At 47.7% G+C, this 130,255-nt stretch overlaps 1 protein-coding gene across 1 annotated transcript; it reads right to left on the bottom strand.

Annotated features, from left to right (window-relative positions):
• Positions 1–27,126: 27,126 nt before the first annotated feature.
• On the bottom strand, positions 27,127–116,384 carry LOC142258790 (uncharacterized). The gene is made up of 10 exons (XM_075331386.1): positions 116,282–116,384; positions 115,996–116,198; positions 115,708–115,798; positions 80,456–82,086; positions 41,554–41,622; positions 41,245–41,424; positions 41,039–41,162; positions 40,842–40,955; positions 29,475–30,547; positions 27,127–29,040 (listed from the first exon to the last, which is right to left on the bottom strand). The coding sequence occupies exons 1-10, from the start codon at positions 116,364–116,366 to the stop codon at positions 27,937–27,939; spliced, it is 4,674 nt and encodes a 1,557-aa protein (XP_075187501.1). The 5' UTR covers positions 116,367–116,384; the 3' UTR covers positions 27,127–27,936.
• Between the last annotated feature and the right edge of the window lie 13,871 nt (positions 116,385–130,255).

Below are 130,255 nucleotides of genomic sequence, written 5' to 3'. Positions count from 1 at the left end.
TTGGAGGATCGCCCTGTTTCCTCATTAACTATGAACAGTGTTACTTTTTCAACACCTTTCAGTACTGATTTTTTTTCAAATCAAACAGATTATTCGGCGATTTATTCCCCTCTTACGCCAGGACCCCACATTGGATGTAGTCCTGCAGTCGGGGGTCAACATAGTAGCCAAGCGAGCCCGTACCATTGGGAACCTCGTAGCACCCAGTATGTTTACCTCCAAGAAATATAACAGAACCTGGCTTAGCGTTTCTGGCTCTTATAAGTGTGGATCCAGCCGATGTGGCCTTTGCAGATTTATGCACAATACTAAATCCCTATCAGGGGATAATGGGGAGAACTTTGAAATCCGTTCGTTTATTAATTGTGCTTCCACACGTGTGGTTTATTTGGCATCGTGCACATTATGTTACAAGGGCTATGTTGGCTGCACTTCCAGAGCGCTTAGGACCAGAATCTCTGAACATGTCCGCATACCTTCGGCGGCTCATGACAGAACCTCACTGAGCTATGTTGCATTGGTGAAAAAACGCTCCTTATCTGGTCTGACTAGACATTATATTGAATGCCATTCAGCGGATTTTTCGTCCTTAGTAGTCACAGGTATAGAGTATGTTCCCAGACCCCCTCGTGGGGGGGACTGGTTCCAAGCTTTGCTTTTGACGGAGGCTAAATGAATTTTGAATCCCTTTCCCCCCCATATAATCAATGTGTACATACATCCTTATGGTCTTTTTTGCCATCAAGAAAAAAGGCACATATTGATTATACCAGGCATATTTTTTGGAGGAGTTACCTCCATATATTTGACACACAGGTACTGCTGGCAATTTCAGAATATATATAAAAAAACATACAAAAAAAATTTTTTTTTTTCCCATCCCATTCCTACACACATGGACTTGTGTTTACAGCTTCACTCTAATCCTAAGCCAGCTCCTTAAACTCAATTATTATTATCATTGATAGGAGAATGAATGCTTTGGGGGTTACCATCTATCACTTATTATTATTCACCATGGGTTATAACCATTTATTGCGGTGTTTGATTTGATTTGTTTTGTTTTGTCTTGTTCTATCTGCATACATGGTGATGTCCACCTGTTTTCTCATGCAATTACAACCTCTCGCCCCTCCCCTCCGCCCATTCCGGGGGCTAGTCTATTTTAGTAACGTTCTGTTATACATGGAATACTTATGATTAAGGACTCTAGTTGTTTTTATGGTGTAGTCCGAAACGCGTAAAGTTTCCATGTAAAGATTCATACTCGGCCTTCACGATGTTTTTAATATTTCTAATAAAGACTTTGGAGATTTTTTCTTAAAAGGAGAATCTGTGCCGGATCATTTTCCCTATTTCCTTCAGCACAGGGGAATGTGTGCAATCCATAGGGGGCCATAGGCAGCACAGGGGAACGTGTGCAATCCATAGGGGGCCATAGGCAGCACAGGGGAACGTGTGCAATCCATAGGGGGCCATAGGCAGCACAGGGGAATGTGTGCAATCCATAGGGGGCCATAAGCAGCACAGGGGAACGTGTGCAATCCATAGGGGGCCATAGGCAGCGCAGGGGAATGTGTGCAATCCATAGGGGGCCATAGGCAGCACAGGGGAACGTGTGCAATCCATATGGGGCCATAGGCAGCACAGGGGAACGTGTGCCAGCACAAGGGGGCTATATTCAATATAAGGGGGCCATATCCAGATTAAGGGGGCTAATTTTAGGATGGGGGGCTATGAGGGACATATACCCTATATGATTTGTTAGACGGACACTGGCATTATAAGATGGACTCCATTTAACATTAAAAAAAAAAATAAATCTCTTTTCCTTCATCAAATTGGGGGGTGCATCTTATAATCAGGTATGTCTTATAAAGCGAAAAATACGGTAATTCTCAGAAATCAGATCTTATTAAACATGTAAAGAAGCCGCACAGGGAAGGAACATTTTTCATGTTGTGAATAATTTAAGTGTTTAACTGGTAAATCAAGTCTTGTCGACCATGAGAAAACGTACATAGTAGAGGAGCCGTTCTTGCGTTTGAAATTTGGCAAATGTTTTTATCATTAATCAGGTCCTGTTGTCAGATGAGTCACATGGGAGAAGGCATCATGATGTATCGTGAGTCAAAGGGTTTTATCCAAAAATCAATTGCTCAAGTAAGAATTGGTCAGGGAAAACACCATTTTATTTCTTTTTAAACTTACTGTATTATTATGAACATAAAATACACCTCGGTTTTAGAGGAGGAAAATAGGAAAAATATTTGAAGCAAAGAGTGTAGTCTTGATGCACTGTTATGGGGGGATCTGCTGCTGCTGCTGCTGTCTTTGATTCTGGCAAGTGAATTCAGTGTGTAAGTGGCACATCACATGACGTCACTGCCATGCACCTGCTGTTACACACAGACATTAGCTGTCAGAATATTCACTGCCCCCCACACCCAAGATTATGGGCTTGTGAAGCAGTGAATATTCATTCTCTATTAGTAGACACACGTGATCATCCAGCCGCAGCAGTAAGTTGGCAGCTGGGTGATCATGTGTGCCCGTTATTAAAGAGAAGGAATAGTCACTGCTCCCCACACCCATAATTTCTCCCACTCCTCAATGGCAGCTTCAGTGCCTAGAAGTAGATGGCATTGTGGGAGTGAGCAGCAGTGAATATTCACTTTCGCTATTAGCGGGCACATTGTTAGCCCTGGTGCTGGTTCCTGCCTGCTGTGACCCACTCCTCCTCTGCCACCCCTCCAGCACAGTCAGGAGCACATGGACTATGAGACAACCCACCCCTCTTCCTACCCCTTTTTTTTGGGGGGAATGTGTCTTACAGTCTGAAAAATACAATAATTGGTTAATAAATGGTAAAAGTAAAAAAGTACAATAGTCAAAATCACATATCATAAAAGGGCACAAATAATTGTGAATCTGTCTGACCGTTTCAGGCACCACCCTCTTTCACTAAACTCTTCTGACAATTTTAGAAGTGTCCCTAATGTCCCCCGAAAGAAACTTCCAGGTTGTGAGATCCCACAACCCTCAGCGCTCAGTCTCACAGTAAGAGCGCTGCAGCATCGTTCTTAAGCAGTGCAGTAAGATCTTAAAAAAGTATGTGACCGCGCTGGATTAGTTGAGAAATGGAAATTCGAGCTCCACTCTGCTAGTAAGTTGGGTATTTCGAGAGCCTTTAGGAACATTTGTGAAAGCTTTTGATACTGGATTATATTTAGATAATTCACTAATCTCAGGTTGCCCACTGCTTTATTTACTAAGTGCAGCCCCAGATTGGAGATAGGAACTCTGAAGTATATCACATTGTATATAATTGCATTTCAAAGCTTGTTTTGTTAATAAATGCTTGTAAATGTATGTGGCGCCCCTGACCTGGTCAGGCACCACTGAGTGCTGCACCCATGCTGGGAACAGCACAATACAGGTAATCCAGAAGGCTGACAGGGGTGTGGAACACAGGCGCATAGTGATCAGGTCTCACACATGTACCCATGAGAGGACCCCTGGGGATCCCAGGAGGGGGCAAGCCTTCACCTTCACTGGAATAGTGGAGGGGGTAGAGCCTCCATCTCCTCTCAAGGGGTGTGGTAAGAGAATCTGGTTGCTAGGTGGCGTAGGCAAGAACAGGAGAGGAGGGGCAGTGAGTCAGTTAGAGCAGAACTCCATAGGGCTCAGTGAGGAGCAGACCTGTGGGGCTGTTGCTGTCTAACAGCGCCCGCGCAGTGGCTATTGACGGGGGAGAACGGTCAACTAGGAGTGCTGCCTGAAAGCCAGCTTCAGCTAGAGAGTGCAACGGAGTGGGAAGTAAGGAGACTGCTAGAGAGCACCAGGCCCAACCGGGCGGCAGATCCCGAAGCGGGGATAGATTCAACTTTCTTCTGCTAAACCTGCCGGTGTGGGGCTCTTAAAGCCCACACCACAACACTACAAAAGCCGCAGCCACGTAACCACAAGTTAGGGCCCATAGGTCATAGGAGGCAAGAGGCTGGAGTGGCCTGGTCCGGGGAACAAGCACACGGCAAACAACAAGGGGAGAGAGGCTGCAGCATCTTCCCTGGGTGACCCCCATAGGGACTCAAAGTCGGGGTCACCCCAAACCACCAAGGGCTAAGGAAGGCGAGTCAGTAGTCACCCTCATAAAGTCAGCCTGAAGGATACCTGGTTCCTACCTGGTTCATCTCAGCTACGCCCGGGTTACTCACCCTGCCACCTGAAGTGAGTAAAAACCCTGAAAGACATCCTGCCTGTGTGGTCATTCTGCGACTTGTGGTACTACAAACCTACACAGGGCCCTGGGGCTTGCCTCACTCTCAGGAGGCTCCTACATCTAACTGCACACACCATCAGCCCCAGGCGACCCTCAACCTGCAGTGGCGGTCCCTACTGGCCGCAATACTGAGAGTGGCGTCACGATCAAAAACGGAAGAGTTCCTACCAGTGACGGAGATCCAGCTACGTGGAGTCCCTGAAGGTAATGCACCGACACTACACCTGTGGGGCTTCACATCTGGCGTCACGAACAGGATAAGGACTAGACCTGTTCAGACAGGTGACCATGTGCCTGGGCGGTCTGCTTGAAAAATTGGAAGCGCCGCCATATTGCCACCATGAAAAGCGCGCTGAAAAACAACAGCAGCCCGCGCTGGAAGAAGTTACCGCCCACGAAGAGGTGTGGCTACCCAGAGATCCCCTGCAGGGTTCTGACCTTGCCGGCTGTGAGAGCGGAAGCGTCCAGAAACGGCGAGAGAGAAGGGGAGCCACAAACCTGCTGCTGCGGAGAGCAGAAATGGAATCCAGACGCGGATACCCAGAACCAGGCACTGCTGCCTGGTGGTGCCGGGAGCTTGCCATCTTCTGCGACCGGCTGGAGGCCGGGATTGTGCGACAGCTTAGGGAAGAACGCACGGAGCTCCTGGAGATGGCTGCGGCGGTGCGGACCTACGAGGAGGGAGCCGCGCGACGCATGCCAGACCGAGCGGCGACGACGCAGACCCCGATGCTGCCACAGATGGGTGAGTCAAGTGATGCCCCGGCCAGCGCAAGTGCCCCGACCCCTGCTGCCACGCCCGCGGTCCCAGAAGAGGCGCCCGGCGCGGCGCCACCGAACCAGGCCGCAGCCACGCTAGGTGCGGCCCGCCAAGCCCAGGCCGCTGCAGCGATGCCTCGCCTGTCCTGCAGGGCTCCGACCACCACGGCAGTGCTCATCCGTGCTGCAGGTGTGACGCTGACCCAGGCTGCCACCCTGCTGAACCCGGTCCGCCAAGACCCCAACGCAGCAGCGACGCTCGTCCGCGCCGCAAGTGATATGCTGAACCAGGCCGCAGCCCCGCCGGGTGCGGCCCGCCAAGCTCCGATCACTGCAGCGACGCCCGACTCAGCCTGCACGGACCCCATCGAGGCTGCGACGCCAAGTGAGACCGCGGCTGCAGTGTCCAGTCCGGCCCGCCAGGAACCGGCCGCGACAGAAACGCCAATTCAGGCCGCCGCCATACAGGGCGCGGCCCGCCAAGACCAGGCCGCCGCCATGCCAGGCGCGGCCCGCCAAGACCAGGCCGCCGCCATACAGGGCGCGGCCCGCCAAGAAGAGAAGACTACCTCATCATTTTCCCCGGCCTGCAAGGCCAGAGCAGACACCGCTCCCCAGTCCAGAGAGGTCCCTGCGAGGAAGACCCTGATAGGAGAGGACCCCGAATACTGGAAGCTGAAGGCTGATCTGGAGGCCCAGTTCCCGCAAGAGATGGTGGATCGGTATCTGCTCCCTCCGCATACCCCCAAGGAAATACAGGCAACCCCTGCAGCGCCTGGGCCAGCTGAAGAACACTCATCCCCAGCGCTGCCACAACCAGAGTGCAGCGAAGAACTAAGGGGGAGAGGAGATCAGGAAGCAGAAGGGCTGACTCCGACGCCAACCGCAGCAGACCCCTACCCAGAGCCGGAGATGCTGCCCTATTCCCGCTGGGAGGAGGAAGACTTGACACCGTCAGCAGATGAAGATCAACCCAAAGACCTCACCTGGGAGCCCACAGGCATGAACCCAGCCCGCAAGACACGGCGCAGCAGAGCAAAGTATCCCCCAACACCACAGTCTCCAGAGCAGAGGGAGGTCACAGCCAGAGACCTGGAGGAGAAAAGGTGCCTAAGAAGGTCCAAAGCCCAGGCTAGAGGACCCCTTTACAGAGGAATAGTAGAGGACTTCAACTTGAAAAGCGGATACGGCTTTATTGTAGTAAAAGGAATAAAAGAGGGCATATTTGTAAATCGGAGAGATGTTCAAGCCCACCTGCCCAGAGGACATTCAGGCAGAAATTTGAAAATTGGGGACTTAGTACAGTTCACCTTGCATCAAGGAGAAAGGGGCTACTATGCCTTAGACGTAGCACCATGTCCCAGACAAGAAAGACAAGAAAGACAAGAAAGACAAGAAAGACAAGAAAGACAAGAAAGAAAAGACAGAGATACAGAAACAGATGCAGAAAAGGAAACAGACGAAGACCAAGAAAGGAAAGATAAAGAACCTACAGATGAAACAACCACAGACAAAGATCCTACAGATGAAACAACCACGGACGACGACGGAGAGCAAGAAAGTCACAGGTGCCGGTGCCCTACATGCCCACGCCCTGGTGAAATGGAGGAGTAGAGTAGAAAGAAAGTAAAGAAATCCAGCAAGTTACCAGTTGAAGTTTTGACAAGTTTTGTTTGCAACGTTTAAGAAATGCGCCCACAAAAACTATTGTGAGAAATAAACTTAAGGCTATGAACTTGCTATAGCCACAAACTCTCGCAGTGTAAATAGTTACACCAGTGGCACCACCATCAGGGCCAGCCTGTTTAGGGGCTTGGCTCGTCTGCAACCAGGGGGGCCCGTCCGTAGAAAAGGGCCTTGGCTCACCTGCGACCAGAGAGCACGCCTGTTTATGGGGCCTTGGCTCACCACCACAAAGAGGGTACCTGGCCAGCACCAACTGTGGAGGCCGCCTCTGCATCCTGCCAGAAGAGGCTGACGGCGCGGATCCACCAGGCCAGGTATACCCTGAAACTACCAGCCCATGAAAGCCGCCTCTACATCCTGCCAGAAGTGGCTGAAGTCGCGGCCAACGGGAGAGGAAGATTGGAGGAAAGGTCTGGGGAAACGGATGGCCCAGACCTGGTTACCAACAGGACCGGTGACCTGCCTCCTGAGAGGGTTTTGGGTGGGTTAACGGACTTGTGGGTGGAGGGTGGTGATGTCTGATACCTGGTGCTTTTAAATGTTTTACATGTTTTAATGTTTTATGCATTTTAAAATGTTGTCTTGCAGCCCGAGGACGTGCTGGTGATAACTAAGGGGGAATGTGGCGCCCCTGACCTGGTCAGGCACCACTGAGTGCTGCACCCATGCTGGGAACAGCACAATACAGGTAATCCAGAAGGCTGACAGGGGTGTGGAACACAGGCGCATAGTGATCAGGTCTCACACATGTACCCATGAGAGGACCCCTGGGGATCCCAGGAGGGGGCAAGCCTTCACCTTCACTGGAATAGTGGAGGGGGTAGAGCCTCCATCTCCTCTCAAGGGGTGTGGTAAGAGAATCTGGTTGCTAGGTGGCGTAGGCAAGAACAGGAGAGGAGGGGCAGTGAGTCAGTTAGAGCAGAACTCCATAGGGCTCAGTGAGGAGCAGACCTGTGGGGCTGTTGCTGTCTAACAGCGCCCGCGCAGTGGCTATTGACGGGGGAGAACGGTCAACTAGGAGTGCTGCCTGAAAGCCAGCTTCAGCTAGAGAGTGCAACGGAGTGGGAAGTAAGGAGACTGCTAGAGAGCACCAGGCCCAACCGGGCGGCAGATCCCGAAGCGGGGATAGATTCAACTTTCTTCTGCTAAACCTGCCGGTGTGGGGCTCTTAAAGCCCACACCACAACACTACAAAAGCCGCAGCCACGTAACCACAAGTTAGGGCCCATAGGTCATAGGAGGCAAGAGGCTGGAGTGGCCTGGTCCGGGGAACAAGCACACGGCAAACAACAAGGGGAGAGAGGCTGCAGCATCTTCCCTGGGTGACCCCCATAGGGACTCAAAGTCGGGGTCACCCCAAACCACCAAGGGCTAAGGAAGGCGAGTCAGTAGTCACCCTCATAAAGTCAGCCTGAAGGATACCTGGTTCCTACCTGGTTCATCTCAGCTACGCCCGGGTTACTCACCCTGCCACCTGAAGTGAGTAAAAACCCTGAAAGACATCCTGCCTGTGTGGTCATTCTGCGACTTGTGGTACTACAAACCTACACAGGGCCCTGGGGCTTGCCTCACTCTCAGGAGGCTCCTACATCTAACTGCACACACCATCAGCCCCAGGCGACCCTCAACCTGCAGTGGCGGTCCCTACTGGCCGCAATACTGAGAGTGGCGTCACGATCAAAAACGGAAGAGTTCCTACCAGTGACGGAGATCCAGCTACGTGGAGTCCCTGAAGGTAATGCACCGACACTACACCTGTGGGGCTTCACATGTATATTCTTCATGCCTATCTTTCTCTATTGTCTAGATGTGATGATTTTGCCTCAGAACCTCTGGAGTTGGTGCAGACCTGTAGACATTTCACACAAATATAGTGAGGGGAGAATTGAAGCACACTATGTATCTTAGATATGTGGAAGATTTTAAGACTCTCTGGTCCCAAGTTTTATGCCAAAAAATTGTCACAAAAGCACTGAAGAGTCTTGAAAATTTGGATCAATTCAGATTTGTGGCAAATTTTGGTGGCTTTTGGCATTTTCACTCCATAATTGTCAGAGCTTGGGTGGGACGGGGCGTGGCAGCACAGCTCATTTAATTCATGATGAAGATCAGGTTCGGCTTTTTCATTCGGACGTTAGATAAAGTTCAGTTCGGGAACCGGATTTGTCCTGAAACCTATTGGAAGTCACTGATTGGGCAGCTCGGGTCTCCGCCCACATGCAACCGGCCATAAACAGAGTATTTATTCCCGAGGGAGGGAGGCATTTCTTACCGGGGGGTTTCTTCTTCTTACACAATACATCCTATAACAAAGTTTTTACCTCCCCGTGAAAGCCATTCACACACTGCAAGCGGCTCGCACTGGGCCGAGCACTGAGTGTACCCGAGCACAGCGATGCTAGATCGAGTGGTTAGGATACATAAAGTACCCGAACTCCGAACTCTAACACTGATTTTTTGTATAAAGTCTGTATTTGGTACAAACACCGAACTTTACTATTTAGATTCACTCAGCTCTGTCCACAAACCTTTATTACAGTTTAGATTATGGGTGTAGAAGAGACCAGAGCTAAAAGGGGTCTATCTCTGTGTGAAGAGTAAGTAACATTAATGATACCTTTGCTGGGGTTTTGTGAGTTTAATGTGAATCTGTCACTAAGTGTTACCACTTAATTAAAAATCTGAATAATATAAAGACAGTGTCACGCCAGGTACAGGGAAGTACCAAGCAAAAGGGAAGGGGGAGATGGTGACTCCTCTGACCACTACTGGGCCCTAGGTTTCCTCACCACCGAGCCAGACACCTGACCCGAGGCTGACCCTGATCTGAGCCCTAGGTAGGGAGCAGATGGGATGAGCTATTAAATCAACCACACTAGGTAATAAAGGACACACAAAAGTAACAAACAAGGGGAAACAATATACAACCTATCTCTTGATGACTCAGTAAGAAGGTCAGTAAAGAGCAGCAATGATCCTGCTGATACGTGCAAGCCACCTGCTTGCATCCAGAGCTTGTGGAGAAACTGAATATCACCAGCAAAAGTCCAGGGAAAATGAGAGTATTTAAACCCAAAGGGAGATACAAATGATTAGCAGCTGAAGTAAAGAGAAGCTGCCCTGGGTCCTAAAGAGAAAAGGATGGAAACCCAGTAGAAGACATACCAGTACACTGAATACTAACAACATAAATTTTAGAAAGTCAGGGAGTATTTTGCACAGTCAAATGCTGTGACCTTCTATCGCCGGTCACCACAGGACTGTCTGATACCCGTGACAGACGGGGACTCTGATTCCAATGATGTGTCATTTACTGGGCTGCTTGCTGTAGTTTTGATAAAATCACTGTATTATCACTAGGGGATTATCACTACAGAGCTAGTAAAACTGCTGCCATGTATCCTCCATCTCCATTAGCTCTGTATAACCCCATCCCCACCCCTGATTGGCAGCTTTCTGTCTATGCTCATTGTACACAGCGGCCAATCAGTGATATGGGTGGGGTTATACACAGAGGAGCATTACGAGAACTGGTAAATCTTAAGCAGATAAAACTGTTAATCAAAACTTCAGCAAGCAGCCAAGTAAGTGACACATCGCTGGAATCAGGGTCTCTGCTTATACAGGTTGATTGGACACATTTTATAGGTATCTTTGTTCCTCTTAATTAATAAATCACATCCCAAAGCCATACGCTATTAGTTGTTAGATATTTAATCTGAAAAGTAGGCAGTGTTTATAAAAATATACAAAAGATATTACAAAGGGGAACAAAACAATACAGTGTTTACAACTACATAAAATAAAAAGGGAATAACAAAAGGAAAATTACTGAACCTGGGATACAGAAATGGCTTCAGATTTATGGAGGAAGAGACTCCAATGGAGCGTGGAGCAATCCTACACAGCAATGTTCCTTTCATTGTATGAGGATCATAATTAGCTTTTTATTAACACAAGTTACACCCACATACTCACCTCTGGTGACTCATAACACGGCTGGACTTCAGATAACTATACTATACCCCAGGACTGGGACTCGCATTCAGTCCTGGCATTTCGGGGTGCACAGGCCCACTTTTTGCATGGTGAATGTGTAATATCTCTGTGCACTTGTATATTGTGTAACACGATCATATAACATGTAGTCACGGCTGCGTCCAGTATTACAGCTCACTCACATTTATTGCTCTTAGTAGCAGGACCTGGTGAAGCCGCTATTTCCCTACAGAGCTGGGTCTCGCAGATAATGAAGAGGATGCTGCTCTCCATATAATGCTGCGGTCACATAGCTGATGGGCAGATACAAAATCAGATCCCCCTGAACTAATATTGATGACCTATTCTACAGATAGGGGATCAGGGAAGCTGTAGTCACTGGTGATAATTTTGGACATATACGACGTAGGGAATGTGCAATGACATTTTATGGGGGCAGATCCCACCATAGAAACTACTATGAAAAATCCTGGAATGACGTCTGCCTCTCCTCGCTGTGCACAGGTTCAGGGTTTTCAGCATCTTTTACCCACTTCAGGTTTCTAAAACCACCAAGTGATTAAAAGAAGTGACCGCTCCATTCTTCTGGTGTTTTCCACTCGGAAAACGTTCTGTAGTTTACAATGCAGATCAATGGGAAGGCTCGGAAGATGCCGGAATCTACAACTCCCAGCTTGTCCATAACAATGGTGAGGAGATGCTGGGAGTTGTTGTTATCAGACTGCGGACCATACAGGAACCACAATACTGATAAGACGCAGGCAATATCACAATCATTTACATCCAGGTACCTTTATAGGTGACATCTTCTGAGTCGTTCCCTTTTGTCTCCACGCAGTACTGACGCCATGATGAGGTTTCGTGCCCACCACTCGTCTCTGCAGCCCTCCCTCTTTATTCTTCAGCAGCACTTCCCCACACAGCACCTTTACAAATAAAAGTATCATTATACTGCCCCATAAATATAAATATCTCCCATGCTGTGCCCCTGAATAAATAATTGCTTTGCTTACTTCACAAAATATCCCCCCCACACTGCCCTTATCCAAAATACCTCCCACACTGCCTCTCTCCTTAATATACCCCCACGCTGCCTCTTTCCATAATGTCCCCATACACAGCTTCTCTCCATAATGTCCCCTCTACACTGCTCTCTTTATAATATACCCCCACACTGCCTCTCTCCATTATGTCCCCCCATATTACCCCTTTTTTATTATTATTTATTTATATATTCCCCCAAACTATTATTATTATTATTTATTATTATATATTATTACAAACTGCTCTTTTGTAACCCCCCCACCCACACACAATACAATGCACCCTCCATTACCCCTCCACCCCACACACAATACAATGCACCCTCCATTACCCCTACACACACACACACACACACACACACACACAATACAATGCATCCTCCATTACCCCTCCCCACACACACACAATACAATGGACCCCCATTACCCCTACACACACACACACACAAATACAATGCACCCTCCATTAACCCTCCCCACACACAAATACAATGCACCCTCCATTAACCCTCCCCACACACACACACACAAAATATAATGCACCCTCCATTACCCCCCCACACACACAATACAATGCACCCCATTACCCCTACACACACACACACACACACACACAAAATACAATGCATCCTCCATTACCCTTCCCCCCCACACACAATACAATGCACCCCCATTACCCCTACACACACACACACACACACACAATACAATGCACCCTCCATTAACCCTCCACACACACACACACAATACAATGCACCCTCCATTAACCCTCCACACACACACATAAACACAATGCACCCTCCATTAACCCTCCCCACACACACACACACACAAAGTACAATGCACCCTCCATTAACCCTCCCCACACACACACACACACACATACAATGCACCCTCCATTAACCCTCCCCACACACACACACACACACACACACAAAATACAATGCACCCTCCATTACCCCTCCCCCCCACACACACACAATGCACCCTCCATTACCCCCTCCCCAGACATAATACAATGCACCCCCATTACCCCCTAGACACACAAATTACACTACCCCATCACTACACACTCCTGCCTCTCCCCTCCCTCGGAATACAGTACTCCCCCTCTGCCTGTCACAAAGCTATGTTCCTTCACAAATGTTCCCCGTTATGTGTACTTAGCCCCTCCCCACTAATCCCCATTAATATCTTCAGCTCCTCCATGGAGCGCTTACCGCTGCCTGATGCGTCCAGCGTGGTGCCCGCAGCACTGTGATAAAGACAGCAAGGTGCTGATGTCATCACGTTGTTACATCTCGGGGGCGGGGCCCAATCCCGGCGCACTATTCAAATGTATTTATGTCTGAAAGACGTAAATACATTTCAATAAGAAGGAGGAAGCTGCAGACACAGGCACGCTCTTCCGCAGTGTGTGCATGCCGGGCACACTATCACAGCAGGGTCGGCACAGCACAGCACTGCCTCCTGGTCCTGCTGCAGCTAGTGTGCGCATGGCAGTGCCCGGCTTGCACACTGCTGAGCAGAGCGGCGGTGACAGCAGAGAGCGGCCCACTACAGGGACCGGCCCATCTGGCATTTGACAGACTTGCCCTATGGTCAGTCCGAGCCTGGTTAGAACTCTTTGAAACAAGTGCAGAAGAAAGGACGCAGCCTAGATGACTTGAGCTGGTTCCTCAAAAACTCTCCAGAAGGACTGCAGAAATTCCAAGAGCTCAGCAGTAATTGGGTCATTTCTTTCCCACTGGGGGCAGACCCAGGCAAGAACCTCTCCGAGGTGCGACATCAGAAATGCCACTTTAGACTGGTCTGAAAAAATCTGATGAGCCATCAGCTTAACCCTTCAACGACCGCCGGCAGTAATCTTACGTCCTTGCAGTCAGTATTACTGCCCACGGTCTCCTGCAAGCAGCTTGCAGCGATTGGCGCACATCTGTTGATTTTTACAGCTGACATGTGTGCCTGCCAGGTACAAGCGGAATCGTTATCCGCCCATGCCTTTTAACCCCTTAAATGGCGCTGTCAATACGTGACAACGCCATTATAATTGCGACCGCGGAGAATATTTACTCACCGGACGATACCAGAAGTTACGTGACGTGATCACGTGACTTCCGGTAGTTGTCATGGTAGCAGAGAGTCATGTGATGACTCTTGTAGCTCACATGACTCACTTCCTGCCTCACACGGCTAAGAGCTGGGTGAGACAGATTAGCAGTATATCTGCTGTTCACAGCTTTGTAGCTATGATCAGCAGATATGGCAGAGCGATCAGACTGCTGATCTATATAGTCCCCTAGGGGAACTAGTAAAATAAAAAAAATAAATTTTAAAAAAATTAAAAAAAAATAAAAAAATAAAAGTTTAAATGAACCCCCTTTCGCCCCATTGAAAATTAAACGGTTAAAAAAATTAAAAAAATACGCACACATTTGGTATCGCCGCGTTCTATCCCGATCTATCAAAATATAAAATCAATTAATCTGATCAGTAAACGGCATAGCGGCAAACAAATTTCAAACGCCAAAATTACGTTTTTTGATTGCCACAAATTTTGCGCTAATTGCAATAACAGCCGATCAAAACGTAGCACCTGCGCAAAAATTGTATCATTAAAAACGGCAGCCTGAGACGTAAAAAATAAGCCATCAATGAGCCATAGATCCCGAAAAATGAGAATGCTACGGGTCAATATAGCATAAAACGTACGCCACTTTTTTCGGACAAACGTGATTTTTTTTTCTTTAACCCCTTAGCTAAAAGTAAACCTATTTATATTTGGTGTCTATGAACTCACACCGCCCTAAGGCATCACACCCACACATTAGTTTTACAATATAGTGAACACAGTAAATAAAATATATCAAAAACAATAGTGTTATAGCACTTTTTTTTTGCAATTTTTCCGCATTTAGATTTTTTTTTTGCCATTTTCCAGTACACTATATGGTAAAACTTATGGTTTCATTTAAAAGTACAGCTCGTTCCACAAAAACGAGCCGTCACATGAACATGTTAAATGAAAAAAAAAAGTTACGTCTCTCGGAAGAATGGCGAAAAAAACGGAAAGCGAAAATTCGGCCGTTCGTGAAAGGGTTAAAGTGCAGGGTGCACTGGTTGATGACACCTTGGCATTGCTTGGGATCGCCATCAGAGGGTGGAGGACTGGATTTAGACAGGGCCGGAGCTGTTCAGGCAGACATTCATTGACTGAAGATGGACCAGAAGTTGTTATATTTGGTCCCGCAACTGTAACATCTCATGATACATTTCAGACTGAGGCAGAAAACCGGAGTCAGCTGAGTCCTGATCTTTCTCCCCCGCCCCTCCCGCCTAGGAAAATAGACATAGGCGGGTGAACAGAGCAGGACCCGACCTACAAAGGCCCACCCACAATGCACAACTCAATCAAAGTGCATTGCATTTCTGCAACTTTGATTAGATATTTCAGCAACCCATGTTTCTATAACAGGTATGCTTGGATTCAGCATCCTTTTCCAGTCTGGTACTGCCTTTACTTCATATAGCAAAATCCTGGTGGTTGGTTCTCCTTTAAGATTCCTTTCTCAAAAGCTTTTGTTATGGGGAGAGCATATTTTGTTTTATATGTAGAAAAAGGATCCATAGTTGTAATCCCTTAGTGTATGGGGTTGGAGAGAATATTCTGAGCTTCCATAAATAGTCATCCCTGTTTTGGATGACTATTCCATGCCCCTTGTCGGCTAATAGTTACCATATCTGAATCATTGCATAATGATTTTAGGGCAACCTTTTCTTTTGTATTTAGGTTATTTTGGGCAGATGTAAAATGTCTGATTTTATTGAACTATTCAAGCAGCAAGTAGTGGAAAGTGTTAAAAAAATGACCTTGGTTTTCAAAGGGATAAAAGCTTGATTTTGGAAAAACATCAATAAGTAGTGGTGTGTCTTATAGAAATTAAAAAATTCATAAAGACCCAACAACACCCCTATGAAGCTGACCCCCTCCATTGGAAACATGTAACTAAAGAGAATCCTCCAGCAGATGTAAGGCCAATCTCAGCTTAAATGCATAAGAATGCAGAAAAGGACAGATTTATGACCGGTAGAAATAAGAGCAGCTGTTGAACAGAAAAATAACAGAGAAATTCAAATCCTTTGTTTCCCCTTATAGAAAGTATAAATTGCATTGATATAATAGATACAGTAGGAAAGTCACATTTTTGAATTTGTGCTAAAGTGGAGAATGCAAAGCATTGTTCCGCATTATTGGTAGACTGCTGGGCTCCCGCCAGATGGATATCAGCCAGAAAATAAAAATGTCTATGCAATGTCTCCTATCTATGTAAACATAAAATTGTGATAGGAAAGATGACTGTAATATCTTCCACCTAGGACTTCCAGGGGTGAAGTTATCAAAAAGTTTGGGAATCTCATAATTTTCTAAGACTTAAGCGGGCTTTACACGCTGCGACATCGCTAGCCGATGCTAGCGATGTCAAGCATGATAGGATCCAACCTCATTGTGCGGCCGATATGTGGTGATTGCTGCCGTAGCAAACATTATCGCTACGGCAGCGTCACACGCACATACCTGCCTAGCGACGTCGCTGTGACTGGCGAACCGCCTCCTTTCTAAGGGGGCAGTTCATTCGGCGTCACAGCGACGTCACTAAGCGGCCGCCCAATCAAAGCGGAGGGGTGGAGATGAGCGGGCCGAACATAACGCCCACCTCCTTCCTTCCTCATTGCGGGTGACTGCAGGGACGGTGATGTTCCTCGTTCCTGCGGTGTCACACATAGCGATGTGTGCTGCCACAAGAACGACGAACAACCTGCGTCCTGCAGCAGCGATAATCGGGAATAGAATGACGCGTCAATGATCAACAATAACGTAAGTAATTTTGATCGTTTGCGGTCGCTCCTGCGTTTCACACGCAAAGACGTTGCTAACAAGGCCGGATGTGCGTCACGAAATCGGTGACCCCCAACGACATCGTTAGCGATGTCGTTGCGTGTAAAGCGGCCTTTAGACTCATGCTATCTTTCACTGAAGTCCATCCGTGTTATGAGTCACCAGAGGGGAAGTATGTGGGTGTAACTTGTGTTAATAAGAAATTCCAATTATGATCTTCATTCAATGAAAGGAACATTGCCATGTAGGATTGCTCTACGTTCCATTGGAGTCCTTCTCTCCAGAAATCTGAAGCCATTACTGTGACCCAAGTTCAGTATTTTTCCTTTTGTTATTCCCGTTTATTTTATGTAGTTATATATGATGTATTGTTTTGTTCCCTTTGTTATATCTTGTATATTTTTATAAACACTGCCTACTTTTCATATTAAATATATAACATTTCATAGCGTATGGCTTTGAGATGTGGTTTATAGATTAAGAGGAACAAAGCTACTTGTAACGTGTGTCCAATCAACCTGTATAAGCAGAGACCCTGATTCCAGCAATGTGACACTTGGCTGCTTGCTGAAGTTTTGAAATTCAGTTTTCTCTGTTTAAAATCTACCAGTTTTCGAAACACTGCTCTGTGTATAACCTCACCCACACCACTGATTGGCAGCTGTGTACAATGAGCATAGACAGGGAGCTGCTAATCAGGGATGGAGTATTACACAGTTTATGAAGATAGAGGATACATAATATCAGGTTTACTAGTTCTCTAGTGATAATCCCCTAGTGATAATACAGTGATTTTATCAAAACTACAGCAAGCAGCCCAGTAAATGACACATCATTGGAATCAGAGTCCCTCTCTGTCACAGGTGTGTCACAGGTGGCAGACAGTCATGTGATGTCTGGCAATAGATGGTCACAGCGTTTGGCTGTGCAAAATGTTCCCTGACTCTCTATTTTTCCTGCTGTTAGTATTCTGTGTACCAGGTATCTCCTCTCTGCTGGGTTTTAATCCTTTTACTTTAGGACACTGGGGAGCTCCTCTTCCCTTCAGCTGCTAATCATCTGTATTTTCTCTTGGGTTAAAATATTCTCATTTTCCTGTACTAGTGGTGGAGATATTCAGTTCCTTCACAAGGTATGGATGCAAGCAGGTGGCTTGCACACACCAGTAGGATCGTTGTTGCTCTTTACTGAACTTCTTACCGAGTCATCTAGTGGTACGTTGTTTGTTGTTTGTTATCAGTGTGTGTCCTTTAGTACCTAGTGAGGTTGATTAAGAGCTCATCCCATCCGTTCCCTACTTAGGGCTCAGTTCAGGGTCAGCCTAGGGTCAGGTATACGGCTCGGCGCATAGGTGTGGAATCTATATATGGTGGTGAGGGAACCCAGGGGCCCAGCGGTAAACTTGGTCAGGGCTCTCATATCCCCTTACGCTAGGCACAGGGTTTCCCTTCCTTTTCGCCATTCACTTGGTACTTCCCCATACCTAGCATGACACTGTCTCTACATTATTCTGATTTTTAATTAAGAGGTAAACAATGAGTGACCGAATCCCATTGAATTAACAAAATCCCAGCATAGGTATCATAAATGTTACTTCCTCTCCACCAAGAGATAGACCCCTTCCAGTTCTAGTGTCTTCTACACCCATAATCTAAACTGTAATAAAAGGTTTGTGGGCAGAGATGAGGGAACCTAAATAGTAAAGTTCGGTGTTTGTACCAAATACAGGCTTTATACAAAAAAATCAGTGTTAGAGTTTGGAATTCGGGTGCTTTATGTATCCCAACCACTTGATCTAGCATCGGTGTGCTCGGGTACACTCAGTGCTCGGCCCAGTGCGAGCCGCTTGCAGTGTGTGAATGGCTTTCACGGGGAGGTAAAAACATCGTTATAGGATGTATTGTGTACAAGGAAAAAACTCCGTCATCCCTCCCCTGGTAATAAATACTCTGTTAATGGCTGTATGCATGTGGGCGGTGACCCGAACTGCCCAATCAGTGACTTCCAATAGGGTTCAGGACCAGTCCGGTTCCCGATCTGAATTTTATCTAAAATATAACAGAAAAAGCTGAACCCAAACTTCAACAGGTCCACTTATCTCTATTTGTGGGTAGCCCCACAAAAAAATAATCCAGTGGTTATCAGACAGATAAAATCCTTTAGTTTTTTTATTACAATAATTATCCTTTCTAAAGGGATCATTTTTATAACATAAAGGGTTCAATTTATGCGGGGGCCACTCTTGATGGATGAAGTGGTGCATGAATCTTCATGAATCTTCATGAATCTGGAGCGTTTGACGCGTGGCATGTGCCTCCTTGTGCCATGCTAGAAATATTATTCCCATCAGGGACTGGAGTGAGATTTGTGGCATAGAGCACACCACAGCTCGTTATGAATTTAAGGAGCTGTGGTGTCACGCCCCCGTCCCACCCAAACCCTGTCAATATTAGAGTGAAAATTGCAAAAGCCACCAAAATTTGACACCGCAATGAATTGATCCAAATTTTTGTGACTTTTCAAAGCTTGTGTAAGTTTTTTTGGCATAAAAGCTTTGATAAATTGGGACCAGAGTGTCTTAACAACTTCCACATATCTAGGATGCAGAGTGCGATTCACTTCTCCCCTGTCACGGCTGGGGATAGAAGCTATACCAGCCGTATATTACAATACAAAGGGAAGGCAAAAAGAATTCCCTATCACTAGGGAAAGGGAGAACTAGTGATCCCTGACAATAACGTGCAGCTCACCCTCACTGCCCTCACCAACCCTATATAGGTTCTGCACCTGTCACCAAGCAGGAATACCTCACCCTAGGCAAACCCTGATCTGGCCCTAAGTAAGAATGGCAGGTATGAGCTCTTCGTCAACATCACGAACGCTAAGAAAGACAAAAGGAAACAGTACAGGGGAGACACAAATGCTACCACCTGCCTGAAACCAGGTACACAGCAAAATTCAAACACTTATCTTAGGAGCAGCTACCACAGAAGTCTCTGGAACTAGAGAAGATGACCACTGCAAACCACAGCCAGGATAAACTACTACCCTCACCCAAAGCACTCCAGGGTGAGGTTTATAAAGGAAGTCAGAGGCTGGCAACTGAGAGAAAAAAAATGACAGTTTCCCAGAGTCAGAGTCCGCTGCTGCAGAAATAGAGAACAACACATTCTGCAAATCTCTGGGATTTTCCAACACTTCTGCCACTGGATTGTCCGCCGTCCGTGACAACTCTGTGACATCCCCTCACTGTTTTTGAGCTAAATGCCTACAGCTCGGCCTCAACTCCAGAGGTTCTGAGGCAAAATCATCATCACATTTGAACAATAGAAAAAGACAGGCATGAAGAATATATATTTTTTCCATTTTAAAGTTTTATTGGTTTCAAAGAAAAGGAAGAGAAAATAAACATACAGATAGATACAATGTCCAATACCATGAAATATTAGGTGTTATAGCATTGAAATAGCACAAGCCTTTACAACAGGTCCATGCCTAAGGCTCAACAACTGCACAACCCTAGGTAAGAACAAAATTAGACACCGAGTCTTACCTTAGGTAAGGACTTATCAAATGAGCAGAGAAATGCTCGAGAAAAGAAAGGAATCAGAAGAAGAGGGGCAGGTTTAGAATGTAAGTCAGTGAGTAGAGAGGTAAATGGAAGAATATGTGATGACCAGGACGGTATTTACATCTGTTGAGTCTAATAGAGGAGACTGGATAAATGTTTTCTAGGGGGTGGGACATGCCAAGGAGTCTGAGCACCGGGAGTCAATTAAAGCTAAGAACTTGGGGCCCGAGAGGAAGTCCTCCCACATGAGCCATTTGGAGGCGGTTTCCACTATCTGACCTCTCGACTGAGCCATCACCATCTCCATACGGTGTACCGAATTCACCTCTATCGCCCATTCCTCCACGGTCGGGGGAGAGGGGTCTTTCCAATGTCGTGGAATTACGGTCTTGGCGGCCTGGAGGAGAGGGCCTAAGAGGGATTTTTTATACTTTTTTTCTGAAATTTTAAACATAAATAGCAAAACTGCCTCAGGGCGACTAGGGACTATGGTCGCCGTGACCTCTAGAATGGCCTTCAATACTTTGCTCCAGAAGGTCGCCAGGCTTGGGCAGGACCACCATATATGGGTCATGGTGCCGCCCTGGGCTCCGCAACGCCAACATACATCCGGGACTTCGGGACACCACACATGAAGAAATGATGGGACCCTATACCACCTGGTAAGGATCTTGTAGCAGGTTTCCTGCATTCTTGTGGCAACCACGGACCTATGGGTCAGGCGGAAACAACGTTCCCACTGATCCCCAGGAAACGTCTTGTTGAGCTCTGCTTCCCACGCAGAACAGAAGCGGGGGAGTGAAGTCTCCATCGCCTTTGTTAGGGTCTTATAAATCCTTGATGTGGCATGTCGAGTGTCAGGTGTTCCGGTACAAAGGCGTTCAAACGGAGTTAAAGGCTGGAGGTGCCCCGCGGCTTGTCCCTGTGTGGTTATGAAGTGTTGGAGTTGTGCATATTCAAAATGGAACCTCAACCTGGGGTTTCCGCTTCCCACAATATCCGAGAGTGGGAGGAGAACTCCCTCTGGGGCCACCTGGTCCAGTCTCAGGGGCCTCTGTTTAGAGCTGCCAAGAAATTTATTGGACGATGCTCCTGGCAAAAAGTCGGGGTTGTCCGTAAGTGGCATAAGAGGACCCCCGGGCTGGAGCAGGCGTTTGCTCAATGGTAATGAGTGTACTGATTTCAGCGTCTGTTTGGTGCTGTAGGACATTGCTATTTTATGTTTGGTGAGGCGAGGCCAATTCCACGGCAAGGTTGGGACTGATAGGGGACACAGGTCATGTGCCAGCCAAACCCAGAGCTTTGAATCGTAATTATGTAAAAGGTCCAGAACTCTGGTGTGGGCAGCCGCCAGGTAGTATCGCCTACAGCAAGGGAGCCCTGCTCCTCCCCCCCCTTTAGTTCTCGCCAGAACATTACTCCCAAGTCGGGGTCGCCTCTTAGTCCATACAAATTGGTTAAATAGACGCTGTACCTTTGTCCAGTAAGACACTGGAATATGAACCGGAACCGTCTGAAGTAGGTAGAGTAGTCTAGGCAAAGCTGTCATCCTGAGGGCACTAATCCTGCCAAACCACGAGAGAGTACCCCGACCCCAGGAGTCTAGGTCCCTCTCGAGCCTGGACAGGAAACTTAGAAAATTTAGTGAAAAAAGCCTGTCTGTGTCACATGGTATGATAATACCCAGGTACTCTATGCTACCATTGGGTGGCCACTTAAAGGGGAATTTTGGCTTCACGGCGTTTACGACGTCTTGGGGGAGTGATATGTTCAGGGCTTCTGACTTGTCAAAATTGATTTTAAAATTGGACCATCTGCTGAAGCAATTTAATTCCTGCATTAGGGATGGAAGAGAAGTGAGTGGGTTTTGCAAGTATATGAGGAGATCGTCTGCGAAGGCGGCACATTTATATTCTTGGTTTGCGATTTTGATTCCTTGTATGTCGGGGTTGAGACGAATGGCCGCCAGCAGGTGTTCCATGACTAAGATGTAGAGTAGTGGGGATAGGGGGCATCCCTGCCGAGTCCCGTTATATATGTTGAAGGGCCTCGACAAGGTACCATTAATTTTTAAGTGAGTGTTCGGGGAGCGGTATAAGGCCAGGATTTTGGATGAGAAGATTGGACCGAAACCGATGTGGGACAGGGTCTGGGAGAGTGATTGCCAAGAAATTCTATCAAATGCTTTTTCGGCGTCTAGAGATAGCATCATCATGGGAATTTTTTGGGTGCGGGCATGCTGAATCAGATCTAGGGTTTTAAGGGTATTATCCCTAGCTTCCCTGCCGGGGACAAATCCGACCTGGTCCAAATGCACCAGGTCAGGCAGAAGGGGATTGATTCTATTTGCGAGGAGCTTAGCGCATATTTTTAGATCCACATTAAGCAATGATATTGGTCTAAAGCTACTGCACGCAGTGGGGTCCTTCCCGGGTTTTCTAAGTAGGGCCACATGAGCTGTCGTGGCATGGGGGGGGAAAGGAAACTCATCAGAGATGGTATTAAAAGAGAGGAGCATCAGGGGCGCAAGTTGTGCTGCGAATGCTTTATAAAATTTGGCAGGAAGTCCGTCTGGGCCTGGGCTCTTGTTGCCTGGTAGATTACCGATTACTGTCAGGACATCTTCTAGTAGGAAGGGGCTCTCAAGCTCTACAATTATGGATCGGTTGAGGGATTTAAAGGGAGAGGCCATTAAAGGGAGTTCACCGTTTGCCTCAAGGGGATCAGGGGACAGGTTATATAGTTTGGAATAGTAAGTGTGGAAGGTATTAGAGATATCTGGGGTAGCGTATAATAATTCGTCTCGAGAATTCTTTATACAGGGAATTAAAGTGTGAGCTTTCCCCTCTTTTAGTGCGTTGGCCAGGAGTCTGCCCGGTTTGTCCCCAAACTCGTAGAATTTTCCCCTCCCCACCTGTAACAGACGCTGAAATGATGAGTCTAACATTTTCTTGACCTCCAGTCTAGCCTGTAGGAGGGTCTGTAGGGTGGCAGCCGATAGGGCCCGCTTGTGAATGAGCTCCAGGTCTGAGACCTTACGGAGGGCATTTACCAAGTTCTGAGCCTTCTCTTTTTTAATGCGGGCCCCGTGCTTAATGAAAATGCCCCTCAAGACGCACTTCAATGCTTCCCATTTGTAGGTGGGAGCTGTGTCGTCTGCTGAATGATCTTCTGAGAATTGAGTGATAGCAGACTGCACCTCAAAGGTACATAGCTCGTCCAGAAGCAGGGCCTCATTAAGCCGCCATGATCCCCTGGGGGCCGGGAGAGAGGGAACTTCAACCTCGCAATACACCGGCGCATGGTCCGACCACAATATGTTGCCTATTCTAACCTGTCTGACCCAGGGGAGAGCGTTGTGTTGTATAAAAATGTAGTCTATGCGACTATATGAATCCTGAGTGTGGGAGTAAAAGCTATAATCTCTATCAGATGGGTGTGCTATTCTCCATGTATCGAACAGCTGGATGCTCAGCAGGGGTTTTTTTTATACGTTTAATTGTGGCATATGATATACTAGATTTCCCTTTGGAGTTATCTAATGTGGGGTCGAGAGTGACATTAAGGTCACTACATAGCATTGCTGTTCCTCGTATCAATGGGGTCGCAGTGTCAACAAGGCCAACTATGAAGTCATCCTGTTTCTGGTTTGGGGCATACGCATTTATTATCGTGAAAGTTTGATCTCCGGCTATCAGTGAAAGGATAATATATCGTCCTAAGTTGTCCGGTGTGCAATTTATGATTTGATGAGGGAGAGATTTATGAATGGCGATCGCCACTCCCTTTGAACGCGACTCTGGGTTATCAGAGAAAAACCAGGTCTGATAGTATTTGTTCTTTATGACCGGGGTGTGTCCCGTTTTGAAATGTGTTTCCTGAAAACATATTATTTTCACCTTATGCTTGTGGAAATGGTAAAGAATCTGTGCTCTTTTCTCCGGTACATTCAGACCCTTGGCATTGAAAGATACTATTGTCAGGTTGGCCATCTGTAATAGAATAAAAAGTTATAGATGCATGAGATGTATGGACAGACTAATCCGTCCCGGTCACCAACAAGAAAGAGAAAGCACGGTGTGACCCGTGGGAGGCAGGAAAAGAATAGGAGTAGGGGCAGAAGGAACCGCAAGGGAGGAGCCCCTGCATTAATTCGTAGTGGAGGATAAGGTTTCCAAAGGAGCAACAGCAATAAGGGTAGAAAGGACAGCAGGGGTATAGCCCCTACATATAACACTAAATGAGAACAAACGTTCTTGGGGAGCATGTCCGCTCTACTCGGGCAGGACAGAGGAACCCGACCTATTAGGGGGAGAAAAACGTCAGACGTAGCCTATCGCGGCTCCATAATAAACTGCAAACATTGGGTATAACCCTAAACACTGGCACAAATAACAAAAAGATTTGGGCATAAAGGGCCTTAGATGGGCATTTAAATAACATGAAAAGTCGTTCAACTTAATTAACTAGATGTGTAATGCACTAAGTGGGTTCTATTAGCATCTATAGCTGTTTAGTTCAATTAACGTGGTCTTCCCATTCTGCGACCGCGCAGCCCCCTCGGTGGTAGGCCTCCTGCTGAGCTAGGAGACTGAGGTGTACGCAGAGGGGCAGGGCGCCTTCCTGGTGCCCACGGCTGAAGCAGAGTAGTGGGCCATTGAGGAATGGCAATTGGGGGTAGGCCCAGGTTTGAGATGAAGAGTGGAAGGTCCTCCGGGGATCTCAAGACCCACCACCTCAAGTCCTTTTGTACTGACAGTGAGAAGGGGAAGCCCCAGCGAAACGGGAGCCCTCTTTCTTTAAGCATATCCAGCAGGGGTTTTAGAGTGGCCCGTTGTGCCAATGTATGCCTTGACAGGTCCGGCATAATGCGGATAGTAGAACCGTTATATGTTAAGGACTGTCTCTTCCGGGCGGCTTGGAGGATGGCTTCTTTTGCTGCGAAAAAGTGTACCCTACACACGACATCTCTTGGACGAGGGTCCCCTGGGTCCGGGGGACGCAGCGCCCTATGGGCTCTGTCGAGCTCCAAGGTGGCCCCAGGTGGCCTTTTCAACAGGTTGTTAAAGATTGAAATAAGGACTGAGGGTATATCAGGGGCGGCGATTGACTCAGATAGGCCCCTGATACGAAGATTGTTTCTTCGATTTCTATTCTCCAGGTCGTCTACATGCTGTTGGAGAGCAAATAGCTGCTTGGACTGGTTTAGTATAGAGTCCTGCATAGTTTGGACATTGACTTGGGATGTTGATTGCTGATCTGCCAGTACGTCTACCCTGTGAGTGAGGGAAGAGAGGTCCGACCGCAGTTGGGCAAATTCTTGCTTACATTCTGCTACCACTTGGTTGGCTAAGGCTGCTATATCATTTTTGGTAGGAATGGATTGTAGGAGGTATCTCATGTCTGCCAGGGATGCTGGGCGGTCCTCATTTATCATATTAGTAGAGAAATATGTTGCAGAGAAGGAGCGTATAGAGTCCTGTAAGGCTGGGTCATATAATAATTGTGGGCTCCTGTGGGTGTTTACTTTCCCACTGATGTTTGCCACAGTGGTAATTTGATTAGGTGGGGAGCCTGGTGTCCCAGGCCCCTTATTCCATTGCAGCCGAGCAGCTTCTACCAGGCTCCCATCCGGCGGGCTACCCTCCCAGGAAGAGCCCGTGGACCACCCTGGTGACGGGGCGGGGGATGACGGTTCCATGGGGGCGCCCCATGCTAGACTTTGGAGCTCTGGAGGTGAATGGGGTTCTTTTCTCCCTCCACTAGTTCCTGGGGAAGGAGGTAATGCAGGCGGCGATGCATGGTGCACACTAGCTGGAGAAACGTTGCTCCTGTCTGGTCTGTGGCCCCTTCCACTACCCGGTCTCTCCACTAATATCTGAGGGCCGGGAGGCCCCACATTCAGCGCGGTGGAGCTGCCTCTCAGGCTTGACTCACCCTCGTCAGCGATGACAGCGGGGGGCTTCACCGGCCGCAGCTTCCCGGCTTCCTGGAGGCTCTGAAGTGGTGGCTGCAGTTCAGGTGCTGCTCCGGAGGCTGCCTGCACGTGCAACGCAGAACCGGGAGATGCTGCATCCTGGAGGGAGGCCTCTGAAGAGACGGTCCTTCGCCGGTTCTGGAGGATCTCCGCGTCTCGCGGGGATGAGTCAGGTGAGGCTGCTGACGGCATCGCCACTGAGGGATCCCCCTGCTGAGGCCGCAGGGCCCGGGCTGGAGATGAGCGGGCGCCATCTTGTAATGGCGTCTCTGGGTTATACTTGCGGCCGGATCTCGGCTCCTCCACTGTCCCGCGTCCTTCACCTCCATGGGGGATAATCAAGGCCGTGACTGCTCCGGGATGCCTCGGCTTCGCCGCTGATCCCTGCGCCTCCACAATTGGCCCGACACCGGTTGTTGGAGTCAAAGGCCGCAGCTTCAGCTCCGGATGGAGCGGGGCGCCTGGACCCTGAGGCTGGGTGAGAAAGGGCCCGATTTTGCCCTGTGAGGTAGTGGGCTTCTTTGGGGTGCGGGCAGAAGCCTTTTTGCCCGTAGATTTGCCCATGATGTATGTTGGGCCAGTGTTTTTTGGGGTCTATAGCGAGGAGCTCATGGAGTCAGCGTCCTCACACGGCCATGTCCAGCTCCGCCCCCCCGAAGAATATATATTTTACCAACATTTATTAACAAAACAAGTTTTAAAATGCAATTATATACAATGTGATATACTTAAGAGTTTCTTTCCCCTATCTGGGGCTGCGCTTTTTAGTAAAAATAGCAGTGGGCAACCTGAGATTAGTGAATTATCTAAATATAATCCAGTATCAAAACCTTTCACAAATGTTCATAAAGCCTCTCGAAATGCCCAACTTACTTTCAAAGTGGAGCTCGAATTTCCATTTTGTTGGATCTCAGTGTGCAGAGCGGGATCCAACAAATCTCTGCAGCTGATCTAAGCACGAGACATTGCTCTCTCCACTGATCCAGCGCGGTCACTTACTTTTTAAGGTATTACTGAACTGCTTAAGAAGGATGCCGCAGAGCTGGGGTCGTAGAGCTCACTTTTCCACTGTGAGTGATTGCTGATGGTTGTAGGATCTCACAACCTGGAAGTTCCTTTTGGGGGACTTTAGGGACACTTCAAAAAGTTTTGGTACTGGATTATATTTAAATTCACTAATCTACGGATCTTCACTGGTTTAGTAAATAATAAAGGCAGCCACAGATTTGTTATAAGCACTATTTAAACGGAAAGTCATTAAACACATTGCACTAGAAACTGGGTGATATTACCCTCGTAACAGTGTCAGCAGCAGATCCCCTCATAACAGTGCATCATGACCACATTCTTATTGTTTGAAAAATACGATACATTTAAAAAGAGAGAAATGGTTCTTTCCCTCACCAATTCTTACTTGAGCAATTGTAGATGACTTTTGGATAAAACCCTTTGAATTATAGTACATCATGATGGCTTCTCTCGTGTGACTCATATGACAACAAGACCTGATTAATGATAAAAAACATTTGGCAAATTCTGAAAGCAAGAATGGCTGCTCCGCTCTCTTGGTTTTCTGACGGTTGGCAAGACTTGATTTACCAGTTAAACATTTCAATTATTCACAACATGATAAAGGTTCCTTCCCTGTGCGGCTCCTTCATATGTTTAACAAGATCTGATTTCTGAGAATTACATTTTCCACATTCAGAACATAAAAATGGTTTATTTTGTGTGATTTTTTTGATGGTAAAAAAGAAGTGATTTCCTAGTAAAACATTTACCACATTCTGGGCATGAAAATGGCTTCTCCCCTGTGTGATTTTTCTGATGTCTAACAAGATTTGATTTATGAATAAAACATTTCTCACACTCTGAACATGAAAATGGCTTCTCCCCTGTGTGACATTTCTGATGTCTAACAAGGTAAGATTTCTGAATAAAACATTTCCCACACTCTGAACATGAACATGGCTTCTCCCCTGTGTGATTTTTCTGATGTCTAACAAGATCTGATTTCTGAATAAAACATTTCTCACACTCTGAACATGAAAATGGCTTCTCCCCAGTGTGATTTGTCTGATGTCTAACAAGGTAAGATTTCCGAATAAAACATTTCCCACACTCTGAACATGAAAATGGCTTCTCCCCTGTGTGAATTTTCTGATGTGTAACAAGGTTTATTTTCTGAATAAAACATTTCCCACATTCTGAACATGAAAATGGCTTCTCCCCTGTGTGACTTTTCTGATGTCTAACAAGGTAAGATTTCTGAACAAAACATTTCCCACACTCTGAACATGAACATGGCTTCTCCCCTGTGTGATTTTTCTGATGTCTAACAAGATCTGATTTATGAATAAAACATTTCTCACACTCTGAACATGAAAATGGCTTCTCCCCTGTGTGATTTTTCTGATGTCTAACAAGATCTGATTTATGAATAAAACATTTCCCACATTCTGAACATGAAAATGGCTTCTCCCCTGTGTGACTTTTGTGATGTCTAACAAGGTAAGATTTCTGAACAAAACATTTCCCACACTCTGAACATGAACATGGCTTCTCCCCTGTGTGATTTTTCTGATGTCTAACAAGATCTGATTTATGAATAAAACATTTCCCAAACTCTGAACATGAACATGGCTTCTCCCCTGTGTGAATTTTCTGATGTGTAACAAGGTTTATTTTCTGAATAAAACATTTCCCACACTCTGAAGATGAAAATGGCTTCTCCCCTGTGTGAATTTTCTGATGTTTAATAAGGCATATTTTCTTAATAAAACATTTCCCACACTCTGAACATAGAAATGGCTTTTCCCCTGTGTGATTTTTCTTTTTCCCTATTTTCCTCCTTCAAAACCTAGGTGTGTCTTATGGTCCGAAAAATACGATAGGTTTAAAAAGAGAGGAAAATTTTCTTTCCCTCACCAATTGTTACTTGAGCAATTGTATCCGAATTTTGGATAAACCCTTTGACTTATGGTACATCATGATGGCTTATCCCGTGTGACTCATCTGACAACAGGACCTGATTAATGATAAAAAACATTTGGCAAATTCTGAAAACAAGAATGGCTGCTCCAATCTGTTGGTTTTCTGATGGTTGGCAAGACTTGATTTACCAGTTATACATTTCAATTATTCACAACATGAAAAAGGTTCCTTCCCTGTGCAGCTTCTTCACATGTTTAACTAGATCTGATTTCTGAGAATAACATTTTCCACCTTCAGAGCATAAAAATTGTTTATTTTGTGTGATATTTTTGATGGTAAACAAGACCTGATTTCCTAGTAAAACATTTACCACATTCTGGGCATAAAAATGGCTTCTCCCCTGTGTGAGATCTTTGATGAAGAACAAGGTGTGATTTCTGAATAAAACATTTCCCACACTCTGAACATGAAAATGGCTTCTCCCCTGTGTGATTTTTTTGATGTCTAACAAGGTGTGATTTCTGAATAAAACATTTCCCACACTCTGAACATGAAAATGGCTTCTCCCCTGTGTGATTTTTTTGATGTCTATAAAGGTGTGATTTCTGAATAAAACATTTCCCACACTCTGAACATGAAAATGGCTTCTCCCCTGTGTGAATTTTCTGATGTTTAATAAGGCATATTTTCTGAATAAAACATTTCCCACACTCTGAACATAAAAATGGCTTTTCCCCTGTGTGATTTTTCTGATGTCTAACAAGGTAAGATTTCCGAATAAAACATTTCTCACACTCTGAACATGAAAATGGCTTTTCCCCTGTGTGATTTTTCTGATGTTTAACAAGGTTTATTTTCTGAATAAAACATTTCCCACACTCTGAACATGAAAATGGCTTCTCTCCTGTGTGACTTTTGTGATGTCTAACAAGGTAAGATTTCTGAATAAAACATTTCCCACACTCTGAACATGAAAATGGCTTCTCTCCTGTGTGATTTTTTTGATGTCTAACAAGGTCTGATTTCTGAATAAAACATTTCCCACACTCTGAACATGAAAATGGCTTCTCCCCTGTGTGAATTTTCTGATGTCTAACAAGGATTGATTTCTGAATAAAACATTTCCCACATTTTGAACATGAAAACGGTTTCTCCCTTGTAGGAGCTGGTTCATGTTCCACATCCCTTGTGTAACTTTTATTTTGCTTACAATTCTGTGATAAATCAGAATTTTGGACTTGTTTGAAAAGATCAGATGACACAGCTTTCCAAGGAAGGACTGTAGGTATATCTTGGACAAGAGCATGCTCTTCATATTTATCATGTGTGATAGTTTGATCATCTGTTTTAAATTCTGAAGATATTAGAGGTCCATCTGAACTCCTGATACAGTCATCTGCTAAAATAAACACAATGTTATTATTTTTTTAATTATATAATTTTGAAATTAGATTTATTTTTTTAAACTATAACATAAGAAATTAAATTAGGAAACAAATTATTCAGAATCTGTTTTCCAATTTCGAGATCTAAGGGGTGCTTTACACGCTGCAACATCGCTAACGATATATCGTCGGGGTCACGGTGTTTGTGACACAAATCCGGCGTTGTTAGCGGCATCGCAGAGTGTGACAGCTAGGAGCGACGATCAACGATTGCAAAAACGGCAAAAATTGTTGATCGTTGACACGTCGCTCCTTTTCATAATATCGTTGGTGGTGCATGCCGCTGGTTGTTCGTCGTTCCTGCGGCATCACACATCGCTATGTGTGACACCGCAGGAACGACGAACATTTCCTTTCCACTGGCAATGAGGAAGGAAGGAGGTGGGCGGAATGTTCCGGCCGCTCATCTCCGCCCCTCCTCTGCTATTGGGGCGGCCGCTTAGTGACACCGCTGTGACGCCGAGCGCACCTCCCCCTTGAAGGAGGGATTGTTCGGTGTCTCCAGCGACGTCGCTGAACAGGCATGTGCGTGTGATGCTGCCGTAGCCATGTTGTTCGCTACGGCAGCGATCACCACATGTCGCAAGAACGACGTGGGTGGGTGCTATTGCGCACGACATCGCTAGCATTCGCTAGTGATGTCGCAGCGTGTAAAACACCCTTAAGAGTTACATCTTAGTTAATTCTGATCTCCCATTCCTAACACCAGTTCTCTGCAATGTGCTACCGTAAATAATCTGATTGATTGTCGCAATGTGACTGTAGGATAATGAGGGACAGAGGCTTCTATACTTTCCCTCATGCTAGGAGACCTTAGGCTATCCCTAACCTCTGGATTACCCCTGAACGTGGAAGGAAGGGGCAGGAGTATGATGGAAATACAGATTACGACAGACGGGAAAACCAAAATTCAGACATACTGCAAACTCACATAAATAAACAGTGAGAGACTAAGGAGAAAAGCAAGAGCAGGAAGGCAGAAACAAAAAGACAACAAGGGTTAACACTACAGCTGCTCACAGCAATAATGCACAGCAACCACTAGTTTGTATCACAACACCTCACCAGACCTGTATAGGTAACCTATAGCTGGCATTAATGGAATAGTCCAGCCAGCATATACAGAAGGGGAGCGAATGATACTGGCTCCACTACAGCATGTGATGAAAGACATTAACAAAGAGCCCAGCAGAGAATAACTCTTGCTAGTCTTACTAAGTATGTGGTTCGACGCTTGCATCTCCCTGTGCTGCTCACAGACACCAGAGAAGTTAACATGCAGAGTACCAGAATGCTGAAATCCATGGATTATACTCCGCCCGCTGATGTGTCATCTATATGTGTGAACAAAACAAAACCATCACTGATCTCGGGGAGACCAGCCAGAGAAAACACTGCCAGCAGCCAGCAAGGGCGCTCAAGACAGTGAAATCCTAGGTACATTGCCCCCTGGGAAATATGCAAATCAAAAAAGGTCCGTGGAGCCTCTGTTAGGAGTCTCAACACAGAAACCAGCCAGATATCCCTCCGGGAAGGGCCCAGCCAAGGGGTGACTCTTTTTAGGAGACCACCATAACCACCATATTAAGTGGCCCTTTTAGTCAATATCCAACTTTTTGACAAGTTTAAAGATATGACAAGCGAAATACCAAGGCCAGGTATCCATCCACAGACAGCCGTTTTGGGGTATTGCCCCTCATCAGTGTGGAGTAGGATTCTGGCCAGGTGGGAGCAATGCCTAGTAGACCAACAAAACAAAACAATCACTGATCTCGGGGAGACCAGCCAGAGAAAACACTGCCAGCAGCCAGCGAGGGCGCTCAAGACAGCGAAATCCTAGGTACATTGCCCCCTGGGAAATATGCAAATCAAAAAAGGTCCGTGGAGCCTCTGTTAGGAGTCTCAACACAGAAACCAGCCAGATATCCCTCCGGGAAGGGCCCAGCCAAGGGGTGACTCTTTTTAGGAGACCACCATAACCACCATATTAAGTGGCCCTTTTAGTCAATATCCAACTTTTTGACAAGTTTAAAGATATGACAAGGGAAATACCAAGGCCAGGTATCCATCCACAGACATATGTGTGCACATGCATAATTTACAGATAGCATATGTGCTTCCATATTACATACAGTTAGGTCCAGAAATATTTGGACAGTGACACAATTTTCGCGAGTTTGGCTCTGCATGCCACCACATTGGATTTGAAATGAAATCTCTACAACAGAATTCAAGTGCAGATTGTAACGTTTAATTTGAAGGTTTGAACAAAAATATCTGATAGACATTGTAGGAATTGTACACATTTCTTTACAAACACTCCACATTTTAGGAGGTCAAAAGTAATTGGACAAATAAACCAAACTCAAACAAAATATTTTTATTTTCAATATTTTGTTGCGAATCCTTTGGAGGCAATCACTGCCTTAAGTCTGGAACCCATGGACATCACCAAACGCTGGGTTTCCTCCTTCTTAATGCTTTGCCAGGCCTTTACAGCCGCAGCCTTCAGATCTTGCTTGTTTGTGAGTCTTTCCGTCTTAAGTCTGGATTTGAGCAAGTGAAATGCATGCTCAATTGGGTTAAGATCTGGTGATTAACTTGGCCATTGCAGAATGTTCCACTTTTTTGCACTCATGAACTCCTGGGTAGCTTTGGCTGTATGCTTGGGCTCATTGTCCATCTGTGCTATGAAGCGCCGTCCGATCAACTTTGCGGCATTTGGCTGAATCTGGGCTGAAAGTATATCCCGGTACACTTCAGAATTCATCCGGCTACTCTTGTCTGCTGTTATGTCATCAATAAACACAAGTGACCCAGTGCCATTGAAAGCCATGCATGCCCATGCCATCACGTTGCCTCCACCATGTTTTACAGAGGATGTGGTGTGCCTTGGATCATGTGCCGTTCCCTTTCTTCTCCAAACTCTTTTCTTCCCATCATTCTGGTACAGGTTGATCTTTGTCTCATCTGTCCATAGAATACTTTTCCAGAACTGAGCTGGCTTCATGAGGTGTTTTTCAGCAAATTTAACTCTGGCCTGTCTATTTTTGGAATTGATAAATGGTTTGCATCTAGATGTGAACCCTTTATATTTACTTTCATGGAGTCTTCTCTTTACTGTTGACTTAGAGACAGATACACCTACTTCACTGAGAGTGTTCTGGACTTCAGTTCATGTTGTGAACGGGTTCTTCTTCACCAAAGAAAGTATGCGGCGATCATCCACCACTGTTGTCATCCGTGGACGCCCAGGCCTTTTTGAGTTCCCAAGCTCACCAGTCAATTCCTTTTTTCTCAGAATGTACCCGACTGTTGATTTTGCTACTCCAAGCATGTCTGCTATCTCTCTGATGGATTTTTTCTTTTTTTTCAGCCTCAGGATGTTCTGCTTCACCTCAATTGAGAGTTCCTTAGACCGCATGTTGTCTGGTCACAGCAACAGCTTCCAAATGCAAAACCACACACCTGTAATCAACCCCAGACCTTTTCACTACTTCATTGATTACAGGTTAACGAGGGAGACGCTTTCAGAGTTAATTGCAGCCCTTAGAGTCCCTTGTCCAATTACTTTTGGTCCCTTGAAAAAGAGGAGGCTATGCATTACAGAGCTATGATTCCTAAACCCTTTCTCCGATTTGGATGTGAAAACTCTCATATTGCAGCTGGGAGTGTGCACTTTCAGCCCATATTATATATATAATTGTATTTCTGAACATGTTTTTGTAAACAGCTAAAATAACTAAACTTGTGTCACTGTCCAAATATTTCTGGACCTAACTGTAGGTTGTGGATCAGCTGTTATTATTTTGTTGCCTATATTCCACTTTGTTGCCCTTTTCCATTGTTATTTCAGCATTCATATGCACATTGGTTTTATAAATTTATTTATTATATTATATCAATGAGTTATTGGATACTGCTAATAACAAAATGGTGGCCATCAGCGCGCATGCATATGTACCCCTCTTTTTGAAACATAGCAATGTCATTTCTTTTTCCAGAAAGACTTTTTATTAAAGTGACCATGTTTTCTTAGCCGTATTATCTTAGGAAAACTGTGTCTTCTGTACCTCTGTGTATATAGATGTGTATATATATATATATATATATATATATATATATATATATATATATATATATATATATATATATATATATATATATATATATATACACACTATTGTCAGGGTTGCAGATATGCAGGATGAGAAACTTCATCATTACTTGGTCTGTCTATGATGGCACGATCTGTGTAATTGGTTTCCATGGTCACAGAACATGAATCATGTGACCTCCTCACTTCCTCCGTGCTGCTTGACCGCATGCAGATCATGGCGGGCCCGCCTCCCTCTCCACGTGTGCAGCTGCACATCCACCAGATACCAATTTACGGTAATCACATTAGCTTTATTAATTGTCCGGTTGATGTTATGTGTCACTTGCCCCTGATGAAGCCGCAATAGGCGGCGACACGCGTCGGGTAGACTGCCTGACTGTCCCTCTTACCTTGGGTCCCCATATTTTTCTTGCAGAGGTTACCAGGGTCCAGACATGCTATTGTAGTAGCCAGGGATTTATATTCTCCCTTGCACAGTATTGATTTTTCGGCTACTCATTCAATGTGTGGGTAAAGGCTTTTTCCTTTTTAATAGGGTATTGTCTTCTGGTTATCCATGTCATTCATTTTTCCCATAGGGTCTTTATAATCAGTTATCGGTAATGGATTATTATAGGGGCTACTCTTTATAATACATGTCTGGAGACCAATTGTGACATTGTGTACCTTGATTGTAGTCTTGGGAATAAGCCATTACAGATGTAACCAATTCTTGTATTTTGTATGGCCACTCCACAGGGGTCATCCTTTACATTATTCTGTTATGGTGTTATATTGTGACCAGGGTGGATAAAAATCAATGTTTTTTTTTAAAAAAAATAAAAAAAAAAAAAAAATCGGATTTTTTTGATTTAAATCGGATTTTTTTGATTTAAAATCGGATTTTTTTCAATAAACTGCTTTTTGAGGAAAATATTTTACCATCCAAAGGTTCTTCCATCATGAGATAAAGCTGAGTTGTTTAACTCAGTAGAATAAAGGCTGTATATGTGTAACATTCACAATGCCATGCCCTTCCAGAGGTTTCTGTAGGATTAGTGGGCAGTTTCTCTCCTATATTATCACAGACGCTCGCTTTACTTACGCAGTTCTCAAAACTGAATTTGACTCCGCAGAAGTCCCAGCCTCTTCTTCACGGCAAAAATATTACAACATGAACAGAGTTGAGAAAAAGACCTTAATCCTATTGTTCTACAAACCTATGAATACAGAATCAACCCCTTCAGTGCCAAGTCCAAGAAGTTAGACAATATGTTTCTGATTGTTTGGAGTGGAATAGATCTGCACAACACAAGAAGAATGTGAATCTAAGTGTGAGGAGGAGGAAGGGCAAGCAGACAAGAAAATGAAAGGTAAACTTTGAGCACAATACTGCAGCATAGCCACAGACAGACAAGTCTGGATCTGTTTGTGTGTACGATCTGAGGTTTATTACATTCTTTCCTTATAATGGCAGCAGGCCGTAAAAGAGACCCAGTTTGGGAATATTTTAATGAAGCTCCTTCGCCTATCGGTAAGGCAGGCATGCAAAATGCAAACGATGCAACAAAGAGATGCAAGGCCTGGTGGCGCGAATGAGGCAACATCATGAGAAGTGCGGTGATGAAGATGACCAAAGAAACACTTCTGAACAGGCAGGATCTTCAGGTTGGTAAACATTTTTATTGAATCCTATTTCTAAAGACTGAACTGTCATGTGTGAGAAAAATTATATTTCTTATTATTACTGCATGTTACTGTCATTTGGTACAGTTATGAAGAAAAACAAATATTCCTTTTGGGGCAGGGGCAGTGATGTGTTGTGTACAATAGTATAATAAACAATAAAATAACAGCATTGACTTTTTTTGTTTAGGGGAATTCATGGATTCTGGAAACTATCCACCTCCATGATCACCATCATCCTGTTCTACAGTTTCAGAGTTATCCATCCAGGATAGTGCTTCCTTAGCAGCAGCAGCATCATCAGACACCCACAGCCACATATCACCATCACCCAAAAGGAAGAAAAAACCTTTACCTCCTGGAACCACCATAGATAGGTTTGTGATAAGAACTAGCAGATTAGAAAAAGAGTTGATTGATGAAAAAATTGCCCAGTTTATTTATGCAACAAACTCTTCTTTCCGTCTGACTGAGAACCCACATTTCATTAATATGGTTCAGTCACTGAGACCAGGATACAGTCCACCCAGCAGAGCTGATGTTGCAGGGAAACTGCTGGATCAAGTGTATGACAGAGAAATGGAGCAATGTGCAACAGCTCTGGAGGGTAAAATTGTTAACCTAAGTATTGATGGGTGGAGTAATGTCCACAATGATCCTATTGTATGTGCTTGTATAACAACAGAAGAAGGTAATGTCTTCCTTGCACAAACAACAACTGATACGTCAGGAAATGCACACACAGCAGAATACTTACAAGAAGTGGCAGTAAAAGCTATAATGACATGTGAACAAAAATTCAAATGTCTAGTACGCAGTTTGGTCACTGACAATGATGCAAACGTATCCAAGATGAGAAGAGATTTAGAAGAGCAGGGAGGGAATACAAAGCTGCTAATAACATATGGTTGCAGTGCTCATTTGCTGCACCTCTTAGCCAAAGACTTAAGTGTTTCAGAAATAAAGGCTAATGTTGTTGAAATTGCTAAATACTTCCGTAATAATAATTTTGCTACAGCAGCTCTGAAAAGGATGGGTGGAACCAAGCTAACGCTCCCACAAGATGTTAGATGGAACTCTGTGGTGGACTGTTTTGAGCAGTATATCAAAAACTGGCCTATTCTGATGACACTTTGTGAAGAAAATCGAGATAAAATAGATGGCACTGTCACGGCCAAAATCCTCAACATTGGGCTTAAGAGAAATGTTGAACATATGCTGAGCTTCCTGAAACCCATCTCTCAAGCTTTAAACAAAATACAGAAAAATAGCTGTTTTATTGCGGATGCTGTTGAAATTTGGAAGGAACTGAGTGAACACTTAAAAACAGAACTACACATGGACAGAATTAAATTACAAGCAGTAAACAAACGAATGGGACAAGCACTGACTCCAGCTCATTTTTTGGCAAATATTGTCAATATCCAATATCAGGGTCAAAACCTAAGTGCTGAGGAAGAGGAGTTAGCTATGACATGGGTATCCAGCAATCATCCATCTTTAATGCCAACTATAATAAACTTCAGAGCTAAGGGGGAACCATTCAAGAAATATATGTTTGCTGAAGATATTTTAAGAAAGGTCACACCAGTAAACTGGTGGAAGTCACTTAAGCGCTTGGATTTAGAGACTGTTCAAGTAATGATTTCACTTTTAACAGCAGTAGCTTCTTCTGCAGGCGTTGAAAGAATATTCTCTTCCTTTGGACTCATTCATTCTAAATTGAGAAATCGGTTGGGACCCAATAAAGCAGGAAAGCTTGTTTTTCTTTTCCAGATTATGAATAGGAACAAAGAAGAAGATGATGATGAAGATGACGACAAGTGAGCTAAAGAGGACAGCAGGGACAGTAGTATTTAAGTTTTTCATGTGTCGGCTGGGCTGACAGTCTAAGTTTCTTAAAATATATATATATTTTGTTTAGCCAAATTAGTTAACAAAGATGGATGTTTGTTTAAGCAAATAACTTATGCTGTAATGTTGTTATTGTTTCAGTTGAATAAATCTATTTAAATTGTTATTAAGGTCAGGATTATTTTTCTCCTTCCTAAGTACAACAGAACAGTGGTGTCCAAATATGAATGATTAACCCATTAAACTGGGGAGAAAACAGTAATATAAAAAGTGATTCTAAAAATCTTCATCTACTTGCATGTTAAAGTAGCAAGAAGTAGTTTAGGTAGAAACTTTGATTTAAATCACTGATTTAAATCAAGCCTTACTGACTAGTGATTTAAATCAAATCCACCCTGATTGTGACATTGTTGTGTCCTGTGGGTGCATTCTAATATAGGATATATTCATCACAGGTTTAGCCATTTGTCATCTTTTCACTATACCACTTCTTGAGGTTATCCTGTATCCTTATTATTTTTTGCTATAGACTATATCCACTATATATGCTACTATTATTCTCCTTTCACTGTACCGCTGCTTAAGGGTACTTTCACACTTGCGTTATTTTCCTTCCGTTACAATCCGCCCTTTTGGGAAACAGCGGAATCCGTTAACGGATTCCGCTGTTTCCCATAGACTTGTATGGTTGACGGATTGTACCAAAAGGAGCTGCGTTGCTTCCGCTGGGCGACGCTCCGTTGCTTCCGCCCAGCGGGAGGAACGCAGCATGTAACGTTATTTTGAGCAGCGGAATCCTCTGGATTTCACTGCGCATGCTCTTTTTTTTTTTTTTTTTTTTTTTTAAATCAAACTTTATTTTGGCTCGCGGTGGCCGAACGTTCAGCTGAGCGCCCGGCCGTCGGCAAGCGACAGCGCTCAGCTGAATGACCGGCCACCAGCATGCCCGGCCGCCGGCAAGTCACAGCGCTCAGCTGAGCGCCCGCCCGCCGGCATGCCCGGGCGCCGGCAAGTGACAGCGATCAGCTGATCACCCGGCGGCCGGCTGCAGGGAGCGATCAGCTGATCACCCGGCGGCCGGGAGCGATCAGCTGATCACCCGGCGGCCGGGAGCGATCAGCTGATCACCCGGCAGCCGGCTGCAGGGAGCGATCAGCTGATCACCCGGCGGCCGGCTGCAGGGAGCGATCAGCTGATCACCCGGCGGCCGGCTGCAGGGAGCGATCAGCTGATCACCCGGCGGCCGGCTGCAGGGAGCGATCAGCTGATCACCCGGCGGCCGGCTGCAGGGAGCGATCAGCTGATCACCCGGCGGCCGGCTGCAGGGAGCGATCAGCTGATCACCCGGCGGCCGGCTGCAGGGAGCGATCAGCTGATCACCCGGCGGCCGGCTGCAGGGAGCGATCAGCTGATCACCCGGCGGCCGGGAGCGATCAGCTGATCACCCGGCGGCCGGGAGCGATCAGCTGATCACCCGGCAGCCGGCTGCAGGGAGCGATCAGCTGATCACCCGGCAGCCGGGAGCGATCAGCTGATCACCCGGCGGCCGGGAGCGATCAGCTGATCACCCGGCGGCCGGCTACTGGGAGCAATCAGCTGATCACCCAGCGGCCGGCTGCAGGGAACGATCAGCTGATCGTTCACTATAGTCTGCCGCTGGTAAAACCGGGAAAAAAAAAAAAAAAAAATCAAAACGAATTGCGTTGTTTTGCAGCATCCGTTGCATCCGTTGTGTCACTATATGCAACACATCCGTTGCATCCGTTACACAACGCAATGCAACGGATACCGTTCAACGCAAGTGTGAAAGTAGCCTTATAGAGGTTTTTTCTATTTTTGACGTATTTGTATATATTTTCCCAAGGGACCATATATTTAAAATGATATTCTATTTATCACAGAATTATATGTAGTCTATGGGACAGATGGCTGTTTTGTTCTTAAATAATTTTCATAGTCTGTGTTTTGTATGTTCCGAACGTAATAAAATTTATATACCTTGTTTATACATTGGTGTTCACTTGTTTCTATTGAGGCTTTTTTCTCCCCTTTTTCTTTGGTCACATGACGTGATGTCAAAAAGGTTCTTAAGCATTCCTATAATAGGCATATAAACACTGCAGCCGCTAGGAGAATGGGGGACCTGTGTAATTGCCCAATTTGCTCTCCCTTTCCCCTAATACCAGTCCTGCATGCCAGCCTGTGTCCTGTTCAGTTCATTTAGACTCCTAGAATTAAAAGACCTTTGGTTACATCATGCCACATGACTTCATGAAAGGTCCTTAAACAATCAACCTTAGAATACAACTGATGGGGACCCTAAGAGAGACTGGGGTTCCTGAGAAATTGCACAGTTTGACTCCTCCCAACACTGGTCCTGACTGGAACTAAGGCTTATTTTCGGTATAGGGCTTATTTTCATGGAAACAGGGTATTTATGAACCCTCTGCAGGTCTTTGAGTTGCCTTCATAACGACATACAGAAGGCACTGGAAACAAACAACAGAAGAAGCAGAAGCAAAGAAAATACAGCTGAAAAACCAGAGCAGAAAGTCTAAAAATGTGAACACAAAATGAGTGCAGAAAGTACATGAGTAGATATCTCTTACTGGATAGAGCTGGAGGAGACACATCCTGAGGAACATCGGGATCTTCTTGGTTACAGTCCTGTGGGAGAAGAGGACTGGGACATCTCTCTGGTGTTGTTCTCTTACTGGATAGAACTGGAGGAAACACATACAGGGACTGAATTCATTCCTTACATACAGATAATTATAGGCCGTGTATATTTAGTCCTGTCTATTACCTGGTGATGTGAGGGGCTGGGGAACCTCCATCATGACGTCCTTGTACAGATTTTTGTGTCCTTCTAAATACTCCCACTCATCCATGGAGAAATAGACGGTGACGTCCTGACACCTTACAGGAACCTGACACATACAATGATAACGTCACCCCCTGATCCCTTCATAGCGTTACTGTATAATGTCCCAGCATTCCCAGCAGTGTCACCTCTCCAGTCAGCAGCTCAATCATCTTGTAGGTGAGTTCTAGGATCTTCTGGTCATTGATGTCCTCATGTATCGGGGGGTGAGGTGGAGGCCCCGTTATTGGGCTTAGGGGTCTTCCCCATCCCTCAGACACAGGGGCCTGACAGCGCTCACTAGAGGTCTTCTTCACTACTGTGTAATCCTGGTTATGGAGAGACACAGTAATAAATCTCACTCCAGACATTTCCAGAGTCCTCACCTCTCCAGTTCTGTCCATCTGTTATTCCCATAGATAAGAATGATGTAATGTGACGTCATCAGAATCTCTCACCTCTCCAGTAAGCCGGAAGAGCATCTCTAGGGTGAGGTGTAATATCCTCTCCGCCATCTTGTCCCTGTCCATATCCATCCTAGATTGGTCAATCAGGAGAATTCTCTTATATAGAAGATCTCCACTGAGAGGATCCGATATTGTAGGGACCTGAATAGGGAGAAGATGACGATGTGACATCATAAAGAATCCTGTACAGTAATATAATTACTGGAGACTTTATATCCGATCACTGGCTGCAGAAATAACGCTATCATGTATGGCATGAAGGAGAAGACAATTCCTGGTTTTGGGCTGCAGGAACCGAAATGAAGATTCTTGATCCAATAATATTAAGAAGCGGCATTTACTTGACATGTATGGAACGTGACTATTTTATAATATTCATCTGTTTGCTTGTTTTTGGGGGTTTTTTTGTATGTTTTCAGGTTTTTATCTTTCCAGATTTTTTTGGATGATTTTTAAACTGCAATTTTTTTAAATATTTGCAAAATTACTGCATAATAACGACACTGAAAAAGACGTGGGTGTGCGGGAGGACGAGAAAACCAACCAGGGCCAGGAAGCTGCTGCCAAGGCAGATAATATAATAGGATGCAGTGAACGAGGCACAGATGCTCCGGACAAGAACAGTTTTGCCTCTATACAAGTCACTAGTGCGGCCACACTTACAATATTCTGCACAATTTCGGACTCCAGTGAATGAGGAGGACATGACTGAACTAGAGCGGGTGCAGAGAAGTGCGACCATTAAAGGAATGGAAGGTCTGCACTAGGAGAACAGGTTAGCAAGCTTGGGGTTATTCATTTGGAAACACAAAGGCTACGTGGCGATTTTATTACAATGTATAAGTATATCAGAGGCATTACTGAGATATTTCTAATGAGCTTTTTACAACTGAGGCCTGCAATGATGACAAGGAGAATCAATCATAATCACAGATGGGGATTCTTTACTGTAAGAGCAGTGAGAATATGGAACTCTCTGACACATGATGTAATAATTCTTGATAGACTACAAAAATTCAAGGCGGGCTTGGATGCCTTCCGTAAAAAGTATATTATGGCAGGTTTTCAGTACTAGATTTTGTGATGGGACATTGATCCAGGGAACTAGTCTGATAATATTAGTCATGAAGGAATTTTGCCCCTTGTAAAGGTATTCACACCCCCGAAACGTTCCACTTATTTTAGCATCATACCCACAAATGTAAATGCATTTTGTGATTTTATGTTATATACCAGCATTAATTAACAAGTTTTTGTGAAGTGTAAAGGAAATGATAGATGGTTTTCTAAATATTTAAAAATATAAATCTGAATATTGTGATGTGCATTTGTATTAAGCCCCTTGTAGTATGATGCCCCTGAGTGACCAATTGCCTCCAGAAGTCACATAATTAGTAAATTGAGTCACCTGTATCATTTATTCTCAGTATAACTACAGCTGTTTTGTGAAGATTTCACGAGTTTTGTTTGAGAACATTAGGGATCAAACAGCATCTTGAAAACCAAGAAACCCACCAGACAAGTCAGGGATAAAGTTGTGGAGAAGAGTAAAGCAGGGTTTGGTTATTTAAAAAAAAAATAGCCAAAGCTCTGAACATCTCACTAAGCATTTTTCAATCCATCATCCAAAAATAGCAGGAGTATAGTGTGGAGACAAGAGGGTCATTGGGTACAGTCGTCCTCTGACCTAGCTGTCTTTAGAAAGACTGCTCAGACCAGGGCTCATCCCACTGAACGCTCGCACTCATTTTTTGTGGGCAGTACACTTCTTAGACAACACAGGGTGAGGGAACCACACCTTGGTAGGACATTACTGGTTCACCAACAGGCAAACACATATCGTACATTTCCAGCAAGATCACAAGATGGTACAAGCGACAGAGTCTCTCCCATCCGTTGGCTCGCAAGGGATTAGAAACTCTGTGACTTCGGGGCCAACTATCCCAGTCAGTAGCATCTCAGTTTTGATGAGCACCCACTGATAGGAGATAGCGGCAAGCTTAGAAAGATGACTGAGCACAGCAAGATATGTAGCCAGGCAACTGAACTGTCCTCACCTGGGTTCTCCAGGCACAATTGTGGGCTCAGCATTGAGCAGTGAAGCACATCTGTGATACTCCAGCTAAAAATGAGGATTTTAGGCTGAAGTCCTGCAAAATGAATGTGGTAAGAGGAGCAAAGCCCTTTTTATACTTCTCAGTTTTCATTTCAGAGTATTGTATCTTACAGGATTGGTGGGAGATGGCTGTTCTCTCATTGGTTCAATTAAATTCGACTGCATAATATTCTTCTAATTGACATAGTCAAAGAGGCTGAGGCAATCAACATTTAACAGACAATAGGGCTCTGGTCTGTCTGACATGAAACAATGGCTTTCTTCTTTTGATTTGGCTATCAAAGGCACAATATGTCTGGCCTAATTAAGAACAGTTCACCCCTCACACAAATCTCCAGATGCTGAGTTGTCACCTTTAGCACAACTGCAAAACGAGAAAGACATGGCCGTCCACCTAAACTGACATCCCAAGCAAGGAAAGCACTAATTATAGAGAAGCAGCCAAGAGACCTACGGTCAGTAGAAAAGCAGCAGAGATCCAGAGCTCAGGGGGAGAATCTGTCCACAGGACAACTATAAGGCCTTAGCCACACGTTGAGAAAATTGGTGGGAGTGGAGTGCGATAAAACATCGCATTCCACTCGGACCAATTCTAGCCTGTGTGTCAGCATCCATGAGCGATTATTTTCTCAGCCCTAATCGGACCGAGAAAACAATCGCAGCATGCTACGACTGTAATTCGAGACCCTTTTCTCTCGCACCCATTCAAGTGAATGGGGCGAGAAAAAAAAAAAATCACACTGCACTCGCGGTACACCGGTGCACCGCGCATGCAGAGCGAGAATCGCAATAGCCGGCTACGGAGGAGAGGGAGAGAAATCCCACCCGCCCCTCCTCCGTGCCGGCCCGCTCCTCCGCAGTGGTGGCCCGCCCCTCCTGAGAGCCGGGCCGCCCCCGCAGCTGAGGTCCGCTCGCACTGTCGGACCGTAGTCACAGGGATACTAGCATGACACTCGGCTCCCGCTATGCTGCCAGCGCAAGCCGAGTGTCATGCGAGCATCGCAGTAGTGCCTCGTGTGGCCCCAGCCTAAGTCATAAACTCCACAAATTTAGCCTTTATGGAAGAGTGGACATTTTTAAAAGCAAAACATAAGAATTGAAAATTGCTTCACAGACGCCTTCATCCAATATACCGGAGATAGAGCTGTTTTATAAAGGAGAAGGGGCAAAAATGTGACCTGTAGATGAGCAAAGCTGGTAGACACATTCCCCAAGAGACTGGCAGCAGCAATTGTAGTGAAAGGTTTGTCCTGCAAAGTATTCACTCAGGGGGCTGAATACTACTGCACATTACAATTTTCAGAGTTAAATTTCTTAAAATATTTACAAATCCGTGTATAATTTCCTTTAATACTTCACAAGTGTTTGCTACTTTGTGTTGGTATCACATAAAACCCCAATAAAATGTATTTGTTTGTGGCTGTAATGTGAAAAATTGTGGAAAAGTTCATCGGGTGTGAATAGTTTTTCAAGGAACGGTATGTCTACCTTCAACCTAAAAACTAGGACATTTTGTCAGAAATGTTCTCCAGTCCACACCCGAGATATTTTATGTGGACCAAATATTTTGGTGCAAACTTGTCACCATTTAGGAAAACATGAGACTTTTTGCACTAAAAAGTCACAAACACAGGTCAAAGGGAAAAATACAAAGTGTTTCTATTGAGCGCAAATTTCATGATCCACTTGGACCAATATGAAGAATCTGGAACAAAAAACATTAATACGAGAAGATAAAAAAAAGTGACTTAGAAAAACCCAACAGAATTGATGAGTTGGACGTAGGTTTTGTGGTGCGGAGCCCGTTATACCGGCAGACGGGATGTGACCGGAGGCAGAAATATTCAGAGAAGGGAAAAATTTTACACTTTCTAGATAAATCCTCTCTTCCCGGGATGTAACGGCCTCTGATGCCGGGATCACACGGCCGGATAAAGAATCATCACAGCTTCATCCAGAAAACTAGGACAAGTCTTTTCTTATTTGTCATCCATATACAATCCGGTATTTACAGCCGCTATTAATAATTTACAAGACCATTTACAGCTTCCTACATTACAGAACTGCAATGTATCCGTAACACAATGTCTGCTGTATGGTGGAGCTGGTGGGAATCTGATGGTTTGTGCAGACACAGACCTGAATGGACGAGTCTCCTCCGATTTACGGAAGGCACTAGAGGATGCTGGGATTATTCTCACACGCAGATTATGTCAGTGAGAAAGAAAAATCCCCATCTGCACCGCCACATCCAATAACAATGGTCTGAGGACGAGACGTTGTGTTATTTTATGGACAGCACTGAAAATACAGTAGTGTGAACGAGAACTAAAAGGAACCAAAGCTCTTATCTCTCCTAATCCTGCCATCCCCACCGCTCTCATTACACAAGTATATCACATATAATACTGGAGGATAAAACAAGACTGAGCACAAGACCTTCACAGCCGTCTACACATCATAGGGGGATTTCATGTCACCTTCTCTCCATCTACCTGATGATCCTGAGGAACATCGGGATCTTCTTGTTTACAGTCCTGTGGGAGAAGAGGACGGGGACATCTCTCTGGTGTTGTCCTCTTACTGGATAGACCTGGAGGAGACACATACAGGGACTGAATTCATTCCTTACATACAGATAATTATAGGCCGTGTGTATTTAGTCCTGTCTATTACCTGGTGATGTGAGGGGCCGGGGATCCTCCATCATGACGTCCTTGTACAGATCTTTGTGTCCTTCTAAATACTCCCACTCCTCCATGGAGAAATAGACGGTGACGTCCTGACACCTTATAGGAACCTGACACATACAATGATAACGTCACCCCCGATCCCTTCATAGCGTTACTGTATAATGTCCCAGCATTCCCAGCAGTGTCACCTCTCCAGTCAGCAGCTCAATCATCTTGTAGGTGAGTTCTAGGATCTTCTGGTCATTGATGTCCTCATGTATCGGGGGGTGAGGTGGAGACCCCGTGATTGGGCTCAGGGGTCTTCCCCATCCCTCAGACACAGGGGCCTGACAGCGCTCACTAGAGGTCTTCTTCACTACTGTGTAATCCTGGTTATGGAGAGACACAGTAATAAATCTCACTCCAGACATTTCCAGAGTCCTCACCTCTCCAGTTCTGTCCATCTGTTATTCCCATAGATAAGAATGATGTAATGTGACGTCATCAGAATCTCTCACCTCTCCAGTAAGCCGGAAGAGGATCTCTAGGGTGAGGTGTAATATCCTCTCCGCCATCTTGTCCCTGTCCATATCCATCCTTCACGGGGCAATCAGGAGAATTCTCTTCTATAGAAGATCTCCACTGAGAGGATCCGATATTATAAGGACCTGAATGGTGAAGGAGATGAGCCGATCTGTAAAATTAATGGAGATAAGGGAGGTGAGATATCATTTGGGAACTAAAAAATATTCAACATGAAATGTGCTATGTACCGGTAAATAGTACAACCGTAAAAGTAGCACATTATCTGAACGGAAAAATAAAAGAGTAATTGCTCCCGGAATAAGAGTAGGAAAATACAAAAGAGCAAAAACAAAACATTTCCCAGTTTTTCGGTTAAGAACAGGGAATGGAATTAGGATTCGATGTGTTGTTGTTTCTAACGGAAGAAGAGGGGCCACACATGGCGTACGGATCTGTGCACTCGCTGACGCACAATTTACCACCCATTTCTTGTATGAGGGCAACAAAATGGGAAAATTAACCCCATTATAAAATGTGCCCACATTATATTTCACTCCTAAACTGGAAAAATTATGTAAATAAATTTTTTTAGATTTTCTAAACTGGTTTCGGAGCTCGTAGACTTTAACCCCTTAATGACCGCGGGCAGTAAAATAATGTCCTAGCGATCATAGTGTTAATCCCCTCCCGCTGCTGCCGGCAAGCAATAAAGAAATAAAGTGTATACCGCCCCCCAGCATCGCAAAATTTCCATGGTTTTAGCTACCGAGGGTAGCTTAGACCCTGGAGAGCAAGATTCGGGCTGAAAAAAAATGATTTATCTCCCATCTGGCATGATCAGTCATGTCAGATGGGAGATAAGTCGCCTCCCCCGGTCCCCCGATGTGGCCAAAGTGCCCCCCCCAGTCCCACGCCCCACCCGATCATTTAAAATGGCCGGCACGCGTGCTGCGCTCATCCTCCTCCTCTGAGTTCTGTTGTATCTTACATGTCAGATGCGACATCAAAGTTCTCCCCAGGTCCAGCCAGGTCACTCCGTCAATCCCCAGTCTCCCGTTGCCTCTTGCAGTGACTATCCCCCATGATCCCTCCTCTTCCTTCTGAGAAGATACTGGCCACATGTGCAGAGTAGCTCTCAGATGGCTCCTTGCTAGTAGTGACACTGAGCTTACTGCAGCGCACACTGCCATGCTGTGGACCCGGGAAGTGTGAGTGTAGCTTCACTGCAACCACACTCCTCACATGGAGGGTTTGCACTTCCAGAAAATGGGGGATACATTCACTGAGCATGCCCCCCATATTCTGGAAGGTCCATAGTCATCGTAGGACCTCCAAAATGGATTACCGCGGACTAGATTTATTTTTCTTTTCAATAAATTGGTGAAAGAGAAAATGTGTTGGGGAGTGTTTTTTCAAATAAATGTTTTTGTCTTTTTTTTATTACTGACTGGGTTAGTGATGTCGGGTATCTGATAGACGCCGTAAAGCCTAACCCCAAACATCATCCCATTTATTACCCCATTTGCCACCGCACCAGGGCAATGGGAAGAACCAGAGCGAAGCGCCAGGATTAGCGCACCTAATGGATGCGCCACTTCTGGTCGGCTGCGGCCTGCTATTTTTAGGCTGGGAAGGGCCAAATAACCATTGTTCTTTCCACCCAGAGAATACAAGACCACAGCTGTCAACTTTACCTTGGCTAGAAATCCAATTTTGGGGGGAACCCACTTTTTTTTTTAATTACTTATATACCTTCATTTTGGAATACCAGCCAAGGTGAAGCTGTCAGCTGTGGTCTGCAGCCTTCTGCTTTAGTCTGCTTTACCCCAGCTCGTTTTTTTTGTTTGGTTTTTTTTTTTTTTAATTATTTAATTTATTCTTTTTTTTTGGGGCTAAATACAAGGTTAAACACCCTTTAGTGCCTCATGAAAGTTACTAAATGGTGCCAGCTTAGAATATGCAGAGGGGTGGGACATTATATATGTGTTTGACATCTATTTATCTAGCTATCTATCTATCCTAGCTTATTAGGCTGTGTTCCTATGATCAACATTTGAAGGTTTGGACGCAGAGTGTTTTGACTGCAATGTTGTGCAGTACAAGCGCAGTAGCGGGATGTTTAGAAATCTCATGCCCACTGTGCTTCTTTTCTCTGCAGCATAAACTGACCAGCGGCGCAGCTTCCTCAGACACAGGAGGTCAGTTTATGCTGTGGAGATGAGTGTGTTCTTCGCAGGGAGAATAAAGTCCGCAGTGGCCTGAACCTGGATCGTGGGCACGGGCAGCTGCATTCTCTTGTGGACAACACCGACATCTGCGCAGTGTCGCCGGATTGTGGGCACATAGCCTAAAAGTGAGAGGTTTGTCACTACAGCAACATTTTTGTGAACTACCTGTGAAGTCAAAATGCTCACTTAACCCTGAGTAAAATTCTTGAGTGGTGTAATGTCCAAAATGGGGTCACTTGTGGGGGTTTCTGCTGTATAGGTACCTTAGGAGCCCTGCAAATGCGGCATGGTGCCCGCCATTTATTTAAACTTTTCCAAAAATTACATGGTGCTCCTTCTGTTCTGAGCCCTCCCGTTTGTCCAAACAGAGGTTTTTGACCACATGTGGGGTATCACTGAGCTCATACAAATTTGGTTAAGAAACTGTGGGGTCCACTTTTTGGTGTTTCCTCATGAAAAAGTGAGAAATTTGGTGCTAAAGCAAGATTTTTGTTAAAAAAAAAAATGAACGTTTTCAATATGACGACCTAAGGTTTTCAAATTTTGTTAAGTACCCGTAGGTTCAAAATGCTCAATATATCCATGGATAAAATTCATGAGGGGTCTAGTTTCCAAAATGGGATCACTTGTGGGGGAGCTTCACTGTTTAGGCACCTTAGGGGCTCTCTAAACACGACATGGCATTCGCTAATGATTCCAGCTAATTTTACAGTCAAATGGTGCTCCTTCCCTTCCGCGCCCTACCATACGCCCAAACAGCTGATTTCCTCCACGTATGAGGTATATGCATACTCAGGAGAAACTGCACTATACATTTTATGGTGTATTTTTTCCTGTTACCCTTGTGAATAAAAGCCATCTGGTTAAAGTAACAATTTTGTGGTAAAAGACATTTTTTTTTATTTTCACGGCTCAATGTTATAAAATCCTGTGAAGCCTCCGGGGATTCCAGGTGCTCACCAAACATCTAGAGAAATTCCTTGAGGGGTCAAGTATCCAAAATGAGGTCACTTGTGGGGGTTTCTGCTGTTTAGGTACCTTAGGGGCCCTACTAATGCTACATGGTGCCCGCAATCTATTTCAGCCAAATTTGCTTTCCAAAATTCTAATATTGCTCCTTCTGTTCCGGCTCCTCCCATTTGTCCAAACAGAGGTTTCTGACCACATGTGGGGAATCACCGCGCTCATAAGAAAGTGGGTAATAAACCGTGGGGTCCACTTTTTGGCGTCACCTCTCGAAACCTGTCAAAGCGACACTGGTCAGAATTGCAAAAAATGGCCGAGTCATAGAGTAGAAAACTGGCTCCGTCCTTAAGGGGTTAAACTGAATGTAAATGAGCCGGTCAGGAATAGCGGGAAACTGGTCCTGAACTGGTTAAAGGTGAAAATAGCTGAGACTTGAAGGGGTTAATGATAATGATGACCCCAAATAATAAAGACTCCAGTCTGCACCTACCTCCACCTGCAGAGCCGCTCACCAGATATATAATACCCTGCACCTACCTCCACCTGCAGAGCCGCACACCAGATATATAATACCCTGCACCTACCTCCACCTGCAGAGCCGCACACTAGATATATAATACCCTGCACCTACCTCCACCTGCAGAGCCGCACACTAGATATATAATACCCTGCACCTACCTCCACCTGCAGAGCCGCACACTAGATATATAATACCCTGCACCTACCTCCACCTGCAGAGCCGCACACTAGATATATAATACCCTGCACCTACCTCCACCTGCAGAGCCGCACACTAGATATATAATACCCTGCACCTACCTCCACCTGCAGAGCCGCACACTAGATATATACTACCCTGCACCTACCTCCACCTGCAGAGCCGCACACTAGATATATACTACCCTGCACCTACCTCCACCTGCAGAGCCGCACACTAGATATATAATACCCTGCACCTACCTCCACCTGCAGAGCCGCACACTAGATATATAATACCCTGCACCTACCTCCACCTGCAGAGCCGCACACTAGATATATAATACCCTGCACCTACCTCCACCTGCAGAGCCGCACACTAGATATATAATACCCTGCACCTACCTCCACCTGCAGAGCCGCACACTAGATATATAATACCCTGCACCTACCTCCACCTGCAGAGCCGCACACTAGATATATAATACCCTGCACCTACCTCCACCTGCAGAGCCGCACACTAGATATATAATACCCTGCACCTACCTCCACCTGCAGAGCCGCACACTAGATATATAATACCCTGCACCTACCTCCACCTGCAGAGCCGCACACTAGATATATAATACCCTGCACCTACCTCCACCTGCAGAGCCGCACACTAGATATATAATACCCTGCACCTACCTCCACCTGCAGAGCCGCACACTAGATATATAATACCCTGCACCTACCTCCACCTGCAGAGCCGCACACTAGATATATAATACCCTGCACCTACCTCCACCTGCAGAGCCGCACACTAGATATATAATACCCTGCACCTACCTCCACCTGCAGAGCCGCACACTAGATATATAATACCCTGCACCTACCTCCACCTGCAGAGCCGCACACTAGATATATAATACCCTGCACCTACCTCCACCTGCAGAGCCGCACACTAGATATATAATACCCTGCACCTACCTCCACCTGCAGAGCCGCACACTAGATATATAATACCCTGCACCTACCTCCACCTGCAGAGCCGCACACTAGATATATAATACCCTGCACCTACCTCCACCTGCAGAGCCGCACACTAGATATATAATACCCTGCACCTACCTCCACCTGCAGAGCCGCACACTAGATATATAATAACCTGCACCTACCTCCTCCTGCAGAGCCGCACACTAGATATATAATACCCTGCACCTACCTCCACCTGCAGAGCCGCACACTAGATATATAATACCCTGCACCTACCTCCTCCTGCAGAGCCGCACACTAGATATATAATACCCTGCACCTACCTCCACCTGCAGAGCCGCACACTAGATATATAATACCCTGCACCTACCTCCACCTGCAGAGCCGCACACTAGATATATAATACCCTGCACCTACCTCCACCTGCAGAGCCGCACACTAGATATATAATACCCTGCACCTACCTCCACCTGCAGAGCCGCACACTAGATATATAATACCCTGCACCTACCTCCTCCTGCAGAGCCGCACACTAGATATATGGCTGCTCTGTACAGGACCTGTGATGACGTCACATGGAGGGGAGGAGTCAGGGTCACATGATCAGCTCCTCAGTGTATGCAGGGCTCTGCTGTGCTGGGTGTCATGGTGCTGGATGAGGGGAAGTTTATGTGTGGGGTCAGGAGGGGTTTACAGTGTGGATGTAGCAGAGCCGTGTGTGTACGAGGTGTACGGAGCAGAGCCGTGTGTGTGTACGAGGCGTACGGAGCGGAGCCGTGTGTGTACGAGGTGTACGGAGCAGAGCCGTGTGTGTGTACGAGGCGTACGGAGCGGAGCCGTGTGTGTACGAGGTGTACGGAGCGGAGCCGTGTGTGTACGAGGTGTACGGAGCAGAGCCATGTGTGTACGAGGTGTACGGAGCGGAGCCGTGTGTGTACGAGGTGTACGGAGCGGAGCCGTGTGTGTACGAGGTGTACGGAGCAGAGCCGTGTGTGTACGAGGTGTACGGAGCGGAGCCGTGTGTGTACGAGGTGTACGGAGCAGAGCCGTGTGTGTACGAGGTGTACGGAGCAGAGCCGTGTGTGTACGAGGTGTACAGAGCGGAGCCATGTGTGTACGAGGTGTACGGAGCGGAGCCGCGTGTGTGTACGAGGTGTACGGAGCGGAGCCGCGTGGGTACAAGGTGTACGGAGCAGAGCCGTGTGTGTACGAGGTGTACGGAGCATAGCCGTGTGTGTACGAGGTGTACGGAGCGGAGCCGTGTGTGTACGAGGTGTACGGAGCGGAGCCGTGTGTGTACGAGGTGTACGGAGCGGAGCCGTGTGTGTACGAGGTGTACGGAGCAGAGCCGTGTCTGTACGAGGTGTACGGAGCGAAGCCGCGTGTGTACGACGTGTACGGAGCAGAGCCGTGTGTGTACGAGGTGTACGGAGCAGAGCCGCGTGTGTACGACATGTACGGAGCAGAACGGAACCACGTTTATACGAGGCTGAATGAGAAGTAATGGCCTCCACCCTCTCGGCTTTGGATGGGAATATAGTAATAAATGAAGCGCAGTAATCATCCTTCGCTGTAATCTCCGATATTCACTTTCCCACATAATCTCCAGATAATTGGAGACTCTTCTGCCATGGACACGTTTTCTGCAGCCGTCATGGAAGAAGTGGCCGCTCTGTTTCCGCCTCGCACTGGTCTCTCCTCCATCAGATGCACAGTTATGTCCCCGCAGATCTTTCATTATCGGGAACAGATGGAGTCGGACGCCCCAGATCTGGACTGTATGGCGGATGCCGTCCGGCGGAGGCTTCAGTCTCTGAGGTTCTGCAGTGGTGACATGTGACGTGTGTTTCTGGCATTCTCAGGCTGCAGGAAAATATTCCTCTTCTCCTTTCGGACCCTTGTTAGTCGGGGTTTCACAGTTGGCAGCGTTGTGATGTAACGCTCTGAAGTGATTGTTCTCCACGTTGTAGGAAATCCCCATGGATAACGCCATCTGCGCCCAAACACTGAGGCCAGGATTTCCCGGCTGAGGACGGTGTCTTGAATGTCTTTTTCTGGCCCGAGCCTTTGTGCTGATATTCCATGGACTGACGTTTCGGCTCCGGTCCGTAGTGGTGTACACAAGTTTCGTCTCCTGTCACAATTGAATGCAGAAAGGCGTCACCTTCATTCTCGTAACGTGAGACGAATTCCTGGTAAATGTCCAGTCTGTGGCTTTCATGTCAGACGTCAGCATCCGGGGCGGCCATCGTGCACAGATCTTCCCATAACCAAGCAGAGCAATAATGTGACTACACGTTCCTGTGAAATGCCGATTGTGCTTACAATTTCTCTCTGAGTGATACGACCATCATCCTGAATATGTCTATCTTTCCATGTGTAAAGGGTGCTTTACACGCTGCGACATCGCTAGCGATATCGCGAGCAATAGCACCCGCCCCTGTCGTTCGTGCGACATGTGGTGATCGCTGCCATAGCGAACAATATCGCTACGGCAGCATCACACGCACATACCTGTTCAGCGACGTTGCTGTAACCACCGAACAATTCCTCCTTCAAGAGGGAGGTGCGTTCGGCATCACAGTGACGTCACAAAACGGCCGCCCGATAGAAGAGGAGGGGAAGAGATGAGCGTTCGGAACATGCCACCCACCTCCTTCCTTCCTCCTTTCCGGTGGACGCAGGTAGGATGATGTTCGTCGTTCCTACAGTGTCACACACAGTGATGTGTGGTGCGATCGTTGATCATCGCTCCTAGCTGTAACATGCTGCGATGTCGGTAACGATGCCGGATGTGCGTCACAAACACCGTGACCCTGACGATATATCGTTAGCGATGTTGCAGCGTGTAAAACACCCTTTACTTTGTAGTTGCTGTCACAGGACGTCCAACTCTTTCTTTGTCACACAAGCCAGACGTTCCCCCTCACCATTTTTAATCTTACTACTGGCCCAACGACGCACAGTGCACATCAGCACAATCACCATACACGGCTTGTATTCTCTGATGAATCTCCTTTGGGGTGACAGCTTCATTGACCGCACGTTGCCTAAATCGAATTGACCAATCGCCTGTACAGTGTCCATTCTTTACACTGTAACGACACAACCGTTCATTGCTAAGGTTTCCCTCCAACTGGAGCTGTAGAGGAGAGTCTACTGAACAGTCCAGTACCTGCTGCATACCGGCGCTGCCATCTGCTGAGGGGTTATGGAGGTGGAGACATTACTTTTCATTCAACCCTTGTATTATTGTGCTTTTGGTCTTACAGACCCATTTCTCTGTCCGGCACTCTCTGTGTTATAGATTTGGGGCATCTCGATAGATGTTTCTCCAGGCCTCTCCTTTAGGCCTCTTTCACACGTCCGTGAAAATCACGCACATTTTTCACGGACGTGTCAAAGGTGCGTATTGCCCTTTATGAGCGGTGTTTATGGCACACATGTGTTCTCCGTGTGTTATCCATTATAACACACGGAGAACAGGAACTTTCTGCTCACCTGTCCCTGGCTTCGCTGTCCGTGGTGCTGATCTTCGGTCTCCGGTCCTGCCGACTCCCCGCTGCTGCTGTTTCCGGCCGCAGTGAAGTGAATATGCAATGAGCATAATGAGCGGCGGTCGGAAACAAGTGACAGCAGCGGCAGAGACAGCAGCGCTGGAGAAGGTGAGTAAAGTTTTGTTATTTTTTTCTCATACACGTGTGTTTTCTCTGGTGCGTGTCACACGGAACACATCCGTGTGGTTTGTTTGCGTTCCGTGTGACACCCATGATGCCGGAGAAAAACGGACATGTCTTTGTGTGGAGCACAAGGGAACACGTATGTTCTACACGTACACACGCTCCATGGCAAAACATGCACGTGAGCGCAGACGCATTGATTTTGATGGGTCTACGTGTGCCCATGTCTCCGGTACGTAAGGAAACGGATCAAACACGTACTGGAGACACGGACGTGTGAAAGAGGCCTCAGACCGTGGTCACACTCTTGTATATTTTCTCATGCATCAGACTCAAGTGTGGAGCCGAGTGTCATTCACTATAATTCGATTCCTTGTAGTAGTCTAGTTAGCCGCCTTTGAACTGACTCTAACTTCTGAATGTTCTTTTCAAAATGTGAAGCCCAAAACTTGATCCCATATTCCAGATGTGGCCTTACAAGTGATTTATAGAGGGGTAACAATACGTTGGGATCACGGGATCTAATCTCTTTTTATACACCCTAAAATCTTCTTTGAGTGCTGCTGCTCAGCTTATTTGTAACCAGAATACCTAAAGGGTGCTTTACACACTGCGACATTGCTAGTGATCTCGTTAGCGATGTAACACGCCAGATGGCACATACGATCTGCTGAGATCGCACATAGGTCATTTTTGTAGCGCCGGTCACATGTGCGATCTCGGCAGATCGTATGTGCGATCTGGCGTGTTTCATCGCTAACGAGATCGCTAGCAATGTCGCAGCGTGTAAAGCACCCTTAAGTCTTTAGCGGGCTTTACACACTGCGATCTCGCTAGCAAGATCGCAAGCGATTGTACCCGCCCCCGTCGGTTGTGCGACACGGGCAAATCGCTGCCCTTCGAGCACAACCTCGCTTACACCCGTCACACGGACTTACCTGTCTTGCAACGTCGCTCTGGCCGGCGATCCGCCTCCTTTCTAAGGGGGCGGGTCGTGCGGCGTCACAGCGACGTCACACGGCAGCCGTCCAATAGAAGCGGAGGGGCGGAGATGAGCAGGACGTAAACATTCCTTCCTTCCGCATAGCCGGTGGAGGCAGGTAAGGAGATGTTCCTCGCTCCTGTGGTGTCACACACAGCGATATGTGCTGCCGCAGGAACGAGGAACAACATCGCTAATGAGAGGGAAACGATCTTTTGTTTTAGGACGACCTCTCCGCGGCAAACGATTTTTGCCGCTTTTGCGATCGTTTTAGGTCGCACATAACTATTACACGCTACGATATCGTTAATGATGCCAGATGTGCGTCACAAACAATGTCACCCCGACGATAATTCATTAACGATATCGTAGCGTGTAAAGCCCGCTTTTCTTCTGTTCTGTAGTCATTAAAAACAACAAAAAGAGGAATTAAATCCTCCAATAGCTAAACAAATACTGACAGAAAAATGGCAGCAGATGTAAACTGCCAAGGCCAAAGAAAACTCATGCACTACCAGGATGCAGCAAGACCTCCAATAAATGGAGGCATCACAGGTGCAAGAGGAGCAACTCACTCTACCGTTTCCAATGATGGAGGAGAGCGATTGCTTAATGGTAAAATTGCACACTTGTGGCTTGCATAGGGCATCGTTCACACGTGCAGGTTCACAGTATCTGGTAAGCAGCCTATTAGTTACACCCATCCTATTAGATGCCAGCGGGAGTCTTTTTGTTAGGCCTTGCATACTATAGTCACTGTCCCTGTATGGTGCACATATGTAGTAATGGCGCAGCCTGCTGACATCTAATAGGATAGGCGTAACTTATAGGCTGCTTACCAGATACTGTGAACCTGCAGAACAACTGGATTTAACCATTGACAGGGTGTATAGGCTCCTCAAGTCCAAACGGGTCCCAGCCTCTGCTCCAAATGATGCTCTCACCAGAATCCACTTTTTCCATATTAAAGAAAAAATCTTATCTGCAGCCAGAGCAGTGCAGACCTCACAGCTCGCTTTCAAGACATCCAGATATTCTCAGATCTTTTGACCGCCACACTTGCTTAAAAGCAGACCTTTGCCAATGCCACCAAGATCCGGAGAGACCATGAGGTTCAGTACATGTGGGTTGTCATGGTTCGCCTCCCCGTCCACATGGCTAGGGGGCGGAGCCTTCTCCCAGGCCTCACTTCCGGAGCCTGGATGTCTTAAAAGCTGACATTTCCAGTGAACCAGCAGCGGCTATAAGCTTAGCGCTGCTTTGCCTGTGAGTGCTGGTCCCTGTAAGTGTGATCCTGAACCGTTTCCTCTCTGTGCCCTAAGCCTCTGTCTGTGTTCTGTCCCCTAGTCATTCTGCCACTCCTCTGTCCCACCTCCTTCCTTACCACAATAGCCCCTGTTGTTTCCCCCTCTCCTACCTACCCACTCGGTTGTTTCCTCTGGTACCGACCTCGGCTTGATCTCGACTCTTCCACTGCTAGTTCCTCCGGTCTTCCTGCTGCCCGTACTGTGTATGACCCGGACCCGTCTGACCATCCCCTGCATGCTCCACAGCTTCAGCTGTACAGCTGATGCTAGCAGACACTGCATTAGCACACACTGGAAGTTCCCCTCCTTGCTCATTCAGCTCCGTGTAGTGTCTTTCCCTGCAGGACTCCAGCTCCCCCTGCTGGCAGCCTGACATGGGTCTTCCCCGTCAAGTTGATTGTTGCCAGGAATGGATCCAAGCATGTGGTCTCCATGCCTGAATAGGCGCTACAACCAGTGCTTTTTTTTGCGGTGGTACGCGTCGGTACGGCGTACCGGAAAATTTGAAGAGTGCCTCTGGCTCTGTCCACATGGCTAATTTGTAAACTATACAAATTAGCCATGTGGAGCAAAGCACAAGCCAGAGGCGTCTCCAGGGAGCGCTGTCGGGCTGCCTGATGCGGCGGTGTGGAAGTCTGCCGGGTGGGAGCCGCTATTCTTTCAGCGCAGCTGTCACACTGACACTCCCAATGCTCAATTGTCCTAGTATCTGTCAGACGCGAGGAGAATTGAAGCGGTGATGCCGGCGCTGACTTCCGGGTCAGCGCGACGGCTGTCATGTGATCAGGTCAGCTGATCAGACTGCTGACCCGGAAGCCAGCGCCGCAGCGCAGAGGCTGCAGAGAAATGCTGAGAAGTGCTCCACTGTGGAGCTGAAGAAGACACGGACGGAGGAACATTATGGGGTAAGAGGGGAGTATTTATGAAACAGTATGGGGGAGAGAGGGGGGGAGGGAACTATTTGTGGACACACTATGGGGGGGACAGAGGGTGGGGGAGGGAACCATCTGTGCACACACTATGGGGGGACAGATGGTGGGCAGGGGGCAATATGTATATATACAGTATGGATGGGGGAGGGAACTATCTGTGGACAGAGTATGGGGAGAGAGAGGATGAGGTTTCATGCATGGGGAGAGAAATGATGAGGGGTGATGTATGGAGAGAGGATGAGGTTTCATTCATGAGAAGAGAGGATGAGGGATGATATAAAGGGAAAGGATGAGGTTTCATGCATGGGGACAGAGGATGAGGGGTGATGCATGGGGAGAGAGAGGATGAGGTTTCATGCATGGGGACAGAGGATGAGCGGGGATGTATGGGGAGAGAAAGGATGAGGTTTCATGCATGGGGAGAGAAATGATGAGGGGTGATGTATGGGGAGAGAGAGGATGAGGTTTCATTCATGGGGAGAGAGGATGAGGGGTGATGTATGAGGAGAGGATGAGGTTTCATGTATGGGGAGAGAGAGGATGAGGTTTCATGCATGGGGAGAGAGAGGATGAGGTTTCATGCATGGGGAGAGAGAGGATGAGGGGTGATGTATGGGGAGAGAGAGGATGAGGGGTGATGTATGGGGAGAGAGAGGATGAGGTTTCATGCATGGGGACAGAGGATGAGGGGTGATGCATGGGGAGAGAGGGGATGAGGTTTCATGTATGGGGACAGAGAGGATAAGGGGTGATGCATGGGGACAGAGAGGATGAGGTTTCATGCATGGGGACAGAGAGGATGTGGAGCGAACTGGAAAGAAATTTTAAGTACACAGAATAAAGAGTGACATGGTATGAGGAGCAAGTGGGCAGGATGGGGAGTGAGGTGGAAAAGTATATGGACACACAGTAGGTAGTGAGGAGACAGGAAGGGATGAGAAGAATGTGAGGGGCACAGAATAGAGACTGGGTAGTGGAGGGGGTGGTATGGAGTGGGGGCAGAATGGGAGGACAGCGTGAGGTTATAGCAAGGAAGGGGAGTGTGATGAGGGCACAGTATAAAGACGGTGCAGTATAAGGGGACACAGTGTAAAGGACACTGTAAACAGTAGGCTCAGTTTGGAAAGAGGGGATATGGAGGGCATGTACCATAAGAGGGACAGTGTGGGTCATATTTTGTGCAGAGAATACTGGGGCCATTATTTATTCTGGAAAATAAATCAATAGCGCAATCTAAGAGCACCCGATGTATTAGTGTTAGATTAATGTAGTTAGAAGCTGCTCACCTGCTTTGGTTGTGCGCCCTCGCACAACCTCGGTGATGAGCGTGTAATTCCTCTGGATTTGAGGGGCTGTGGTAACTGGTGTTATCCGATCCTTTTGGCTGGATGGAGCTGGAGGTTTGCCGCTGATGGCTCCTGGTTCACCGACTCCTTTGATCCTGGAGCTTTCAGGTCGGCTCTCCGTCCTCCCGCTGGATAAATCAAAGTGAACTGATAGATTCTGTGATCCTCAGCAGCTCTTTGCCGGATTCCCCTTCAGGAGTAGGCAATGTAGATAATAGTGATGAAACCGGTCTTCCAGCGCTATTGATGGATCAGATTCTAAATGTTCTTTTGAAGATTAGGCTTTATTGTTAAAAGATAAAGATAAAGCTCTTGTTATCACTTCACGCGTTGTGAAGTGATAACAAGAGCTTTATCTTTATCTTTTAACAATAAAGCCTAATCTTCAAAAGAACATTTAGAATCTGATCCATCAATAGCGCTCAAAGACCGGTTTCATCACTATTATCTACATTATTTATTCTGGGGCACTACGTAGGGCAGATATTTATAAGTAGAAGTATTATAATCATTCTGCTATTTTAGGGGCATCGTGTCGGGATGTGTTACAGAAGACCGGAGAAGATGGAAATCTGCAGAGACGAGATGTGAATGTGAAAAGTCATCATGGCGTCAGGACAAGATGAAGAATAGAAAGAAATGACTCAGAGGCAACATCATCTATAAAGGTACCTGAATGTAAATATTTATTTGTGATACTGAATATGTCTTATCATTAGGCCTTGGTCCCACTTGTGCATTGCTTCTGATGTGAGCACAATGGGACCCCCACTGATCAGCTGATTATGGCGCAGGTGGCCGGAAATGCTTATTTCTGGATCTGCTCCGTCCTCTGCTGGTGTCCGCGGCCAGGTACTGCACATCCACCTCATTGATTTTAATAGGAGACTGCTGCCACTATCAGAAGACGGAGCAGATCCAGAACTGATCACTTCCGGCCACCTGCCACCACCGGCACCTAGTGTAGGGAATTGGCGGGATTGCCAGGTGCCGGACCCCGACCAGTCAGACATTGGTGACCTATCCTAAGGAAAGGTCATTAATGTTAAAGTAGTGGACAATCTCTTTAATAAAGTCTTGTGCCATCTGACAAGTTAAGGGTTACTATGTTTTTATTTATGTTGTTAGGAGCATTAAAGGGGTTGTCCAAATTTGTGATGAGTCTGCAGTCACTCTGTGTGTCACTCTGTGACTGCAGCCTTCTGAATTCTCACAGTGTGCACTCTGCACGTTGTCAGGATTCTCTGGTGCCGGCGGTGAGAGTGGGAGGTTATGAAGCTGCAAGTATGCGATTTACATAGATGTGGTCACGTGCTGAACAGACATGCTCAACGAAAATGAATTGACTGAGGCTGGTCACATCAAACCAGAATGTGGCCAGAAGTGTACAAATCTCATACTTGTGCTCATATGATCGTCCACTCTCTCCACTGGCACCGGCACACCCCAACGCAGCCCCACTACTCAATGTCGGCCGGCAGCGCGCCAAACCTCCCCCCGCTCCTCGCCTCAGAGATGCGTACCAGCAAATATTTTTTTACAAAAAAAGCACTGGCTACAACTATGCAAATCCTGGGATTTTATCACCTCCTCTTACACCATTCCATCAGGCAGCCCCTCATCTCTCCATGGCTGTGAGGAGTGGTCGCAGGCATTGGGAAGACGTGGACGCAACACCTGATTTACAGCTGTCCCTGGCCTAAGCTGAACAATACTATTTAGCTGGAAAGAGAATAAGTCAGTTTTCCAGGGGTGTGTGTGTGATGTTAGTGTACTGTGACCCCTGGGGGTGAAGGGCGTCACACGCACCTAGGAGTTTTAGATAGCCCGGGGCAGGAAAAAGCCAGTTTGTGTTTAGAGTTCAAGTTGGAGAGAAGTGTGTGCTGGAGCTGTGTCCAGCTCCAGCAGAGGCGAATACCCAAATTGAACAGGTACCAGGGTAGAAGCCCTGGTACCTTTGACTAGGAGGCATACGGAGGCCTCTGTGTGCAGGAGCCGGGAAGATGGCTCGGTGGAACCGTGGTGCATGCGGACAGGGTAGTGGCCCACCTGTACTGACCTGGGGAACCGACTCGGAAACCGGAGCACAAGTGGGGGTACTCAATCCCTGAAGCTAGGTCCAGAAACAACTGGGGGCTAGCTAATTAACTGATTGAGGCCAGGACTAGAGGTATTGTCCCACCCAAAGTCCCTAATAGAAGACAACAGCCCACCGAGGGGGATAAACAGGCCACCGCCAAGGTTCAGAGATCCCACGGGCCAGCGTCTGCGGGCAAAGGACTCCTTCGGCCACATCCAGCCGGGGAGCGGACTCCTGGAGTTGCAAGCAAAGGTAGTCCACCATTACAAAAAGGTGCAGGAGAAAGACAGAGACCACCAGCCGGGTGTGGGAACCCGAACGCAGCCGGCTGCGGGCATCGACCACCATCATCTTGGTTTACCAGAGACTTGTGTGTTTCCTTCTGAGTGAGTACACCAGCACCCTGTGGTCGCCCATCTCCCTGCACCAACCAACCCAACGGGTCCCGGGGCCACCATCCCTGCCCACGGAGGGGTTAACAACTTGCTGAGCAAAATCTCCCCCGGGTGTCCCGTTACAGCAGCGGTGGTGTCCAACCTCACCACACACCGTGGGTGGCATCACGAACTCTTGTACGGCCCTGCCGTACATATACGTCCCCAAATCAACCACCCCCCATTTATTCGCGGTGTCCGCAGAGAACCCCCGGGGCCGGAGACCCTCAAGCCACCCACCGGAGAGCACCGGACCCAAGCAGCAGCGGCAGGCTGCTGGCTATGGGGGCGGCACACCCCAAAACTTGGCGTCACAAACAGGATACTTACCCATTCACTTACCTTGTAGAAGTGCACCTTGTGCTGAAGTCAGCGTTGATCCGTTGCAAAATTTCCAGAAGCCGCCATCTTGCCTCCATATTGGACGCGAAAAGTTCCCGCCCAGCAGCTTCTTCCCCGATGAAAGGGCGCGAAAGCCAAAGCCCCGTCCCCTGGGAACGCGGCCGGAAAGCGAGCCAGAAGTTGCAAAAACGAAACTTACCGGCCTGAGAGAGGAGTGCAGAGAAAAGACCAAGGGGGGGTGGGTGAACATTCTGCAGCATGTGACCGAGCAGATAAAGGGCAGGGACTCCAGGACCCTGCCATACTTCACATTCCTGGATACCACCGAAGCGACATGGCCGCACCATCAGACAAGCCCGCGGTGGAGGAGCCCGCGCCCGGCACAGCAGCCTGGGTGGAAGCCCGGGCGGAGTAGATGTGCCGCCGCATCCAGGCCCAGGCAACCTGCCTGCTAAGGCGGTGGGCAGCCGAGATGACGGAGATAGCCGCGGCTGTGATGATTCGTGAAGTGGATACAGCGTCGGAGGAGCGGGTAAGTGACCCACGCCCTTGCGTCCCTCAGGGACCGGCCGTTCAGGCTGAAGGACCCGGTCTGCCCCTGCCCGCCGTGCTGCCTCCCTCACTGCCCGCACCTGTGACTGCTTCCCCGCTCGGTCCGCTGCCATCAACTCCGGCAGCGGTGCCCGTGCCGTCGGCCCCCGACGACCAGCCCGAAGACGTTGCCAGCAGTCAGCCCATCACTGCCCCGGCACCCGTACCGGCTCCACGACGCACTAGCGTCCGGAAAGTGCCCCATCCTGATTTGGACGCACCAACGATCCGGGAGGAAGCCGCGCCCCAGATGACAACGGAGCCAGCAATCCGCCCGGCCAAGGTGGAGGTGATCCCTGACTGGAAGCCAGCCCAGCGGGCAAAGCTGGCCACTCCCAGATTCCAGGCCTCGGCTGAGGCGTCGCAAGGTTGCAGCTGTGAGGCAGCTGAGCAGGCCATGACACAGCGGGGTTCTCCGTTGCCAAAGGTGCTGGTCATAACCGGCACAGGGGAACTCCGGCTGGGCCCTACCCCCGCGCAAAGTTACCGGGAGCAGGCTGCAGAGTGCAGACGCTCCATATTGGGAGCCGCAGCAGCGCCAGCTGGGCCGGGAGATCGCAGCCCGCGAAAAGAGGAAGGTGGAAGTCTTATCCCGGACCATCCAGGAGAAGAATAATCTTCGCAATGCCACCTTTCAGGTGAGGGGCCCGACATACGAAGGCCACGTCCGGCAGTTCGACCCCCAACGTGGATGGGGGTTCATCTTCGAGCCGGGCCTGGAGGCGGAGATCTGTGTGTCCCGGAGGGACGTTTACCCGCATCTTCCCGTGGGCCATCCCAACCGGGATCTGGAGCCCGGAGAGCTGGTGAGCTACACCCGACACTGTGGAGAGAGGGGGTGGTTTGCCCTGGATGTCAGGAGGAGGGTCCCCCGAAGTGCCCTGCAGTACAGCCATCCGTCTCCGCCACCCTCCAATCCCGAAGATGATTATTCAGAGTGTTAAGAGGTAGTGGTTCCCGGCTACCTTTCTGCAAGTCCGCATTGGGACCCTGTTAATGTTCCCGTTTTAAAAAATTAACCAAAGACATGGCTGAGAACTTGCAGGCCAACCCAAAACTTTCTGGGTCTTGTAAATAATCCATGGACCACCCTTTTCCATTTGTCCTGCAGTCTCCGGAGAGGCTGGTTGGAGGAAGGGCCTGCGGGAAATTGTAGGCCGAGGTCCTGTCACTAGCGAGACTGGTGACGATGCTCGGGTCAGGGGTCCCCTAGACGTGGGGTCTCTGAGAGAGACTGCCGGGTAAGGAACCTATTACCCGCCCCGTGTGGGCAACACCCAGACCCGAACCCATTTCCTGGACTGGGGAAAAGGGGTGCTGACCTGGTTTTAGAGGCAGCATCAAGGCTAGGTTTGCAAAAATGGAAAGGACCCGCTCCCGTCCCGTTCCCGGTTAATAAAAATGTTTTATTTATGCAACGTTTAAGTAAACTGCCTCCCGTAAGAGAAGAAACCAAATTTTCATACAATGTAAATATGTTATTATAATTGTAAATGTTTTTATCTTTTTCAGTTAAAAAGCAAAAATAAACCGCTGGTGGTCGGACAGCCCGCGGACGGCCTGTGTTTAACCAAGGGGGAGTGTGACGCCCTGACCAGCCAGGTACTCACAGATAGGGCACCGCATTACACCCTTCCCTCAGAGGTAACATCAGCCAACCAATTTAAACCCTAGTCACCCCCCCCCGGGGACAGATAAACACACCAGGGGCGGAACCAGGCGGTTGGAAGACGCCCAGCTAGGAGTTTAGATAGCCCGGGGCGGGAAAACACAAGTCAGATTAGTCTGAAGTTCAAGTTGGAGAGGAGTGTGGGCTGGAACTGGGTGCAGCTCCAGCAGAGGCGAATACCCAAATCGAACAGGTGCCAGGGTAGGAGCCCTGGTACCTTTGACTAGGAGGCATATGGAGGCCTCTGTCTGCAGGAGCCGGGAAGACGGCTCGGTGGAACCGTGGTGGACCGGGACAGGGTAGTGGCCCGCCGGTACTGACCCAGGGAACCGACTCGGAAACTGGATCACAAGTGGGGGTACTCAGAAACTGAAGCTAGGTCCAGAAACAACTGGGAGCTAGCTAATTAACTGATTGAGGCCAGGACTAAAGGTTCTGTCCCACCCAAAGTCCCTAATAGAAAACAACAGCCCACCGAGGGGGATAAACAGGCCACCGCCAAGGCTCAGAGATCCCACGGGCCAGCGTCTGCGGGCTGTCAGGTTTCCGGGTTTTCCAGTCCTCTTTTGAAAGAGCTTGCCCTCGGTTAACATGGAGTTTTATGTTCTGTTGCCCTACTTCCTGTCCAGCTGCTTAAAAGGCCGCCTCTAAGCCTAGTCCAGTGCCTGAGTATACTGCTTGCTGTGTGCTCCTGCTTTGCTGCTGCTGCTACTGGATTACCTTTGGATCCTCCTGAAAATCTACCGACCGACTCTGGACCATACCCGGTTTCTTCAAACTGTGCCCGGACTCCGTCTGCCGTCTTTGGTCAGCACGTCTGCCCGGTTTCTTCCGGTTCATAACCATTCTGGACTTTCATCCCGTACGGACACTTCTGGACTTTACCGCTTGCCCCTTGTGTCCCGGCTGCGGCGCATTTAGGCCTTCCGGGGTTGATTGCCGGACAGTCCCTGTATAGGGGTTCGCTCTGGTGGTCTCCCTGGGGGAGTCCGGTGCGTGGCCCTGGGAATCCCCTTCGCTCCGTTTCGGAAAGGTATTTTCATGTGTTTGTTATACTGTGTATTTCCGTTGTGTATCTACCGTGGTTACATATCATAAACATCTTGTACCACAAACTCGTCTCTGGCTGTCATTGCCCTAACGCTATCGAAATCCTCAAAACATACAATAGTATTATATTATACTCAGGCCATAAGAGGATTTCGCTGGGGCAATGACTGAGACACGAGGAGTAGATCAGCTCTTTTCTATGATTAACTCCTTGCAGCAGGAGATGGAGGTGGTGCAGACTAAACTTAGAGATGTGGAGGCACAGCTGGGCCATGATCACCAGGTACTGGGTCCGGCTATACAGGACTTGCAAGTCAGAGTGGAGGCTCAGGAAGCCGGCCCCACTACGTCCGTATCAGCTGCCGGTATGCCTAGGTTACCCCCATTCCGTTTCAATGGTGACCGTAGTCAGTTTCGTGGATTTGTGAACCAATGTATACTGTTTTTTGATGTACACGCCGATTATTACCGTTCTGACCGGTCCAAAGTGTTATGTATAATTATGTTATTAACCTCACGAGCACTGGCTTGGGCTAATCCTATGATAGAGAACCGGGACATCCGTTTAAATCACCTAGATGATTTTCTGACCGCAATGGCGCAGTTGTTTGATGATCCGAATCGCCGTGCTACCGCTGAATCGGCTCTCCTTTCCTTACGTCAGGGAAAGCGTTCTGTCGTTGAATACGCCACTGAATTTAAGAGGTTAGTGGTAGACACCGACTGGGGAAACAATGCATTTTTGTCTGTTTTCAGAAAGGGGTTGTCCGGTACCATCAAGGACGAGTTAGCTCGTTCTGAATCTCCAGGGGATTTTGACCTGTTTCTCCAGCACTGTGTGCGTATTGATACCCGCTTGACGGAACGTAGACAGGAAAAATGGGCAGCTGTAAACCGTGTAAACAACTTTGCATTTCCTTCCAGAGAACCCGCTCTCAGGACGCCACGGGAGGCCGAGGACGTTCCTATGCAAGTGGACTCTCTGCAAAAGCGAGAGACCAATGAACGTCGCGAACACCGGCTCCGTGAGCGTTTGTGTTTCTATTGCGGTCAATCGGACCATTTCTTGATCGACTGCCCGAAACGTCCGAATCGCCCAAATAAGGTATTGGCAGCCATGGCAGAGTGTGACAACACGGACGCAGAGTCCGATATCTCTGAGGCAAGTGGACACTTGGATGCGGTATTTCCCTTGACTGTAATGTCAACCTCACCGAAGGACTTGGAAGGGAAATATACCCATTGCTCGCTCCCCATTCAGATCCGGTGGGAGGGACAGCTAATACCTACCTCTGCAATGATAGATTCTGGGCCGGGGGAAATTTCATGGACTCCTCTTTTGCCAGGAAACACGGTATCCGGACTCAGCAAAGAGCCTCACCGGTTACAATGGAGACGGTAGACGGATCTCCGTTAATCTCTGGACCAGTTGATCGGGAAACCGTACCGCTAGAATGCGTCATGAAGCCAGGTCAGCAGGAGACCCTTGTTTTCATGCTAATTTCTTCTCCTCATTTTCCGATTATTTTAGGTATTCCGTGGCTACGGTCTACAAATCCGGTCATCGATTGGGAAACTAAGGAAATATCCTTCCCACCGCAGAGTATTCCGACCATTAGTCCAACTGTTCCGGTTCCAGTAACACCGAATGCGGAGGGCACTGTACAGGTACCTGTTCTACCCCCGGTGTATAACGACTTTGCGGACATATGCGACAAAAGAAAAGCCGATCGGCTTCCCCCGCATAGACCGTATGATTGCCCCATAGACTTACTCCCAGGGGCGGAGATCCCGTTTGGTCATGTCTACCCGTTGGCGGCACCTGAGCTAGAAGCACTAAAAAACTACATTGATGAAAGTCTAGCTAAGGGATTTATTCGTCCGTCTACCTCACCAGCAGGGGCACCCATCTTTTTTGTGAAAAAGAAAGAGGGGACTCTAAGACCCTGTATTGACTACCGGGAACTGAATAAAATAACCATCCGGAACCGGTATCCGTTACCATTGATTCCTGAGCTATTGGAGAGGGTCCAACAGGCAAAAATATTCACCAAATTGGACCTCCGTGGGGCATACAATCTACTCCGCATACGTCCCGGAGACGAGTGGAAGACCGCGTTTCGATGTCGGTATGGACATTTTGAGTACCTAGTAATGCCTTTTGGACTTTGTAACGCTCCCGCGGCTTTCCAACATCTAGTTAACGATATTTTTAGGGATATCATGGACCAATTCATGGTGATTTATCTGGACAATATCCTAATCTTTTCTGATTCCCTACAGGAACACCAGGAGCACGTCAAGACCGTACTTACCCGGCTGAGGGAAAACCACCTGTACATCAAACTGGAGAAATGCGAATTCCATTGCTCACAGATACAATTCTTAGGTTATGTCATCTCTCCTCAGGGACTGAACATGGAGTCTGGCAAAATACAAGCAATTCTAGACTGGCCGGAACCGGGAAACATCAAAGAGGTACAACGCTTTGTCGGTTTTGCCAACTTTTACCGACGTTTTATCCGTAATTTTTCAGAGATCGTTCGTCCCATCACTCTGTTAACCAAGAAAGGACAGAAGTTTGTGTGGTCCGCCCAGGCCCAGGAAGCCTTCCATCGTCTCAAGGTTTGTTTTACCTCAGCGCCTATATTGGTACATCCGAATCCCGCACTTCCCTTTATCGTGGAAGTCGACGCTTCCGACTACGCATTAGGGGCCATCCTTTCTCAAAGGACTGGGGACAAGAGTCTCTTACATCCGTGTGCTTTCTTTTCCCGCCGGTTGTCCCCTGCAGAAAGGAACTATGACATTGCGGACAAAGAATTGTTAGCGATTATTTCCGCTTTCAAGGAATGGAGACACCACTTACAGGGAGCCGCGCAGCAAGTGATAGTACTCACAGATCATCGTAATCTGGAATTTCTTAAGTCTGCCAGGTGCCTGTCTCCACGGCAAGCCCGTTGGAGCCTATTCCTTAACCAGTTCAATTTTGTCGTTACATACCGTCCAGGTTCACGTAATGGGAAAGCCGATGCCTTGTCCCGAATCCACGCCGTGGACTCCGTGCCTGGAACCCCGTCTCAGACCGTGTTATCGGATGCCAATTTCGTTGGAGTAATCCAGGACCAGGACTTGTGGAAGGACATCAAGCAGGCCTATGATGGTGACGTATTTCTTGCTGCCCCCCCGAATGATGTAACTCTTGTTCTTCGGAATGGTGTGTGGTTGAGAGAGCGACGCATTTATGTCCCGGAGGCCGTAAGACTTCGGGTTCTCAAGTTGGTCCATGACTCCGTGTTGGCTGGTCATAGGGGGGTACAGAAGACGCAGGAATTTCTGAACCGTTTTTTCTGGTGGCCTACCTGTTTAAAGGACGTAAAGGACTATGTCCACTCATGTGTGGTTTGTGCCCGGTGCAAGGTCCCTCGTGTGGCTCCTACAGGACTCCTCCAACCGTTACCCGTGCCATCTCGCCCTTGGGGGTCTATCTCAATGGATTTTATTGTGGAGTTGCCCGTCTCAGATGGTCACAATACCATTTTAGTGGTGGTGGATCGGTTGACTAAAGCTGCTCACTTTATTCCGTGTGCCGGTCTTCCCTCAGCCGCAGAGACAGTGGATCTGGTTATCCAGAACGTATTCCGATTGCATGGGGTACCAGACGAGATCATCTCTGACCGGGGCGTGCAGTTCACGTCTAGGTTCTGGAAGGGGTTTTGTACGGCACTTCAGATTGATGTCTGTTTGTCTTCTGCATACCATCCTCAGACAAATGGGCAAACCGAACGGACCAATCAAACCCTGGAACAATACCTTCGCTGTTATGTCAGCCATCTGCAGGACGATTGGTTGAAGATGCTTCCGTTGGCGGAGTTCTCGTATAACAACACTCAGAGCAGCTCCACTAAGGTAACGCCCTTCTTTGCTAACTTGGGTTACCATCCGACTATTTTGCCTAGGTCACCGGTTGCGGTCTCAGTGCCTGCGGTGGAGGACAGATTGACAGAGCTACGACAAAATCTGGAGGTTCTGAAGGACACTGTGGCTACAGCTCAGGAGCGTTACAAGAGGTCGGCAGACGCTCACCGGAAACCGGCACCCATGTATAAGGTAGGGGACTCTGTATGGTTATCCACCAAGAACCTGAGATTGGGTGTCCCTTCGCAGAAGCTGGGACAAAAATTCATCGGCCCGTTCAAGATCACCGGGATCGTGAGCCCTGTGGCCTGTCGGCTGCGGTTACCGCACCATCTAAAGGTACACCCGGTCTTTCATGTTTCTCTCCTCAAATCCGTCTCTCCCAATACGTTTCATGGTCGTGTCGTGCCTCCTCCTCCGCCTGTGATGGTCGACGGCGAGGAGCAGTTCGTGGTTGAGGACATTATTGACTCCCGGCTCCATCGTCGTCGGCTTCAGTATCTGGTACGTTGGCAGGGGTACGCCCCCGAGGACGATTCCTGGGAACCGGTGGGTAACATTCGAGCACCCCGGAAGATCGCTCAGTTTCATCGACGGTACCCGGACAAGCCGGGCCCTGACCCGTCCTGAGGCCGTTTCTGGGGGGGGGAGTAATGTCAGGTTTCCGGGTTTTCCAGTCCTCTTTTGAAAGAGCTTGCCCTCGGTTAACATGGAGTTTTATGTTCTGTTGCCCTACTTCCTGTCCAGCTGCTTAAAAGGCCGCCTCTAAGCCTAGTCCAGTGCCTGAGTATACTGCTTGCTGTGTGCTCCTGCTTTGCTGCTGCTGCTACTGGATTACCTTTGGATCCTCCTGAAAATCTACCGACCGACTCTGGACCATACCCGGTTTCTTCAAACTGTGCCCGGACTCCGTCTGCCGTCTTTGGTCAGCACGTCTGCCCGGTTTCTTCCGGTTCATAACCATTCTGGACTTTCATCCCGTACGGACACTTCTGGACTTTACCGCTTGCCCCTTGTGTCCCGGCTGCGGCGCATTTAGGCCTTCCGGGGTTGATTGCCGGACAGTCCCTGTATAGGGGTTCGCTCTGGTGGTCTCCCTGGGGGAGTCCGGTGCGTGGCCCTGGGAATCCCCTTCGCTCCGTTTCGGAAAGGTATTTTCATGTGTTTGTTATACTGTGTATTTCCGTTGTGTATCTACCGTGGTTACATATCATAAACATCTTGTACCACAAACTCGTCTCTGGCTGTCATTGCCCTAACGCTATCGAAATCCTCAAAACATACAATAGTATTACACGGGCAGAGGACTCCTTCAGCTACATCCAGCAGGGGAGCGGACTTCTGGAGTTGCAAGCACAGGTAGTCCACCATTACAAAAAGTTGCAGGAGAAAGACAGAGACTACCAGCCAGTGAGGGAACCGGAAGGCAGCCGGCGGCGGGCATCGACCACCATCATCTTGGTTTACCAGAGACTTGAGTGTTTCCTTCTGAGTGAGTACACCTGCACCCTGCAGTCGCCCATCTCCCTGCACCAACCAACCCAACGGGTCCCGTGGCCACCATCCCTGCCCACGGAGGGGTTAACAACTTGCTGCGCAACATCTCCCCCGGGTGTCCCGTCACAGCAGCGGTGGTGTCCAACCTCACCAAACACCGTGGATGGCATCACAAACTCCTATACGGCCCTGCCATACATATACGTCCCCAAATCAACCATGCCCCATTTATTCACGGTGTCTGCAGAGAACTCCCGGGTCGGGAAACCCTCGAGCCAGCCACCGGAGAGCACCAGACCCGAGCAGCAGCGGCAGGCTGCTGGCCATGGGGGCTACACAGGGGCGGGTACGATCACTCGCACGATAGATCGTGCCGTGTGTCGCCGGCATAAGTCTGGTGAATTGCCAGGCCAGTACAGCACTTTTACTTCATTTTCTTCCAGGAATTTCTTTACACACTTGGAATTGTGGCATGGAGCCAAATCTTGTTGGAATGTCCCTTCAAATTTACGCATGAATGACACAATAAAACATTTTAAGGCTTGAAACACACATCCGTGAAACACGTGCGTGTTTGGTCCGTTTCCGTGTATACTGGAGACACGGCCAAACGTGCACCAATGTTACTATATCTCTGCGGTTACAATTACGTTTTTGGTTATGTCCGTGAGTCCGTCTCCGTGATGCGTTTTGTGGGCCGTGTCTCACGCCAGCATGTCCGTTTTATTCACGCAACACGCAGCACGGACCCAATGAAAGTCAATGGGTCTGTGCGCACGTCCGAGTGACACGGACGCATCTCTGTTTGTTCCCTGTATGTTTTGTGCTTTTTTCATGTGATGTCAGTCTTTTTTCTTTTTATGTTTCGTTCTCTCCCTCAGTCCGTCGGTCGGTCTCTATGTCTGTCTGTCCCTCTAGCTGTCTGGCGGTCAGTTCCCCCCTCTCTCATACTTACCATTCCCCGATCTCCGGCGCAGCGCTGCACGGCTGTTTTAAAAACTCCGGCGGCTTTTCCTCTTTTGAAAAAGCCGGCCGCCCATTAATCAATCTCGTATTCCCTGCTTTACCCGCCCACCGGCGGCTGTGATTGGTTGCAGTGAGACACGCCCACCACGCTGAGTGACAGCTGTCACACTGCACCCAATCACAGCAGCCGGTGGGCGTGTCTATACTGTGCATTGAAAAAAATAAATAAATAATTAAAAAAACCGGCGTGCGGTCCCCCCCATTTTAATACCAGCCAGATAAAGCCATACGGCTGAAGGCTGGTATTCTCAGGATGGGGAGCTCCACGTTATAGGGAGCCCCCCACCCTAACAATATCAGTCAGCAGCCGCCCAGAATTGCCGCATACATTATATGCGACAGTTCTGGGGCTGTACCCGGCTCTTCCCGATTTACCCTGGTGCGTTGGCAAATCGGGGTAATAAGGAGTTAATGGCAGCCCATAGCTGCCACTAAATCCTAGATTAATCATGTCAGGCGTCTCCCCGAGATACCCTCCATGATTAATCTGTAAATTACAGTAAAAAAACACACACACATGAAAAAATCCTTTATTAGAAATAAAAAACACAAACAAATTCCCTCATTACCAATTTATTAACCCCGACAAACCCTCCATGTCCGGCGTACTCCACGGACCTCCAGCGTCGCGTCCAGCTCTGCTGCATGGAGGTGACAGGAGCAGCAGAAGACACAGCCGCTCCGGTCACCTCCACGCAGGTAATGAGATGAGTAGCGCGATCAGCTGAGCTGTCACTGAGGTTACCCGCGGCCACCGCTGGATCCAGCGGTGGCCGCGAGTTACCTGACTGACAGCAGCTGATCGCGCTACTCATCTCATTAGCTGCGTGGAGGTGACCGGAGCGGCTGTGTCTTCTGCTGCTCCTGTCACCTCCATGCAGCAGAGCTGGACGCGACGCTGGAGCATACTGGATTACGCCGGACATGGAGGGTTTGTCGGGGTTAATAAATTGGTAATGAGGGAATTTGTTTGTGTTTTTTATTTCTAATAAAGGATTTTTCGGGGGTGTGTGTTTTTTTACTGTAATTTACAGATTAATCATGGAAGGTGTCTCATAGACGCCTGACATGATTAATCTAGGACTTATTGGCAGCTATGGGCTGCCAATAACTCCTTATTACCCCGATTTGCCAACGCACCAGGGTAAATCGGGAAGAGCCGGGTACAGCCCCAGAACTGTCGCATATAATGTATGCGGCAATTCTGGGCGGCTGCTGACTGATATTGTTAGGGTGGGGGGCCCCCCATAACGTGGGGCTCCCCATCCTGAGAATACCAGCCTTCAGCCGTATGGCTTTATCTGGCTGGTATTAAAATGGGGGGGACCGCACGCCGTTTTTTTTAATTATTTATTTATTTATTTTACTGCACAGTATAGACACGCCCACCGGCTGCTGTGATTGGGTGCAGTGTGACAGCTGTCACTCAGCGTGGTGGGCGTGTCTCACTGCAACCAATCACAGCCGCCGGTGGGCGGGTAAAGCAGGGAATACGAGATTGATTAATGGGCGGCCGGCTTTTTCAAATTAGAAAAAGCCGCCGGAACAGTGTGAACGCCGTGCAGCGCCGGTGATCGGGGATCGGTGAGTATGAGAGAGGGGGGGACACTTCAGTCACTCTGGGGATTAGTGGTCACTGGTGAATCCTTCACAGGTGACCGCTAATCAGTACACGGCACAAAGACAGAGCCGCGGCATGACAATGAAGTCGGGTGAAGTTCACCCGAGTTCATTCTCATCCCGCTACTCTGTCTTCCGACATGTAGTAACGACATTTTGCATCACACACGTACATTTCACATGGACAACACATACACATGTCAGTTATTTCACTCACGCACACACGGACATTCCACACACACATACGGCTAGCATACGGGATACACACGCAGGCCACACATACCATAAAAACGGACCTAAAAAACGGAAAACGGACCCGAAAAACGGCCCGTTTTACACGGACGTGGTTTTCATGGATGTGTGGCGGAGCCCTAAAACATCTATGTATTTGGATGAATTCATTATACCTTCAACAGGAAATAAGCTCCCTGTATCATCCGTTGGAAAAAAAAAGCTCCAAAACATCTGTTTTTGAGGGTGTTTTACAGTTTGTTGAATATGATCAGCTTGCAATGGTTCATTTTTGCTTCTTCTAACAACACTTGCTCTGTATCCTTGAACAAAAAGATGGGTTTCATCACTGAAAATTACCTATTTCCACTGGCTAGTTGTCCAAGATTTATATTTTTTGCCCATGTGAGTCGTTTTGCCTTTATTGGAGATATCAGAAGTTGTTTCTTTACTGGCTTGGTTGCCCTCCGACCAACTTCCACAAGTCTGCGCCATATAGTCAAATTGCTAATATCAATACCTGCAGCGAACAAGTCTCTTTGGAGGTCTTTACTTGTTTTTCTTGCATTAATTTTACTATTTCTGATAAGTGTTTTATTAGTTCTTGGTGTCGTTTTCCTTTTTCTTCCACATTTCCCTTTTCCTTTTGGAGAAAACGATCCAGTTTCATTGTATTTCCGTGGGGTAACATCCATATTTACAGACATGAATCACACAGAGAAAAACTACACTAAACCACTCGTCACAGAAACAAGCTCTCAACTGAAGCTGAGGGGGAAGCTAGCTGTTATTTTCTGACTAAAACCAGTCAAACTACATTTTGTTACTCAAAGTTGTACACTCACACCAGTTCAAAGTAGTTAAAACTGGTTTGAATCACTGACTGGTAACCAAGTTACGATTTTACTTAAAAAATTCTGTCCCAATTAATTTGCACAACACTGTAGGTACTCCCTAACCATCTATTGATAATATTTCTCTCCTTTTGGAGAAAATAAACCTCCCAACTCTCACCAAATTTCAATTAAGGCCCTGTCACACATAGAGATAAATCTGTGGCAGATCTGTGGTTGCAGTGAAATTGTGGACAATCAGTGCCAGGTTTGTGGCTGTGTACAAATGGAACAATATGTCCATGATTTCACTGCAACCACAGATCTGCCAAAGATTTATCTCTGTGTGTGACTGGGCCTTTAGTCTCACTCTCGCAACAGAGTAAGCCATAAGGGCTATTGACGAACAACTAAAGTTTGGTAAATCTCCTGGCCTGGACGGTTTGTCAAAAGATTACTATAAAAAGTATTAATGTCTTCTAGTCCCCTCGTTAGTTAGAGTCTTTAATATATCTAAAATCTTATGTTATTATTTATTATTATAGCGCCATTTATTCTATTGCGCTTTACAAGTGAAAAGGGTATAGATAAAAAACAAGTACAATAATAATGAACATTACAAAAACAGACTGGTACAGGAAAAGAGAGGACCCTGCCCGCAAGGTGTCACAGTCTATAGGGAATGGGCGAGGATACAATAGGTGAGGACAGAGCTGGTTGCGCAGTGGTGTACTGGCCTGAGGGTTATTGCAGGTTGTAGACTTGTCGGAAGAGGTGGGTCTTCAAGTTCCTTTTGAAGCTTTCCACAGTAGGCGAGAGTCTGATATGCTGGGGTAGATCATTCCAGAGTATGGGGGAAGCGCGGGGGAAATCTTGTATGCGATTGTGGGAAGAGGAGATAAGAGGGGAGTAGAGAAGATCTTGTGAGGATCTGAGGTTGCGTGCAGGTAGGTACCAGGAGACTAGGTCACACATGTGAGGAGGAGACAGGTTGTGGATGGCTTTGTATGTCATGGTTAGTGGTTTGAACTGGAGTCTTTGGGCAATGCGAAGCCAGTGAAGGGATTGGCAGACTGGCAAGGCCAGGGAATAATGAGGGGACAGGTGGATTAATTGGGCCGCAGAGTTTAGGATGGATTGGAGAGGTGCAAGAGTGCTGTAAGGGAGGCCACAGAGCAGGAGATTGCAGTAGTCAAGGCGGGAGATGATGAGGGCATGCACCAATGTATATGCAGATTCTTGGTTAAGGAAAGCACGAATCTGGGAGATATTTTTAAGTTGTAGTCGGCAAGAGATTTCTCCATGAAATGCTCAAAGCCCACATAGTTACTATTCCTAAACCAGGGAAGACACCGGACACCTCAGCAAATTTCCGTCCTCTCTCCTCAATACCGATTTTAAGCTATATGCGAAGACTCTTGAATATTCTTCCCATCCTAATCCATAAGGACCAGGTTGGATTCATAAAAAACCGTGTGATGGAACAATGCGCTTTATCAATTTTATCTCTCGGGCGAAGGCTAGCCGGACGCCTTCTTTCCTCCTTGGTTTGGATGAGGAGAAGGCGTTCGACTGGGTCCATTGTGGGTACTTGGACTTGGTCCTCAAGAAGTTTGGGTTTGCTGGCCCAATCCTTTCCACAATTAAGACCCTATATTCCCTCCCCTCAGCGCAGGTGTATACCTCTGCAGTGCTGTCTCCATCTCCAATGGTACCCGCCAGGGGTGTCCTCTCTCGCCTCTCATTTTCACCTTAGTAATGGAGCCCATCACGCAAACCATGAGGTCTTCCTCAGAGTTAACGGGTATACGCATTGGCCCTATAAACCACTGTATAGGTTTCTTTGCAGATGACGTTATCTTTTGTGTTTCCGACCCTGAATACCCCCTCCCCACAATATCAAAAATCATTAAGGAATTTGGTTATACAAGTTATTACAAAGTTAATGCTTCTAAATCCCTTATTCTAGGTATCAATGTCCCTGAAGGGCTTAAGAAATCATTACAAAAATCTTATCCTTATAGTTGGGTGAATAGTGCTCTCCCATATCTCAGGATTTTCCTATAATCTCAAGTTAAGTTATTGAAACGTTATAATTTTAGATCCTTGAAGCAGGCCATCCAGAAAGATGTTGCAACTGAAAATAAATTCCCCATCTTGTGGGTAGGATGCATATCTATATTGAAAATGATGCTTCTCCCCAAAATAATTTACTACTTTCGTAATCTCCCTATCCTCATTTCCTTGTCAACGTTGAAAACCTTGAAATCTCTCCTAATGTCTTTTATCTGGAACTCTAAAAAGACTAAGTCTTAAAAAAATACTAATCCTCCCAGATGATCAATGGGTTTTGGGATGCCTCTAAGTTCTACAATATTATAGAACCTCCCTATTGGACCAGTTGAGGAGCTAGTGGTCGGATTACTCTTCCAAACTTTGGGTAGATATGGAGTCCCACATGGTAGAGTTGCCAAAAATCTCCTTTTTAATGTGTTGTCGAGGATTTCTCAAAACTTCTGACCTACCTCCTACCCTGTGATTGATGCGGGTGTATATGTAAGAGGTTCCGCTATGATACAGTGATGCCACTGACAGGACAGATGAGTTTTCCAGAAGCAACGATAAAACAACAAGATTTATTGTTACCAAACTCGCCCCTGTTTGTATGGGGAAGGAAAAAGAACTAATAACATAAGCAGGGAATATCAAACAACTCATACAAGAGAACTAGGTTTCTAATTTCCTTACCAGGAGAACAGCCACATATTATTGGTCTCTGAAACGGGATGTGTTCCCTGGGGCCAATAATGCCACCCCCCTCCCCTAAATAGGTCTGGATTTTACTCAGGGTTAGTTCTAAAAGGGAAGCTGTAATATGTGTCTTTTCTCCAGGTTCACAATCTTAACCCTATTCCCAATCAATAAACTCCCTGGGATCCCAATATTACCAAACTCAGCTGTACAGCTAAGCAGAATTCAACCCAAGTTTACCAACAAGAAAAAACATTAAATAAATGACCATATTCAATTCCCAATTACATGAAATACAAATATTAACAATCTCATTTGATTAACATGCTCTGCGGGAAAATCCAATCCGAGCAGGAGGGTGCCTTGGGAACTTCACCACGGACTGTGGCCTTTCTGAACTTCGCACCGCGGTATCAATAGTCGTTGGGAAGATGAATACAGTTTGTGCCTCACTGACACCGTCCCATAGAGATCAGTTATTTAGGTTGGTCTAAACACCTAGCTAACCCTAGATAAAATTCTTCTTGACCGGTCTAACGAGTTTAAAATAGAACGAACAACATAAGGTACCTCATCCTTGTTTTGGGTATAGAGTGCTTTACCCTTCCACAGGCGCCGTGTCACACTTCACAAACCGGCCGGCTCTTTTCAATGATCTCCTGTTGTTGGTTTTCTTTCTTTTTCCTTGCTCTTCACCAAACAGAAATTGAGGATTATTGTCCCAGACATCACCAGTCACAGGAGCACACACAAAAACACTGCTCCTCCCAGTTTTGTCTCCGTGGCAACCAACCGACTTCTATTCACAAAAAAACTTTACTCGTCCTCAACTTGACTGACAGCGCAATGATGCAATAAAAGTATTTTTATAAATAAAGCAGCAAAATCACATTTTCGCTGCACAGTTCGGCAATTATTTACATCACAGTATTCACAAAATTATTCAAGTATTGTTTTTTTAACACTTCATAAAATTTAGAACAACAGTGAGTGTCGCTGACATCTAGTGGTCAGATGTCATCATTACAGGAGTGCCTTTTGCTCATAGTCAACACCAACACGCATATCTCTATGCACCTTCCTACATATACACATGGGTGAATAAAAGTTTGGGGCACTCGTTAGTCCCTTTTAGAATAAACAAACTCCCGCTAGCTTTGTTTAAATACATCATTCCCTCCATTAACCTGGACGGGTGGATTGCAAAGGGAATTCTAAACTGGGCAATCTATTGAGATCTAACTCCATCTGACCATTTTCAGAAATTTCGCAATCATATGGTATTCATAGTAAAAACTTTTTTTTTTTATGTACTTCCAAATCAGGCATTTTGTTACCTCATTCAACTTACAAGACGAACCTCATAGGTCCCTCTATGATGATTACTTTTTGAATAATAGGGACTAATCTAAAGGTATATCTAGATACTACGCTGCCCTTCACCCCTCTTACGCTCCTCCCTCCTTCCCTTTTGTTGTAAAGTGAGAAAGGGACTTGGGGCAATCCTTTTCTGAATCTGCATGGTCCTTCTTCCAAATCAATAAGAAAGCATCTCAATTCATTAATCACCTGGAAGCTTCTCAATAGGTGGTATTTTACCCCCTACAGACTTAGCATAATATTTCCCCAATCTTATCCTATATGTTGGAGGTGTCAGGACGAGGTGGGTACTCTTCTCCATGTCTGGAGGTCCTTCACACACATTCGAGACTATTGATGCCATATCCATGGTCTGATTCAATCCATTCTACATACAGATTTTCCATGGTGTCCTGCCACACCTCTCATCTCTGGATCTTGATAAAATCCTGATGGAGGATGCTGTGATCATTTCACATGTGCATACGATAGGCACCTATGAGATTGCATCTAATTTGAAATCGGCTAAATCGTTTTCAATGCAGGAAATTATAAGTAAAATCCAAAACAATTGCATTATGGAACACATGATTGCTAGCCGTAAAGGCAGTCTGACCAAGTCTCAGTGGGCAAAGTGAATTCAGTACTCCAACTACTCCTGTGATTAATTTAGCGTTCTTTCTTTATTGTATCTTGATCGGTTGCTATATTCCATTGTGAGTTGTACTAGTACCTTCTAAATGGTTTTTTTTTACAGTTGTCAGGTTGTAGAAGAAAATAAGCAATTTCATGTGTATTCTTATCATGGTACCTTTTCTTCTTTCTTTTCCCTGGTCTTCACTTTTCTGCCTTTATGCTTTTTTATCCTCTCTTCTCATTCCCTTATCTACTTTTCCCTTTCCCTCTGTTATGGATAAAGTTGTTGTTAATGATATTGAAATGGTACTCGTTACGTTTAAGAGTCAAGACAGAATCTACTTCTTGTATTCAACATACAGTAGATACTATGTTATGTCTTGGTATACTTTTTGAAAATCAATAACGTTATAAAAATAATTCCCTCATTCTGAATTTGGCAAGGGTTTCTCCCTTGTGTGAATTATTTGGTGTTTAGCAAGACTTGATATATCTCCAAAATATTTCCCACATTCTGAACATGAAAAACGCTTCGCCCTTGTGTGAGTTCTCTGGTGTCTAACAAGATCTGATCCTCGGGTAAAAAATTTCCCACATTCTGTACATAAAAAAGGCTTCTCCCCTGTGTGAGTTCTCTGGTGTCTAACAAGATCTGATCCTCTTGTAAAACATTTCCCACATTCTGAACATGAATATAGCTTCTCCCCTGTGTGAACTCTCTGGTGTTTAACAAGATGTGATCTTTTGTTAAAACATTTCCCACATTCTGAACATGAATATGGCTTCTCCCCTGTGTGAGTTCTGTGGTGTCTAACAAGATGATATCTATTGTTAAAACATTTCCCACATTCTACACATAAAAAAGGCTTCTCCCCTGTGTGAGTTCTCTGGTGGCTAACAAGATGTGATTTCTTGGTAAAACATTTCCCACATTCTGCACATAAAAAAGGCTTCTCCCCTGTGTGAGTTCTCTGGTGGCTAACAAGATGTGATCTCTTGGTAAAACATTTCCCACATTCTGCACATAAAAAAGGCTTCTCCCCTGTGTGAGTTCTCTGGTGGCTAACAAGATTTGATCTATTGTTAAAACATTTTCCACATTCTGAACATGAATAATGCTTCTCCCCTGTGTGAGTTCTCTGGTGGCTAACAAGATGTGATCTATTGTTAAAACATTTCCCACATTCTGAACATGAATATGGCTTCTCCCCTGTGTGAGTTCTCTGGTGGCTAACAAGATTTGATCTATTGTGAAAACATTTCCCACATTCTGAACATGAATATGGAGTCTTCCCTGTGTGAACTCTCTGGTGTTTAACAAGATGTGATCTTTTGTTAAAGTATTTCCCACATTCTGCACATAAAAAAGACTTCTCCCCTGTGTGAGTTCTGTGGTGTCTAACAAGATGATATCTATTGTTAAAACATTTCCCACATTCTACACATAAAAAAGGCTTCTCCCCTGTGTGAGTTCTCTGGTGGCTAACAAGATTTGATCTATTGTTAAAACATTTCCCACATTCTGAACATGAATATGGCTTCTCCCCTGTGTGAGTTCTCTGGTGGCTAACAAGATGTGATCTATTGTTAAAACATTTCCCACATTCTGAACATGAATATGGCTTCTCCCCTGTGTGAGTTCTCTGGTGGCTAACAAGATTTGATCTATTGTTAAAACATTTCCCACATTCTGAACATGAAAAGGGTGTCTCCCCTGTGTGTGTTTGCTGGTAATTAACAGATTCTAAAGAAAATCTTTTCTCCCCTGTGTGAATTTTTTTATGGATTTTTTGATATTCTGAAGTTAAAAATGGATTCTTAACTGTATGAACACTCCGATTTTTAAAGCCTCTTTTGTGACTTTTAATTTTGTTAATAGTCTGTGATGAATCAGAAGGTAGGACTTGTTTAAAAGAAGCAGATGATAGATCTTTGCTGTGAAGGGATGATGGTATATCTGGAATGATGGCATTCACTTCAGTTATATTTTGTGTGATATCAAGGTCATCTGATTTAAACATTGAATATGTCAGTTGTGCCTCTAATCTCCTGGTACAATCATCTGCCAAAAAATATAAGAATAAAAATTATTTTTAATAATATATATATTTAAAAATAAAATTTATAAAATAGGGTGTAACACCATCAACAGCATCCCCTTACTATCCTGCCCCCTTTCCCATCAGTGGCTTCTATGTCCCCAGTCCATATTGCCATATCCCAGGGCCTGCGTACACCACACAGGTCTCCTGGGAGAGCGCAAGCATGTATTCTTAAAGGGTCAGCATGCCATAACCTGGAAGAGCATCTTAGGCTATGGCTGAGAGGCACTAGATATTTAAGGCACCCTCCCCCTATGGGAGGTGCCTGAGCAATGGGGTCTATCCTTTGAGACACTTGGCTAGTTGTCAGATCCCATTTCGTTTGCTGAGTCTTATGCTTGTCTCTGTATCCTAGTATCTGCTGTGCCATCTGTACCTGCTGCATCTATCTATAGCACCTGTGCCTACTGGACCTTCTGTATCTTCCAGTAGACCATGATGTTCAACCCTCTTTGTTCATTTTCCCTCCCATATATTGGAATAATAAGCCATCAAAAAAAATGTTTTGTAGGACAAAATTATACCAAACTGCTAGTTTGTGAGTGGAGAAATGGAGAGTTTCCACAATGGTTGTAGCTCAAAGACTCTTGATTATGAAGCGATATGGCTTCCTAATCCAATCCAACAAAATCCCAAAGCCAAATGTCCTCAATGCTTCTCAGGCTTGCAATGTACCCAAACACTGTTACTATCCACATGTTTGGCATTGCAAAAACACACACAAAAAATTACGGTTTCTGTATCTCGTGTATCTTTTTTTTTTAGATAAATGCAAAACAAAACAACCTCACATTACAGCTAAGATAAAGAAGAATATGCCACAGAAAAATAATTCAGAAACACTGGAATCAGATTAAGCATTACAAAGGTGTTATCATGTAAAGTGACAGATGTCAGACTGGAGAAATGGGGCCTGGATAGGAGCAGAAAACTGTCTGCAGTGGAAATCCATGAAATAAGAGAGTCTTTGGTACTAACTACTATAGAGGAAACTGTGACTATAGACAATAACACATCTACTAAAATGACCGCCCTCCACCCCGAAAGCCTTCACAGTCAGTGATTTAGTAACTAAAGGTGACACATCTGGAGTAATTACAGTATGTGGCTCGGGGGCTCTCGGCAATCCAAACTATTGTAGGGGCCAATATTTTCTCACATGAGTTTCTAGAAGAAATATTAGACATTTATTTTCTGCCTCTCGGACTCCACAATGGACGGCTCCAGAACAAGTTCTTATATAATGGATGTGACGACATGGACTCTCATGGGTTAAAGTACAGACTTTGCAGACCTCAGCCAGCTTCCTAAATCCGGTGCTATTTCTTTCTTGGTGGGTGCCCGCCGAAAGCGGGGTGCTGCTGGATTGGAGTAAGTGGCCCTGGAAGCTCTGAGGCAAGGACATTCCCTGGTGTGACCCAGTTACATTTTTGTGTTTTGCTGGTTATGCGTTATGTGCCGTTAATATTTTGGGGATCCAATAAAGTCTAATTATTGTGGTTCCCTCACCCTGTGTTATCTGAGTAGTGTTCCGCCCACGGTTAAGGAGGTCGTGCGTTCAGTTGGGATGAGCCCTGAGCAACGCTGTCTTTCTAAAGGCGGTTGGCTCAGTGTATCTCCACAATTGGTGGCAGCAATGGGATACTACTCAGCCTGGTTTACCCAGGAGAGCTGCAGAGGACTGGTGTCCGCGGACACCGTCCAGGGCTCAACAACCAGGGAGACACATAAGCATACCCAGCAGGCCATAGGGGAGGCATTCAGGTTTCAGATGCTGCCATGTCCAACCCCACCAGCTCAGCCATGGGACAAGGACCAGAGAGGAGTTTCGACCACAGCAGTAAATGGATGCTACAGGATCTGTGCCAGAGGCGAAAGATTATCTACTGGAACGCTGAGACTCGGTCGGACTTGATCCAGAAATTAGTCCGTTGGGATGCCCAGAATGATGCAGAGGATGATGAGGATCCTGCCGATATTGACCCAGAGGATTTAAACTATGTGCCACATCATGGATCTAGTGACAATCGGGAATCAACTTTGTCCAAAATGGCCCAAGCCACAGCGTTGTTGGATGTGTTTGGGCCTAGATCCTCAAGAGAAGAGAGGGCTTGGGTTCTGGAATATGTTTATGGGATTCCAGCTGCTGTACTGCTAGCACCAGCCGCTCGAGAAGGATGGTCCCGCTACCCAGCAGAAGCTGCACCGAAACAAAGGTCTACAAACAGGGCCTGTGACTTGCCCAATCTATGGCGCTGTTATACATGTGGGCACCATGGACATATCGATAAAGATTGTCTCCAAATCAGAGGCCGCATGCTTGGAGCCCATCTGCCAGCTCAGCCAGTCAAGAGCCAGGGACTACGAGACACTGGTTCCTCCATTACCCTGGTAAGCCCAGTTATTGTTTCCCCAGAAGACCCTTTACCAGATTCCCAATTATCCATCTCCCTGGCTGAGGGCCAGTGCTCAGACATCCCTCTGGCATGTGTGCAGTTGGACCTAAGGACCGACCAGGGAGAGGTCGAGGTGGAGCTTGTGGATAGCCTCCCCACATCTGGTATTTTGGGGACCAACCAGGAAGTGATCAAAGTGGGGATTGTGAACAGCCTCTCCATACCGGTCATTGTGGAGACTGACCAGAGCAAGGCTGATGTGGAGCTTATGAACAGCATCACCACCCGTTATTTTGGGAACTAACCAGGAAGCGATCGATGTGGGACTTGTGAACAGTCTCCCTATACCTGCCATTGTGGAGGCTGACCAGAGCAAGGCTGATGTGGTGTCTAGATTGTACGTGGAGCCTATGGACACCGTCCCCACACCAGTTACTTTGGGGTCTGACCAGGAAGAGGTCCATATGGAGTTTATGGACAGCCTCCCCACACCTGTTGTTTCGGGGACTAGCCAGGATGAAGTTGAAGTGGGGTTCATAGATGGCCCCACCAAGCCTGTTGTTTCGGATACCACTCAGAGGGAAGTGAAAGTGGGGCTTGGGGATTACCTGCTCACACCAGTCATTTTGGAGAAGGACCTAGGACAAGGACTATCCAGTCAGTTTGAAGCAGCCATCACCCACTTCCAAGCCAAGCAGGACCCTGATGTGGATCTTTAACATCTTTTCCAAGGATAATTCACATTCCCAGTCTCCAGTATCCACTTCTGAGCCAAGAACCGTGAGTAAGCCTAACCACACTGTGGCTATTGACTGGGGGAAGATTGATAGTAAGAAATGTATGCAAGCCCAACTCATGGACCCCACCTTAGTGCTTGTCCGCAATATGGCTGCTCAACTTGGGGGAGGTAATCAGGGGGAGGTGTATAGATGCGAGCCTCTGATGCTGACCTCACCATTAAAAAGGACAATGCCGTCAAGAGGAGAAGGATGATCGGAAGCCTATCATGTCTGGCTAATATTAAGAAGGGGGAGGAATGTGACGACATGGACTCTCATTGGTTAAAGTTTCTTAACATTCAGCCAGACGTATTGTTCTTTGGTGTATTAACTCATGTTTGCTTAGCTATTGTTTCTCCACACCCTTCCAGTAATCATTGTAATGTAGTTGTGTATTGCTAATGTAATTACCTTAGTAGCCATTGTCTAATCAGTGACTTGCCGACTCCATGTAGATATACTGACTCTTTCTATGCACATCATTTAAATGAACATTATCCATGCAGCTTGAAATTAATCTAATGGGAGAAGCAATCTTGTCCAACCAATCCGATGAGGACGCAGTGTATCCTAAGGGAAGGTTATGGCTATAAAAGGGATTTCTTTAAGTCATCATGTGGTTGTTGTTGATGGATGCTGATGGATCCAGTCTAAGCTCTTAGGAGCTGGCTAGAGGATCAGGATACCTTGTGGCTTCAATCTAGGGACTCTGGTTCCGATTGGAGACCATATCCACAGTCTAGGGATTTCGACTCCGGCTGCCAGGATTATATCATCAAACCAAGGACTACTTAAGGAACTAACCCAGGATGGGACAATTTGGTCACCTGGCTACAGACTTTGCAGACCTCAGCCAGCTTCCTAAATCCGGTGCTATTTCTTTCTCGGTGGGTGCCCGCCGAAAGCGGGGTGCTGCTGGATTGGAGTAAGTGGCCCTGGAAGCTCTGAGGCAAGGACATTCTAATCCCTGGTGAGCCAGCGGAAGGGTGAGACCCTGTTGCCTGTTACAGTTTTGTGTTTTGCTGGTTATGTGCCGTTAATTATTTGGGGTCCAATAAAGTCTAATTATTGTGGTTCCCTCACCCTGTGTTGTCTGAGTAGTGTTCCGCCCACGGTTAAGGAGGTCGGCGTTCAGTTGGGATGAGCCCTGAGCCACGCTGTCTTTCTAAAAGGCGGCTGCTTCAGTGGACAAGAGCACCCACTGAGCCCCGTGTCTCCACAATGGACATTTGTAGAATTCAGAGAAAATATCTTTCAGGCTCTTGAAGGTAAAAATATCAGAACTTTATGTGTTTATTATTTTCCCTTTTTTTTCTAATTACATTTTGGAAATAATGTGGGTGGGCTGCCCGGCCTCCATGTACCTACTGTGGGATAAGTCTAACCTCTCTCATATGTTAGTTACCTTGTGCCAAACTTTGGATATAAATGCCCCTATCAGCACATTCATCAGAAGGGAGAGAAGGAAGATCCATCAATAAGAGGCCAAGATTCTAGGAAGATGGATTCATTGCTCTGAGTGGAGTGGAAGAAACCATAAGAATCTTGAAGTTATGATACTTATTAATGAAGAATAAAGATAAAATAAATGATGTTACAAAGCAAGCTTTCCAGACTACTTAGGTCTCTTCATTAGAGTTGAGCCACCCCCTCTGGAGTTTGAGTTCGGTTCGGTTCGACGAACCCCATTGAAAACAATGGCAGACAAACACATAAAAACACATTATACATATACACATACAGTGAATAAACATTGGCATTACACTTACAGGTCCCAGCAACGCGTCCTGCACTCTATCTCCCGCCGCTTTTCCTTCCGATAAATCGCTGCGTCCTCCCAGTAACCAGCACTGATGATAGGACCTTCTGTGACATCATAGCAATAGCATGTGACCAATCACGTGTCTATTATCTCATTGGCTACAGACTGGTCACATGGCTAAACGTCATGCTAGGTCCTGTCAGTACATTTCTCCAGTACGCGGTGATCAATCCAGCATCTCCGTGTACCGGCGAAATGCTCTGGCACATGGTCTGCTTCCCCGTTCCTGCATGTGGGCGCTCTTTACAGAGTCAGCCCACATGCAGGGACTGGCTGCCATAGCCGGTAAATAGCGGCACAGGGAATCACGTGATCGGAGATTGCCGTTGCTATAGTAACGGTGGCAGCGGTGACGTCACCGCTTACAGCCCGCAGCCTCTTCTCACTCACTGAGTGATTAGACTGCAAGGAGCAGCAGCGTTCTTCCTCCCATGCTGTGCTGTCTGATGTAGCAGAGCTGCATGGGTTGAAGGAGAAAGAAGACAGAAGACCATGGATCGTGGAGGGATGAGAGAGAGTAATAAACATGGAGTCTCTAAGTGTGTCTGTGTATTAATTTCTATTTAAGTATTTTTTTCTCTGTGTGGTGTCTTTTTTTTTTAACCCTTTATTGGAGATTCTTAATGGTCGGGTCAAACTTGCCTTACATTAAGAATCTCTGGCTGAATACTAGCTAGTAAAGCAAAGCTAGTATTGACCCATTATTACCCAGCAAGCCACCCGGCTTCAGGGCTGCTGGAAGAGTTGGATAGAGCGCCAGATGATGGCGCTTCTATGAAAGCGCCATTTTCTGGGGCGGCTGCGGACTGCAATTCGCAGCAGAGGGGCCCAGAAAGCTCGGGCCAACCTGTGCTGTAGATTCCAATCCCCAGCTGCCTAGTTGTACCTGGCTGGACACAAAAATGGGGCGAAGGACATGTCGATTTTTTTTTTTAATTATTTCATGAAATTTATGAAATAATTAAAAAGAGAGCTTCCCTATTTTTTAGTTCCCAGCCGGGAACAATAGGCAGCTAGGCAGCTAGGGGTTGGGGGCCGTACCTGCCTGCTGTACCTGGCTAGCATACAAAATTATGGCAAAGCCCGCGTAATTTTTTTTGGTGGGCAAAAAACTCCTGCTTACAGTCCTGGATGGAGTATGCCAAGTCTTGTAGTTCTGCAGCTGCTGTCTGCTCTCCTGCATACACTAGTGACTGGAGCATGCTGAGCCTTGTAGTTCTGCAGCTGCTGTGTGCTCTCCTCCATACAGACAGGCATCAGACAGCAGCTGCAGAACTACAAGGCTCAGCATACTCCATCCAGGACTGTATGCAGGAGTTTTTTTGCCCCCCCCCAAAAAAAAATTACGTGGGCTTCACCATGTTTTTGTATGCTAGCCAGGTACAGCAGGCTGCCCCCAACCCCCAGCTGCCTATTTGTACCCGGCTGAGAACCACAAATATAGGGAACCCCTTTTTTTTAATTATTTCATGAATTTCATGAAATAATTAAATAAAAAAAAATGACATGGGCTTCGCCCAATTTTTGTGTCCAGCCAGGTACAACTAGGCAGCTGGTAATTGGAATCCGCAGGTCAGGGTGCCCAAGCTTTCTGGGCACCCCTTCTGCGAATTGTGGTCCGCAGCCGCCCCAGAAAATGGCGCTTTCATAGAAGCGCCATCTTCTGGCGCTGTATCCAACTCTTCCAGCTGCCCTGGTGATGGGTGGCTTGCTGGGTAATAATGGGGTTAGGGCTAGCTGTATATTATCAACTGGCCCTAAGCGGGAAATTCATGGTGTCATGCCAATATTAGACATGGCCACCATGAACTTCTAGTACAGATAGAAAAAAAAACAAAAAAACAACACAAACACACAGAAAAATATTTTAATTAGAAATAAAACACAACACCATTAGTGACTCCATCTTTATTGAAATAACCCCCCTCCGCAGTAATCCTGGGTCAAGGGTCCCGCGCCGTCCAATATCATCTGATTAGTTTTCTGGAAGGCAAAGCGATCAGATGATGTGTCAGGTTCAAGGGCCTGAATCACATGATACAGCAGCTGATTGTATAAACGGCTGTTATACAATCAGTTGATGCATCAGTGCAAATAAAACAAAACAAAACATCAGCTGATAGTTTAACCGGCCGGGCCGTAAAAAGCCGGCCTCACCGCTCGACTTATAGTGTCAGCTGATTCCGTCAGGAAAGAAAGAGAAAGAGAAAGAGAAAATAGAGAGAGAAGAGAGAGAGAGAGGCAGAGCTGGGCCGATTCCCCTTATGGCTCAGTATACACAAGAGGGCGCTATCGCACCAGGCGCACATACAGAACAGCAACCCCAGCTCCTACCATCACAAATCCCTGCTGAGCCAGAGCCCAGAGAAAGCCAGGAACCCCGGCAGCCAGTCCAGCCAAAGTCAGCAACACACCCTGACAAAAGCCCAAATAAAAGAGATCTCAGAGAGCTGCAAGATGCAATACATAGAGGACTGGAAGAGTGAATTAGAGAACTCACCATCTACCGGTCACTACACTCTGGCCTCATATCTGGAAAGGTTACGCCACCCCAAAGATAGGCAGACCCTAAGCTTGTACAGACTGAGTGCCCACTGCCTAGAGGTGAAAACAGGGCGGCACCGACAGACATACAAGCCGCGGGAGAACAGACTGTGCCAGCACTGCCAGCAGGGGGCTCTGGAGGACAAGGTGCACTTCCTGTTGCACTGTGACAAATACTCAGCAGTGAGGGCCTCCCACTTCCAGAAACTTACCACTCATACCCCGGAATTTCCATCCATGGACAAGGAGATGAAACTCTGCATCCTACTGGGGGAAGAGGAATCAATGGTGGAGATCGCCGCCCAATATGTCATCACATGTCATAAGCTGAGGGGAAGAAGAGAAAAGAAAAAAAAAGAGAAAAGAAAAAAAAAGAGAAAAGAAAAAAAAGAGAAAAGAAAAAAAAAGAGAAAAGAAAAAAAAAGAGAAAAGAAAAAAAAAGAGGGAAGAGGGAAGAGGGAAGAGGGGAGAGGGGAGAGGGGAGAGGGGAGAGGGGAGAGGGGAGAGGGGAGAGAGAGAGAGAGAGAGAGAGAGAGAGAGAAACAAACAGAGAAACAAACAGAGAAACAAACAGAGAAACAAACAGAGAAACAAACAGAGAAACAAACAGAGAAAGGAGAGGGAGAGAGAAGAGAGAGAGGAGAGAGCAATGCAGCCTCGTTCCGTGAACTGCTCTGATTTTAGAGGTGTGTCCCGTGGCTCACAGCTGATGTCCGGCTCCTCCTCTCAGTGCATAATTAAATTATAATTAGAAATAAATAATAATTATAATTTAAAATTAAAAATAAAATTAAATTCTTTACCGGGACGGTCGGGACTTTAACTCGTGAACTAATGCTTCTTAGGCGAGAGCTCTAACCATTGAGCCACTGGCTCTAATGAGAAACATAGGCAGATTTGGTAATCTTGACATCTGCATTGCAGACTGAAGTCTCCGCTGACAGCGCGATTCACTTCAGGTGCTACGTTGAGAGGAGACAGCGATCGTGTTCTACGGTGCTCCCTGTCATCTTCATGTAGCAGAGCTGACAGTGTTGTGTGGATTACTTCGGACCTGGATTGTTGTTTGGGGATTAATAAAGAGGTAAATGAGGGTTTTTTTTGTCTTATTCCAAATAAAGGATTTTTCGCTGTTTGTTTCTTTACTTTCACTTACAGTTTAATCATGGAAGGTGTCTCGGGGAGACGCCGGCCATGATTAACCCAGTTATTACACCGATTGCCACCGCACCAGGGCAATTCGCGATGTGCTGGGTAGAGTCCCGGGACTGCCGCGTCTAATGGATGCGGCAATTCCGGGCGGCTGCTGGCTGATATTGTTAGGGTGGTGTGCTCCCCATAACGTGGCGCTCCCCATCCTGACAATACCAGCCTCCAGCCGTGTGGCTTTATCCTGGCTGGTATCAAATATGGGGGGGGAAACCGCATTTTTTTTTATTATTTATTTATTTTACTGCACGATATAGGCCCGCCCGCCAGCGGCTGTGATTGGTTGCAGTGAGACAGCTGTCACTCTTCGTGGGGGCATGTCTGACTGCAACCAATCATGTGCGCGGGTGGGCGGGGAAAGCACAGAATAACTGATTGAATAATGAAGCGGCAGCCATTTTCAAAAGAGGAAAAGACATCGCAGATTTGTGACAGCCGTGCAGCGAGGCGCCCGTGATCGGTAGTAGGAAAGGAGAGGGATTGTGCTGGGGACGCAGGACGCATGCAGATACGCAACGTGCGCACATACTTACTGTGAAAAGCCAAGCTTTTGGTGATCGAACCGTTCTCGAACTGCCGAACTTTTAGCAAATCGTTCGAGTTCGTTGAATGACTCGAACACCACCCAAAATCACTCTAACATGAAATTGGCGAACGTTCGACTCGAACATCACTCATCTCTACTCTTCAATCAACTACAAGATTATTACTTTGTTTCTCCCCCTGAGAGCAATCATTTTTCAACTGGTGAACTTGGCACCAAACTAAGAATCTAGGAGGTCACCAGCATCATCACCACAATGTTGTAGAAAAAGACATGGCCGAACATCCAAAAATCATAAGTTGATCTAAAGCCGCTGGGCAAAATTTAAATACCTGAACATGAGGTTCTTGGTTTAACATTCTGATCAGACTGTATGAAGCCCACTGCCACGTCACGGCGAAGCTGTGCATTTCCGCTGCTACAGTTATTGGCTCACAGTGCCGCATAGATGATGGACCCACTCAGAGGTTCGCCGTGACGTAGCAATGGGCTTCATACAGCCTGATCAGAATGTTAAACTAAGAACCTCATGTTCAGGTATTTAATTTTTGCCTAGATCAAAGTATGATTTTGGGATGTGCGATTCATGTCTTTTTCTCCGTGTGCTATTTCGCATTCTATTCCCCTCTGCTTTTTAATTGAATCAGCACTCCTCCCATTTGGCACAGGCATTTTTAATTAGCAGGAGACTGCAAGAGGGGTCTGCCTTTCTTGCTTCCAGTTCACACACTGGGAGCTTGTGGAAGGGGAGTGTACAGCTCCTTTCACAGTGTGCTGGTGCTGTGTGGTGGTTATTATTATGGCGGCTTTCTGTAGGTGGGGCAGTGGGACTTGGAGCCATGGGGGCTCTGCCTTGCAGCATGGTGCTGTGGGGCACCAGGTCACCTGCTCTGCTGGTGCATTGTCGCTGCTGCAGTGATTGGTGCACGGCGCTGCACCTTAAGGCATAGATGACGGACCCACTCAAGAAGTTCGCCGTGATTTGGCAGTGGACTTCATACAATCTGATCAGAATGTTAAACCAACAACCTCATGTTCAGGTATTTAATTTTTGACTAGCGGCTTTAGATCAAAGTATGATTTTGGGATGTTCATTTTATGTATTTTTCTCCAAGTGTGCTACTCACCAGCATCATTACCCTCCGCTTTCTATTAGGGGTCCACCATACAGATGAGAATTTTCTTACCATGATTTTCTAAGTTGTCTGTACATTCTACGTACATTTGGCTGTCATTTGGCTTTGTAGATTAGAGATCTGGGCAGCTAAGGGTCAATGTAGAGCCCCTGAAGCCATCAGGGAGCTACAAGGTACTGCATCCCCGACGGGATGCAGGGCCTACCCCCTAGGGACCTAGAAGACCAGTGCCAGTAACAAACAAACAAACTCCAGGTAATCCCAGTTTTCCCCAACATTCCCCCATAGAATGGTACAAGGCTAGGGTGGGACCAATGGATGGCCGCCTAGAGGTGGAGCCAGTCCAGTCCACTAGTTGACCAGGTAAGAGGGGCAGACGGTGGACAGTCAGAGTGAGAGAGAGACTGAGAGGAGACGGTGGAAGGGAGCAGACGCACTGACCAGGAGTGAACAGTAACCTGAGGGCCCAGTCGGTTAGTTGCTGGTGTATGGTGGAGTACTTCTGGAACTATGCACCAACGGGGTACAGGACCCTAGGTCAGGCAGAAGCTCCAGGCTGGCCTGATAACACCTGCACAGTGAGGGGACCATCAAGGACCTCACTGACTTTGACGTCTGGGGCACAGTAGCAAAGAGAGAACCGGGGACAGGACCAGAGACTCCAACCCTACAGGGTTCATGCTACCGTCATACAGACTGCATTGGAAGACCACCAGAAGGGGACCCCAAGCTGCTCTACGCCACGGGAACCCACCAACCAGAGACAGGTGCAGGGGATGAAGCCTCCAGATTACTAAACTGGCACGGGGAATAAGGGAACTTGAAGGTGAAACGAGCCGGCCTCGGGTGACCAGTTACCACCAGAAAGTGAGTAAAGAACCAGTTGCACTGAACCCTTGTGTGGACTACCTTCTTTCGACACCCATCACATCACCTACCCTCTGGGGCCCGGCCCTGCTTGCGGAGGGCCTAACATCCAGGCTGCTATTAATACCAGCCCCAGTAGTGGGCATTGTGCAGCGGCGGCTCCATCTACATAGCCACAACACCACAAGTGGTGTCACGTGTGAGAATTATTCAAATCCCCTGTAAATATTCCCCATTTCAAAAAGCACACCGGGCACGGGACAGAGCAACGGCCACCAGAGTGACATTCCCCAGTTATACACTATACCTCATAACCCTGGGCGGCACAGCTTTTTCCTGGCGTCACGAACAGGATTGAACTAGACCTGATTATACCGGGTGACGTGTGCCTTAAAGACTGTGCTTTATGGACTGTGCTTTACTACTTGTAAAACCGCCGCCATTTTGAGTGTAAAAAGTGACTGTGCCACAGCAGTGGAAAATGTGTGAAAAGATACCTCGCCGAGGACTGTAAGCGCGGGCGGAAGGGGGCAGTAACCGGACCCGGAAGTTCCTGAGGTGCTCCAGTCGCGCGAGAGAGTGGTAAGAAACACCAAGGGGGACTGAAAAGATGCAGGCGCCTGATAGCGGGAATGCAGCGGGACCTGCTCTGGTAGCGCAAGCGGCAGTACCCAGAGTCGAAGCGGTGGCACCAATTATGCCGATTACCCTGCCATATGTCCCAGGAGCGAAGTGGCTGCCCCAGTATGACGGTAAATCGGATGCCTTACCCGGGTTTAAAAAGAAAATATGTACCATATTGGATATGTATGTGATGACTGGCAAACAACAAGCGTCTGTTGTGCTGGGACAGTTAACGGGTGCAGCAGAGCTGGAAGTAGAGTCCTGGTGAGATGTGGATCGGGAATCCGTGACTACCATTTTTGACAAGTTAAAAGTTGCTTTTGAGACCCGTACGGAGGCAGAGCTGAGAATGGGATTTTACAACTGCAGGTAGAGACCCCAGGATAGCATCAGAGACTATGCTTTGTGATTACAATCAGCGCTACGGACCTTGAAACATGTAGACTCCATTAGTGATCAAGACGGGAACAAAATGATGGTTGAACAGTTCCTGCAGGGGTTACAATCATATATAACAAGGAATGGGACACTAGGGCCTATCATGATTCATTTATCCATCATCACTAAACCCCATAATGTACAATATGAAAAGACAGGAGAAATGGGGGTCCATTAGTGAGGCCACAAACAGGCCAAAATAAAACAAAATAAATCAACCTCTTTAAATATCCAGTAAAGCTTTTATTATCAAAAATGTTACAGCCAAAAGAGAAATAGATTAAATTTTTTAGATACAAAATATGTATTAGACATCAAGTTAAAACCGGAAAAGACCGAATTCCAGTCACACCGAACAATTAAAGGATGGGATAGTATGGAGATGCGATCAAAGAACACTGTCAGAGCTCTAACAATGATTGATCTGCAAAATAGTAAATATCCTGAAAAACCTTTCAGCGAAATGGTCAAAAATCGCTGACAAAAATGACATACTGAAGGTCAAAATTCGTAAGAGGAATGCTCAATGTGAACTGCATGCAATAAGGCAAAGTCAGGCTAACATACTAATGGGAAACCCAATGCAGATGAACAATGACCAGACCCAGTCAGGTGTCAGCGATCTGGACCATACCCTAAGAGGTTAAATCAGGCTGAGGAATACTGAAGATTATATATTGCTGAACAAAGGGCCAAAATAAGCAGTGCACATAAAGGCAGAAGTATTAGTGCCCGCGCTCATCAGCCTATAGTAATTCACAAAATATCTGAAAATTAAACTTGAAATCAATAAGCCATGAGCCCAAAACACTCACCCATCAATACGGACTGCTCGGCGTGGCGTGCTCCGACGTGCAGGGGTTACAACCAGTAGAGGACCGTAAGCAGCTGCGCCTGTGGGCCCTAGAACACCCGGACCTGGACTTTGTTGTTTTGAAAATAAGAAAGCCGCGGAGACACCATCACGTGTTTCTCAACGCTGGCAGGAAACTAGCCAGGTCTTTCACCGGGAAGGAACAACCACGGGAAGGGCAGTCTCCAGTCAAGGAGACCACCTATACCAAACATGGTATCCATCCACAGACAGCCGTTTCGGGGTATTTGCCCCTCATCAGTGTGGAGTAGGAATCTGGCTAGTGGGGGCAATGCCTAGTAAAAGACTACTTAAGCAAGCATTGTTGACCTTAGGGAGATCAACATATCCACTGCGGAGACACCATCACGTGTTTCTCAACGCAGTGATTCTAGAGCATTGCCCCCTGGGAAGTATGCAAATAAGAAAGCCGCGGAGACACCATCACGTGTTTCTCAACGCTGGCAGGAAACTAGCCAGGTCTTTCACCGGGAAGGAACAACCACGGGAAGGGCAGTCTCCAGTCAAGGAGACCACCTATACCAAACATGGTATCCATCCACAGACAGCCGTTTCGGGGTATTTGCCCCTCATCAGTGTGGAGTAGGAATCTGGCTAGTGGGGGCAATGCCTAGTAAAAGACTACAAATAAGATTTGCATACTTCCCAGGGGGCAATGCTCTAGAATCACTGCGTTGAGAAACACGTGATGGTGTCTCCGCAGTGGATATGTTGATCTCCCTAAGGTCAACAATGCTTGCTTAAGTAGTCTTTTACTAGGCATTGCCCCCACTAGCCAGATTCCTACTCCACACTGATGAGGGGCAAATACCCCGAAACGGCTGTCTGTGGATGGATACCATGTTTGGTATAGGTGGTCTCCTTGACTGGAGACTGCCCTTCCCGTGGTTGTTCCTTCCCGGTGAAAGACCTGGCTAGTTTCCTGCCAGCGTTGAGAAACACGTGATGGTGTCTCCGCGGCTTTCTTATTTGCATACTTCCCAGGGGGCAATGCTCTAGAATCACTGCGTTGAGAAACACGTGATGGTGTCTCCGCAGTGGATATGTTGATCTCCCTAAGGTCAACAATGCTTGCTTAAGTAGTCTTTTACTAGGCATTGCCCCCACTAGCCAGATTCCTACTCCACACTGATGAGGGGCAAATACCCCGAAACGGCTGTCTGTGGATGGATACCATGTTTGGTATAGGTGGTCTCCTTGACTGGAGACTGCCCTTCCCGTGGTTGTTCCTTCCCGGTGAAAGACCTGGCTAGTTTCCTGCCAGCGTTGAGAAACACGTGATGGTGTCTCTGCGGCTTTCTTATTTGCATACTTCCCAGGGGGCAATGCTCTAGAATCACTGCGTTGAGAAACACGTGATGGTGTCTCCGCAGTGGATATGTTGATCTCCCTAAGGTCAACAATGCTTGCTTAAGTAGTCTTTTACTAGGCATTGCCCCCACTAGCCAGATTCCTACTCCACACTGATGAGGGGCAAATACCCCGAAACGGCTGTCTGTGGATGGATACCATGTTTGGTATAGGTGGTCTCCTTGACTGGAGACTGCCCTTCCCGTGGTTGTTCCTTCCCGGTGAAAGACCTGGCTAGTTTCCTGCCAGCGTTGAGAAACACGTGATGGTGTCTCCGCGGCTTTCTTATTTGCATACTTCCCAGGGGGCAATGCTCTAGAATCACTGCGTTGAGAAACACGTGATGGTGTCTCCGCAGTGGATATGTTGATCTCCCTAAGGTCAACAATGCTTGCTTAAGTAGTCTTTTACTAGGCATTGCCCCCACTAGCCAGATTCCTACTCCACACTGATGAGGGGCAAATACCCCGAAACGGCTGTCTGTGGATGGATACCATGTTTGGTATAGGTGGTCTCCTTGACTGGAGACTGCCCTTCCCGTGGTTGTTCCTTCCCGGTGAAAGACCTGGCTAGTTTCCTGCCAGCGTTGAGAAACACGTGATGGTGTCTCCGCAGCTTTCTTATTTGCATACTTCCCAGGGGGCAATGCTCTAGAATCACTGCGTTGAGAAACACGTGATGGTGTCTCCGCAGTGGATATGTTGATCTCCCTAAGGTCAACAATGCTTGCTTAAGTAGTCTTTTACTAGGCATTGCCCCCACTAGCCAGATTCCTACTCCACACTGATGAGGGGCAAATACCCCGAAACGGCTGTCTGTGGATGGATACCATGTTTGGTATAGGTGGTCTCCTTGACTGGAGACTGCCCTTCCCGTGGTTGTTCCTTCCCGGTGAAAGACCTGGCTAGTTTCCTGCCAGCGTTGAGAAACACGTGATGGTGTCTCCGCGGCTTTCTTATTTGCATACTTCCCAGGGGGCAATGCTCTAGAATCACTGCGTTGAGAAACACGTGATGGTGTCTCCGCAGTGGATATGTTGATCTCCCTAAGGTCAACAATGCTTGCTTTTGTTGTTTTGAAAGACCGGGCCATAAAAGCCCTGCAATCCCAAGTAACCAGACTCTGTTCCCCAGTCCTGGCAAGCCAGTACCTCACCTATAAGAGTGGAGCCTTCCTCATTAACTGTAGTAGCAGCTAATGAACAGGCTGCGCCCCCTGGTGCTCCAAATGACTTATGTTCCCAAGTACAGCAGCTGAGCACGGATGTTGCTATGATCCTGAAAGTGATGTAGATCAAGCCAGAATCCAAGCCAGCGGAGAGGATCCAGCTAGCCGACTGTCATGAGGATGCCCCATGGATGCGAGGCAGGAGAATCCAATAGTCCAGAGGAAAGAGCAGTGACCGCTGTTACTCGTCTGGAAAACCCATCTGCTGTCATTGCAGCAAGGCTGGCCATTTTGCAAGAAGGTGTCCTTTAAACCGGCAAACCCTGGGGCCAAGGGCCAACCGAGAAAGAAAAAGAAAAATTCAGCTCACCCGTATATGTATCCGCTCAGTTCAGATGGGATGCAGGATGTCCACTGGACAGGAAGGTCCGTAGAGGCAATAGCAAGGAGAAAGGACGGGACTCAGCACCAATTCCAGTATAGGAAAAATATAAATCCAACGAAAAATATATAAAAGTGTAGAAACTTTATTCAACGATTAAAAATCCAAGGAAAACATCATCGGTTCCATGAAAACATCATGGCTTGACGCGTTTCGGTCAGTTGGAATGTAGATAAGTCCTTAATCATGAGAAACGTGTCAAGCCATGATGTTTTCATGGAACCGATGATGTTTTTCTTGGATTTTTAATCGTTGAATAAAGTTTCTACACTTTTATATATTTTTCGTTGGATTTATATTTTTCCTATCCTGGAATTGGTGCCAAGGGCCAACCCCCAGGCTTAAGACAGCAAGGCCCATTTGACTAGCGAGACCGGTATGTAGGAGGACGACCAATTCTGTCTATCACCCTGGATGGAATTCCTACTTCTGCATTGCTGGACACCGGTTCCCAGGTAACCACCATACCATATGTACTGTACAAAAGATTCTGGTCAGATGCTTAACTCACCCATCTGGACTTGGGCCTCACTATTTATGCTGTAAATCAGGGGTGGGGAACCTCCGGCCATGACCTTTTATGCGGCCCCCGGGCAGATTCCCGGGTGGTGGCAGTGCTCGGCCACTGCCGTGGTCTTTAAGGCTTCACATGCGCTGCTTGCGCGCACCAATGATCTTTCCCTGGCAGGTGCCAGCGTGCTCAGGACTGACTTTGTGGGCGGGTTTAGCGCTCTGCGCTTCCATCCCACAGCAGCTTCACCGTTTCCTGCATTGTGTCGCCCGCTCTCCACCCCTTCTCCCGTGCAGCGTGCCTCAATCAGTGCTGTTTGCTGCACGTGCTGTGTGCGGCCTCTCCCCGGTGCTGTGTGCCGCCCGCTCTCTGCCCCTTCTCCGGTGCAGCTCCACGTGCTGTGTGCTGCCGCTCCCCGGCGCTGTGTGTCGCCCACTTTCTGCCCCTTCTCCGGTGCAGCATGCAGCTCCACGCGCTGTGTGCCGCCCGCTCTCTGCCCCTTCTCCGGTGCAGCGTGCCCCCTGCAGTGATGTGTGCAGACTCCCCAGCGATGTGGATCACCCCCACTGTTGAGTTCTCTCCAGTGCTCCTTACCACCCCAAGTGCAGTGTACTCCCTAGTGAAGTCTGTGCTCTGCAAGTGCTGTCTGTGCCCCCCAGTCTCCTAGTGATGTCTGTGTGACCCCCCCTTAGTGATGTCTGTGTGACCCCCCCCTCTTAGTGATGTCTGTGTCCCCCCTCTTAGTGATGTCTGTGTGCCCCCTCTTAGTGATGTCTGTGTGCCCCCTCTTAGTGATGTCTGTGTGCCCCCTCTTAGTGATGTCTGTGTGCCCCCCCTTAGTGATGTCTGTGTGCCCCCCCTTAGTGATGTCTGTGTGCCCCCCCTTAGTGATGTCTGTGTACCCCCCCTTAGTGTTGTCTGTGTGCCCCCCCTTAGTGTTGTGTGTGTGCCCCCCTTTAGTGATGCCTGTGCCCACCTAGTGATGTCCGTGAAAACCTAGGAGGAACATTTGGAACATCTGGCTGAGGTATTTGAAGCATTGTCCAAATATGGAATGAAGTTGAAACCATCAAAGTGCCACTTGTTGAAACCCAGGGTCCAATATCTCGGACACGTTGTCAGTGCAGAAGGAGTGGCGCCAGACCCAGAAAAGAGTACAGTCATCAAGAACTGGCCAAGACCGACCACCGTCAAAGAAGTTCGGCAGTTCCTGGGCCTAGTAGGATACTACAGAAGATTCATCAATGGCTACACGAATATGGTAGCACCTTTACAAGAGCTCCTGGTAGGCCAGGCCAAGAAGGGCAAAACTTCTAGTCCTCCATTTGAATGAGGTGAAGGGGAAGAAAATTCCTTCAGACAGATGAAGTAGGCCCTGACTGGTGACGAGATTCTGGCGTATCCTGACTACAATCTACCCTTTGTGCTGTATATCGATGCCAGTAACGTGGGACTAGGAGCTGTGCTATCCCAAGTGCAAGATGGTAAAGAAAGAGTGATTGCCTACGCCAGCAGGAAGCTCCGTCCTACAGAGAGGAACCTTGAAAATTACAGCTCCTTCAAGTTGGAGTTCCTAGCATCGGTCTGGGTTGTCACAGAGCGGTTCAAGCACTATCTGGCAGCCGCGAAATTCATCGTCTAAACCAGAAGTCTCAAACACGCAGCCGTGGGCCGCATGCGGCCCCTCAGGCAGCTTCGTGCGGCTCCCAGGCCCGTGCCCCTGGTGACTATCGCGACCGGTGCAGGGGCCACTGTCTGCGCTTTGTCAGATGAATGTTTTGCCGGCGCTGTGCTCTGAGTCCAGCGCTCTGTGCACAATTATTCCTCCAAAGCTGCATTGGAAACGTTGTGCACGGAGAGCCTGACTCTGCGCACACAGCGCCGGCTAAACATTCATCTGACATAAATCGCTGATGGGGGCTGCGGCTCCTGCACCGGCTGCTATAGTCATCGGGGGCACGGGCCTGCAGACAGCAAGAAGCAGAGAGTAGGCAGCCGAGGGAACGCGGGACAGGTGAGAACGGTGGGGGGGGGGGGGTTGTGTGTATGTGAAGGACGGCACATTAACCCCTTAGTGACCTATGACGTATTGAGTACATCATGGCTCCCTGGTACTTAAGGACCCATGGCGTCATGGCGAGATCGCGGCCCCGGAGCCCCGGTGGCTGCGATCGCTTTGCAAATACCTTAGATTCGGGGAGGAGGGGATCTCTGCCTGACCTCGAGGAGGGGTGGTGTCTCCTCCCCGGACATACAGAGGCTGTGATTGGCTGACGAACGCCGCTCAGCCAATCACAGCCACTGTAATGTTTCATGAGACCTTATGAGCGGTTCTGACACTTCTCAGGTAGGTGATGTTCCTATATCGTCCTGCGCATTATACGAGACCTTATGGTACGTTTGTACATTATAACTGTAGTGTAGGGACCCCCCTTATAGAGATTTGCCGTGACGGGGCAGGGGGCTCAAATCATTGATCAATTATTTGCCAAAAATCTCATTGAATTGTTACAGTAGGTATGGATTTGTGAATATTACACTTTTTACTTTTTCATTGTTGCATGCCACTCATAAGCAGTGCTGGCTCTCCCCTCCATTTTTCGTTTACTGGTCAGGTGGTTGACCGCCACCATGCCGTGCACGCCCAGTGTGGTTTGCAAATTCCTTCTGTTGCCATCAAAATTTATGTTGGTGCCTGTTCACATACAGCCACCGCCTCCTGTTCCATAGGCATTATTACTTAAGCACCACCTGCCTGGGGCTGTTCCGCCCTTCATCCATGTCTGTTGGTCTGACACTGTGGGGGCTAGTTCTGACATTGTGCTGGTGTGTGTGGTTCTGCCGCACGCACCGGCACCTGGACTGCCCTTCTACTCGCAGTTGTCAGCCCTTGCAGCATGGGAGCGGTTCTGACACTTCTCAGGTAGGTGATGTTCTCATATGGTCCTGCGCATTACATGAGACCTTATGGTACGTTTGTATATTATAACTGTAGTGTAGGGACCCCCCTTATAGAGATTTGCCGTGACGGGGCAGGGGGGCTCAAATCATTGATCAATTATTTGCCAAACATCTCATTGAATTGTTACAGTAGGAATGAATTTGTGAATATTACACTTTTTACTTTTTCATTGTTGCATGCCACTCATAAGCAGTGCTGGCTCCCCTCCATTTTTCGATTACTATAGGTTGGGGATATTACTACAGGATGGCGACAAGGATGGACACATTACTACAGCATGGGCACATTACGATAAGATGGGGACAAGGATGGGGCACATTTCTATAGGATGGGGACAAGAATGAGACACATTACTACAAGATGGGGACAAGGATGAGCACATTACTGTAGGATGAGGACTAGGAGGGGGCACAGTACTACAAGGGCACAAGGATGGGCACATTATAACAAGATGGGGAACATTACTAAAAGATGTTGGCCAAAATTTCTATATACTGCTAATTGTAACACTATTAGTTACAAAAAAAGGATAAAATGTAAAAAAAAAAACACCAAAAAATAATGCACAACATTTTTATATTATATATATATATATATATATATATATATATATATATATATATATATATATATATATATATATATATATATATATATATATATGATAGAGGTAAGAGTCCCAGTGCACCACCTACTCCGCGTGTTACTACACGTTCAGCTACTCGAGCCCTACTGAGCCATGGAGGGGATCATGGTGCAGACTTGCGGTGAAGACCAAGATAAATCCAAAGGAGAAAGAAAGTCGCACTCCAGGCACTGGACCCGTGGAAGCTAAGTCCTAGCGAAACGGCACGCCGGCGTCCAGTGTTGTATGACTTGTCTCACCCTCCCCACCGCTTGTACCCTCATGTTTCCACTGCAATAAAGACGGAGTGATATGGTGATCATCTGGAGTGCGACTTTCTTTCTCTTTTGGAGATATATATATATATATATATAACAAAGAATGTGCACATTTCTTATAATAAACAAGTGAAAAAAGTTCAAAATCAGTGATCCAAAGGTGTGTAAACAAAATATATGGTACCAATAAAAATGTCACTTTGTCCTGCAAAGAATGCGGCCCCCCAAATTATTTTTTTTTTCTTCTGTGCGGCCCATACACCCAGCTGAGTTTGAGACCTCTGGTCTACACGGATAACAACCCTCTGACCCCCCTGGATACAGTAAAATTGGGTGCACTGGAGCATCGTTGGGTGGCTCGACTAGTAAACTATGATTTCACCATCATGTATCGGGCTGGTCACAAAAATGCCAATGCAGATGCATTGTCCAGGATGCCTCACTTACCAGAGGAGGGAGGAGATGTGGAAGAGCTAAAAGAGATTGAATTGCCAGCTTTCCACCGCCCTAGTGCCTCTCAATACCAGCAATCCTGTAACAAGCATAAAGAGGCGGCATTAAATCCATTACCTCATCACAGATGGAAGGAAACTCAGGATGGTGACTCTGCACTGAAATTGATCAAAGAACTGATCATCGAACCAGGTTCATGCTCCTTATGACTCCCACTTGAAGCTCAGCAACTGTGGAAAGAAAGAAGCAGGCTGTGCATCCACCGAGGTAAACTATGCAGCAGGGCTGTGGTGTCGGAGTCGGAGCTCATTTTGGTGGAGTCGGAGTCGGTAAAAAATGCACCGACTCCTAAAATATATAATAAATTGGGGACAGTAGTGCAATGCAGAATGTGCTGAATATTTTTTCATAGGAATTTGGGAAAGTTATGAAAGGTCCTATAAATGGCTGTTCTATTCCTGATCTAAGGCTACATTCACACACAGAGTTTTTGCTGCGTTTTTTGAGGATACGTTTATCAGCTGCAAAAGCAGATCAGCTTTTTAAAAAACTGCATCACCTGAAAGGTTTTTGAGCTCATAAATAATGCTTTCAATAGCAAAAGCAGATTAGAAAAAGGCCACAAACTGACAGCTCATTCTTTGTGAGGATCCTCACAAAACGCTGTGTCTGAATGTCCCATCTTGAAACCCATTGCCTTTGCTGAGATGCCCGGAGTCACTGCATTTCACTGAATTATTTTGCCATCAATGTTCGATATGTTTGTAACAAGAAAGAAATTGTTAGTAAGACACTGGCAGTAAAAGATACTAAAGCTCATCACACCAGCCAGTTTCTCCAGGCCTTAAGGCCCCGTTACACGCGTCGATTTATCGTGCAATCGCATGTGCGATCGCACCCACCCCCATCGTTTGTGCGTCACGGGCAATTTGTTGCCCGTGTCGCACAAAGTCGGTAACCCTCGTCACACGTACTTACCTTCCAAACGACCTTGCTGTGGGTGGCGAACATCCACTTCCTGAAGGGGGAGGGACGTTCGTCGTCACAGCGACGTGACAGCGGCCGCCCAATAGAAGCGGAGGGGCGAAGACGAGCGGGACGTAACATCCCGCCCACCTCCTTCCTTTCGCATTGCCGGCGGGACGCAGGTAAGCTGTGTTCGTCGTTCCCGGGGTATCACACGGAGCGATGTGTGCTGCCTCAGGAACGACGAACAACCTGCATCAAGGAATGTGACCAATATTATGAAAATGAACGACGTGTCAACGAGAAACGATAAGGTGAGTATTTTTGCTCGTTAACAGTTGCTCCTAGCTGTCACACGCTACGATATTTCTAACGATGCCGGATGTGCGTCACGGAATCCGTGACCTCGACGACAAATCGCCCGATATATATCTTAGCATGTGACACCGCCTTTAGTGGAAAAAGTTCTGCAAGATTACGAACGCAAAAGAACAGGTTCTTGCTATTGTAACGGACAATGCTTCAAACTTGATAAGTACAATTAAACTGATGAATGAGAGCAATGAACAACAGCTAGAAGAACATATAGGATTCAGTATGTGTGAGATGGAGCTACAGCGCTGTTCATGTAACTGAGGAACAAACAGATATTACAACAGAAGAACAGCAAAATGATACTTTAGGATTAGATGATCTTGTTGAAGCTGCTTCAAAACACTTTCCTATTCATCACATGCGCTGTGTTGTGCAAACGCTGCAGCTGGCAATAAGAGAGTCTGCAAGAGGGACCCCGGTTTCCCACATCCGGCTTTTTGCCGGTTTGGCGGATGCGGCGCACTCCAGTACAGAGTATACAGTACAGTGGCAGCGCGACAAACGCCGGTCACATGCTGTCATGTGATCGAAGCATGTGACCCGGAAGTTGCGGCGCTGCCACTGTACTGTATCGTACTGTACTGGAGTGCGCCGCATCCGCCAAACCGGTGAAAAGCCGGATTTGTGAAACTGGGCGGACATGCTGGTGCTACTGCTGCCATATCTTTATCCTCATCAGATGAGGAGTTTAACTTTGACAAGTATTTGGATGACATGGAGCAGGCAAAGCGTTGCCGCAAGGAAAAAGATTTCACTCCGTCTCCTATAGCAGCAGATTGACTATATTTCAGTAAAATTTTTCACTTGCTCTCAAAGAAATAGAAACATTCAACCAATCATCAAAACTGACTATGCATGAGGCAATTCCTTTATATCCGGAAATTGTTAGAGATGTTGCCCATGTGGTTACGGCTTTGCTTTCAACTCAAGTTACTGTAGAGAGGTTGCTCTCTAGCCTTAACATTATTAGGTCAGATTTGAGGTCATCTGTGAAGGAGGATCTGATGGAGGCAATTCTATTTCTTACAACAAATTCATGGACTGCACAAATGTTATTATTTAGTATGCTTTTGTTGAAAACTGTTTTTTTGCCACTTACATAGTGTTATATATAACACTATGTAATGCACTATGTAATACACTATAACACTATGTAATACACTATGTAAGTGCAAAAAAACAGTTTTCAACAAAAACATACTAAATAATAACATTTAGTATAATGCTTATATTTAAGTGAAAAATGTATTGTAGTACAATGTAGACATCAGACATTTAATCATTGTTATTATACAATAATCAAGATATTTAGATAGAACATAAAATATATTTATTGGATACAACTTTAGAACACAAAAAACTTAATACATTGAAGATATGTAATACAATATGTAATATTATATATATATATACACACACACACAAGACATATATGTAATCTACTGTATATTACATAGTGTATTTACAATTTATTACAGTTTGTGTTCTAAAGTTGTATTCCAATAAATATATTTTATGTTCTATCCAAATATCTTGATTATTGTATCATAAAAATGATTAAATGTCTGATGTTCACATACACGTGTTAATGTACTACAATCAATTTTTCCCCTAACTATAAGCAATATATGTAGGAGTCGGAGTCGGTGCAAGGGAAATCGAGGAGTCGGAGTCGAAGGTTTGGCTTACTGACTCCACAGCCCTGCTATGCAGAAGTGTTACCAACCCTAAAACTCATGAAAGAGTACGTCAAGTGGTAATCCCCAAAAGCCACATCCAGATGGTGCTGGAAGCCTACCATGATCGACCGGGATGTTTTGGCTGGAAGAAATTGGAAGCATTGCTGCGAGACCGGTTCTACTGGATTGGGATGAGACCCTCCATAGAAAAATGGTGCAGGAACTGTGGACCCTGTACTTTGAGAAGGAAGGATTGCAACCTTCAAAGAACACCACTGCAGCCCATTGTTACCAAACAGCCATTGGAGCTTGCGGCCCTGGATCATGTAAAACTAACACCCAGTAGAAAAGGCTACACCTACGCACTCACAATGGTGGACCATTACTCCAGGTTCTTAGTGATCATCCCAGTAAAAGACTTAACAGCAAAGACTGCAGCAAAACCCTTTCAAGCTCATTTTTTCAGACCCTATGGATACCCAGAACAGGTATTGACAGACCAAGGACCTGCATTCGAACCAGAGATATTCCAGGAATTCTGCAACTTATAACGGTGCAAGAAGATTTGTACCACTCAATACAATGCACAAACCAATGGCATGTGTGAAAGAATGAACCAGATTGTTATTGGCTTGCTGAAGACTCTACCACTAGAGGAAAAAAATATGTGGCCAGAGAAGCTACCTGACTTAGTGGATATCTACAATAACATCCCAGTAAGTTCAACAAACTTTACGCCCGCTTACTTCATGCGCGCAAGACCTGGAAGATTACCAGTTAACCTTGAAATGGAAGTTATCATGCCAGAATTTGATCCATCAGAAACTGGAATACCAAATCGCCAAGCGCAGTACAAAAGAATACAAGAATGCGTTGAGAGGAGCTTGAACCAGAGTCAAGAAAGACAAGAAAAGGACGATAACAAGAAAGCAAAAGCTGATCCACTAACCCCTGAATAAATAGTTCTGAAAAGGAAGAGAAGAGCACACAAACTTGATGATCAGTGGGAAGCAAAACTCTACACTGTGTTACATTCTAATACAAACAACAAGAAAGCTTGTGTAATTACCAAAGATCAAGGGAAAACTACATCTACATTATCAAAAGATCATTTGAAGAAACGTCCAGAACAATTAAAACCTCAAGAAGTAATTTCCAGTATACCTGAAGTACCAGAACAGAAAGAAAAGGTGATTCTCCAAGTATTGCGTGTCTTTCCTGAAAACTGGCCTCAATACAACGGAGCCATAATTGTACCAATGATTATATTCCCACAACCAGTGGAAGACATCATTCAAGAAGAAGTAATCCCAGCTCCAGAAGAACTATCTGCTGTTTTAACACCAGGGGAGCCTACAAATAGCACATCTGTCAATCACACTGGAAGATTGAGAAGTGTCAGACAAACACTTAGGGGTACTTTGTACGTTGCGACATTGCACCTGCAATATCGTCGGGGTCAAATCGAAAGTGACGCACATCCGGCGCCAGTAACGATGTCGCAACGCGTAAAGCCTAGATGCGCCAATATACGATCGCAAAACTGTCGTAAATCGGTGATCTGTGTAGCGTTGGTCCTTTTCATAATTTCGGGACGACCGATGTTACGATGTTGGTCCTCGTTCCTGCGGCAGCACACATCGCTGTGTGTGAAGCCTCAGAAGCGAGGAACATCTCCTTACCTGCGTCCCGCCGGCTATGCGGAAGGAAGGAGGTGGGCGGGATGTTTACGTCCCGCTCATCTCCGCTCCTCCGCTTCTATTGGCTGCCTGCCGTGTGACATCGCTATGACGCCGCACGACCCGCCCCTTAGGAAGGAGGCGGGTCGCCGGCCAGAGCGACGTCGCAGGGCAGGTAAGTGCATGTGAAGCTGCCGTTGCGATAATGTTCGCTACGGCAGCTATCACCAGATATCGCATGTGCGAGGGAGTCGGGTACTATCGCGCTCGGCACCGATAGCATCGGCTAGTGATGTTGCAGCGTGCAAAGTACCTCTTAGTTCACTTAGAGACACTAGAGTGACACAGACACCAGATACTAGTGCACCACAAAGACAAGTTCACACCCCAGGGTTACGTAGGTCTACCCGTAGCAACCTAGGTCAACCTCCGCTCAGGTACAGAAAATGAGGTGTTTAAAACAAGATGTACATAAAGTTAAATATGAAATGTAAATAATTTTGATTTAGCTGATTTAAGATGTTTTGATAAAAATGGATAATAGAAGATAAAACTTTAAAATGTTGCATTCTACCAGTTTGATTTGATAAAAATGGACCCAGGCTGTAGGACTGGCGGAAAACAAAAACTTTTCGTGTAACTAGTTACACCAGTTGTGTACTACCAGAGTACACCCTACCAATGGACCTTAACCAGCACTGCCACTATGGAGAGGCAGATTGGAGGAAAGGTCTGCGGTGGAGTAGGCTGAGACCTAGTCATCAGAGAAATGCAGTGACTAAACTCCTGCAAGGGTTTTGGGAACCAGAACCTTTGGGTGGTGGGTATAAGGGAAGGGGTACTCCAGATAAAGCAACGTTAAAGCTTGAACCTCCCCTGCGTATTATGCAAAAATTAGAAAATGTATCCAGTTTCACTTGCAGCCCGAGGACGTTCTGGAATTAACCAAGGGGTAAAAGTAGTGCCCCTGAAGCCATCAGGGAGCTACAAGGTACTGCATCCCCAACGGGATGCAGGGCCTATCTCCTAGGGACCCAGAAGACCAGTGTCGGTAACACACAAACACTCCAGGTAATCCCAGTTTTCCCCAATATTCCCCATAGAATAGTACAAGGCTAGGGTGGGACCAATGGATGGCCGCCTAGAGGTGGAGCCAGTCCAGTTCACTAGTTGACCAGGTGGCAGGGGCAGACGGTGGACAGTCAGAGTGAGAGAGAGACTGAGAGGAGACGGTGGAAGGGAGCAGACGCACTGACCAGGAGTAAACAGTAACCTGAGGGTCCAGTCGCTTAATTGCCGGTGAAGTACCCCTGGAACTATACACCTGCACAGTGAGGGAACCATCAAGGACCTCACTGACTTTGACGTCCAGGACACAGTAGCAAAGGGAGAACCGTGGACAGGACCAGAGACTCCAACCCCACAGGGTTCACGCTACCGTCATACGGACTGCAGTGGAAGACAGCCAGGAAGCGACCCCCAGCTGCTCTACGCCACGGGGAGAGATAGGTGCAGGGGAAGAAGCCACCAGATTTCTAAACTGGCACTAAGGGGACCTGAAGTTGAAACCAGCCAGCTTCGGGTGACCAGTTACCACCAGAAAGTGAGTAAAGAACCAGTTGCACTAAACCCTTTGTGTAAAGTACCTTCTGTTAGAGAAGCCATTTTGTCTCTACTTTTTGAGTTAGTTCGAAGTTCATTATATTCGTGCACATATGGGTTTTTGAATGGTTGTGCAACCAGGAAATGAGTAATTGATGTTCTATTCCACATCTGCTATTTGCTATGATTATCATTAAGTCCCTAGAATTGTTATTCTTTTTGTTTATGTACTCATCTTGGAATATGCAGTTTGTTTTACAAGGTTTGATTGATCACATCCCTTGAACGCTTTTTGTTATGATAAACAATATCTCTGTTTGCTTCAAGACATTATGCTTCCATATGTGGTAATACCTTCCTTGAAGCCTTAAAAATGACTATATTTGGTATCTATCTAAAAATTGTGTAATCATAACACATGTCTCATATTGCGTAATCAGCTTGAAAGGTATAAGAAACCTTCCCATTCTATTAAAGACAGAGTTATTTGATACACTATCTATCCTTTCCTGTATGTTATTTCTATTGGTATGTGATACTGTTCCAACCACTGCCATTGCCATCTGAATTTCATATTCCTCTAACTCTTTGTTCTTGGTTCACACCTGTCTATTTCTTCTGCATCTTAAGCAGTTCGTTTTCTAGCTGTGAAGTAGTCCAAATGTTTCTCTTAGTTTGTACTTACTAATTCACCCCTGGTGTGTTTCTCAGAGCTCTCTTCCTCTACCCCCCTCCCTTCTGCTCACACCTGAGTCATTTTCTAGGCCTCTAGAGTTGTATAAATTTGTTGGCACAGGTCTGTTCTGACCATGGTCTGTGTGATTTGTTAAGTGGGATTTTCTAAGTGGGCAATCAGAAATATTCCAGAAATGTCCCAGAATTGACCAGAAGGTGACCGTTACCTCCTTAACTGTTTGCCACTTGCATTTTTCCCCTACACTTTTTCATATTCCCATATGTAAACCCTAAACTCACCATGTTCACCTATGCCCTCACAGTTTTTGCTCCTCTCCTCCTCACTCTCCTTCGCTATCCCCCAACGCCAGCACTCGCCAAACAAATATTCATCTCCCCTTCCCTTTTACCTCCCCACCTGACCTCATCTGCTGACCTGCTCCTAAATCTCAGGTCTCTCTTAATAACACGCAGACCAGGCCGTCCACTCTCCTTCTCCCACCTGCTCTCCCTTTCTCTACTTCTCCTCACTGCTGGTGACATATCTCCCAATCCTGGACCTCCCCACATGGGACACTCCTCTCTACCACCCCCCTATTGCTCCACCCTTACTAGTAACTACCGCAACCTCTCCAATATAAAACCCATCCCCCTCTAACCCACTCCGCCGCCCACTCTCTCTGGAGCGCTGTGGAATGCCCGTTCGGTCTGTAACAAACTGCACATCATTCACGACCTCTTTACCTCTAGCAACCTATCCTTTCTGGGCATCACTGAAACATGGCTGACACCATCCAACACTGCCTCCCCTGCTGCACTATGCTACGGTGGCCTTCACTTCACCCACACTCCTCGCCCTGGCAATAGACAAGGTGGAGGAGTGGGCCTCCTTCTTTCTAACAACTGCAGCTTTAATCCAATCCCACCCTTACCCTCCCTTGTCCTGCCTTCCTTTGAAGTGCACTCTGTCCGCATCTATTCTCCTTCCAACCTCCAAGTGGCCATCATATACAGACCCCCAGGCCCTACCACTTCCTTTATCGACCAGTTCTCTGCCTGGCTTCTACACTTTCTCTCTGCTGACATTCCCACTATCATCATGGGTGACTTCAACATCCCCACTGACACCCGCCAGTCAGCAGCCTCCAAACTACTCTCCCTTGCTTCATCTTTTGGTCTATCTCAGTGGTCCACCTCTGCCACCCATAAAGATGGACACACATTAGACCTTATCTTCACCCGTCTCTGCTCTCTATCTAACCTCACTACCTCCCCTCTCCCTTTATCTGACCACCATCTATTGACCTTCTCTACTCTGTCCTCCTCACCTGCCACTCCTGTCCAGCACGTATCACACCCTCGCAGAAACCTCGCACACGTCAACATACACATCCGTTCTGACTCTATCCTACCACTGTCCTCCATATCTTCAGTGCACGACACAAACAGTGCCACCATTTTCTACAACGCCACTCTCACATCAGCTATTGATTCAGTCTCCCCTCTTGTGCATGGCAGAGTGAGACAAATCAATAGACAACCCTGGCACAACAGCCTCACTAAAAAACTGCGGCAAGTGTCTAGGGCTGCAGAGCGGCGCTGGAAGAAAACGCACTCCCAGGAAGACTTCACCACATTCAAAAATGCAATTCACACATTTCGCTTGGCCCTTACCTCGGCTAAACAGGAATACTTCAGAAACCTCATATCCTCTTTAACACACAACCCCAAACAGTTATTCAATACTTTCAACTCCCTCCTTCGCCCACCACTGCCCCCTCCAACCTCCCTCATTTCCGCAGAAGAATTTGCCACATATTTCAAAGAAAAGATCGACCAAACCAGACAAGTCTTTTCTGCTCAACCACCACAACCCCTTCATATAACAGACCACTGCTCCTCCCCCATAAACTTCCTCTCCACTATCACCGAAGAAGAGCTTGCACATCTTCTCTCATAAGCGCACCTCACCACCTGCGCACGTGATCCCATCCCAACCCACCTCCTTCCCAACCTCACCTCTATCCTAATTCCAGCCTTAACCCATCTCTTCAACCTATCTTTAACAACTGGTACCTTCCCTTCTGCCTTTAAACATGCAACAGTCACACCCATCCTAAAGAAACCTTCCCTCGACCCAACCTCTGCTGCCAGCTATCGACCCATATCGCTACTCCCATTCGCCTCAAAACTCCTGGAACAGCACGTCCATGCTGAACTTTCCTCCCACCTCTCCTCTAACTCTCTCTTTGACAACCTACAGTCCGGCTTCCGTCCACATGATTCCACTGAAACTGCCCTGACAAAAATCACAAATGACTTACTTACTGCCAAAGCTAACAACCACTTCTCTATACTCCTACTTCTAGACCTATCCTCAGCTTTTGACACTGTTGACCACTCCCTCCTACTACAGATCCTCTCTTCCCTTGGTGTCAGAGACCTCGCCCTCTCTTGGATCTCTTCATACCTCTCCAACCGCACTTTTAGTGTCTCCCACTCCCACACAACCTCTTCATCCCGTCCTCTCTCTGTTGGTGTCCCTCAAGGCTCTGTCCTGGGACCATTACTTTTTTCTATCTATACATTTGGCCTGGGACAACTCATAAAGTCCCAAGACTTCCAGTACCACCTATATGCCGATGACACTCAGATCTACCTCTCTGGCCCAGATGTCACCTCTCTGCTGTCCAGAATCCCAGAGTGCCTATCTGCTATATCTTCCTTCTTTTCCTCTCTCTTCCTAAAGCTCAATGTGGCCAAAACTGAACTGATCATCTTTCCTCCATCTCCCCTACACTCTCCACCTGACCTATCCATTACAATTAATAACACCACGCTCTCCCCAGCACCCAAAGTTCGGTGCCTGGGAGTGACCTTTGACTCTGCCCTGTCCTTCATACCACACATTCAATCCCTCACCACCTCCTGTCGTCTTCAACTCAAAAATATTTCCAGAATCCGTCCCTTCATCAATTCTCAATCTACAAAAATGCTAGTGCATGCTCTCATAATCTCCCGCCTCGACTACTGCAACATCCTCCTATGTGGTCTCCCTGCTAACACGCTCGCCCCTCTCCAGTCCATCCTTAATGCTGCTGCCCGACTGATCCACCTCTCGCCTCACTACCACCCCGCTTCTCCTCTCTGCATGTCCCTTCACTGGCTCCCAATCTTCCATCGTATCCAATTCAAACTACTAATACTGACTTACAAAGCCATCCACAAATTGTCTCCTCCATATATCTCTGAACTAATCTCTCGCTACACTCCAAAACGTAATCTCCGGTCCTCCCAAGATCTCCTTCTATCCTCCTCTCTCATTCGCTCCTCATGCAATCGCCTCCAAGACTTCTCCCGAACATCCCCAGTCTTCTGGAACTCACTGCCTCAACACGTCAGACTATCTACTACACTTGCAAACTTCAAACGGACCCTGAAAACTCATCTGTTCAGAAATACCTATAATCTACAATGACCTCACTGCCCCACCACCGTGCGGAGCTGCCGCCCCACCACCGTGCGGAGCTGCCGCCCCACCACCGTGCGGAGCTGCCGCCCCACCTACACCCCACCTACTGTCTCCTCCCCATAATCCTATAGAATGTAAGCCCGCAAGGGCAGGGCCCTCTTCCCTCTGTACTAGTCTGTCTACTGTAACTTGTATATGTATTTTGTATGTAACCCCCTTCTCATGTACAGCACCATGGAATCAATGGTGCTCTATAAATAAATAATAATAATAATAATAATAATAATAATAATAATACACTACAGACTTGTCTTGTCTTGGTGTGTTAATCGTCACTCTCACAACCGGCCGATCCGTCCCAGCTACCTGAGAGGAAACAAGAGCCCGGCTTTAACAATTTGGAGGCACCCAGCGAGCCCCATGACTGGGACCCAGACTTTCCCCCTTTCAATCCGTCTGGGACTGAACACAGCAATCTTCCTCGCTTGAACAGAAAATACTAATATCAAACCTAGGTAAGTTGCTCTTTTCGATCTCAAAGTATTTTCTCTTCAAGAGGGGGTAGAAGGCACGAGTCAGTCTCCGGGGGATATAAACAGGAAACTCGCGAATCCTCAGGTAGCCTTTATGTTTATTGTTTGTTTGTCTTGTCCTATATGCTTAAAACAAAGTTGTATTTTTTTGTAAGTAATGCTGCTAAAAGTTTTTCCTTTCTTCTTCTGTCTTCTTTCTTTATCTATTTCACAATACTAACCCACTAACTAATAATATAATACTTGGCTACTTCTTATTACCTTTTCAATCTGATATATTATAATTGAAGTGGTTTTTTTGTTGTTTTTAGGTGATAGTATTCTGTCACTTTCCCCTGTATAGTCAGAGACTTACAGTGCAAAGTGAGGGGGGAGAACAGAGACTGCAGCGTTGTGACCTTATGACCAGCACTCGCTGTACAGAGCTCTCATGGAATTGGAATGCCGTGTATTAACTGAGTTAGAAGTATGTCATTTGTTTCTAGATGGGCAAAAACAGAAGATCTATTAAATATATATTAATAACAGTTGTTTTACATCTCTGATATTTAGAGGTATGGTTTGAGCTGCATATGATTTGTGAACAGTATCTTTGTTTACATTAATATGAAAGTAAAGTTGCAATAGAATATATATAGAAAGTTGTTGAGGACTGGGAATGAGAGAGGATCCACTGGATTACATTCTCTGGGAGTCAGCCCTGGTAACGGGACCAGGAGGATGGACTTGTGTGTGTGGAGAACAAAATCCTGATTGGCGTGAATATTGTGCTGCCTGTGGCAGACCAAGACCACGCAAACGAGCAGGATCTTGTGTCCCCAGCATAAGATCGGGATCAGAATCAATATTGAAGATCAGAATAGACGCACACCCTGTACCATGATGCATGAGGAATATATAGCTATTGCAATTGGAGTTGTGTTGTATTTGTTTGTGTGTCTTTACTAGCTTAGACAATGGTATATTAGGATGTTGGGCTACATTGGGCCGGGCCCCAGAGGGTAGGTGATGTGACGGGTGTCCCAGCTACCTGAGAGGAAACAAGAGCCCGGCTTTAACACTTCCGACACCCGTCACATCACCTACCCTCTGGGGCCCGGCCCTGCTTGCGGAAGGCCTAACATCCAGGCTGCCATTAACACCAGCCCCAGTAGTGGACATTGTGCAGCGGCAACTCCATCTACATAGCCGCAACACCGCAAGTGGCGTCATGAGTGAACATTATTAAAATCTTCTGTAAATATTCCTCATTTCAAAAAGCACCCAGGGCACGGGACCGGGCAACGGCCACCAAAGTGACATTCCCCAGACATACACTGCCCGGAGCAGAGTACCCCATAACCCTGGGCAACACATCAACATCTTCTAATTTCAGGGCATAGAGTGGACAGATCTCACTCCAACAGAAGGGCGTCAATGCCCAAAATAATGAGGATAGTTTTGGGTAGAGGAGCATGTGGTGGTCTAGCAGCAGAATGGTGACCATTTCCTATGGCCGGACTACAACCCTGATAAAGCAGCCACAGCCGGGGACTGAGAAGAATCTGTGACTTCTCTGCATTTAGTGGTCACTACTCACCTGGGCGGTTATCTGTAGGAATCTCCTCTTTATTCCGCTCATCACCCCTCACATATGTCTCTGTAGTATTAATATGGGGCAGATCTTCCCCCTGAAACAAATATTGTAAAAGTCACAGACAGATGGAAAAGTCCCATCTATGATCAGCTCTAATCCTGCCATCTCCACCGCTCTCATTACACAAGTATAACACATATAATACTGGAGGATAAAACAAGACTGAGCACAAGACCTTCACAGCCGTCTACACATCATAGGGAGATTTCATGGAACCTTCTCTCCATCTACCTGATGATCCTGAGGAACATCGGGGTCTTCTTGTTTACAGTCCTGTGGGAGAAGAGGATGGGGACATCTCTCTGGTGTTGTCCTCTTACTGGATAGACCTGGAGGAGACACATCCTGAGGAACATCGGGGTCTTCTTGTTTACAGTCCTGTGGGAGAAGAGGACGGGGACATCTCTCTGGTGTTGTCCTCTTACTGGATAGACCTGGAGGAGACACATACAGGGACTGAATTCATTCCTTACATACAGATAATTATAGGCCGTGTGTAGTTAGTCCTGTCTATTACCTGGTGATGTGAGGGTCTGGGGAACCTCCATCTTGACGTCCTTGTACAGATCTTTGTGTCCTTCTAAATACTCCCACTCCTCCATGGAGAAATAGACGGTGACGTCCTGACACCTTATAGGAACCTGACACATACAATGATACTGTCACCCCCAATCCCTTCATAGCATTACTGTATAATGTCCCAGCATTCCCAGCAGTGTCACCTCTCCAGTCAGCAGCTCAATCATCTTGTAGGTGAGTTCTAGGATCCTCTGGTCATTGATGTCCTCATGTATCGGGGGGTGAGGTGGAGGCCCCGTGATTGGGCTCAGGGGTCTTCCCCATCCCTCAGACACAGGGGCCTGACAGCGCTCAGTAGAGGTCTTCTTCACTACTGTGTAATCCTGGTTATGGAGAGACACAGTAATAAATCTCACTCCAGACATTTCCAGAGTCCTCACCTCTCCAGTTCTGTCCATCTGTTATTCCCATAGATAAGAATGATGTAATGTGACATCATCAGAATATCTCACCTCTCCAGTAAGCCGGAAGAGGATCTCTAGGGTGAGGTGTAATATCCTCTCCGCCATCTTGTCCCTGTCCATATCCATCCTTCACGGGGCAATCAGGAGAATTCTCTTCTATAGAAGATCGCCACTGAGAGGATCCGATATTGTAGGGACCTGAATGGGGAGAAGATGACGATGTAACATCATAAAGAATCCGCTGTAATAATACAATTACTGGAGATAATAAGGGGAAACATATAATGAGGACTTTCTGGGGGAGCATTATACTGTGTGGGGGCAGAAAGGGGCCGAGGACTCAGGGCAGAAAGGGGCCGAGGACTCAGGGCAGAAAGGGGCTGAGGACTGAGGGCAGAAAGGGGCTGAGGACTGAGGGCAGAAAGGGGCTGAGGACTGAGGGCAGAAAGGAGCCGAGGACTGAAGGCAGAAAGGGGCCGGGAACCGAGCGCAGAAAGGGGCTGAGGATCGAGAGCAGAAAGGGGCCGAGGACTGAGGACAGAAAGGGGCCGAGGACCGAGGGCAGAAAGGGGCCGAGGACTGAGGGCAGACGGGTTTCCTCACTTCCTGCCTCTCATAGTTGGGGCGTCTGTATCTATCAGAGGAAAAGGAACAAAAACCTCACGATTCATAGAAATCAGTGAGAGAAAAACACCAAGAAAGTCTCAGAGCTGAAGGGGTTAATGCCGCCTGCCCCAGTAATGGAGAATCTCCACACACCTCCACCTGCAGAGCCGCACACTAGATATATAATACCCTGCACCTACCTCCACCTGCAGAGCCGCACACTAGATATATAATACCCTGCACCTACCTCCACCTGCAGAGCCGCACACTAGATATATAATACCCTGCACCTACCTCCACCTGCAGAGCCGCACACTAGATATATAATACCCTGCACCTACCTCCACCTGCAGAGCCGCACACTAGAGATATGGCTGCTCTGTGCTTCCAGGACCTGTGATGATGTCACATGGAGGGGAGGAGTCAGGGGTCACATGATCAGCTCCTCAGTGTATGCAGGGCTCTGCTGTGCTGGGTGTCATGGTGCTGGGTGAGGGGAGGTTATGTCAGGGGGTCACAGTGAGGTAATGGAGGCTGTATGTAGACAGGACACATCCTGGAAGCCGTGGACGGACATGGAGCAGATAACCTGGAAATCCAGGGATGAGCAGTGAAGTCTGAGGGGGCAGTGGCCACAGCTGTTTCTAGATTGTTCCAGAACTATTTACCTCAGCCACAGTAAGCGAGGGTCACTGAGCTTGTGAGGGGCAGTAAAGTCTGAGGGGGAGGTAACATAGTAACATAGTCTGTAAGGCGGAAGGAAGACATTATGTCCATCTAGTTCAGCCTATTGTTAGTGCAGCTGTTCTGCAGTGTTGAACCAGGGGAAGGTAAAACCCATAGAGTAGGAGCCAATTTTCTTCATAGTGAAAAATATTCTTTCCCGACTCCTAATCTGGGTCAACTATCTACCTGTAATATTATCTATATATATATAATTGCCTTATTCTGTCTGTCTGTCTATCTGTCTTGCTCCAAAATTGTGTCCTTACGGTGACACAAAGCTGATTGGCCGCTGGGCTCGCCATGGCCCCGCCCCCCGCACGGATTGGCCGCTCGCCCAGGCTGCGCCCCCACACGGATTGGCCGGCCGCTTGCCAGGCTCCGCCCCCCACAGATTGGCGCCACGCCCCGCCCCCCTCACGCAATGCACGCTAGCTCTGGCACCGCCCCCCCCCCACACATTCCCCGAACGGACACGGTCACGGAGCTACGACTCCCAGGTGAGTACTGTACCCCCGGAAGCCCACATCAGCGTACGCCGCAAACCCAGCTGAGGGTTCGCATTGCTGGGGCTGGCCGGCGTATGCTGGTGTGGGCTCCCGCGCGAGCGGGGGATGAGATACGCTGGTAACCATGCTAGCATAGTTACCAGCGCATCAAGGTCCTGCAGCGGCGGAACATACACACACGCACGCACATAACAGCACACACATAACAGCACACACACATCAGATCACACTCACTCTCACACACACCTCACACACACATCACACACACCTCGCATCGCATCCACATACTCACAACATCCTGGGATATCGCTTGCTTCTCGGCGGCGATACTGTGCTGTGAGCTTCCAGGACCTGCCGGAGGATCACATTGCCAGAAGCATGTGGTATCTCCGGATGTTGTGAGTGTGAGCGCGTATGTGCAATATCGTCAATGTGTGTGTGCGTGAGTGTATGCGATCGGGTGTGTGTGAGTGTATGCGATCGGGTGTGTGTGTGTGTGAGTGTATGCGATCGGATCTGTGAGTGTCGGCAGAGGAGCACGGCGTGCTGGAGGAGGCTGGGAGGAGAGAGGCTGATCCTGGGGAAGGCTGGGATGGGGAGGCTGAGAGAAGAGAGGCTGATGCTGGGGAAGGCTGAGGCTGGGGTAGACTGGGAGGAGAGAGGCTGATGCTGGGGACCGAAAAGGCTGATGCTGGGAGGAGAGAGGCTGATGCTGGGGGAGGCTGAGGCTGGGGTAGGCTGGGAGGAGAGAGGCTGATGCTGGGAGGAGAGAGGCTGATGCTGGGAGGAGAGAGGCTGATGCTGGGGGAGGCTGAGGCTGGGGTAGGCTGGGAGGAGAGAGGCTGATGCTGGGAAGACAGAGGCTGATGCTGGGAGGAGAGAGGCTGATGCTGGGGGAGGCTGAGGCTGGGGGAGGCTGAGGCTGGGGGAGGCTGGGAGGAGAGAGGCTGATGCTGGGGACAGAAAAGGCTGATGCTGGGAGGAGAGAGGCTGATGCTGGGAGGAGAGAGGCTGATGCTGGGAGGAGAGAGGCTGATGCTGGGGGAGGCTGAGGCTGGGGTAGGCTGGGAGGAGAGAGGCTGATGCTGGGAGGAGAGAGGCTGATGCTAGGGACAGAAAAGGCTGATGCTGGGAGGAGAGAGGCTGATGCTGGGAGGAGAGAGGCTGATGCTGGGAGGAGAGAGGCTGATGCTGGGAGGAGAGAGGCTGATGCTGGGGACAGAGAGGCTGATGCTGGGGACAGAGAGGCTGATGCTGGGAGGAGAGAGGCTGATGCTGCGGGTAGAGAGGCTGATGTTTGGAGGAGAGAGGCTGATGCTGCGGGCAGAGAGGCTGATGCTGCGGGTAGAGAGGCTGATGCTGGTGCAGCATGGGGGATGGAGCACGATGGGGGGGTGCGCAGCATGGGGGATGGAGCACGTTTGGGAGTGCGCAGCATGGCGGATGGAGCACGTTTAGGAGTGCGCAGCATGCCGGATGGAGCACGTTTGGGAGTGCGCAGCATGCCGGATGGAGCACGTTTGGGAGTGCGCAGCATGGCGGATGGAGCACGTTTGGGAGTGTGCAGCATGGCGGATGGAGCACGTTTGGGAGTGCGCAGCATGGCGGATGGAGCACGTTTGGGAGTGAGCAGCATGGCGGATGGACCACGTTTGGGAGTGCGCAGCATGGCGGATGGAGCACGTTTGGGAGTGCGCAGCATGGCGGATGGAGCACGTTTGGGAGTGCGCAGCATGGCGGATGGAGCACGTTTGGGAGTGCGCAGCATGGCGGATGGAGCACGTTTGGGAGTGCGCAGCATGGGGGATGCAGCACGATGGGGAGTGCGGAGTATGGCGGATGGAGCACGTTTGGGAGTGCGCAGCATGGCGGATGGACTACGTTTGGGAGTGCGCAGCATGGCGGATGGAGCTTGTTTGGGAGTGCGCAGCATGGCGGATGGAGCACGTTTGGGAGTGCGCAGCATGGGAGATGGAGCACGATGGGGGGTGCGCAGCATAGGGGATGGAGCACGATGGGGAGTGCGCTGCATGGGGGATGGAGCATGATGGGGAGTGCGGAGTATAGCGGATGGAGCACGTTTGGGAGTGCGGAGCATGGCGAATGGAGCACGTTTGGGAGTGCGCAGCATGGTAGATGGAGCACGTTTGGGAGTGCGCAGCATGGCGGATGGAGCACGTTTGGGAGTGCGCAGCATGGGAGATGGAGCACGATGGGGGGTGCGCAGCATAGGGGATGGAGCACGATGGGGAGTGCGCTGCATGGGGGATGGAGCACGATGGGGAGTGCGCTGCATGGGGGATGGAGCAGGATGGGAAGTGCACACCTCCCCCCAACACACACACACACGCGCGCGCACTGCACAACACACCACACACACACACTGGGAACCACAAACAACTACCCTACACAGACACCCACACACACAACGCTGCACACACACAACACCCAACACACAAACACCGCGGCACACACAAATATACGCACATACCGCACAACACACACATTGCACAAAACATACCTCCCCCCAAAACACACCACACACACACAAACCGCGCAACACACACACACACAACGCTACAGACACACAGCGCTCCACAAACAACGCAACACACATACAACACCGCTCTCACCCCCCGTCACGCCCAGACAACACCCAGAACATGTACAGCGCCCTACACAAACACTTGGTAACTACACACAACAACACATATATATATATATATATATATATATATATGTCAGGGCCAGGCGGTCGGGCAGACCCAGGAGGTGGATCCACTGGGCCGAACTCTAAGATGGTGGTAAGGAGTCCGGTAGCTGAAGCACTATAGGCAGTAGAACAGTCCGTGCCAGTGAGTGTAACGAAGGAGTCCCTGGGACCGCGGAGTCACAGATGGTAGTCCGGGTGACGTAGCTCAGGTTCGGAAGCCGAGGTGATGTCAGGCGGGGTCCGGAACCTTTGGAGCGAGATGACGGGTCACCGCAGGGATCCGAGATGGTACGGACTGTCAGATGGCAGACGGACAGCGTGCGGGGTTCGGGATTCAGCAGGACCGGATGGCGAGGCAGGATCAGCTCTAGAAGAGAGATACGTGAGTATGGCAAGACGACACAAGGAGACCTGACTCCTAGCTTGGAAAACACGAAGATCAGGCCCCGCCCTCTTGGACAATACACCCCTTTATACCCTGTACCTGTTTAGCCTCATTTCCTGTTAATGGACGCTGGCCCTTTAAGAAAGGGTCAGTGACCGCGCGCGCGCCCTAATGCGCATGCGCGCAGCCCGGGTGCCAGAAGCCAGGGAAGGAGGCTGAGAAGAGGACGCAGGGGAGCCGGCCAGGACCTGGGAAGCCGTCGGGCGCCGCGATCGGAGACCAGGGGGCCTGGGAAGGACGGGCACCGGAGCCAAGGACCCGGGGAGCGTGGCAGGTGAGCCGGGGAGCGGGGCTGAGGACCCGGGGAGCGGAGCGGAGGACCCGGGGAGGGGAGCCAAGGACCCGGGGAGCGTGACAGTACCCCCCCCCCCACGCCCCCCTCCCCGCAACCGGGACATGAAGGCACGGATCAGAGGAGTGCCCACGTTCTCCCTGGGCTCCCAGGACCTATCCTCAGGACCATACCCCTCCCAGTCCACCAGGAAGAACTGTCGGCCTCGAACAGTCTTCATGGCCACGATATCCCTTACCGCATAGATGTCGTCATCGGCAATAGGTGGAGGAGCCGGACTGGCAGCAGCGGAGAAGGGACCAAGGACAACCGGCTTGAGCAGGGAGACGTGGAATGAGTTGGGTATCCTCATCGTGGCCGGGAGCTGTAGCTTGTAGGAGACCTCATTGATCTTGCAGAGGACCTTAAACGGCCCGATGTAGCGAGGGCCCAGCTTGTAGGAAGGTATCTTCAATCGGATGTACTGGGAAGCAAGCCAGACCAGGTCACCAGGAGAGAAACACGGAGGGTCCAGACGCCTCTTGTCAGCGTGTTTCTTCATCCGCTGGGAAGCGCGTCCAAGGGACGCCTTGACAGAGTCCCAAATGGTAGCGAAGTCACGGGCTACAGTATCAGCCGCAGGGACATCCGAAGAAGGGGATATAGGCAATGGAACGGAGGGCTGAAGTCCGTAAACGACATGGAAGGGAGACTTGGAGGACGACTCACTGATGTGGTGGTTATGTGAGAATTCAGCCCAAGGCAGAAGCGTGGACCAGTCGTCGTGATGGGTGTTGACATAGTGACGTAAGAAGGATGTCAAGATTTGATTGACCCTCTCCACTTGGCCATTAGACTGAGGATGGTATGCGGAAGAAAAGTCCAGAGTTACTCCCAGATGTTTGCAGAGCGCCCTCCAGAAGCGGGAGGTGAACTGAGTTCCTCTGTCGGACACGATGTGGGATGGAAAGCCATGCAAGCGGAAGATGTGATGGATATAGGCTTCCGCGAGTTCCTGAGCAGAGGGCAGTCCAGCCATGGGGATGAAGTGAGCCATTTTGGAGAACCGGTCCACCACGACCCATATGACTGTGTGTCCAGAGGATAATGGCAAGTCCGTAATAAAATCCATCGCTATGTGTTGCCACGGAACTGAGGGTATAGGCAGAGGCAGAAGACGGCCATAGGGCAGGTGTTTGGGCGTCTTGTTTCTGGCACAAGAGGAGCAGGCAGAGACAAAAGCAGCGACGTCCGTGCGAAGGGATGGCCACCAGTAATGGCGTACAATCGCACCCCATGTTCTCTTCTGGCCTGCATGACCGGCTGTTTTTGAGGCATGACCCCAGTGTAACACTTTTTGCCTGTCAGTCTCAGAGACATAGGTCTTTCCGGGCGGTATCTGGGCCAGGGTGACAGGGGCCACCGAAATGATCTTGCTAGGAGAGATGATGGGTTGGGTAGTCTCTTCCTCCTGCTCCATGGGCATGAAAGACCTAGACAAAGCATCAGCGCGTACGTTCTTGTCCGCGGGTCGGAAATGGAGCTGGAAGTCAAACCTGGCAAAGAATAGGGACCACCTGGCTTGCCGTGGGTTCAGTCGCTGAGCGGACCGCAGGTATTCCAGGTTCTTGTGGTCCATGTAGATAATCACGGGGTACACTGCTCCTTCCAGGAGGTAGCGCCACTCCTCCAGAGCCAGTTTGACCGCCAATAGTTCTCGGTCACCGATGGTGTAATTACGTTCAGGCGCTGAGAAGCTCTTGGAGAAGAAACCGCACGTCACCATCTTGCCGGAGGAGGACTTCTGCATGAGCACTGCTCCGGCTCCCGAGGAGGAGGCATCCACCTCCAAGGTGAACTGGCGGTTTAACTCCGGACGGTGGAGTACAGGAGCGGAGGCAAATGCTCGCTTCAGTGAGCAAAACGCGGCATCGGCCGCAGGTGACCAGTCCTTTGGATTAGCCTCCTTTTTGGTCAAAGCGGAGAGAGGAGCAGTCAGGGCAGAGAAGTGAGGGATAAACTGGCGGTAGTAGTTGGCGAATCCCAGGAACCGTTGGATTGCCTTCAGTCCAGAAGGGGGAGGCCAGTTGAGTATGGAGGAGACCTTCTTTGGATCCATCTGCAGTCCAGTGCCCGAGATGATGTATCCCAGGAAAGGGAGAGAAGACTGCTCAAAGACACACTTCTCATATTTGGCGTAGAGACGATTCTCTCTCAGTCTTTGTAAAACCAGCTGTACGTTCTCTCTGTGGGTCTGGAGGTCCGGAGAGAAGATAAGGATGTCATCCAGATAAACTACTACACAGATGTAGAGGAGGTCCCGGAATATGTCGTTCACCAATTCTTGGAAGACTGCTGGTGCGTTACACAGGCCGAAGGGCATCACGCAGTATTCATAATGCCCATCGCGAGTATTAAACGCGGTCTTCCATTCGTCCCCAGAGCGGATACGAACTAGGTTGTAGGCACCCCGAAGATCCAGCTTGGTGAACACACGGGCTCCTCTGAGCCGGTCGAACAATTCGGGGATGAGCGGCAGAGGGTACTTGTTCTTTACGGTGATCTGATTCAGACCCCGGTAGTCGATGCATGGGCGTAGGTCACCCTCTTTCTTCTTAACGAAGAAGAAGCCTGCTCCCGCAGGAGAGGAGGATCTCCGGATGAATCCCTTTGCCAGGCTTTCTGTGATGTAGGTGGACATGGCCCTGGTTTCGGCTGGAGACAGCGGATATATCCGTCCTCGAGGCGGTGTTGTTCCTGGGAGCAGGTCGATGGCACAATCGTAGGGACGGTGTGGCGGAAGTACCTCAGACTCCTTCTTGTCAAAAACGTCTGCGAAGGACCAATAGGCCGAAGGCAGTTCCGGCAGGTTCTCTGGAACCGGAGGTCGTCGGATGGGTTGTATGGACTTCAGACACTTCTCATGACAAGCAGGACCCCATCGGGTGATTTCGCCAGTACCCCAGCTGACTGATGGTTCGTGTGTCCGCAACCAGGGAAGTCCCAGCAGGATTTGATGGGACATGTGTGGAAGGACGTAGAGAGCGATGTTCTCGGTGTGCAGGGCACCGATACGCAGTTCGACCGGACTGGTGACCCAGGAGATGGTATCAGAGAGGGGTCTCCCATCCACAGAGGCAATCACTAGGGGCTTCTCGAGTGGAGTAACAGGCAGCTGGTACTTGTCCACCGTGGCCTGCTGGATGAAATTGCCTGCTGCTCCAGAGTCGAGGTATGCCTCAGCCGTGAAGCGCGTCTCTCCCGTTGACACTTGCACAGTCCACATAACCGGGTCTGAGAGAGTCCCAGCACCTAGGGTGGCCTCTCCTACCAACCCTAGGCTTTGGAGTTTCCCGGCCTTTCCGGACAGGAGCGTAGGAGGTGTGTGTCCTCTCCGCAGTAAAAGCAGAGACCCTTGGCGAGCCGCTCTGCTCGACGTTGTTCAGACTGTCGTACTCGGTCGATCTGCATGGGCTCGTGGACGGGAATCCCAGCTGTTGATGACTGAGATACGGAGGGCTTCTGTGGAGGAGAGGAATGCCGTACCGGACGTCTCTCACGAGACAGCTCTTTGGAGCGCTCCTGAAAACGTATGTCCACTCGAGTTGCTAGGGCAATCAGGGCATCTAGGGTGGAGGGCACGTCACGACCCGCCAACTCATCTTTGATGCGACTCGAGAGTCCTTCCCAGAAGGCGGCTGTTAGGGCCTCATTATTCCACCGGAGTTCTGAAGCCAAAGTGCGGAAACGGATGGCGTATTGGCCCACCGTCAGTGTTCCTTGACGTAAGCGGAGGAGGGATGAAGCAGACGCAGAGGCGCGTCCCGGCTCGTCAAAGGTGCTGCGAAAGGCCTGCAGGAACTCTTGAAGATCCTTGGTCATAGGGTCCTCCTTCTCCCACAACGGGTTCATCCACGCCAGTGCCTCGCCCTCCAGGTGAGACATGATGAAGGCGACCTTGGCTTGGTCGGAGGCAAACAGATGTGGCAGCTGCGTGAAATGGAGGGAGCATTGGTTTATAAACCCCCTGCAGGACTTGGGATCTCCGGCGTACCGGGGTGGTGAGGCCAAACGCAGTCTGGAAGCATCCGAAGAAGCAGCCACGGGAGCGGGGGACGTGGCTTGACTAGTGGCGGCTTGGGATGTCGAAGACGTGACTGCCGCTTGTAGCGTGGTCAGGCGGGTGTCCACGGAAGTCATAAAGTTCAGCATGCGGGTCTGGACTTCACGCTGGCGTTGGAGTTCCTCTTGCAAGGCTGCTAGTGCTGCAGCGGGATCCATGGCCTGATCTTACTGTCAGGGCCAGGCGGTCGGGCAGACCCAGGAGGTGGATCCACTGGGCCGAACTCTAAGATGGTGGTAAGGAGTCCGGTAGCTGAAGCACTATAGGCAGTAGAACAGTCCGTGCCAGTGAGTGTAACGAAGGAGTCCCTGGGACCGCGGAGTCACAGATGGTAGTCCGGGTGACGTAGCTCAGGTTCGGAAGCCGAGGTGATGTCAGGCGGGGTCCGGAACCTTTGGAGCGAGATGACGGGTCACCGCAGGGATCCGAGATGGTACGGACTGTCAGGATGGCAGACGGACAGCGTGCGGGGTTCGGGATTCAGCAGGACCGGATGGCGAGGCAGGATCAGCTCTAGAAGAGAGATACGTGAGTATGGCAAGACGACACAAGGAGACCTGACTCCTAGCTTGGAAAACACGAAGATCAGGCCCCGCCCTCTTGGACAATACACCCCTTTATACCCTGTACCTGTTTAGCCTCATTTCCTGTTAATGGACGCTGGCCCTTTAAGAAAGGGTCAGTGACCGCGCGCGCGCCCTAATGCGCATGCGCGCAGCCCGGGTGCCAGAAGCCAGGGAAGGAGGCTGAGAAGAGGACGCAGGGGAGCCGGCCAGGACCTGGGAAGCCGTCGGGCGCCGCGATCGGAGACCAGGGGGCCTGGGAAGGACGGGCACCGGAGCCAAGGACCCGGGGAGCGTGGCAGGTGAGCCGGGGAGCGGGGCTGAGGACCCGGGGAGCGGAGCGGAGGACCCGGGGAGGGGAGCCAAGGACCCGGGGAGCGTGACAATATATATATATATATAAAACAAAAATCATACATGAACTACACAATACGTAAATTCTAGAATACCCGATGCGTAGAATCGGGCCACCTTCTAGTGTTATTCATAACCTTCTATACTGTTGCTTTCAAGAAAAGCATCCATTCCTCTCTTAAATTCATTTAGTGAGTTGGCCGTCACCACTTCCCCAGGAAGAGAGTTCCAGAGCCTCACTGCTCTTACCGTGAAGAACCCTCTTCTATGCTGATGTAGAAATTTTCTTTCCTACAATCGAAGAGAATGCCCCCTTGTTCATGTCATAGTCCTTGGTAGAAACAGATCATGGGAGAGATCTCAGATTTCTCCTGTTCCTAGCCCTTTTATTTCTGTACGGTATGGCTCGCTCGCAGTGGGTGTTTAATACGGATTTAAAAATTTCCCATTTATTTTCTGTGCTCCTATTTTTGAGGACATTATCCCAATCAATTCGGCGAAGGTCTTCTCTAAGCTGATCAAACGTTGCTTTCCGGAAATTCAGCGTTTTTGTAACCCCCCTCCAAAGCACCTTACTGAAGGACAAGTGGAATTGTATTATATTGTGGTCACTGTTCCCTAGATGCCCATCCACTTGCACATCTGTTATTCTATATGGCCTGTTGCTTAAAATTAAGTTCAGAAGGGCTGTCCCTCTATTTGGGCCCGGCACAAGTTGGGACAGATAATTATCCTTGGTTACTGACAGAAGCCGGTTTCCTTTCTGAGATACGCAGGTTTCAGTTTCCCAGTCTATATCGGGGTAGTTGAAGTCCCCCATAATAATCACCTCATTGTGATTTGCTGCTTTGTCTATTTGTTTCAATAAAACATTTTCAGTGGTTTGTGTTATATTTGGTGGCTTATAACAAACCCCTAATGAGGATTTTATTATTAGTTTTCCCTCCTTGTATCTCCACCCATAGAGACTCCACCGCTTCATTTTCCTCTTGTATATCTTCTCTTAGTCTGGGCTTTAAACTGGACTTTATATATAGACAGACTCCACCCCCTTTCCTGTTTTTACAATCCCTCCTAAACAATTCATATCCTTGCAGGTTAGCCGCCCAGTCATAACTGTCATCTAACCATGTCTCAGTTATTCCTACTATGTTGTATTTTTCCTCATACATTACCAGCTCCAGTTCCTCCATCTTATTGGTCAGGCTTCTTGCATTGGTCAGCATGCAGGAAAGAAGTTTTGCTCCCCTTTTCTTAGCTTCCTTCTTAGTACCCTGTCTTGGGTCCTCTTTACGGCATCTAGTATCCTTGATTAGTTTGTCCTTCTGTTGCATGTTCTTGTCTGCTGTTTTTTCTCCCATCCCCTCTTCTTCTAGTTTAAAGCCCTCCTGATGAGTGTGGCAAGCCTTCTGGCGAACGTGTGTTTCCCAGGTTTTGTGAGGTGTATCCCGTCTCTTGCGAGAAGTCCATCGTAGAGGTAATTCACTCCATGGTCCAAGAATCCAAATCCTTGCTGCCTGCACCAACATCGTAGCCAGTTGTTCACCTCTAGTATCCTATTCCATCTTCTTACGCCATGACCATCGACTGAGAGGATTGATGAAAAAACAACCTGTACATTCCGTTCCTTTATTTTCTTCCCCAGAATTTCAAAGTCTTCGCAAATAGTTGGTAGGTCATTCCTTGCCGTGTCATTTGTGCCTACATGTATCAATAAGAATGGGTCATCGTCCTTGGATCCGAGGATATTTGGTATCCTGTTGGCCACATCCTTTATTTTTGCTCCTGGGAGGCAGCATACTTCTCGTGCTGTTATGTCCGGCCTGCAGATAGTTGCCTCCGTGCCTCTTAGTAGTGAGTCGCCCATAACTACCACTCTTCTTTTCTTTCTGGATGCACTGCTTGTTGATCCTGAGTGTTTTTGAGTGTCTTTTCTTTCTGCTTTTGTTGACAAATTAACCTCTTTTGTTGATAGTGTGTCTTCTCTTGTAGAGACAGTATCATCCTGAGCTGTGCCATTTTCGTTCTCCAGCATGAGGGCTTCATATTGGTTGCTAAGCGGTGTGGGTGGTGTCGACCACTTGATCCGCTGGCTTCTTTAGGTCACATGTGTCCACTTTTCAGCTTCTGTATGTGTTCTGAAGCTTTTTTCACTTTCCGTATCCTGAATTGTTGCTTCTGCTTCGTCCAAGAAGTCCTCATGTTCTTTAATTAGCTTCAGCGTTGCTATTCTTTCTTCCAGTCCCTTCACCTTTTACTCTAAGGCTCTGTGCGCACTGGGAAATGGAATTTTCTTGAGAAAATTCCGCATCCTCTCAAAGATTACCGCACCCGCGGTAAAAAACCGCGGGAAACCGCACCCGAAAACCGCATGCGGTTTGCCGCGGTTTGCCGCGGCTTTACCGCGGTATTATTCGCGGTATTGCCGCGGTTTTGCCGCGTGCGGGTTGGGATGTGCTTTATTGCATTCAATGCAATAAAGCACATTGAAGAAAAAAAAAAAAAAAATACATTTAATTCTGATAGTAGATAGACAGAAGAATAGATAGAGGGATAGATAGATAGACAGACAGAGGGATAGATAGATAGAGGGATAGACAGATCGCTACATTTCCCACGGTCGGCAGTGAGTTCACATTACCGGCCGTGGGAAATGACCGGTAATTACCTCTGCTGTCTGCTGCATTCAGCCTGTCTGTGACAGTCGCGGCTGGATGTCAGCAGTGCAGGACGCAGGAGCCGGAGCTGTGGATGTCGGAGCTGTGGATTACGCCGGAGCTTTGGTGCGGGAGGGGTTAATAAAATGGTGAACGAGGCTTGTTGGTTTTATTTAAAATAAAGGATTTTTGGTGTCTGTGTTTTTTTCACTTTACTTACGGGTTGATCATGTCAGCTGTCACATAGACGCTGCCATGATCAAGCCTGGGGTTAATGGCGGTGGTCCCCCATCACCATTAACCCCTTGTATTACCTTGTCACCACTGCTACACGGTGGCAAGAAGAGCCGAGGACACGCCGGCAGTGCCGCATAATGGATGCGACAGTGCCGGGGCAGCTGCGGCTGATATTCTCGGCTGCCGGAGGGGGAGTGAGGCGGGGGACATTACCCCTGCCCCTCTCCCTCCCCAGCCTGAGGATACCGGGCCGCCGCTGTGTGCTTACCTCGGCTGGACGGTAAATATGCAGCGGAGCCCACGCTCT

This window comes from Anomaloglossus baeobatrachus (assembly GCF_048569485.1).
Source record: "Anomaloglossus baeobatrachus isolate aAnoBae1 chromosome 5 unlocalized genomic scaffold, aAnoBae1.hap1 SUPER_5_unloc_11, whole genome shotgun sequence".
Classification (NCBI taxonomy): Eukaryota; Metazoa; Chordata; class Amphibia; order Anura; family Aromobatidae; genus Anomaloglossus; species Anomaloglossus baeobatrachus.
This window is presented reverse-complemented; position numbering and strand designations above follow the sequence as displayed.

What these genes read in the sequence shown, in the direction of transcription:
- LOC142258790 (XM_075331386.1), bottom strand. Translation starts at nt 116,366, where the DNA reads ATGGAGGAGTGGGAGTATTTAGAAGGACACAAAGATCTGTACAAGGAC. An exon ending in ATGTTCCTCAGGATCATCAG is followed by an intron (nt 115,799 to 115,995) that starts GTAGATGGAGAG and finishes TATTTGTTTCAG; the next exon opens with GGGGAAGATCTGCCCCATAT. An exon ending in TCCTACAGATAACCGCCCAG is followed by an intron (nt 82,087 to 115,707) that starts GTGAGTAGTGAC and finishes ATTTTTTGGCAG; the next exon opens with ATGATTGTACCAGGAGATTA.